The following is a 144,179-nucleotide window of genomic DNA, read 5'->3' as shown; positions in this document are numbered from 1 at the left end:
TTCCAGAAGAGCTCCACCTCTTTGTCTAGCAGGAAGTTTTTCTTCTTTTATTACTCACTAGTATCAATCCCTTGGGGAAACCCTAACCACAATGATCATGTTCATCTTTGCTGTTGATGCATGACCTTAGTAACAAAATAAACATTGGTGAACTGGTGAGATCCCACATCTATCAGATAAAAGATATTTAAATAGGTGTTCTATAGCAGCTGATGGAGGTCAGGTCTGGAAGTTCAGGGGAAACTTTTAGGGCTGGGAGAGCTGCTGAAATGTTCACGGGGACTGCATGAGCTTCTTGGGTGCACAGAAGGACCAAGGTGTCTTGGGATAGGTGGAGGTGATATTAAGGGTACATAGCAGGGGGCTGTGGGAGACTTGTGAAGATGCACTGTGTGTGGGTGACTTGAGAACCACATAGGGGCGATAGGATGCTTTTGGGATGCATTTTATCTTACTCCATTTCAGACCCAATCAACCCTGCTGGTCTCTGGTCACTTCTTGGAAGATACCATGGAAGCGGCTGTGGGGAAGACAACGGTGACAGGAGCAGCCAAAATAGGGAGTCAAGAGGTGAGGGGCCTCAATGGGGGATGCCAAAATACAGTAGGTGCCACAATGGGGATGCTTGGTTACTACTGTGGGGGGGGGGGCATCATTTCTGGTGTGTTGTATAACGAATTTATGGTGGCACAGCGTGTGATATAGGTTTCTTGGGGGGCTGTGGCTTATGCTATAAGTGTGGCAACTGAGCGCAGACCTTAGAGGGGGAAGCAGCAGGGAGACAAGATGGTAATCACAGTTGCTCTGCTGCTCTTCTTGGAAGGTAAAATGTGGCAGTTCTTATTGCTTTCTGCCCGCAGGGTCGGGCAGGATAAAATGGTGATACCCCATTGGGGCGCTACCCGTGGATTCAGGTAGGGAAACATATTCTTTGTTGTGATGCCACTCTCTTCATACATTGCGGGCACCAGCTTTTTTTTTTTACAGCTGATACCTGGCGACAACAGCTCTGATCAGCCGCGCAGCATAATTCTGACAGCGGCATTTAAGTCCCATACTGCCCCCCATGATGAGATTTCAGGGAGCCGTGCGAGTGGCAAAGCAGCTGGGGACCTTCTGAAAGGCCCCAGGGCTATCTTGGCAGAATGCCTATTAAGCCATCCCCATGGGGTGGCTTGATAGACTGCCTGCCCGATCGCAGTATGATGTAATTCTGTAGCATTACATCATACTGCAGGAGCGATGAAAGCATCGCAAGTTGTTGTCCCCTCTGTGGACTAAACAAAAAAGTTAAAATAAGATCAATAAAGTTTTACTAATTATTAAAAAATATATATTTTTAAAGTAAAAAAAAAAGAACCCTTCTGCCATATTTATAATAAAAAAATCTAAATATTAAAACCTACCCTATGATGACCAAATAATATTTCTCTAGGGGGCCTCAATACAGTACTGCCAATGCTGCCTGTAACATAGTATGTAAGGCTGAAAAATACAGAAGTCCATTGATTTAAGCTTAATATCCTGTAATGTCGATCCAGATGGAGGCAAAAAAAATGATTTAAGCTAATTTTCCTCATATTAGGGTAAAATGTCCTTTCTGGCTCCAAATCTAGCATTTAGAATACCTCCCTGGATCAATGACTGATTTCCAGTAATCAGTGACTACATTATGCAATATTATTACACTTCAGGAAGACGTCTAGACCCCTTTTGTACTCTTTTAGTGAGTTCGCCATCACCACGTCCTCAGGCAGAGTGTTCCACAGTCTCCCTGCTCTTATAGTAAAGAACCCCCTTCTATGTTGTAGAATCCTTCTTTCCCCTCGAGCAGTAGTGCACGACCTTTTCTGGTTCGAGGGCCACATTGTCATATTGAACAACTCCCAATGGCGGAAAAAAAACGGCAAAGAGATATTATCATCTGAAAGTTTGTAAGATGGAAGCATTGGTAATGATAGTCTATGGGGGAATGTTCCTTTTAAGCATTGTTTATTATGAAGGGGCAGTGGGTGAGCGTGCCAGAGCCAGGACAGGAAATGGCCCAGCACCATTTTCTTTGGTACAGTTGTAGCTGAGTTTGGGTCATGTTCCGAAAAGGTATTCTGTGCAATACAACTAAAGGAGGAACAACCTGTCTAAGAAAAGGGAAACCTGAAAGAGAGAACTGAACTTGAAAGGGGGCTGGTCCTGAATTATCATTCGAGACTCAACTGTTGGGTAAAGCCGATACCTCACAGACTAACAAACCTTTTCTCACCACTGGTAACAGACTAACTGTTGTTCTGTTGTTGTTGTATGTTGTGTTGTAGAAAGTCTTAGCTGGTGCCTCGAACAGCTTAGTATCATCCCCGCACTAGAGAGTTCTTCTATAGCTATGCCGTACAAGGACATAGAGTGGTCCAGAAGCTCTGGAACTCAACTGCAGCATCAAGGAAGGCAGAGACTGTGCTAGAGCTGGAGAAGCTAGGAGATGACCTAGCTGTCCAGCTTATGCCGGGAAGCCTGAAGACTGCACAACCCGATCAGATGACAAGCAGAAGTGTATTTTCTCCTTCTGAGCAGAGTTGCTGCGGCTCTGCTTCACAGTTATGACATTTTTGAAAAGTACGGTATGTGCCATAAATGTCTGAGAGGTGCAGATTCGAGAACAGCCACGTATTGGGAGAATGGAGGTTCTCTTCTTGACCAATCACCACTCCAGAGAAGTGGGGGCTCAGTTCGTTCCATTGTAATTTATGGGTGTTGTGTAAACTTTGGTAAACAGCAATGGAGATGACTGCATGCTTCCAGCCACCTCTCTAACTCATATACTACCGGGTCATAGGACCCCATTCTCTTGATATATGGAGGGGGGGGGGGGGACTCTGAGCTGATTTTTCACAGATTCAGCTACCAAGTTTGGAATCAATGGTGCAACGTATGGCTGCCGGGTCTTCAGTCAGAGGTACTCTTTCACTAGTAACACGCGATGTGCCAGGCTGCACATGACTAAGGCCTGTGCACATATTTTTGGTGTGCAAAATAAGCAATATTTTGAGATTGCAAATAGAAGACTATTGGACCAGCAGCCGCAGGGTTGCGATGTGTAATGCTGCTCGTCTAGTTATTTGTCTATGTGTGACAGTGTGAGCTGGAAATTCCCTGACAGGCTTCCTCTATAACCCTAAACTTCCTGATGCTGATTATAGATGAGGTGATGGGCAGGACTTGATGCACCGAGAGTTTTGCAAGATCAGATCAACCGTAGGTGGCGAGAATATACATCAGAGCTTTATATGGGCGATCAAACAGACAACCTGTTGGATCAGGTACATCAACTAGACCAATACCAGGCATTCTGGAGGAAGAAGTCACATGAGCCCTGAAAAAAACTACCAAACAGGAAAGCCCTGGGTGTTGATCACATAACAGCCGAACTGCTCAAACCAACATCAGTCAAGATCCTAACTGACCTCTGTCAACAGATCTGGAGCTCCAAATCATGGCCCAAAGACTGGACAAGATCTGCCTTCGTCACATTTCTAAAAAAAAGCAGATGCTGAAGTATGTTCCAATTACCGCATGCAAGCAAAATTCTTCTGAAGATCAAACAAAAAAACATATCGTGAAAATTGTTGAACAGGGGGGGCATGGCCTAGACATGGAGGAGTAGAGACGCACAGTCTGGAGCTCCGCAACTGCTACCCATCAGAGAGCCTCTACCCCAGAAAATCTCCACAGTAGCTGGCATGAGGAGGGGGGAAGAATAAAGGCAGACCAACCGCCCGCCAGTGGCACCCCATTGAGCCCTTACCTGACAGGACCGAGCGCCGCAGGTACCGCACACGGCCATGCCCTTACGGCGCCTGAACACCTCACGGAGCAGGCACTGTCCTTCACAGAAGACCCGGTGCCCTGCCACAGCAGCCAGACGGACGCATGACCAACAAGAGGGATCCAAGGCATACAGTGGAGAGGCCAAAGAGCATGTACTCCGGGGAGCCAAAGGCCGCCAACATCCTGCGCGGCACTTCCAACATGGCGCCGGACCTCCACGTGGGCCTCCCGGCAGCAGAAACCCAGGCGCCATGCCTCAATACCAAGAGGGATATACAGTGTGCGAGGGAGACTCACAGCAGGCTGGTGGCTCACCGAAGAACGGGCCCCCAGGCGACAGGGGAATAACGGACACCCCGCACTTCACCCCCTCTATGGCGCCGGAATGCAGCGGAGTACAGACACCTTCCTGCATGAGATACATAGGAACCCTGCTCCAGCCCAGAGGAGACCAGCTGCAAATGAACGTCAGTGAGGGGGACAATGACACACAACAAGGGGCAATCAAGAACCTCCAAGACCCAGCAATGACCCCCCCAGAGGGGCTATGCGGTCCTAATGCTACCCTGGGACCGACCCGGTACCACGGTCAGAAACAATAGCAGTAGCCAAGAAATGTCTCAGTTCCCACTGCAGGGTGGTATGCCGAATCCGGACGGGCAGGAAAATGGAGGAGATATCATTTTTACCCTCTCTACCACAACACCCCTGAGTGGGATTCCCAATACAAGGCTACCTGCATTAAGTACCCACATCACAACAATACCAACTCTGGGTGTTTTTCCAGACTCTCCGGTCCCACCAATGGATGACTCTCAGACACTGCAGGCTCTCTGGTTCATGATCCGCGCCCTACCCACCAAGGTGGACCTTGAACAACAACTTATGCGCATTGAAGAAAAACACACAACAGCAATCAATGCAGTCACTCAATTGGTTCAAGATCTAACGGAACGGGTTATCGCTCTAGAGTAGAGCATGGTGGCGCCGGATATGGACTTTCAACAAATGGCGGTCACGATCGAAAAGCAACAAAAACAAATTAGAGCCCTGACTTTCCACTTAGAGGATATCGAAAATAGAGGTCGTCGTAACAACCTTAAACTGAGGAGCCTTTCTGAAGATATCCCACCAGAAGACCTTTATTACCACGTGACCACCATCTTCAACAGGCTGCTACAATGCCCCGACAACAGGGCAATTGAGCTAGACAGAGTCCATCGTTTGCAGGGCGGAAGAGCCCGGAACCCGAACCTCCCGAGGGACGTGATATGTCGTGTGCATTTTTATAGACAGAAAGAAGAAATACAACGTATGGCTTGGGAACAAGGTTCGACCAGATACAACGGTGCGGAGATCACTATTCTACCTGACGTGTCCAGACTGACCCTCAATAGTCGGAGACTGATTCGTCCTCTGTTAGACGCAGCACGTAAGGCGGACGCAACCTATAGATGGGGACATCCCTTCCATCTGATCTTCCGAAAACGCAGCCGCCTGTTCACGGTTCGATCCCCAGTGGCCCTAGACGGCGCATTCAATTTCTTGGGGGTACCATCGACACCGGTCCCGAATTGGACACTGCCTCCAGAGACAACCTCATCTAATGTATGATGCCCTATCCCCTCACGACCTAGTGGACTTAATCACATCTACAGTTTGCCCCTGAGTTTCTGGGACATTCACATGATGATGTCCCGTTCTCCTACAGGCCTCTGATCTACAGTGTGTTACCCCGCGGCAGGTGCTCAACGCTTTGTCCGATGGTTCCAGAACATCCGCCTGGCTCCCCAAGGCCTCCAAAACACAATCACTCTTTTGCCCTCCTGGTTCCCCTACCACCCCTCAATTTAATTTATTTTTTTATTTATTTTTTTACTCCTTTCATTCCCTCTCCTGCTCCGCCTTCCCCCCTCCCCCTCTTGCCACTCCAGACTGTACTCTCCGGCTCCCGACATTCAAGGAGCTGCGAGACGGGCCGACAACGCTACATAGATTAGATTTAACAGTCATCGGACACTCCTGCTTCCACAGGGAGTCTTGTATGCTGATCTGACTCCCGGGACCTGTGGTAGATCGCTTTTCCGTGCTTTTCCACGTTTTCCCCCTGTAGGGCATCGGAGGCTCTGGTCCCTCCCTTTTCTTTTCATGGGAGAGCAGACCCTCTGATTAATTTCGAGGTAGTATAAAGAGAGTTGTGTTTTTTGTCTAACCCCCCACCGTGTGTACATTCCTCGTGTTTCCTAGCTTCCCCATCGGACTCACTTCTGCCCTAACAACTCCTGAGCTCGACTCTAACAGAATACTGAGAATGCTGTCAGTCTCCTCAAATCTCTCTGTTGTCTCCCTTAACGCACAGGGCCTGAACGTCCCCGAGAAAAGGTCCTCCATCCTCCATCTCCTCTGGAAGAAGAGGGCTTAAAGGAGATGTCCCGAGGCAGCAAGTGGGTCTATACACTTCTGTATGGCCATAATAATGCACTTTGTAATGTACATTGTGCATTAATTATGAGCCATACAGAAGTTATAAAAAGTTTTATACTTACCTGCTCCGTTGCTGGCGTCCTCGTCTCCATGGTGCCGACTAATTTTCGCCCTCCGATGGCCAAATTAGCCGCGCTTGCGCAGTCCGGGTCTTCTCCTCTTCTCTATGGGGCTCCGTGTAGCTCCGTGTAGCTCCGCCCCGTCACGTGCCGATTCCAGCCAATCAGGAGGCTGGAATCGGCAATGGACCGCACAGAAGCCCTGCGGTCCATGAAGACAGAGGATCCCGGCGGCCATCTTCAGCAGGTGAGTATGAAGACGCCGGACCGCCGGGATTCAGGTAAGCGCTGTGCTGTTTGTTTTTTTAACCCCTGCATCGGGGTTGTCTCGCGCCGAACGGGGGGGGGGGGTTTAAAAAAAAAAAAACCCGTTTCGGCGCGGGACATCTCCTTTAAGTGGCCTTTATACAAGGGACCCACTTCTGTACAAGAGCAGTCCCTAGATTCTTGGACGCCAGGTTCCCTAATGCATACCACGGTGCGAACCCGGAGGCCAAGTCCAAAGGGGTATCAATCCTGATTACCAGCTCAATTTCCTGGGAGCACTTGGAAATGAGAAGCGGCTAAGAGGGAAGATGCCTCTTCGTCAAAGGTAAGCTCGCCAGCACACCAGTCACACTTGCCACTATGTGCCTCCCCAACTCCAACCAGATGACCTTTCTTGAGAGGACCCTGGAGGACTTGGAGGAATTCAAGGAGGGTACCCTGATACTAGGAGGAGATTTTAACATACCACTTGACCCACACACAGACACATCCAGAGGAAGCAGTTGCCTTACACTAGTTGCACATCATAGAATCAGGAAAACGCTTCATAAGCACCAGCTGAGAGACATCTGGAGGATCTTACACCCTGACATAAGAGACTGCACACACTTCTCCGCTCCCCATAACTCATACTATAGGATAGACTATTTTCTTCTACACCACTCGAATCTCCCTTTGGTGAAATCAGCAGAAATAGACAATATCACGTTATCTGACCACGCCCTTATCACCTTATCCTTATCGCTTCCTACAAGTCATGAAAATTGTTGAACAGGAACTACTGGACGTTCAGCTGGCTTCTGCAAAGGATATGGCACCAAATTGTGAATCTGCAATGGATCATGGAGAAGATACCCGGGAGTATCAAAAGGACGTGTACATGTGTTTCATCGACTACAGCAAAGCATTCAAATGTGTAGAACATGACAAGCTTTGGAAGTGTCTGAAGCAAATGGGCGTCCCAGAACATATTGAACAGCTTATAAGGTCGCTTTATAACAACCAAGAAGCAACAGTCAGGACCACTTCTGGAAACATGGATTGGTTCGGAATCGAGAAAGGCATATGGCAAGGCTGCATTCTATCAGTAGTCCTTTTCAATCTGTATGCAGAAACAATCACAAGGCGATGCAAGTTCGACAAATTAGAAATCAGAGTCGAAATTGGTGGCAGAAACATCAACAACCTTCGATACGCAGATAACACCACCCTGCTTGCAGAAAGTGAGAGGAACCTGGAATACCTTATCCAACGAGTGCAAAAGGAAAGCAAACGCATGGGACTGTACCTCAACAGCAAGAAAACGAAAGTCATGACCGCGGTAAGCAACGGTACAGGGAACATAAACATTAACAACAAAGAAGTCGAGATGGTCCAAGATTTCATCTTCCTTGGATCCAAAATCACAAGGATCACACAAGATCAAGAAATAGATTACACTTGGTAGGACTGCAATGTAAGGAATGGAAAAGATCTGAAAAAGCAAGGATATTAGCATTGCCACAAACACCAGACTGGTCAGTGCAATCATCTTTCCCATAACGACATAATGGTGGAGAAAGTTGGACGCTCAGGGAGACAGACAGAAGGAAAATTGATACATTCGAACTCTGGTGCTGGAGGAGAATGCTACGGATACCTTGGACTGCCATGACAACGAACAAGGTCGTGTTAGATCGCATCAAACCGAAAATATCACTAGAGGGCAAAATCATCAAATAGCAGCTCTCTTTTTTTGGCCACGTGATGCGCGCCAACTCACTGGAAACAGTACTGATACTTGGCAAAGTCAATGGAAAGAGAAGATGAGGGCGACAAAGAACAAGATGGCTACTGTGTTTGCCCCAAAATAAGACACTGTCTTATATTGTATTTTGTCCCAAAAAGGGAACAGTGTCTTATTTTCAGGGTGGGGGGTATACTTACCTGCTCCGTGGCGTCTGGATGGTCTCCGGCGGCGCTGCGGCAAGTGTCCTCCCCATCTCCAATGACAAGAATAATAGCGCATTGTATGCAGAACATTTGGCAGCAGATCTCCAGCAAAAACTCTATGAAGTTCACACTAAAATCTGCACATATTTGCAGCAGGTTCTCATCCACACTGCGTCTACTGTAAACCGCTATGGATATTTCCTAGGCACTTCAGCTGCGGAAAATCCATAGTGTTCGGGCTTTCTACATGTGGATTCTGCTGCAGGTAATGCACAGCAAAATCCCAACAATCTGAATTTGATGCATATTTTTTCGTCCCTCTTCCGTAAGGCTCCTTCACACAGGCGTATTCGCGCACGCAACATGCAAAGAATGGAACCCATTGATTTCAATAGGTTCATTCACATTTTCATTGAAATAGGACCTGCTTAAAGGGGTTGTCCCGCGAAAGCAAGTGGGGTTCAGCACTTCTGTATGGCCATATTAATGCACTTTGTAATGTACATTGTGCATTAATTATGAGCCATACAGAAGTTATTCACTTACCTGTTCCGTTGCTAGCGTCCTCGTCTCCATGGTGCCATCTAATTTTCAGCGTCTAATCGCCCGATTAGACGCGCTTGCGCAGTCCGGTCTTCTCCCTTCTGAATGGGGCCGCTCGTGCCGGAGAGCTGGTCCTCGTAGCTCCGCCCCGTCACGTGTGCCGATTCCAGCCAATCAGGAGGCTGGAATCGGCAATGGACCGCACAGAGCCCACGGTGCACCATGGGAGAAGACCCGCGGTGCATCGTGGGTGAAGATCCCGGCGGCCATCTTGCTAAGGTAAGGAAGAAGTCGCCGCAGCGCGGGGATTCGGGTAAGTACTAAACGTTTTTTTTTTTAACACATGCATTGGGTTTGTCTCGCGCCGAACGGGGGGCCTATTGAAAAAAAAAAAAAAACGTTTCGGCGCGGGACAACCCCTTTAATTTTTTTGCACACCAAAGGTCCCCACAGAAGTCTATGGGAGGTGCGCAAATGTGTTTGTAATGCTCGCACAGATGCGCAATACACTGCGCAAATCCATGAACAGAAGAGCACATCTAGAACTCATCGTAGCCAATTAAATCGTGGCGTCTACTGTCTGATTCACAAACGGGCTATAGTTGGACAGAATACGGCTCCGTATTAAGCAATGTGGCAAGACGCACTTCAGTTTGTTTACATTTTATAAATGGATCGCGAGAAAAAATTAATGGCATGCACGAGACTCGCCCACTCAATACAATTATTAGGCTGGGTTCACACAGGGCAGATTTGCCGCGGTTTTTCCGCTGCGGTTTTGCCGCAGAAGAACTGCTTCTGCGGCAAAATCGCTTTAAAGGTTAATTTGGGCTTGCGGATTTTGCTGCGGAGCGTTTTTTTCCTGCAGCGCTTTTTTACTTTTACTCGCGTATTTGGTGCGGTTTTGGCTGCGTCCATAGAGGTCTATGGACAAAAAAGCGCTGCGGAAAAGACTGTAGAATGAACATGCTGCATCTTTTAAAACCGCGACGCAGTTGCATTTCTGCACTGCGGCTGAGTGGAAAAAATTCGTCCTGTGAGAACAGCTTTTTGGCAAATCTCATTTGTGCTGCATTGCACTGCAAAAGCAGCGGTTTTACTGCAGTGCAGATATGCAACGGCAATCTGCCCTGTGTGAACCCAGCCTAAGGGTACAAGAAAAACGGATGGCACTCAGATGCCATTTGTGTGCAGTTTGTGTGCCTTCCATGTGCTGTCTTTTATACTTAAAGGGGTTGTCCCGCGGCAGCAAGTGGGTCTATACACTTCTGTATGGCCATAATAATGCACTTTGTAATGTACATTGTGCATTAATTATGAGCCATACAGAAGTTATAAAAAGTTTTATACTTACCTGCTCCGTTGCTGGCGTCCTCGTCTCCATGGTGCCGACTAATTTTCGCCCTCCGATGGCCAAATTAGCCGCGCTTGCGCAGTCCGGGTCTTCTGCAGTCTTCTATGGGGCCGCTCGTGTAGAATGCCGGCTCTGTGTAGCTCCGCCCCGTCACGTGCCGAATCCAGCCAATCAGGAGGCTGGAATCGGCAATGGACCGCACAGAAGCCCTGCGGTCCACGGAGACAGAGGATCCCGGCGGCCATCTTCAGCAGGTAAGTATGAAGACGCCGGACCGCCGGGATTCAGGTAAGCGCTGTGCGGGTTGTTTTTTTAACCCCTGCATCGGGGTTGTCTCGCGCCGAACGGGGGGGGGGGGGGTTAAAAAAAAAACGTTTCGGCGCGGGACAACCCCTTTAAGGCTAACCTCACACTGCTGAGCGTGGTATGGGGCTGTGAATCATGGCCCCATATTGCGCTCCCCTCCATGTGAATTCCCCAGCGACGCGAGGCGTTTTCATGTCAAAACAACCGTGCATCACTTCAGGGAAGAAGGGATCCTCCACCGCGGCAGACGGTTTCTCCCATTACTGTTCAAGCTGTGATGAATGTACAATCTGTGATGCAGATATTGAATTTGATCTGCATTTTTTTTCCTATGCCTTAGTATATGCCAGTATCAGTCTTCACTGCAGCTGTGGCATTCTATTCATGAACTCAGAAGTTCAGGATAAGCAGTGCTAAATAGTGTGATGAGCAGTGATAATGCCTGCCCAGTAAAAACCTTTTCCACTTGCCTGCCCAGGCTTTGATAGAAAAAAGAAAAACAGCAAAAAAAATTAAATTTTTTTTTTCCACACCTTGTAAATTGTTTTCTAGTTTTTTTTTTCTCCCCTCCCCCCTAGAGTACCGGACTACGGACATACTGCGCTGTCCTCATTCCGGCTCAAGCTGGTTGGCAATGCCCCTTGGCATATTACTCGGCATGCCTTCACCCTGTTGCTTGTGTTGCGCCCTCTTGTGTTAGAAACACTAGCTGCAGCTGGACAAACGTTCTGAGAAAGGTTTTAATTTTCCTATGACAGTATTTGGCCCCATGATGTCTCAGTCACCACTGTCATAGGTTTCGCTCAGACTTTGGTCCACAGAGCGTCACTTTTACCTACAGTGCGCCCTGCTTAGGCCTCATGTCCACGGGCAAAATAGGATTTAGAATCCGCAGCGGTTCACCCACATGCGAATCCGCATCCCATAGGGATGCATTGACCACCCGCGGGTAGATAAATACCCGCGGATGGTCAATAAAAGTGATTTAAAAAAAAAATGGAGCATGAAAAAATCCGGACCATGCTCCATTTTAGTGCGGGTCTCCCGGCGGGGACTTCTATTGAAGCCTATGGAAGCCGTCCGGATCCGAATATATCCAAAATCTTCCCTTCTTCGCGGCTTCATCTTCTCTCTGTCGCGGCCGGATCTTTTTTCTTCGGGCCTGGCGCATGCGCGGGGCACGCAACCGACGTGCCCTGCGCATCCGCCGGGCTGAAGAAAGAAGATCCGGCCACGACAGAGAGAAGATGAAGCCGCGACGAAGGGAAGATCCGGAGCGGGCGAGAGGTGAGTTAATTCTTATTTTCAGCGCTCATGTCCGCAGGGCAGGAGGGACCCGCTACAGATTCTCCATGGAGAATCCGTAGCGGGCCTGATTTTCCCCGTGGACATGAGGCCTTATGCCACTCAAGGTGTCAGCATTGCTACACCCTCAATTCCGCTACCTTGCCACATCTGGAAAAGGAGGGAAGTGGTTGTAATCACCTGATAGTTTTTTCCTTTCAGCTTGATACACATGACTATGCACAAGCTAATGGCCCAGGAGACAAGGGATTCAGTCATGTTGATCAGTCATTAGACGACCCTGATTTTGCACTCTTTGTGGATGGATCGAGGTATGGTCAAGAAGGCAGGTTCTATACAGGTTATATAGTGAAAAAAAGAAAAAGTACTGCTCACTACCACGCTCCCCATGACATTCCATTTAAAGGGGTTGTTCCGCGAAAGCAAGTGGGGTTCAGCACTTCTGTATGGCCATATTAATGCACTTTGTAATGTACATTGTGCATTAATTATGAGCCATACAGAAGTTATTCACTTACCTGTTCCGTTGCTGGCGTCCTCTTCTCCATGGTGCCGTCTAATTTCAGCGTCTAATCGCCCGATTAGACGCGCTTGCGCAGTCCGGTCTTCTCCCTTCTGAATGGGGCCGCTCGTGCCGGAGAGCTGCTCCTCGTAGCTCCGCCCCGTCACGTGTGCCGATTCCAGCCAATCAGGAGGCTGGAATCGGCAATGGAACGCACAGAGCCCACGGTGCACCATGGGAGAAGACCTGCGGTCCACCGTGGGTGAAGATCCCGGCGGCCATCTTCGCAAGGTAAGTAAGAAGTCACCGGAGCGCGGGGATTCGGGTAAGTACTATCCGTTTTTTTTTTTTTTTAAACCCCTGCATTGGGTTTGTCTTGCGCCAAACGGGGGGGCTATTGAAAAAAAACAAAAAACGTTTCGGCGCGGGACAACCCCTTTAACAGATGGCAAGACTTCTTCACGTGTGCAGCTCCACCGCCCAGTCCTCAGTGGTCATTCATGAGTGAAATAAGCTGATTGGGAAGAAGATTCTTTAGCCTTTATTCAGCTAGTGCCATACATATCAGAACAAACTTCGGACGCCTGTCAGTCCAACCAGGACCGTGGTCACCTTACTCTGAGATTGTAATCACTTCCTTATATCAATGTTACAATCACACATATAAAGTTTAATTCGATTCCCACAACTCCTTCTAGGTGGCTGACTTTTTGACAAGGCGTGTTCTTCACCACATCACATACCGGATTAGTCACTTGTCTTCTCTACATCCTTGTTTTCTGCTGGAAGTTATATAGTGTTGCAATGCGGTCTGCTCCACCATTAGCTAAGACCTGGTGCAATGTTTCACAATAGAGCAAGATGTTCTCGTCCATATTTTCCCACAATCTGAAAAGATAAATCAGTACTTGTGTACATAATATTTTTTGGAGTATTCTATGTAGTAATTCGATTATATTTACCCTACATCAAATGCCTCCATAGGCCTCCTTTTTAACCCAACAGAGCCCAAACGACTGTCCTTCCAGCATCTGCTGGGCTGGTATATGTTGGTATACCTTTTTTTTTTTTTTAGTCCTCACAAAAAAACATACAATGCACTACACATTTTTTAACACGGGAAACTATCATATAGGTGACATAATATATTGCCACCATATTCCTTAAAGGGGTTGTCCCGCGAAAGCAAGTGGGGTTATACACTTCTGTATGGCCATATTAATGCACTTTGTAATATACATTGTGCATTAATTATGAGCCATACAGAAGTTATTCACTTACCTGTTCCGTTGCTGGCGTCCTCGTCTCCATGGTGCCGTCTAATTTCAGTGTCTAATCGCCCGATTAGATGCGCTTGCGCAGTCCGGTCTTCTCCCTGGTGAATGGGGCCGCTCGTGCCGGAGAGCTGGTCCTCGTAGCTCCGCCCCATCACGTGTGCCGATTCCAGCCAATCAGGAGGCTGGAATCGGCAATGGACCGCACAGAGCCCACGGTGCACCATGGGAGAAGACCCGCGGTGCATCGTGGGTGAAGATCCCGGTGGCCATCTTGCTAAGGTAAGGAAGAAGTCGCCGCAGCGCGGAGATTCGGGTAAGAACTAAACGTTTTTTTTTTTTAACACATGCATTGGGTTTGTCTCGCGCCGAACGGGGGGCCTATTGAAAAAAAAAAAACCCGTTTCGGCGCGGGACAACCCCTTTAATTTAAAGGTACAGCATATGCTGGTAAATCTTCCTGAGATATACTTCTAGTGGAAGGTTGACATGTGATGTACTCGCGGCCTTAGTCTATTAGTGAACACCAATATGCCTTTTTCAGCGGTCTTTAGCGGCCTTCAAGCTTGTTCATATGCCTTTTTACAGATGGGCAGGTTAAGCCCGACAGAGGAGTCCCGTGCCAAGGAGAGCAGGAGCTCTGCTGACTGCCAGGCTTTTGCTTTAATGGCCAGGATTGGAGAAACCCACAACCCCTTAGGTTCTGTGTTCAGTGCTAAACAGTTTAACCCCTTCCCACTTCAGGACGTACATTTACGTCCTGGAGCATTGGGGTATGTATGCAGAGAGGTCGATTGCGGCTATTAACCCTTTAAATGCCATGAAAGATGTTCAGGGGTCCCTACTACCCTCCGCGGGGAGATTGGGGGAGCCGTGCAGGTGTCATGGCTGCCGGGGGGCGTTCTGAAAGGCCCCAGGGCTGCCTTAGGAGGCTGCTTATAAAGTCATCCCCATTGGGTGGCTTGAAAGGCTGCCTGTCAGAATGCAGTATAGCTTCACGTCATACTGCAGGAGCGATCAAAGAATCGCATATTGTAGTCACCCAGGAGGACTTAAAAGTAAAGTTTAAAAAAAAAAAAATCAATAAACTTTTTTTAATTGTTTAAAAAAAAAAAGTAATAAAAGTTTAAATCACCCCCCTTTTGCCATACCTGTAATTAAAAAATCTAAATAATAAAATAAAAATACGTATTTGGTATCGCCGTGTTAATAAAAGTCCGATCTATCAAAGTAGCGCATTATTTACCCCGCACGGTGAACGTTGTCCGAAAAAAAAAATGAAGAACTCCAGAAATGCACTTTTTGAGTCACCCTGTCTCCCAGAAAAAACGCAATAAAAAGCGATTAAAATGTTGTATGTATTCCAAATTAGTACTAACGGAAAATACAGGACATTCTGCAAAAAATGAGCCATCGCTGAACTACGTTGACGGAAAAATAATAAAGCGCGCACAAGATGATGGCAGAAATTAATTGAAAAAAATTAAATGTCTGAAAAAAAAAGAGTAGTATAGTTAAAAAAAAACTATACAAGTTTGGTATTGTTGTAATTGTACCAACCCATAGAATAAAGTTATCATGTCGTTTTTGTTGCCATTTGTGTGCCGTAGAAACAAGACGCACCGAAACATGGTGGAATGTCATTTATTTTTTTCATTTTACTCCACGTAGAATTTTTTTTTAATTTTTCAGTACATTATATGGTACTTTAAATAGCACCATTAAAAACTACAACTCCTACAAAAAACAAGCCCTCATACAGCAACGTCGATGGATAAATAAAGGAGTTATGATTTTTTTAAAGGGGGGAGGAAAAAACGAAAATGGGGGGAAAAAAAGGTCCATGTCATTAAGGGGTTAAAGAGAGAGGGAGTTTCTATTGCCACTCATCCCTGCCCCCTGTGATGCCATGCTGTTGTGATGGGTTGCCTTAAAAATGCTTGAGAGTCTGTCTTGTTAAAGGGATTGTCCAAGTTGGAAGTTTTCACTAAAACCCCTTCCCCATTCAGTTAAAAACCAAACCAGCATATTCTCACCTCTCCCCACGGCCCTAGTGTCCTCCAGCGCTGCTCCGTTCTCCACTGCTTTGTTTATTTACAGTCATGCCTAGTTTACAGGATGTCACAGGCACTGCAGCCGATAACAGAGGCGATCAAGCACTGAGCTCTGTCATTGGCTGCAGCAGCTGTGACATCCCGTAAACAGGCTGGGGCAGCATTAAAAAAACATGGTATCAGAGGGATGACCCGAAGCGGCAGCGCAGAACACAGTGGGAGCAGAGTATATGCTCATTTGGTATTTTACTGGAGAATGGGGTTTTAGTGAAAACCTGCAACTTGGACAACCCCTTTAGCTAGTCTATTAGACCCTGTAAGCGATCAAATGATTGGATGTACAAGTGCAATTGTGGAAAAAAAAAAATTGTGTTAAAAAAAAAGTTCAATAAAGTTAAAGTAAAAAAAAAATATGAACTTAAAGAATTTTTACAAAATACTTTTAAATCGAAATATATAAAAAAAAAAAGGAATGATGTGCCAAATGAGTAAAACACACAAACTATGTAAATTTGGTATCATCATAATTGTGCTGATGCAAGGAATAACGTTAGCATCTAATTTAAAGCGCACAGTGAACGCTGTAAAAAACAAAAAGCGAAGAACAACGGCAGAATTTCTGGGGTTTTTAACCCTCTCCCAAAACAAATAATTAATGAAAGGCAAAAAAAAAATTAAGTTAAGGGCTTATTTAGACGACCGTATATCGGCTCAGTTTTCACGCAGAGCCGATATACGGTGTCCTTGTCTGCAGGGGGAGGAGGATTGAAGAGCCAGGAGCAGGAACTGAGCTCCAGCTCTATTTGCAATAGGAGGGGTGGGATGGGGGCGGAGCTAAGCGCCTATACTTAGCTCCACCCCCATCTCACCCCCTCCTATTGCAAATAGTGGAGAGGGGTGGAGAGGGGGCGGGAGCTTAGTTCCTGCTCCTGGCTCTTCCATCCTCCTCCCCCTGCAGACAAGGACACCGTATATCGGCTTGGTGTGAAAACCCAGGCGATATACGGTCATCTGAATTAGCCCTAAACAACACATTATATTTACCCCAAAGTGGTGCAAATAAAAGATATAACTAATCTCACGAAAAACAAGCCCTCAGATGGCTATGTCAACAAAAAAGTAATGGAAGTATAGATCTTCAAATGTAACGTGGGAAAAACAAAAAACAATTCGTTACTAAGGCGCAAAATAGGCTTGCCACTTAGAAGTTAGTAACAATTTAACCCCTTCCCACCCAAGCCAGTTTTGACCTTCCTGACAGTCCAATTTTTCTAATCTGACGAGTCACTTTACGTGGCAATAACTTTGTAGCACTTTTACTTACCCAAGCAATTCGAAGATTTGTTCTATTTTTTGGTGCAAAAGTTGCAAAAAAAAGTATATCATTTTAGTATCATTATAATAGTACAGACCCACAGAAAAAAGGAATATCATTTATACTTCATGATCAACATCATAAAAAGAAACATTTTCACAGTGTGCCCAAAAAGTTATTAAAAGTTATACAATGTATTATCTGTATCCCAGGATGGTACCAATGAAAACTACAACTCGCCGTACCAAAAAACAAGGACTTATAGCCATGTTGATGGAAAAATACCAAAGTTACTGCAACTGGAGATCAAAATAACAAAATAACCTGGTCCTCATATCTAAAATAGCTTGTGTCATTAAAGGGTTAAGGCCTCATGTCCATGGGGAAAATCCGGCCCACCGCGGATTCTTCATGGAGAATCCGTAGCGGGTCCCTCCTGCCCCGCGGCCTAAAAATCAGAATAAACTCACCTGCTCCGGACGCTGCGGCTCTTCCCTTCTTCATGGCTGGATCTTCTTTCTTCGGCCCGGCGGATGTGCTCGGCACGCTGGCAGCATCCGCCGGGCCGAAGAAAGAAGATCCGGCCGCGACGGAAGAGAGACCTGCAGCGTCCAGGACAGGTGAGTTTAATTATGGTACGGGCGTTCCGCGGATCCGGACGGCTTCCATAGGCTTCAATAGAAGCCTGCGGGAGCCGTCCCCGCGGGAGACCCGCACGAAAATGGAGCATGTCCATTTTTTTTCCCGCCTGACCGGAAAAATGACATCCGCAGGTATTTAACTACCTGCAGGTTTCCAATGCATCCCTATGGGGCGCGGATCGCGTGCGGGGAAAAACGCTGCGGATTTTAACCCCGTGGACATGGGGCCTTAGGCTAGGACTGCACAGCAGCATTTCTGACACCTGCAAGTTTAGCTCACAGACTGCAACGTTTCGACATGTCAGATTTCCAAAATTTGGCCCTGTCATTAAAGCGCAAACAGGCCTGGTCACTACGGGGTTAAAAACATGAAAACCATTCTAAAGAGCTGAGAAACACATTTCAGTGCCTCTAAATTTGACAGGAGAAATCCTACAGAATTTTGGTGACCCCTCGTAGGAACTCTATCTGCCAAATACAGGTTGTTGTAAAGTATGCCTTGCGGGGAAGCCGCAGCGAATATGTGTGAGGCGGATTATTGGGATGATTCACATTTGGGTCAGAGCATTAGTGATTGCTAATTAGGAAATGCAAACAATATTAACCCTTTCTATGGGCAGCATTAAACACCTTACAAAACTAGGAAACTCCGTTTCAAGCAGGTTGAGCACGGATTTCCCCATTACCTTAGGGCAAATAGCACAACTAGACAAAGCAGCCATCAGAGAGGACAAAGCATCTCCCCACGCAGCGAGGCATTCACTTCAGCTTGTCTAGCGTAATATTTGTTATGCGAATATATTCTATGGCAGCGGTCACCAGCGTTTTCTTGGGTGAAAGCTGCTGTTAGATATGATAACAGTTTTAGGTCACACTGAACAGAAAAATCCTGTTTTTATTATATATATATATGGTTAAAGCCCTCACTCACTGACTGACTTACCCACTGATTCACTCACTGACTGATTCACTGACTCACTCACTGACTTAATCACTGACTCACCGACGGACTCACTGACCGACTTACTCACTGACTCACTGACTGACTTACTCACTGACTCACTAACTACTCACTAACGTGGCGTCTGACTCACTGACTGACTTACTCACTGATTTACTCAGACTGACTGATTCACTCACTGACTTACACACTGACTGACTGACTGATTCACTCACTGACTCACTGTACTAACTTACACACTGACTGATTCACTGACTAACTGACTTACTGACTGACTCACTCACTCACTGACTAACTGATTTATTCACTCACTGACTGACTAACTAATTCACTCACTCACTCACTCACTGACTGATACACTGACTGAACGACTGACTGACTTACTGATTTACTCACTGACTGACTGACTGACTGATTGACTTACACACTGACTGACTGACTGACTGACTAATTCACTCACTGACTGGCTGATTCACTCACTGACTGACTCACTGACTTACTCATTCACTCACTGACTGACTTAAACACCGACAGACTGACTGATTCACTCACTCACTCACTCACTCACTTACTCACTCACTGACTGACTGACTCATTCACTCACTGACTGACTGACTCATTCACTCACTGACTGACTCATTCACTCACTCACTGACTGACTCATTCACTGACTGACTGACTGACTGACTGACTCAATGACTGACTGACTCACTCACTCACTGACTAACTGATTCACTCACTCACTGACTGACTTACTGACTGACTGATTCACTCACTCACTCACTGACTTACTACACACTCACTAACTCACTGACTGACTGACAGGCTCGCTACTAATACTCTAACTTCCTGGTGTCATACAAACATGAAATTTGGCACAAGCATTCTTTAGGTCCTAAATAAAAAAAGTAAAGGGGTCACAACTCGATTATTCAATGCTAAGTAGTGACCCCCTCTGTAATGTAACTAATAATACACATCTGCAAATAAGGATGTTGGAAAATACTGCAGCAGCACCACCTATTGGATGGCAGCATTCCTTCAAATCAATGTGACTTTTTAACAAGTCTTAACAATGATTGGGAATAGGAAACCAAGTCGGAAAACCATACACAGACAGCTGTTTGGGGGTGTTTGCCCCTCAGCATTGCGTAGTAGTTTACACATCTGTACCGCACAAATGTGAAATGTGGTATGACTATTGTTCAAGTTCTAAATTGGAAAAATAATGGGGTCAGAACTTGATTATTCAATGCTAAGTGCAAAAGTAAGTGACCCCTTATGTTACGTAACTTACCGGGGTGTCGTACAAACTTGAATTTTCGCACAAGCATTCTTTAGGTCCTACATAGGAAAAGTAAAGGGGTCAGAACTCAATTATTCAATTCTAAGTGCAAAAGTAAGTGACCCCCCTATGTAATGTACCTAATCTAATTCTCTAACTTCTCGATGTCGCACAATCATGAAATTTGGGACAACCATTCTTTAGGTCCTGAATAGGAAAAGTAAAAGGGTCTGAATTTGATTATTCAATTCTAAATCCAAAAGTAAGTGATCCCCCGTGTAATGTAACAAATAATACATCTGTTCTGCACAAACATTTGCCACGACCATTCTTTATATTCTAAATAGGAAAGGTGAAGGGGTCGCAACTTGATAATTTAATTCTAAGTGTGAAAGTAAGTGACCCTCTATGTAATGTATCTAATCTAATTCTCTAACTTCCCGGTGTTGTACAACCTGGAACTTTAGCACGGCCATTCCTTAGGTCCTAAATAAGAAAAGTAAAGAGGTCAAACTTCAACATTCAATTCTAAGTGTCTTACAACAATCCTTCATAGTCCTCCACAGTCTTCCAAACAATCCCTCATAGTCCTCCACAGTGTTCCAAACAATCCCCCATCATCCTCCACAGTTTTCCAAACAATCCCTCATAGTCCTCCACAGTGTTTCAAACAACCCCCCATCATCCTCCACAGTCTTCCAAAAAATCCGCCATCGTTGTTCCCAGTCCTCCAAACAATGACCCATATTCCTCCACAGTCCTCCAAAAAAAACTCTATTATCCTCCACTGTAACCCTAAGCAACCTCCATCATCATAAAAATAACCCCTGCTACTAAGCCATATGAACTCCACACTGGAGTCAGTGTCTACTTCTGAATGCAAGCCTGGACATAGAAACCTGTCCTGGCTCACATACAGTTTGTAGCCATGGACTGATTCTTGGGACCAGGGAAGGGACATATAGCTTTGGCTGGCCCAGATGAAACTACCGTTCAAGAGCAGTCAAGATTTGGGAGGACAGGCGGGAGAATCACTGCTGGACACGGAGTGACTGGATCAGACAGTCACAGAGTTGCAAATGCCACCCACTGCCCCGTCATATGTATGAGCCTGTCTGTGCGTGGAAGCTCACCAGGTACTGCCTGAATCCTAGCCTCCCCCAGATCCAACCTTCAGTGGCCCTCCTTCCCTTTGTGTTGGGCTGCATTTATAGCCATTCTGGGCTGCATGTAGCCCACGGGCAGCGGGTTGGACATCCTTACTTGAGACTGTTCGATTCTACCTCTTGGGCTGGATGGGCACACAGTCTCGCTAGAGTCTATCTGTGGAAGAGAAGTGCGGCTTCCAAGATCAGTGTGCAAAGTCCTTTGTATATGAGTCATCCTTATGCTAGGTCATGCTTGGAACCAGGTGCCCACTTGGTAGGTATCAGACATGCTTGTTCATAGAGCTCATTGAACTGCTTGGCTCATGATAATTTGCTGTTACACACTTCAGCAACTTAGCACACAACCGCACATGTGCACTACATTCTGCATTGTGTCCCTGAAAAGATACTGCCCTCCTTACAGAGTTCTCCACTCACTTCTTCAGCTGAACCGTTATAACGTAAAGGAACAGTAGCAACAAATATAAAACATTATCATTAACCACTTCACGACCATTTTCCTGTCCATGAAAAGGCTTCATAGGCAACATTAAAATCACTATACACTGCAATACTGAAGTATTGCAGTATATAGAACAAGCGATCAAATTATTTCAAGTTCAAGCTCTCCATGGGGACTAAATAAAAGAGGGGAAAAAATTTAATAAAGTAGTTTTTTTTAACAGTTAAATATTAAACGTTTAATAAAAAAAAAACTTTCCAGTTCTCTCTATTAAGAAAATCTAAAACAATTACAAAACCCCACATGTTTGTTATCACCCCGGCCGAGCACCCTGCTTACCCATCCAGGTCTTCTTTTTTCTCTGCTGCGGAAGTTTGCAGAACCTCTACCGCATATGAACAGCAAAGGTTTGTTTTTTTTAAAGCTCCTGCTTTCCCATGAAATCTGAAGCCCATCCGCAATTGAATTGTGGACGGGCCGCAGATCAGATGGCTTCCATTTACTTAAACGGAAGCTGTCTGTGTGGAATCCACACTTTAAGGCTGGATTCAGACGACCGTATATCGGCTCGGTTTCCATGCCACGGTGTCCTCATCTGCGGGGGGGTGGGGGGGGGTGGGGGATGAAAGAGCCAGGAGCAGGAACTGAGCTTCCGCCCCCTCTCTGCCTCCTCTCCACCCCCTCTCCGCCCCTCTGCACTAATTGCAATGAAAGGAGGCGGGACGGAGCGGGGCTAATTCGTGTAATCCACCTCTCCTCATTGCAAATGGTGCAGAGGGGCGGAGAGGAGGCAGAGAGGGGGCGGGAGCTCAGAGCACTGCTCCTGGATCTTCCATCCCCCCCCTGCAGAGATAGACGACGTATGTCGGCTGGGCGTGAAAACCGAGCCGATATACGTTTGGGTGAATCCAGCTTAATAGAGCATGCTGCAGTTTTCTTTCCGGCCCAAAATCCGCAAATTAAACCCGCATGCTTTATTTCATTTGTGGACGCCCACGTATCCCTCTGGGCGGCTTGATTTGCAAATCTTCCCGCAAATCAAACCTACCCGTAGACATTGGGCCTTAAAAGTGATCAAAAATGATACCCAAAATGGTACTAATAAAAACTACTGCTCACGCAGCCAAAAAAATTTAAAAATTTAACGAAAAAGTAAAAACGTTATGGGTCTAAGAATACGGTGACAGAAAGCAATTTTTGAATAAGAATTTTTTGTTTTACTTTCTTTAAATATAGAAAAGCATGTTAAAAAAAAAAACTATGTAAATTTGGTATCATTATAATCCCATTGGCCCATTGAAAAAAAGGTCATTTTTTTCTGCACTGTAAACACTGTAAAAACTAAACTTCCAAGAAATGGTGAAATCGCATGTTTTTTAAATTTCTCCCCACTTAAAAGTTTTTTTTTCTGTACATTATACAGCACATTAGATGGTGCCATTAAAAATACAACTGATCTAGAAAAAAAAACAAGCTCTCATACAACTATATCAATGTAAAACGATATAGCTCTTGGAAGACGGGAATGAAAAAGCTAAAATTAAAAAAAATTAAAAATCTCTGGCCCTGAAGAGGTTAAACATATTATTTATGTGGAGTTCACTACACAAGAGAAAGATCAACCATAGGGTGGATTCAGACGAACGTATATCGGCTCGGTTTTCACGCCCAGCCGATATACGTCGTCCTCATCTGCAGGGGGGGGGGGAGAGGATGGAAGAGCCAGGAGCAGGAACTGAGCTCCCGCCCCCTCTCTGCCTCCTCTCCGCCCCTTTGCACTATTTGCAATGAGGAGAGGCGGGATGTGGTGGGGCTAATTTGTTTTGGGAACGTAGCCCCGCCCCCGTCCCACCTCCTGTCATTGCAAATAGTGCAGAGGGGCAGAGAGGGGGCAGACAGGGGGCGGCAGCTCAGTTCCTGCTCCTGGCTCTTCCATCCCCCCCCTGCAGATTAGTACACCGTATATCGGCTTGGCGTGAAAACCGAGCCGATATGCGGTCGTCTGAATCCACCCATGGTCAGATATATGCAGAGTTCGACTCACAGAGACAAGCGATCAGCAGTGGTCAGAGGTATGCAAAGCATGTGACATGACCAAGGTCTAAAGAGCCATTTACACGGGACGATTATCGTGCAAAATCTGTTCAAATGAATGAAAATGTGCGATAATCTTTACGGCTAAATGCAAAAAAAAAATGTTTACTTTTTCTTATCACTCAGTTTCAACCAGCATAAAAATCATTGCTGGAATAGCTGACTTTTCGCTGCATGTAAATGCTCCCCGCTCAGTGCTTCACATAGAAGTCAGCAATTGTCAGTGATGACCTGCTGCCTGTCTAACTGCTCTGCACGAGCGCTAACAACTAGCAGTGACGTCACCGCTCATGCAGTCATTCAGACAGTCAGATTGTCCCGTCTAAATGAAGCATTAAGGCCCATTTACACGCAACGGTTATCACTCAAAATTCGTTCCAACAGGTGAAAGTGAGCAATAATCGTTATGTATAAATGTGCGGCCGTCATGTACTATCCGTTCACTCGTCGTCTATAGTTTTGTTTCAGCCTGCATATAAAATAGTCATTAGGTAGTTCGTTTTTCGCTCCATGTAAATGGCAATTGTTAAGCCGCTTGAAAGATTTGAGAGGAGGGGTGATTGTTTGCACAATGAATACTTGTCTACTCATGCCAGCAGAAGACAAAGATTTTTCTTCACACTAATTAAAAATCTGCCAGCCAGAGTTTGCCTCGCATAAACATATGCCCACCTGAACAAACAGCATATGCAGTGTTTATATTTGCTAATGACAGAAATGGAGAGGATTTCAGATGATAGTCTGTACCTTTAAATCTTCAGCATTTTAAGCAAAAAAGACATTAATTTGTTCAGTCTTTCGGTCGTTCAAACGCTAGTCGTTGCGTGTAAAAGGGCCTTTTGTTTATGATTTGCCTGCAGCACCATCACAGGGATAGTTCATTATTACTCATTGTTCTTTCAAATGAATGGATTGTCTGTGTAGCCCAGAACAGGACAGGTCCTCCAAATCTCTTCTATTCCTCTGAATGGGGTTGTTGTGGTGGTAAGCATCCTGGGTATATGCAGGTGCCATTCAGGTAAATAGAACAGGCACAGACATTTCTGCAAGAAATGGCCCCATGCACATGGCCAGGTCGGAATACGTAGAGTTGGATTTTCGCAGCGGCATGCGACCCGTGCCCCTGCAGTGACCTCTTGCTTACCTGTTTGGCGTCTTCTCTCTCTGCTCTGCGATGTGCCAGCTGGCGCACAGCCGCATATGTGCAGAGCAGAGCCAGTACGTCAGCGGTGACGTTTCTGTGCGAGACACTGTGAGGCTTGCACAAAAATAGGACATGCCACAATTTTGTTACCGCGCGGATTTTCCATGATCAAAACCGCAGCTGTCTGCATAGATTTGCATGTAATCCTATGGCAGCGTGCAACGGTGGAAATTCCACGTAGAATCTCACTGCGGATTGTGTGTGCAAAGGAGTAAAGGCCCTTTTACACGCAATGATTATCACTCAAAATTCATTCAGATGGACGAAAATGAGCGATAATTGCTACATGTAAATGCAGGCAGTCATGCACTATTCGTTCAGTACGTTAGCCAAAGTTTTTAGGCTGGCATAAACGCCATTGTTTGATTGCTGGAAATTCTTTCTGTTTAAATGCAGTTTGTTCGTTGTTTCCAGCAGCCAGTGATGGCTTTGTTTTGCTTCGCATATTCAATGAGTGCAGTGCTTACTGAGCCGCGAAGAACCCTGAGGAGAACAATGAAAGGTGTCCAAGGTGTCCGCAAGATGTTTGCCCAGCTGGGCGAAGTGTTTATTCACTAACTATCGCCTAAACACACACCCAGCTGAGCAAACAACTCATGGAGTAAAACACAGATGATTACAGCAATTAATTTGTTATAAAAAAATGTTGGCAGCTCGCTGGAATTTTATTCAATCTTTTGGCAGTTTGAGTGATTATCTTTGCACGTAAAAGGGCCTTAACCTGTAGCTGCTGGACCCCAATGCAAAATGTGAAACAAAGCCCCCTTCTATAATGCTTTATTTATAGTATTCCTATATGGAAAAGAAAGACCTTATAAGTAGAGATGAGCGAGCACGCTCGGTAAAGGCAGTTACCCGAGCGAGCATCGCTCTTCTTGAGTAACTGCATACTCGTCCGAGCAAATGCGGAGGGCGGTGGGGGGGGGGGGGAGAGATCTCTCACTCTCCGCCGGCTCCCCTCTGCTCCACCCTGCCCCCCGCCGCATTTGCTCGGACGAGTATGCAGTGACTTGAGAAAAGCGATGCTCGCTCGGGTAACTGCCTTTACCGAGCGTGCTCGCTTATCTCTACTTATAAGTCTGTTAAGGAACCTTTCAGAATTATCCACACGACACAGCGCAGATGCGGATTTTATTGCATTTTTAGCTGTGGAATGTGTTCTGCGGAACTTGTTGCATTTTTTCTGCGGTCGTTAATTGCAGAATTACATCTCCTGCATGTTAGAAATCTGTAATAGTAATTCTGCAGTAGAAAGCTTTTTTGCTGTGGAATCTAATCTTGTGGGTTTAAAGTTTGATACATAGTTTTTAACAGATGTGGAATTCAAGCCCAATAGGGATAACATTGTGACGTAGAAATGTCCGCACAGGCTAATTTTGGCCCATATGAAAAGTCCATAGAGCTCCAGGGCCCGGGTGCAACAGCGCCCCCTGCACCTCTGGCCTGTGAATTTACCTGGATAGAACTACAGCCATTTATTATCTTATAAGTGAGAAATGTTTCAGGAAAAAAACAAAATTGTCTGCTTTGTTTTCCAGATAGGGGCACCTTGTCAGATCTTGTAAGACTGGTTATCTTACAAAACTCCTGGGTGAGTTCAGTGCAGTGAAGTTACTTTTCTTTTTATAATGCTGAAAACTACAAGCAAGTGTGCCATAGCTGAAGAGAAGTGCGGTGGAGCGGACAGCGCCTTTAAGGTATTGTATTTTGGTTTTTTGTAATGCAGCCAGGGCTTATTTTCTTGGTAGGGCTTATATTTCAAGCCACCTCCCCCAAAAATCCCGACAAAAGAGCGCTACAAACTCAAAACGCAGCGATGTCGCACACAACACAGGTGTGATACTGCTGTGATTCTCTCGCGACGATATCGCTGTCACCCGTGTGAAAGAGGCCTAAAAGCTAAAATTCTTGGCATGTAGGTAGCCCTAATAAAGCTGGAGCTACAGCTGTTTGAAGTGGGGTCGGGAAAAATGAAATTTCAACTGTCACTTTTCAGTCAGTGTATGCAGAGGAGAAAAGGAGGGGGAACAGCACGCAGAGAGATCATTGATGTTTCTTGTCTCTCTCCCTGTCCCAGAGGAGGGGTTACATGAAGTTAAACTATCACCCCCAATTAATCAGGGAAAATACTTGCTCTTTCATCCAATCACTGCTCTACACCGTTTAACCCACAGATGACCGTGCCATGCAAAGGTTTTTACAGAAAAACTATTTTTAGTGTTCAATATTTTTTTATTGATTACAAACAAAATTTTTTGTTAAACCCTACATTTCAGTACGAGGCTCAGAAAACACACTTTCTCAGAACATCCAATCTATCTAGTGTTCCAGCGTACAGAAAAAAATGAAGTATATTTAACTTACATCGAAAACATTTGAGAGTAATTTATATGGTTAGGAGGGTGGGGGGATTAAATGGGGCAAGGGTGGAGGAGGGGTGGGGGGAGGGGAACCTTTATCAGTAAGAGCCATAGTATCCCAATATACTACTATATATATTCTTTAAATTCTCCAATCGGAGTTCTTTGATAGAAGTTTAAGACTAAACAATATGTTTGTATGGTTTGAAATCATCCAATTGGAAGTGATCCAGCCAGGGTTCCCATATTTCCAGAAAATTCTTGACTGCGTCATTCCTGTAGGCATGTATTTTTTCGTAACTGAAATGGTCAGTTATAGAGATGAGCGAGCATACTCGCTAAGGGCAATTGCTCGAGCTAGCATTGTCCTTAGCGAGTACCTGCCCGCTCGAGTTAAAAGGTTCGGCTGCCGCCGCGGGTGACAGGTGAGTTGCGGCAGTGAGCAGGAGGGGAGAGATCTCCCCTCCGTTCCTCCATGCTCTCCCCTGCAGCTCCCTGCCCGCCGCCGGCAGCCGAACCTCTTCGCTCGAGCGGGCAGGTACTTGCTAAGGGCAATGCTCGCTCCTCACTAGTCAGTTATCAACTGGGTAATTTCAGTGATTGGGGGAGTATGTCTCATTTTCCAGTTTCTTGCCAGGAGTAACTTGATTGAGAGAAGATTATGTGCCACTAGCTTTCTAAATGTAATTGGGATATTTTCAGTCCCAAGCAGCAGGATTGCCATCTCCGGTGTCGGAGAAATTCTAACCTTAGTAACTTTACTAATGAGGGAGAAAAAAGCCTGCCAGGTTGGTTGAATACCTCTGCCCACAATCTCTCCAGCATCTATCTGAGGTGTCAGGAAAGAAGTCAGCTAAGCTTACCGGGGACATTTACCATCTAGTCACCAATTTGCAATGGACTTCTATTAAACTCGCACAAAAAAAAGCTGTCACTTCCGTGCGGCGCAGGTACCCCACGCTCAGCACAGGCGCAGGGTCACGTTCACACTAAATGCAAGTATAACACAGCATGCAGTGCAGGACAGTGAGCACCCCTCTAGATAGATAGAAATAACCTGTTCCTACCAAACAGGGAGGTGAGAAGCTCTTGCCTGTAAGCAGAGTAATTGTCCTGATAAGGACAGCCCCGCTATCTTCTTCTGGGCCCCAACTCTTCCTACAGGAACCCCTGGAGAGATGGATTGCCACAGCAACGCAAGCAATAAAGGTAACCAAAAACAATAGAAAGGATAAAGCAGCACATATCTGAAATGGGAGCTTATCACCCAGGCTAGAGGATCTCACCAACCTCTCCTCTAGTGAACTGAATAACCAGCAAGGAGGAAAGGTAGGAGTATGAATATAAAGCTCTCCACATCTGCTGATAGGAAGAACAACTAGAGAACCCCCCCCCCAACCCTCTCCCAGGAATGACTAATAGCATGCAATAATGCAGCACGCAGAGAGAGGCAAAGCAATCTCTACACAACAAGCATTAACCCTTGTCCTGCATAGCATCAGGGTGACAGGTCTGGCCCTGCATCATGGCCACCATGCCACAACGTTGTTGCGACCGTCGAGCCGCGACAGAAAATTTATGGGCCTATATGTGAGCTTTGTTCCATTCCAAGGGGGATAGGATCACCTCAAATCCCTCTCCCAATTCAGTATGTGGGCCAGAAAAACAATTTTTAAACTTTTTCCGCTTACACAAGACATTAAATATTGAAAAAAAAATACTCGGTAAATCCCCCACAGCGGAGACGATGGGGATTTTACCGGGGAGCCCCTCCATCTCTCTCCTCAGCAGCATATCTTTTCAGTCAGTACCGGCCATGTGAACGGCCACAACACTCATAACAGGCCTGCAAATAATTGTCTGTTCAGATTATTTTCTCTCGTGTTAGCTGAGATTTTTTCATGCAGCTAACTCCTGCGTGTTTTTGATGCCCGTGTGAAAAAGCCCTTGGGGTGTAACAATGTGGTGGCATGGGCAGAGAATTTGAGGGACTAGCTTATGAAAAATTTGCCAGTTAACTTCCCCACTTGCACAGGAGGAAGAGCTCTACACAGCAGATGTGACCTGTGGCTGAATCATGAACACACCTCATAGGAGTGCCACGAGGGCCCGCAGAATTCACATGATGCATTCATCAAGAAATAGCAGGGATTTACACACATTGCTATGATATTTTATAAATGTATCTATTATGTTCGCGTAGGGTGCAACTACAATGCCCTGCACGAACGTCACCAACACATCAACCATGATGCTATAACGTCCATAATGCACCAACATAGACAACATCAGCAAAACAAGGGCACACCAAAATACAGGAATGGGAATGCAATCCTTAACCAACATTGGCTTGGAGGACCCTGACTAAAAGCAGCGTGATCGTCCCAATAGGGACGGCCCCACATCTCATACCTAGGGAACCTAGCCTGTACCTAGATGGAGGATAAGGCAGGATATAAAGCAGATAGAAATGCTAACAGAGCTACGAAAAGGCACATAGTAGACAAGAGTCCTCAGCCACACCAGACACGACACACAGGGCTTGGTTCAGACGCCTACACACCAATGGCCCAAGGAGACTCAGACGTCCGCACAGCAATGAACCGAATAGGGTCAGGTGTCCGCACATCAATGGCCCAATGAGGCTCAGGTGTCCACACAACAATGGTCGATGGGACTCAGGCATTCGAAGAAAGAACATCCTTCATCTTTATGCTTATTTGAACACCAATGTCCCCATAGAAGTCAATGGAAGGTGCACAAATGCCAGATGTGTAAAACGCTGCGTAATTCCGCTGGAAAAAGAACACATCTTGAACTAATTAGCCATTTCAATCGGTGCGTTTGTTTGCTGTGTGCAAATAAACATGCCCTGCTGGCGCAAAAAGTGCAGTAAAATATGCCAATATGCATGCAGAAATACCTCATTCATAGCGCGAATACCTTGTGCTGAGTCGCACGCAATTGCACATACGCCCATTTTTCCCATAGACTGGAAAAATGAAAAAAAGTTTTAAAAAAAACAAAAAAAACCCAAAGACACCACCTAAAAAATGCTTGAGAAACCTAGTGAACTAAAAACAACAAAAACATTTTCTGACTTGTCATCAGTTATTTTGCTCATTTTTTGTTCATCGCATGTATTACAGCTTACACCACAAGAATGGTACTTGGCGACATGCCTAGAATGCTAATTTATTATTGGCGTGTGGTCATTTTTTCTCGCAAAACACTGATTTAAAATATTCTACCCAAAGGCTGGTGAGAAGAAAAAGTCTAATAGGGGCCAAATCTATCCAACTGGGTCCACCTCTGTATTTGGCGCATTGTCCGCCTAGGTCCTCCTCCAGCTCTCGGCTTGCTTTGGCTGTCTTAAAGATAGCCTTTCACCTACAGGGCTGTAAGCTAAGTGATGGAGCTGTTAGGCAGGCCGACAGGGACCCGGGTGAGGGATCTTTTATACTAGCCCAATTCTGCGATCCAATGCTGTCACCCGCTGAAGATCACGCGCCACATGTGAATCTGACTCTATTCAGATTGTCGTGCAGACGCTCTCCCATAAAAGCCTTAGAAAAAATGGCAGTTAATTATGCACAAAGACAGAGGATTTTCCCCCAAAACAGTGCAGTGTATGCGTGAAACCACCATTAGGGCGTATTCAGACAACCGTATATATGCCATGTATTCACGCCGGCCGATATACGGCATCTCTCTCTGCAGGGGGAGGAGGCTGGAAGAGCCCGGAGCAGTGCTCTGCGCTCCCGCCCCCCCCCCCCCTTTGCACTATTTTCAATGAAGAGAGGCGGGATGGGGGCGGAGTTAATTCCTGTAACTTAGCCCCGCCCCCATCCCGCTTCCTCTCATTGCAAATAGTGCAGAGGGGCGGAGAGGGGGCAGGAGCTCAGAGCATTGCTCCCGGCTCTTCCAGCCTCCTCCCCCTGCAGAGAGAGACTCTGTATATCGGCTGGGCGTAAATCCCCCTGCTGATATACGGTGGTCTGAATGCGCCCTAACACTGTGAAAATCGGCACCAAAATCTGCAGGTCTAAATGCGGATTTTGATGTGGAATTGCAAGCAGAATTTTGCCATTTTCAATTCTGCATCATGTTGTGCACGTTACACATGCAGGTGGGCTGTCCAGTTGTCATGGCAGCCGGGGGTCTTCTGTTCTGGGGAACGACCATTAAACATGGAATCCGCAGATCTCGAACCATCCATTGCAGAAATAGTCAGACTAACCAAACCCCCCGGTGAACCACAGTGCACTAAGACGCCCTCCTTGCGTGAACGACCCCGGCCCCCTAGTGGCCCACAAGTCACTGCAAAGCCCTTTTTTACGTTCAAGTTTACACAACAGTTTTTAATAGCACGTCGGGCGGACTGCCCCGGCCCCCCGGCCCCCACAGGGCGCCACAAGCCCTTTTTATGTTCAAATTTACACCCCAACAATTGAATAAATGACATTCTGTAATCCTGCCGGTCGGGCTGCTACTCCTCCCGCTGCGCTTTGTGGCCAGGCTCGGGCTGAGCCGCGCCAGTGGGTTCCTCCGTCGCTGGGGACTTTCCCTTGTTGTGCCCGCCTCTGACCAGACTGTCCGGAGGTGTTGGGGCCAGTAGATGTGTGAGGGCACACAAGGTTGCGCTGGCCCCTTGTCCACGAGCGGAGAATCACTGCGATTCTCCGCTCGCGGCCCGCAGTTGGCAGCATGCTGCGAACTGCCCCGATTCTCCGCTGTCAGTCTATTTATCAGATTAGGCTGACCGCCGGAGATTCGTCTGCAGCTCCTTCTCCCGGGCGACGGCTCCGCAACGCCCGTGGACAGGGGGCCTAAGAGTGGTACAAGGGGCAATCACAGCTCATCCAGATGTGTTCCTCTCATGGCGGCTTCCAAGAGGCATTTCCCAGCAGGATAATGCATGACTGCCCACCACCAAGGTGCCACAGGAGCCTCCAACATTACCACACTGTCATGGCTGCTGGTCACCAATAACAACTTCAACAGCCTACGAGGTTGGACAATGTAGAGGCTCAGTTACAGCAGATGTGGACTGATATGGCACAGGATGCCATCCTGTTTACCTCCATGCCCCCCGTATGACATCTTGTATCCAAGCTAGAGGTGGTACAGCAGGGTACTAGAGCTTCCATGCCCGCCTGTATCACATCTTGTATCCAAGCTAGAGGCGGTACAACAGGTACTAGAGCCTCCATGCCTGCCTGTATCACATCTTGTATCTAAGCTGGAGGCGGTACAACAGGGTACTAGAGCCTCCATGCCCCCTGTATCACATCTTGTATCTAAGCTGGAGGGGATGCGGTTGCACCCGGGCCCAGGAGCCTTAGGCCTCCTTCCCACGAACGGATTTACGCCGCGTAAATTCGCGGCAAAAATCCACCGCGTTGCCCGCAGCTATTAGGTTCTATTGAACCTAATAGCACAATGCTCACGATGCGGAATTCCACCGCGGAATTCCGCACCGTGAAATCTCCCGTCCTTACCCGCGGCATGCTCTATTTGCTGCGGGTGTACGCGCTGACGGCTTCCATTGCAGTGAATGGAAGCCGTCCGTTCACGCTATCTCCCGCTGTAACACAGCAGAAGATAGCGTGAAACCGCTTCCCCGCCTACCGCGGCCGCGTCATATGACGCGGCCGGCGCGTCACGTGACACGGCCGGCTGCGTCATGTGACGCGGTGGGCGTGTCACATGACGCGACGGCGGTGGGCGGGGAAGCGTCTTCACGCTATCTTCCGCTGGTAAGTATGGGGTCTCTGGGGGGCGCCGTGACGGGCTTCACTGCGGAATATTCCGCAGCGGAGCCCGTCACGCTCGTGTGAAGCCGACCTTAGGGGGCCCATAAGGCCTCTCTTCTCCATATAGGGAGCCCAGTACTATGAATAAAGCATTATAGTGGGGGGGCCTGTTACAGGTTTTACATTGGGGTCCAGGAGCTTCAAGTTATGTCTCTGTGTTAAGGAGTTAAGAGAAATTGGGGGGCCCCAAGATAAACTTTTGCACCCGGGCCTGTGAGACTTTAGATATGCCCCTGCTTGTATCCAAGCTAGAGGCGGTACAACAGGGTACTAGAGCCTCCATTTCCCCCGTATCACATCCTGTATCCAAGCTAGAGGTGGCCCAAGAGTGTACTAGAGCCTCCATGCCTGCCCGTATCACATCTTGTATCCAAGCTAGAGGTGGTACAACAGGGTACTAGAGCCTCCATGCCTGCCCGTACCACATCTTGTATCCAAGCTTGAGGCGATACAGCAGGGTACTAGAGCCTCCATGCCTGCCCGTACCACATCTTGTATCCAAGCTTGAGGCGATACAGCAGGGTACTAGAGCCTCCATACCAGCCTGTATCACATTTTGTATCCAAGCTAGAGGCGGTACAACAGCGTACTAGAACCTCCATGCCCCCCGTATCACATCTTGTATCCAAGCTAGAGGCGGTACAACAGGGTAGTAGAGCCTCCATGCCCGGCTGTATCACATCTTGTATCCAAGCTGGAGGCGGTACAACAAGGTACTAGATCCTTCACAAAGAAATGTTTCCCCTTGAATGAGAAAATTTAGCCTCCACCTCGTTGGGTTGGTTTTTTTTTTAAGTAAAGAGGAAAGCTGACAATGAAAATAAAGGTCACATCACTAAGGGGTTAAACATCTTAATTACACCTTTTTATTGAGTGTGAGGGGGGGGCGAAAAGGAGGAAAACTAAAGCCTCTGTGAAGGGTAAAATGGGCTTTGATTCCGGTTTCACTTCGCAGACAGCAGAGTATTCGGCTTCCGTTATCACCTCTACCATTATGTGTACAGCTCTCTAGAATCCCGGTGCCTCGGCGGGGAGCGGAGGGCGTGTCCTGGGAGTGATGGACACCTCCTACGGGGCGTGTCCTGGGAGTGAAGGACACCTCTGGTTGAGGAGGGGCGTGTCCTGGGAGTGATGGACACCTCGGGGAGCGGAGGGCGTGTCCTGGGAGTGATGGACACCTCGGGTAGCGGAGGGGCGTGTCCTGGATGTGATGGACACCTCCTACAGGGCGTGTCCTGCGAGTGATGCACACTTCGGCCTAGGAGGGGCGTATCCTGAGAGTGATGCACACCTCCGGCTACTGATTGGCTGGGCACGCCCGGGGATTTCCAGCTCTTGCTGTAGGAAGTGGTGTCTGCTGCGGGTCTTATTGTCGCTGGTCCTGGACGGGGGAGGCTGGCGAGCTCCGGGTGAGCCACGGCTGCGGCACCAGGTCTGTACTATGATACGTTAGCTCTGCTTGGGAGATACAATCAGTGCTGCTCCAGCCGCATAGGGATCTGTTATTCTGCTGCCGGCCTCGTTGTCGGCGATAGATGAGATGTTACTATCGTGATATTAGAATGTATGTGCTGAGAAATCTAGAGTTTGTCCGTAGAATATGGCGAACAGAACTTGGCGGATCGCTGATGCAGCGAATGGCTCAAAGTGCGACCTGCAGAACGGATTCACTCGCCGCACCGCCGTCGCACTCTGCGCTTTTCTTGCATTTTGAAATACGTAAAACGTGTAAAATGTACGCGGTGTGTTGTGGGTTTTTTTTTATGCTCACGTGTTTTTTGCAATTTTTTTGGTCAGCGGTAATGTCCGCCGTCCCATCGCTGTAACTTACCTTTACGGAGGCGCGATACGCATTCGCCCAGTATGAGCGCGGTCCTTGTAGACGTCGTTCCGTTGTGTCTTGGTTAGGCTTTATTCACATCTGCTTCCGAAGATAACGTCGCAGATCTGATATGAAGCCCCTTTTGTAACATGATTGGCGAACGGACCGCGTTATAGCCGATGGCGTCCATTCAGCGCCGTTCGGTTCCGTCACAAACCGGGTCCGTTCAGCAGGGGATACCCCTTTAATGGAGCAGAAAAACGGAATCGCCAAATGCAGATGTGAACGTCGCCTTACGCCATAGTTACATCGCACAGAAGGCGGACATGGCGTCCGTGTGCCGCGCACGACACCGCACGTTTGCCTGTACTGTTCTTGTGCGACCGCAATGCGTTTTGCTCCCATAGGGAGTAGTGGGTGACTTTCACGCTCGTGACGAGCGCAGTGATGCGAGTGTGATGGCCTCAAAATGCATCACACTCCTAAAAATCGCGGGTTTGGAAGCGCAATACAGGTTCAAGTTCTTCAGACCGAGATTGCCCTTGTAGGATTTGTAGTCCTTTACTGGGACTCCGCTAACCACCTGTGAGCGTAGTGCGCCCAGCGCTCTGCACCCTACAGCCGTTTAGATTCGTCAGTGCCGGGCGCGGAGTGCTGCTCTGGAGGGATGAAGCAGCTTGTCTAGTACTGCAGTGTCCTAGATGTGGGGCCCTACCACATCCCTCCGTTGGCTGTAACTCGTACTATGATGGCAGCCTCCTCGCACACGCCGCCACAAGATCTCCATTCTGTCAGAATTACACAAAATCCCGTCGTGCTGGATCCGCGCTGTGTGCCGGCCGACAGGCCCATGACTGATGGCTGGCTGTGTCATGGTGTCCAGAAGAGAGCCCTGCGTGCCGCACTGTTCTTTCGGTAAGTCTGACAGACATCGGCCCCACTGACTAGAATGGGGTCCGTCATGCCCGCCGGCATTTAGTCTGGCTAAATAGGGCAGAATTTTGGGACCTTTTTGGGTCGGAGACGCTGAACGGTACCGCGTCCGCAGAGCTGAGCGCCTTAGGAGGAGAGGTGCATCCCTGTCATCGCCATCGCAAATACTGCTGCCTGATGGCGTTAGACGTACGGCTGCGTGCAAATGACGCAATGCGCATTGGATTTACCTGCCTCAAAATCCATGGCACGAATCCGCACTTGCGTTTACCACAGATCCGCACGCAGATTTAACGGTTTTCAATGGACAAATCTCGGCATGGACCTCCTGAAGCGGAGACGTCTTCGAGAAGGAACGGGTCACTTTTTTTTTTTTTCTCACATGTAGATTTCAAACTTGCACACGGAAATATCCGTGACGTATAGATCGGGGCGTGGATTCGTTTACACGTGGGTGTTGTGGGTCTGATGGGGAATATGTGCGGATTCTGGGTCAAATCAGCAGGAGAGATCCACCGTGTGAACATGTCAGCCGCGATTGTGGGAGGGAGGAGCAATTAACACTCGGAGGAATCAGTAGGGCTGCAACTGGAACAGCCCCTCGCACACGCGTGTAGCGTTAGGGTTGCCACCTTTGTCACGGTAAAATACCGGCCTTGGTAAAAAGGGTATGTGGCTTATTATGGCATATTATTTGAGCCCCCCCGCCATTAGCTGACTGCGGCGTCTGTTCGTCTTGTGCGGTACGGCCGGCCATACGCCTTGTGCGGTACGGCCGGCCATACGCCTTGTGCGGTACGGCCGGCCATACGCCTTGTGCGGTACGGCCGGCCATACGCCTTGTGCGGTACGGCCGGCCATACGCCTTGTGCGGTACGGCCGGCCATACGCCTTGTGCGGTACGGCCGGCCATACGCCTTGTGCGGTACGGCCGGCCATACGCCTTGTGCGGTACGGCCGGCCATACGCCTTGTGCGGTACGGCCGGCCATACGCCTTGTGCGGTACGGCCGGCCATACGCCTTGTGCGGTACGGGCCGGCCATACGCCTTGTGCGGTACGGCCGGCCATACGCCTTGTGCGGTACGGCCGGCCATACGCCTTGTGCGGTACGGCCGGCCATACGCCTTGTGCGGTACGGCCGGCCATACGCCTTGTGCGGTACGGCCGGCCATACGCCTTGTGCGGTACGGCCGGCCATACGCCTTGTGCGGTACGGCCGGCCATACGCCTTGTGCGGTACGGCCGGCCATACGCCTTGTGCGGTACGGCCGGCCATACGCCTTGTGCGGTACGGGCCGGCCATAACGCCTTGTGCGGTACGGCCGGCCATACGCCTTGTGCGGTACGGCCGGCCATACGCCTTGTGCGGTGCGGTACGGCCGGCCATACGCCTTGTGCGGTGCGGTACGGCCGGCCAAACGCCTTGTGCGGTGCGGTACGCCAAACGCCTTGTGCGGTGCGGTACGCGCAAACGCCTTGTGCGGTACGGCCGGCCAAACGCCTTGTGCGGTACGGCCGGCCCAAACGCCTTGTGCGGTACGGCCGGCCAAACGCCTTGTGCGGTACGGCCGGCCAAACGCCTTGTGCGGTACGGCCGGCCAAACGCCTTGTGCGGTACGGCCGGCCAAAACGCCTTGTGCGGTACGGCCGGCCAAACGCCTTGTGCGGTACGGCGGCCAAACGCCTTGTGCGGTACGGCCGGCCAAACGCCTTGTGCGGTACGGCCGGCCAAACGCCTTGTGCGGTACGGCCGGCCAAACGCCTTGTGCGGTACGGCCGGCCAAACGCCTTGTGCGGTACGGCCGGCCAAACGCCTTGTGCGGTACGGCCGGCCAAACGCCTTGTGCGGTACGGCCGGCAAACGCCTTGTGCGGTACGGCCGGCCAAACGCCTTGTGCGGTACGGCCGGCCAAACGCCTTGTGCGGTACGGGCCGGGGCAAACGCCTTGTGCGGTAACGGCCGGCCAAACGCCTTGTGCGGTACGGCCGGCCATACGCCTTGTGCGGTACGGCCGGCCATACGCCTTGTGCGGTACGGCCGGCCATACGCCTTGTGCGGTACGGCCGGCCATACGCCTTGTGCGGTACGGCCGGCCATACGCCTTGTGCGGTACGGCCGGCCATACGCCTTGTGCGGTACGGCCGGCCATACGCCTTGTGCGGTACGGCCGGCCATACGCCTTGTGCGGTACGGCCGGCCATACGCCTTGTGCGGTACGGCCGGCCATACGCCTTGTGCGGTACGGCCGGCCATACGCCTTGTGCGGTACGGCCGGCCATACGCCTTGTGCGGTACGGCCGGCCATACGCCTTGTGCGGTACGGCCGGCCATACGCCTTGTGCGGTACGGGCCGGCCATACGCCTTGTGCGGTACGGCCGGGCCATACGCCTTGTGCGGTACGGCCGGCCATACGCCTTGTGCGGTACGGCCGGCCATACGCCTTGTGCGGTACGGCCGGCCATACGCCTTGTGCGGTACGGCCGGCCATACGCCTTGTGCGGTACGGCCGGCCATACGCCTTGTGCGGTACGGCCGGCCATACGCCTTGTGCGGTACGGGCCGGCCATACGCCTTGTGCGGTACGGCCGGCCATACGCCTTGTGCGGTACGGCCGGCCATACGCCTTGTGCGGTACGGCCGGCCATACGCCTTGTGCGGGTACGGCCGGCCATACGCCTTGTGCGGTACGGCCGGCCATACGCCTTGTGCGGTACGGCCCGGCCATACGCCTTGTGCGTACGGCCGGCCATACGCCTTGTGCGTACGGCCGGCATTACGCCTTGTGCGGTACGGGCCGGCCATACGCCTTGTGCGGTACGGCCGGCCATACGCCTTGTGCGGTACGGCCGGCCATACGCCTTGTGCGGTACGGCCGGCCATACGCCTTGTGCGGTACGGCCGGCCATACGCCTTGTGCGGTACGGCCGGCCATACGCCTTGTGCGGTACGGCCGGCCATACGCCTTGTGCGGTACGGGCCGGCCATACGCCTTGTGCGGTACGGCCGGCCATACGCCTTGTGCGGTACGGCCGGCCATACGCCTTGTGCGGTACGGCCGGCCATACGCCTTGTGCGGTACGGCCGGCCATACGCCTTGTGCGGTACGGCCGGCCATACGCCTTGTGCGGTACGGCCGGCCATTACGCCTTGTGCGGTACGGCCGGCCATACGCCTTGTGCGGTACGGCCGGCCATACGCCTTTCGTGCGGTACGGCCGGCCATACGCCTTGTGCGGTACGGCCGGCCAAACGCCTTGTGCGGTACGGCCGGCCAAACGCCTTGTGCGGTACGGCCGGCCATACGCCTTGTGCGGTACGGCCGGCCATACGCCTTGTGCGGTACGGCCGGCCATAACGCCTTGTGCGGTACGGCCGGCCATACGCCTTGTGCGGTACGGCCGGCCATACGCCTTGTGCGGTTACGGCCGCCATACGCCTTGTGCGGTACGGCCGGCCATACGCCTTGTGCGGTACGGCCGGCCATACGCCTTGTGCGGTACGGCCGGCCATACGCCTTGTGCGGTACGGCCCGGCCATACGCCTTTGCGTGCGGTACGGCCGCCATACGCCTTGTGCGGTACGGCCGGCCAACGCCTTGTGCGGTACGGCCGGCCATACGCCTTGTGCGGTACGGCCGGCCATACGCCTTGTGCGTACGGCCGGCCATACGCCTTGTGCGGTACGGCCGGCCATACGCCTTGTGCGGTACGGCCGGCCATACGCCTTGTGCGGTACGGCCGGCCATACGCCTTGTGCGGTACGGCCGGCCTTACGCCTTGTGCGGTACGGCCGGCCATACGCCTTGTGCGGTACGGCCGGCCAATAACGCCTTGTGCGGTACGGCCGGCCATACGCCTTGTGCGGTACGCCGGCCATACGCCTTGTGCGGTACGGCCGGCCATACGCCTTGTGCGGTACGGCCGGCCATACGCCTTGTGCGGTGCGTACGGCCGGCCAAACGCCTTGTGCGGTACGGCCGGCCAAACGCCTTGTGCGGTACGGCCGGCCAAACGCCTTGGTGCGGTACGGCCGGCCAAACGCCTTGTGCGGTACGGCCGGCCAAACGCCTTGTGCGGTACGGCCGGCCAAACGCCTTGTGCGGTACGGCCGGCCAAACGCCTTGTGCGGTACGGCCGCCAAACGCCTTGTGCGGTACGGCCGGCCAAACGCCTTGTGCGGTACGGCCGGCCATACGCCTTGTGCGGTACGGCGGCCATACGCCTTGTGCGGTACGGCCGGCCATACGCCTTGTGCGGTACGGCCGGCCATACGCCTTGTGCGGTACGGCCGGCCATACGCCTTGTGCGGTACGGCCGGCCATACGAAACCATTGGTAAAAAAAAACAAAAAAAAAACGGAACCTAACATCGTTTTTTTTTGTGGGACACAGTAGCATAAACTACATTTCAGCCGACTGCGAAAGACGGGTTAAGAAGCCAGCTCTGTCCCTGCTGCACGCGGCCTCCATCAGCTCCTGCCCGTTCGGTGGCTTGATGGCTAGACGCAGGATCTTTTCCCCTGCCGTGCGGTGGCGTGCTGCGCACAGCTGAGGTTTTGGTCTTGCCGGTCTGTTTTTGTTCTACCTGTAGATTGTTTTGCTGTGTGGTTTGAAGCAAGAACACTGATAGCGATCTCCTCACTGCATGTGGTGGGTACAGACGTCACACCGCGCCACGGGCTCCGGGCCGCTGTCATACCGTGACACCTGTACGGCACCGCCTCGTGATGTCTGACGTAAAATAATATTGTTATTAAGTGAAAAAAAACATAAAAGGGGGGTTTCCATGACTTCAACGAGACAACAAAACAAACTAATTTACCTCATGAGTTCTGCGGAGTCTTTCCTTTGCTTCTGGTCCTTTCCGTCAAGCCTTGTGATCATGGCAGCCGCTTACAGCAGCGGCGGTGGCGCACCTCGGCGGCACATGGGGAGTTATTCATTATGGACGCTCAACGACTAACCGATCATTCGAGTGTTTTCAGAGATCTTTTAGTGTCCTGCTGGATTATCAGCCATCGCGGCATTTCTGCGCTCGTAATATGCGTTCGTGCCGCAGCCTGGATGGGGGTCTGCTGACCCGGACTATTTTGGTCCCATTTTATTGGATGAGAATAGTCCTTCTACTCAACAGATCCGTGAAATTCAAGCAGCACTGATGACCTCCATAGACTGGGTCTGCTGCCTGGGACCTCTGCTGTTTAGCTGTTTGCCGGTCTCTTGTGTACTTGGCTGATTTTTGCAGGAAGCAGACAGCTCCATTCCTACTGTTGTGGCCAGTCTTGGTGTTGCAGGCTAAGTTCCTACTGAAGTGAATAAAAACTTGACCTGTAATGCCAAGCCTGGCCACTGCAGTGAGATCGGAGCTGTCTGCTTCTTTCAGAAATCAGCTCCGTGCATGTATGTACCACCTGACAAACAGCTGATCAGCAAGGTTCCCAGGTGGCAAACCCCTGGTGATCTACTATTGATAGCCCGTTCTTGGCATAGGCTATCATTAGTTTACAACTGGACAACCCCTCTGAAGGGGATGTCCGAGTGCCAGACAACGTTTTAAAAATTGATCCTAGCTGATTAAAACAGTTAAAGCTGTGTTACTTACCCGTCCTCTGCCCGGGCGATGCGGCGCTGCTTTCATCTTGGTCTGTGTTTTGGAATGACTACCGCCTGACCACTGCAGCCAATCGGAGACCAAACTGGCAAGACCGGAGGACCGAAGGGCTGCAGCGCTGTATTACCAGATCAGAGGATGGGTAAGTACCCCTACTTTTGCAGTTTTAACAGGCCTGGATTCTTTAAAAGTTGCCTGGTGCCCAGACAACCCGTATCTATGAATGCCTGATGGGTAAGGGTGTGAGCCCTTAATTCCTGTTCATCTGGAAGTGGATCCACTGACCCTGCCCTCGGACCAATCGCACTTACTGGGAATTTAATCCTTTGGTCGTCTATCTTAAACCAAACACAGCGGTGGATCATTTGGTCGGGTTGTCGAAAAATGTCCCTGTAGCGTAATCCTATAGTAAAGGAAGGCTGGGAGCCGATCAGCTGCAGTGTCGATGGCGGTGTTCCCGGTCCAAGGAAAGCAGAGTCATCTAAAAACCGAATGCACACGGCAGATCTGGATTCCGGCTGCAGAATCCCGCATGGAAACCAGCCCCGACCACGGCAGGTGACCCTGCATACTTGTCATCTTCTTCAGCGGTGTCTGCATGGACCTATCGCCTTCTGGCTTCTCTGTACTGCGGATGGTCCGCACGGCTCGCTGTCGGACATGCGCAGTACAGATATATATATTTTTGGAACTTCTGCTTTTCCTGCGTAATCCGCACCCCGTCCGCAATGTCAACCTCCTGTAACCAGGCCAGAAGACCCAGTAACCTCACCTATCAGATGCCGTGGGGATGAAATGATACTCCAGTGCCACGGGTAGTATATTAAAGCATAGTGTGAGGCAGGGGGGCACAAAACTATAATAGGAAAACAACTCGGACAACCCCTTAAATGAAGCGCCACTGCTCATGCTTGTGTAGTGCTCCATTCGGGGATCCCGTTCTTTGGATTGCTGGGGTCCCAGCGGTCCGTCCTCCACAGGTCATCTAGTTTAAGGAAAAGGGATAACTTGTTTTTGTAGGACACCTTTTTAAAGAGGTATTCCTATCTCCAGAGCTTCCTGGCTGAGATGAAAAACCCGCTGTTGATTTCTCGGATCACCTCGCCGGGTATTACGTTAAACAGCCAAGCGCAGCAGCGTCACACTGTTTCCGTCACGCCATTCAAAGTGAATGGGAGTTAGAGAAATGGCGTAAAGCTTCTGCACTCGGCTGTTTCTGTGAACCCCCAACTAGGTGGTCTGGAAATCAGCCACAGGTTTTGCATATCAGCCAAGATGGGATGAGAAGAACCCCTTGAGATGGGAGAACCCCTTTTAAGGTTGTTCAATTACTTCTTCCGTTTTTAGGAAAGTAAGATGACAACCAATATAGCTGCCATAGGAGTTCCCAAAGGGAATGTCTTCCAATTTCCCAAAATTCGCACTGGCAGTTCAAATTTGACTGCAAACCTCTGCTTGGTTGGGAAGGGTTTCTCCTTGTGGAGACTACCAAGTGTGTGTGAGGAAACTTATAGGCCATGCAGTGTTCTTCTGGTATGCCCCTGGAGTACAACCTATTGGAAACCTTGGCATTCATAGAGAGTTGATTGATTGGAGGACTCTTTCCCCGACAGATTTTTGGTTAGGGCAACAAATATGTAAACTACGAAGAGAGAGAATTAGTATTGGTGTATTTCAGAGTGCGCTTATGGTGGAGTATGCGGGCAAATGACTGCCAGGAATGGTTTATATCTATATAATGGACTCCGAGCCCCGTTTGGGTCCATATAATGCCACTGCTGGCAGTTACACTGTAACTTTATTCTGTTGGGTGCTCACCGATTTGCTAGATTAGAAGTTCTGAATGTTCCTCACTGTATAACTGCAATGAAGAGAATATTGAATGGTGTGACAACAAGCCAGCAATGTGCTTCTCTTTTCAGTCTACGGGTCTGACAGAGGTAGCAGAGTACAGCAATCAGGGGTACATATTTTAACTTAATGATTACATTTTATTATTATGGGGGGAAACTGGGGAAAAAGTACAGCAAATCTGTTGAGGTTTTTTTAAATGCCTTGCCCCGTGCTGTATTGTGTCCCCATACTAACGTCCTCTACGAATGTGAACGGCAGTAAAGAGCTGATCGACCTGTTGTCTGTTGATTGGTGCTCATAATGGGTCAGTTCTTGGCCCATGTAAATGGGCTGCTTACATAATCCCCATTCACTACTTTGGACATTGTTTCCATGAAAGCCAACCACCTGTTGGAGCCAAGGTGAAGTAGCTAGCAATAAGGTGAGGTGTGGTTGAATGGGATCAGGGGTCAAGATAGGAATACTGTTTTAATAAACATTCATGTATGGAAAAACTAGGAGCTTTGGTTGGATCTTCGACTCTCATGGCGACCCATCGCTACTCTGTGGTTCTCATATTGGCGCCAATGGCCTGACAGAAGGACAACACTAATTCTATCAAGCTCCTTATGGTCTGTGGTCGATGTTGAAAGGGTTTGTCTAGGACTTTATTGATAACCTATCCTGAAGATGGATTATCAATAGTTAATCGGAGGATTTATACCCCTGGAGATCCCCACCGAACAGCTGTTCACCCGGCCTGCTTTCCTTGTTTACAGAATCGGAAGCAGGTAGCTCTGTCCATAGTGCCGCGACCAGGGTTGGCATTGCAGGTATTCAGTGAGCGCCGTGCCTGTTACCGAAGTGGGCCGCTGCACTACGGACAGGATTGTCTGTCTGCTTTCGGCTGTGTCCGCCATAACAGCCGGCCTGGCATATGGGAGCTGCACCTGCAATACTAACCTTGGCCACGGCAATCACAGCTGGCCCATTATCAGCTGATCAACAGAGATCAGAGTGGTAGACTACCACCGATCAACTATTGGTGACCTATCCTATGGATAGGTCATCTATACTAAAGCTCCGGAAATCCCCTTTGGGGCTGAACACGTTTGTACGAACACTCCTTGCCGATCATTGCCCTGTGTAAATATGCTTACGATCAGCCAACAAATGACCAAATGCTCATTTTCGGGATGAGAATATGGTGACCGGTTGTACATATACAGTACAGTATGTAAGTTATACCACTTATAGGGCACACCACTATCTCATCAGTTGGTGACTAGAGCTTCTATAGCTGTAATATGTTCTCCAAGAATGTCGAAGAATTGCTGTTCGTTGGTCAAGAGTTCTCAGGAGAGCCTAATGACTTGGCATCAATGGGACATATGGATGTCTACGGCTGTCCTAATCGCTTGATGTATCCTTAAAAAAAAAAAGTGCCTTATTAGTGGTGGTATGTCGTAAGAAGGCTTAGGAAACGAAAATCATTTCTGAGAGGATGGAGCTGTGAAATCCCCAGCATTTTTGGAATACTATATCTGACGGCTTCTCGTGTTCACAGAAAAACGTGGGAAAGGGAACATGTTTGGCATCATTATGACACATGAAAGTCCCAGTGTCAGATGCTGGGATTCACATAATTACACCGATTAAATGAAAATGCGGTATGCTATAGGGTGGTGGGGTTCGTTAGGCCATTCTTCTAAGGCCAGGCTTAGAACTTCCTCTTCTGTCAAGAAAAATTTCCAAGATTGGAGAGTAATCGCAGTTCTGAGAAAGGGTCTGCACTACCGAATTTCTAAATACCCTCTTAGGACATTCTGAGTTAATAGAAGCTAGTCCTTCATGTCCCTCGTTCATTAGCTGGTGCATCAAAGAGGTACCAAGATAGGTGTGATAAGTCTGACCGATGATACTCCCATCGATCCCCAGAAAAGCCCTTGACCCCCTATTCTCCTTCAATGTGGTGGGTGCAGGAAGCCCACAGTGAGGAGGAGGGGGCATTAGACTCCCATTCTTGGGATTGGTTGGGGTCTCAGCGGTAAGACTCCACCAGACTTCTGTCACTTAGACTTATCACCAAAGGATATTTTGATACAACTCTTTTACTCTTGGAGAATGGAGCAGAAAGGTTATGTGACTGATCGGTGGGACATCACGGGCCAAGGAAGAGGCTGCAGCAATGGCCTGAGCACCATGGCCCTTTTGAAACAGCAGATCAATAAGGGGAATCAGGAATCGAACTCCCACCGATCTGATAGGTCATCAATATTTAAAGGGATTTCCGGGGAGGCTAGATACTTGCATGAATCAGCACTGCACCTCTCTCTGGGCTCTTCATGTCATCATGGGGGCTAGCTGTTCGGCTTATCTTAATAACTAAGCCAGCCCACTTCTCTGTTGCAGTCGAGACAGAAGTCGCTTTGCTTAGTCATTGAGTTGAACAGGCAGACCCCCTTGATGACATGACTAGAACAGAGATGGTGACCCAGGGTCAGAACTGGGCTGGAAGTGGAAGTGCTGCTGTGAGTCCATATAAGTACCCTCCTTGGGCAACCCCTTTAGGCCTAAATTGTTTAAAACTTGTTACTTGGCTACACGGCGGCTTTGATGGTCATGAACCATACAACTGGACTTCAGCTTGACACTTATAACATTGCCGTCTGCTTTGTCTATGACTTAAAACTTTCATCAGTCTTAACCTGTGCCCTCATTCTATCTTCATTAAAGGGGTTGGTCACTTTAGACAATGCCTTTATGATTCAAGGACCCCATACTTTAAAGCTGCTGGAACCTCACCGATTAGCTGCAGCAGGTGTTCAATCTCTCCACAGTGCCTCCACAGGTGGAATAAGGCATTACACAGTTCACATTGACATCAATGGGTTAGGCATTGAGCAGGGGGTTGGACCCGATGATACTGGAGGTCCCTTCCAACTCGACCATTCTATGTAATGCCTGGAAATGGGTCCTCAAGAGCAAGAGTGACCAGTTTTCACTCTGGCTAATAGAAAAAGGTCCCAAAGAGTATTTGTTACTACATGCAAGCCTATAAAATGTAGACACTACAGGCATAGCACAGGGTTTGTGATTGATCACCATTGAGCATAGATGGAAATCCCCTCTAATTGAGATGGCCTCCATGGTTTCCTAAGGATACTTTGTGCATTCTCAGTCATTAGATTGACATCCTATTGAAGCCGCCCTCCTTGTAATTCTGCCTCTTTGTCATCTCTAATGGTTTATATGTCAGCCCTTTTAAAAATAGATAATGTAGCAAAATTGGGAATTCCCAGCTTCCTCTTGCCTCAGCGCCTGTTCTGTTATCTGTGATCCGTGACAGCCTACCACTAATTAGTCTTGTGCGTACTGGTGGCAGGAGACAGACATTAATAATCAGTCATATGATTTACTGTCTTATTACCTTTTTACGCTTTTTCTACTTAGTTTTTTAGCAGTCTGTCGGCTTATATGATCACAGGGGACAATCCCACCTAAAAAAAAAAAAGACCTGTGTAGAAGTGAAACTTTTCTCAGTGTCGTCTTACGACATGCTGATTCTCTTACCTAACTCTAGAACTGGGGAATCTACCATGATAAAACAAACGCGCCTTAAAGGAAAACTAAAAAGAGCATTCAAAGTTTCTCTATGAGAAGCGTCAGGTAAGCGTCATAAATGGGGGTAGGAACCTTTGTGGGAATTTTCCTATAAGTCCGAGGGGAGTAATGTTTCTGCTTATGGAGAGCACCATAAGGATTCATTGGCCATGCAATGCTCCCTGGGAAAAAAACTATGCAAATCAGCAATGGAATAATTCCTTCACTGTCTCACGTATTGGATACGCCACATAACTAGGGGTGTGAGCCCAACCAGATTACTCATACACCTGTTTGGGAATCTTACCCCTTATCAGTGTACAGTAGAGTTCTGGTTGGCCAGGTGAGAGGGTAATGTGAGCCCAGGGGGTAATGTTTCTCCTTGTCCACAAGGGTATAGGGAGTCTTGTTTACGCTATGGAGACTTTCACGTATTCGAGAAACTACTGTATTTGAGTAGTAGCAGGGGAATTAATGCAAATGTGTCAACTGGCCAGACACCCCTACAACTCAGCACATAACAAGTACCATTAGGGGTGCACACTACCCTATCTTTAATGACCTCTTAAAGGGGTTGTGCAGTTGTAAATTGATGGCTTATCCTCAGGCTAGGTAATCAATAGTAGATCGGCGAGGGTCTCTTACAGGGAACCCTGACAATCAGCTGATACATTAAGCTGAGTTTTGCAAGGAGGAGACAGCTATGTTACCGCTGCAGTGGCCAGGCTTGGTACTGCAGGCCAAGTCGCCATTGAAGGGAAAAGGAACTTTGCTTGTAATATCAAGCCTGGCCACTGCAGTGGGAATGTAGCTGTCTGCTTCCTGCAAAAATTGGCTCATTGCATGTGTGCATTGGCCCAGGAAATAGGTGATCAGCAGGGATGCCAGGCAACAAAACTCTATCAAGCTATTATTGATGAGCTATCCTACCCTAGGCCATCAATAATTAATAAAATTATCAAGAAAATGTAAGACATTTTATCAATAAAATTATAATTTGCAACTGGACAGCCACTTGAAAATATGCAACTAACGCCCCTTAAAGTAACCCTCTGGTTTCAGGACAACATTTTGGCGGGGACCAGAGGGAGCAGTTATTAGCTGCTGTTGGTTTTCTTTGCTCATGGTCCTCTCATCCGTCAGTTCTAGGTCCTGTTGTCAACTTTCCATGATGAACTTTCAAAGTTCATAGATGGCAGGTTCCTTTAAGGCCCGGTCCCCATATATACTGTGGTCTGCTTGTGAGTTGCAAGACGCACTAATACGAACCTCATTCTTGTGAATGGAGTGATATACACCAGCGATGGTGCATGTTTTATTTCGGCCCGATATCACAGCGCCCATTGTTGTCAGTGGGACTGGTGGCAGCATCACACTAGATGCTAGGTGCAAGCAATGCGATATGAGGTCCGCCATTGAAAACAATAGGAGAACTCCGCGATGCTCTGCCGTGGCTGACAGCTGCACCGGAGGATCCCTTCTTCCCCTGAGGCACGGGGAATTTACATGGTGGGGAGCACGATATGGGGACGGGATTTGCGGTCCCATATCGCCAGTGTGAATTTTGCCTTAGGCTCCTGTTACTCGGCCCAATGTATAAGTCGGGAGTTGCTAGTGTAATGTACAGATGCTTCTAGATGTTTCTTAATGATCTATGTATGTCTCCTGTCTATGTGTTTCCAGTGTCTCCTATGTGAATTAATTTGATGTGTATTGCATAGCTGCAGCACTGAATGGGTTACTGTCTGGGTTATGGCTGGAAAATGTATCTTGTTGTGTCATGTGACCTTGTTTTATATATGTGTTTGCAAGGTGCACTAGAGAGGTCTATTTATCTGTATGCTTCTTGGAGTGATCAAGAGACGAGCCTGTCTGCACACAGACACCTTCGGTGTGTGTGTAGGAAAGATAGAAGAGGGAGAGAATGCCACGTGTGTGTCCTGGGCCCAATCTACCCATGCTTCTGTGCTAAAGGCTAGCAGAAACCGCAAGTCTGTGAGAGCCCACCGTGCAGCGCTGAGTGCCTATCCTAGAGCGTGAGTGTGTACCGGTAGAGAGTTAGAAAGAGAGAGAGAAGAGTGTCTGGGAACCGAACCCCGCAGATAACGTGGCCCGTGGATTCATCTGTCATCCCGTGATTCCTCCCTGTCACGCCACGAATCCTCCTGCACCAGTGTCCTGACGGTGGATGTAGTTGTTGTTGGACTGTTTTCAAGTTGTACAAGTTTCTTCTTTACGTAAATGGGCTTTACCGACCGTTCCCGGTTCAGCCTTTAAAAGTCAACTCTGCGTGTGTGGACTCTGTTTTACATCTTCTGAAATTCGCCGCATAGAACGGAACGCTGGCGTCACGCGTGACAAGGACTTAAGGTGAACCACTGTTTAGGTTACCCGTTTAATAGCTTGCCCTCAGTTCCTTGGATGGATCCCCTTGCTACCCTCCGAGTGGGAGACGGTAGGGTCCCGTTACAAGGCCCAAACTCTACCCCGTTGTCTCCTAAGGCTGAGGGCCCGCTCCTCGGAGGCTGTACTACTATGAGGACAATGGTCATTCTGATCGTTCCTCCCCGTGGAGCGCTGTACCTCTCCCTATTCACATGGTTACAGCCAACCAGCAAGCATCGCTGTGCTCCCCAAAAAGCTGCGATAATCTGACCGATGACCGTTCTCTTGAGCATCAGCGGATCGTTGTCCTCTGCAGGGTATGTTCATACGTAGCAGAAATGCTGCAGCATTTCCGAATCAGAAATGTAGTCCTAATCCGCAGCATCGCTGCACATTGACTCTCCATCAGCTGCGGATCTGCAGCAGATTTCAGCTCGTGCAACGCTCCACTTGCCTCCCATATACTGGTGGTACTTGGAGCGCAGCACACCCCAGGAACTGCTACTGAGCACTCATGTGATGCATCACACGACCACAGAGGGCACCGTTCAGTAGCAGTTCCTGGTGCCCGCCGCTCTTTGGGTCTGGGCGGTATTTGGGAAATGAGAAGTGCATGTTGTAGCGGTAATACACACCTACAGTATATGTGGCACGGTATGTGCGGTACTGCCTCTACCAGGGGTGGCACTATGAATCTGCCCATTTACACAGAGGAATGAGTGCCGATCAACATGCTCATTGTCTGTCAGTGGTTCTTAGCATGGGCAGAGCAAGGAGCTTGCGTCCTTTTGCCGTGGTCAAATAGTATTTTTTTACGAAAATTTTTGTAAAATTACACAATTTTGTTCAAATTGTAGCAAAACTCATTTTTACCACAAATAGACTCCCCATTGCAACCATAAAGGGGTATTTCCATCTGGGCGCATGACACCATCTCATCTCACTTCTTTGTTGGCTACCGCATCCATTCTCTGGGCGGGTGCCAGGTTTTAAGGAAACTGTGTGTAGCATGGCAAACTATACTAATTCAGTGATTTCTGAGATTTGGAAACAGTGTAGCTTGCTGTGCTGTTATTGTACATCCCATTCACTTCTATGGAGGTTACGGTAACTATGGCCTCTTAGATGTGGATGACGTGAGGCTGGATGGGGTTGGGAGGCTTTAGATATCCACAGAGCCTACCTCTGGGACTCAAACATATCCAAGAATACCCCTTTAACGCATATCTCTGCAGTGAGAAGGATATTGGGAAAACGGTTGACAGCAGTTGAGAAAACTGACAAGGACTGGATGAGAAGCCTTATATACCAACATGGTCTTTCACCAGTACACCAAGTTATTGGCCGCATGAAAGAGAATATGGCTGAATGGAGATGGGTCACTTTTTTTCCTGCTGAAGACAGTCTGCTCGTTCACGATTAGTAATTATTAGGAAATTGTATAGTAGCAGTGTTTTGGTGGTGCACGTCACACACAGCTCTGCTACATGCACATCATGCACGTCACACACAGCTCTGCTACATGCATTCTTCATACAACAGAGATGAAAAGCAGCACAGCAGAGTCCTGCACACACTAATCACCCCCTGGTCATGTGACCCCGGACTGTTCTCACACAGGTGACTGAACACATGACGGTGACATCATCAGAGGTCCTGTAAGCACACGGTTGCTGTAGGTGTTTGTTAGTATTCCATTCCCTACAAACCCCTGTGGCCTCAGTTGCTATGGAATACTAACTAACACCTAGCCGGACAGCAGCCGTGTGCGTACAGGACCTGTGATGACATCACTGTCGTGATCAGGGGCGGAGCATGTAACCTACTCAAGCACAGACGGACAGGTGGTTGTTAGTAGTTTGATAACGCAGATGCATTGCAGTCAAAAAATGTTAACTCTACATCTATAGCTATCATTTGCAACTTGGCTTTATATTTATGGTTTGGCAGGGTGGTTCATAAGAGAGACCTAGTGACCCATAACTGCACTCTGAATAATACTGACTCAGTCATGAGCTCGCTCTTCCATTTATGTGTCATCTGTTCTATTTTGGATGAGATCATCAAACTTAGACCGGGACTTGCCAAGTTCAGCAGTCATCTCCTTGATTCTTGACAGATTTCTTCTAGACTACTCACTGACCCTCCCTTGAAGTCTCTGAAGGGGATTTACATTTTGACTGGTCCCCGAGCTTCAGAGTAGTGCAGTTGTCCACTGCTATCATTAGAATTCAACGTGCACATCCGGATCTTGCGAAAATACGATAGCTTGAAGTTACTAACCTAGAGCCTGATGCTACACTGCTGCGAGGTCGGATGGAGATAAGGATCAAAGAAAAGTATAACTGAGAATACCCAGAAACCCCATGTAAAAGAGGTGGTTCAAGGAGAGAGAAACTTATCTGTCTTGGTTCCCTCAGTATTAGCAATCTACTTCTGACCGAACTCCAGTACCAGGTAACGGGGTATTTAGGTCTCATGTCCACGGGCAAAATAAGAATTAAAATCCGCAGCGGATTTTAACTCTTCTCCTGCCCGCGGATCCGCACCCCATAGGGATGCATTGACCACCCGCGGGGTAGATAAATACCCGCGGATCGTCAATAAAAGGGATTTAAAAAAAAATGGAGCATGAAAAAATCTGGACCATGCTCCATTTTCATGCGGGTCTCCCGCGGGCTTCTATTGAAGCCTATGGAAGCCGTCCGGATCCGCGGGAGACAAAAATCGGGATTTACTCACACGCTCCGTTTCTTCTCTTCGCCGCGGCGCCATCTTCTCTCCGTCGCGGCCGGATCTTTTTTCTTCGGGACGGCGCATGCGCGGGGCACGTCACCGACGTCATCATGCGCATCCGCCGAGCCGAAGAAAGAAGATCCGGCCGCGACGCACAGAAGATGACGCCGCAGCGAAGAGAAGAAACGGAGCGGATGGGAGGTGAGTTTATTCTCATTTATTCTTATTTTCAGCCCTCTTGTCCGCGGGGCAGGAGGGACCCGCTGCAGATTCTCCATGGAGAATCCGGAGCGGGCCTGATTTTCCCCGTGGACATGAGGCCTTAGTCTTCCTCTTCCCTTCTTGATGTTACCAAAACAAGGGGCTGGCTGGCTGGCTCATTCCAATGACCGATCCAGACTCCTTCTCTTTCACATACAGACAAGGGGGCTGGCCTAGTTATTGAAATTAGACAGTCAGCCAGCCCCCTGTTAGGACATCACCAACAACGAGTGAGGAGGAAGAATACGTCCAAGAAATAAGCGGCTGTCAAGTTTCTGGCAGCTGCTAGCTTCCCTCTGACCTATCGAATATATGTGGCCTCTCGGATGAAACCAGCATACATGCTTATCTGGAGATCAGGATGCTGAAAGATCGGCGATCAGTTATCAGGGATTCACAGCGGGATACAGCTGATACGTTTGTTTCAGCTGCATCCCACTCCCTGATGACAGGCGGGGTATGAAGAACAGAGCTATCCAGCTGTGTTCTCTATACCCCGCTCAGAGCGCTCGGCTGTATAACAGCTGGTCGCTCCGAGCAGAGAACAGCCAGATGCAGAAGACAAGCTGGGCCACCCCGCCTGTCTTCTGCATCCCCCACTCGGAGCACAAAGTGATCGCTCAACATTTCAGCGATCACCTTGTACTGTGAAGAACACAACCATTATTGCTCAAAGATTTTTTTTTGAGCGATAATCGTTGTCTAAACCAGGCTTTAGGGTGGAGAGTGAGTACAAGATCAATGACTAAATCGGACAGTCCTTTAATTTCAATTGCTACTGTGCATTTTTGTATTTCACCTGTGGGGGCACTGCAGAATAACGGAAGAGGCCGGCAGGGCCTGACACAGTGGAGAGGAGGCATCCATAACAGAGTTAGTAGAGAGGAGAGAGAAATTGGAGAGGGTGAGCAGCTGAGATGTGGAGGGGGAAGGAAAATTGGGCGGGCGTAGGGGCTTGGTGCCAGATCAATTCAGTTGTATGTTCACTCACCTTGTGGACAGCACAGCATAGACTTCCCGGCCCGCCGGATTCCAACTTCATAGTTGCTCTCACCTGTGCCACTTGTCTCGCTGAGCTTTCTTTTTTTTGAGTGGGGTAGTTGGAAGTTCATGGGATACCTTTGGTACAGTTTTCGAGGGTCTTGTCCTTGTCATGACAGCTGTGGGGCGAATCCTTGGAGTGGGGGGGGGGGGGGGGTCGTCCCAGCAATGATCGTTCATGTGCTTTTATACAGGAACGAACATTGCTTAGCTTCTCACTGAATTGTGGGCATCGGATGGATATCTGCCCATAAAGTCACTGCCACCTTACCACCCAGATCAAAGATAATCACTGGGAGTCCCAACAGAGAGAGCGTTTTATTCTGATAGCATATTGTCCAAAGGGGGTAACTGCTTTAAGAACTGATCTGATTCTGATCAGCTATTTCTAGAAAAACCTAAACTCCCCGATCAGCTGCCAACGATCCCCCTCCCCCCCTCCCGATCAGCTGCCAACGATCCCCCTCCCCCCCTCCCGATCAGCTGCCAACGATCCCCTGCCCCCCCCCCCGACTCCACCATACGCTTGCCTATTGTGTCCCCCAGGATATCCTTGTCACTTCTATGACTACGAGCAGTAGGTCTCTATTATATGTCTACCTGTAATTCTGCACTCTATGCTACCTTTGAAGAGCTGGTGGCGTTATCTACAGTACGGACATTGTGTATGTCATGGTGAGAATGATTCGGGGAAGTTTCCGACATAACGTGTGCCATCAGATAAAGGAACGGTTTGTCTTTTAACTTCTGCATTCACTTTAAAGGCTGGTTTAGACGGGACGAGTGTCAGGCAAACGATGCCCGACGCTCGTCCTGGCGCATGCTAGCTCCCGGTGCCTGACGCTCGTCCCGGCGCACGCTAGCTCCCGCTGCCCGACGCTCGTCCCGGCGCACATGCTAGCTCCCGCTGCCCGACGCTCGTCCCGGCGCACATGCTAGCTCCCGCTGCCCGACGCTCGTCCCGGCGCACATGCTAGCGCCCGCTGCCCGACGCTCGTCCCGGCGACATGCTAGCGCCCGCTGCCCGACGCTCGTCCCGGCGACATGCTAGCGCCCGCTGCCCGACGCTCGTCCCGGCGACATGCTAGCGCCCGCTGCCCGACGCTCGTCCCGGCGACATGCTAGCGCCCGCTGCCCGACGCTCGTCCCGGCGACATGCTAGCGCCCGCTGCCCGACGCTCGTCCCGGCGACATGCTAGCGCCCGCTGCCCGACGCTCGTCCCGGCGACATGCTAGCGCCCGCTGCCCGACGCTCGTCCCGGCGACATGCTAGCTCCTGTGCTCCTGCATTGAGACAACACAACTGCATAAACAATGGTCGATCAGCTGATCGCTCCTCATTCAGTGTAACTAGCGGCCGGCCGTTCAGTCATGCTGGGTGGGACATCACTTCTGTGACTAAGGGCTATGGGACCCAAAAGTGCTGGAGGTCCCAGTGATGGAGCTGGAGACAGCAGGAGAAGTGGAGGATGAAACGTATATCCTATGCTGGTATTTCAGTACACTTAATAAAAGAAGTAGTATAGTCCATCTTACCGTCCCGCCATCCGGGCTGGAGAGTGCCGCCTATCTGCCAGTCTCTTCTTTCTGTAGCTCTTCACACATTTGGTGGTTCTCCTGGTTGGCAGCACATGTTCATTCATTCTTCACAGCCCTTCCTGATGCATATTTGGTCTGTAGTAGAGATGAGCGAACGTACTCGGATAAGCACTACTCGTCCGAGTAATGTGCTTTATCCGAGTACCTCCCCGCTCGTCTTGAAAGATTCGGGGCGCTCCGCTGCTGACAGGTGAGTCGCAGCGGGGAGCGGGGCAGAGCGGGCGGGAGAGAAGGAGAGAAAGATCTCCCCTCCGTTCCTCCCCGCTCTCCCCTGCAGCTCCCCGCTCCGTGCCGGCACCCGAATCTTTCAGGACGAGCACAGCGATACTCGGATAAAGCACATTACTCGGACGAGTAGTGCCTATCCGAGTACGTTTGCTCATCTCTAGTCTGTAGACCTTCATCTGACACCAAAGCCTCCGATACTATCGGGTTTCCTCCACCCCTCCGCTTATCTACTCCGGAACTGGGGTGACTGTGCTGGACACATTTAACGGGTGCAAACTGCTAATTTTATTGCTTTTTTTTAAATTAAATAAAGTTGTTATTTTGTTTTGTTGTATTATTAATTTCCTATATTTTTGTTTGCAGCACAGTTAGCTGCAGATGTTACACTTCAGATGTTTTATGCCTAAGGCCACTCTCGCACACATGTGCTCGGCCAAACGGCGCGATTTTAATAGCAGCATTGTGCCGTCATTTTACTTTCGTTTTCGGTGATGAGATGCGCTAAACGTGGCAAAATAGAGCAGAAGGTGCCCCAAAAAGTCGAAGGCATGTCTGCGGGGCTCCATTGAAATCAATGGTAGCGTTATACCGCGATTACTGTAGCAGTAATTGCGGTAAAAAGCGCGTGTGTGAGAGCAGCCCTTGTTGGCGTTGTGATAAATCCTGTATAATTCTCTTCTAGATATGTAAGATCACCATCTGTCGGTTGTGCAGCTGATTAATGGAAGGCAGAAGTCCCTACAGAATATATGATCCTGGCGGCAGCACCCCCAAATTCATTGATGAGCAGCTGGACCGGATGGCTGGAATCCCAAGTCTTGGTAAATTACATTTACAAACAGTATATAACATTTACTTTCATGCCTAATGGTCACCATTACAGGGGTTTTCATCCTGCTTTCCCTGAGCCCTGATTTGCAAATCTGTCTAGTTAGGCCGCCTGTCCAGGGGCATTACGGGAGCCGCCGCCGGGAGCCGGAGCCTGCAGATGAATCTCCGCAGTCAGCTTATCTGACAGGCTGACCGCAGAGAATCGCTGCAATTCGCAGCATGCTGCGATTTGCCTCCCGTGAGCAGAGAATCGCTAAAACACCCATGGACAGGCAGCCTTAAAGGGGTTGTCCCGCGCCGAAACGGGTTTTTTTTTTTTTTTTTTTTTTTAACCCCCCCCCCCCCCCCCCCGTTCGGCGCGAGACAACCCCGATGCAGGGGTTAAAAAAACAAACCGGAGAGTGCTTACCTGAATCCCGGCGGTCCGGCGTCTTCATACTCACCTGCTGAAGATGGCCGCCGGGGTCTGCTCCCTCCGTGGACCGCAGCTCTTCTGTGCGGTCCATTGCCGATTCCAGCCTCCTGATTGGCTGGAATCGGCACGTGACGGGGCGGAGCTACACGGAGCCGGCATTCTGCACGAGTGGCCCCATTGAAGACAGCAGAAGACCCGGACTGCGCAAGCGCGGCTAATTTGGCCATCGGAGGCCGAAAATTAGTCGGCACCATGGAGACGAGGACGCTAGCAACGGAGCAGGTAAGTATAAAACTTTTGATAACTTGAGGGGGGCGTGGCCAGCGGCCAAGATGGACGGTCGCACGTGAGTGTAGCTCCCCAGGGGATCCTAATATCCTGAGATTATCCTGGCCGCACACCCTTAACTGACCCACCGAACAAGTCCTATTTGTCACCCTGAACCTGCTGAGGTGGCCGGCTCGGGCTGAGGAGCCCAACTTTCTCCTGAGCCCCCCCCTGCGCCGGACCAGCGCTGAGCTGGAACGACCTGTGCACCAACAACCCCCCACTGCCGCCATTGCTCAGAAACCTGTGGCTGGCACCCTAAGAGAGCCTGCATCTCCCTGTCGCCGCTGACGACCGGAGGACGCCCCGCTCCCCGGTTGAAGAGTGTGCCGAGGAGCCGCTGAGAGGGTGCACGCTCCAACACCCCTTCACCGCCGACCCCGGACATACCCGACGCGGCACGTTGCCTCCCGCTCCCGCCGACACGGGGTGAGTGTTCCACCTTCCACCCGAACTCCGGAGCGTCTGACAGAGGACGTGGGAGCGCCGGGACGGCCCCGCACCGGAGCCCCCTACGCCGTCGCTACTGCCTGCGGTCGGCGCCGGACGAGTCCCGCCAGACCTCAACCACCTACCTCTCGCTGCCGGTGACCGGGGGACACTCCTGTCGCCCGCTTGAGGGCCTGCACCTGGGGGGGCTGCTCGGAAGCCTGTAGTTGGCACCCGAGGGGAGCCTGCTTCTCCCTGTCGCCGCCGGCAACCAGAAGACGCCCCGCTCCCCGGTTGAGGAGTCGTGCCGAGGAGCCGCTGAGAGGATCCACGCTCCAACACCCCTTCACCGCCGGCTCCGGACATACCCGACGCGGCGCGCTGCCTCCCGCTCCCACCCGGACTCCGGAGCGTTTTGCGGAGATCGTGGGAGCGCCGGAGCGGCCCCGCACCGGCACCCCCTGCGCTGCCGCTGCTGCCTGCGGCCGGAGCCGGACGAGCACCGCCAGACCTCCACCTCCTATCTCTCGTTGCCGGTGACCGGGGGACACTCTTGCCGCCTGCTTGAAGACCTGCGCCTGGGGCACACCCGGCGCAGGGAGTTGATTCTACCTCCAGCCGGGGCTGGCCTGTGACCGGTACCTGACAGGTCCCGTAGGACTTTCAATACTTACCCCTCCCTACAGCCAACCGGAGGACACCCCGCTCCCTGCGATAAGACCCGCGCCGCTGAGGAGGACCGAACCGTACGCCACCACCCCTTCGCTAACGGCCCCAGCTACACCATACGAGGAGCGCCGCTCCCAGCCTCTGCTTGTGTTGGGGCAACGCGCCACTTTCCACCTGAACGCCGGCCCGACAGGCCGGATCAGCCAGAAAGCGACATAGAATATCCGGTCGGTTGGACTCTCAAGTAACGAGACCCGTGGCCCTGCAACCCAGTCGGAGCACCTCCTGGGAACCCCCCCCCCCCCCCCCCCCCCCCCCCCGCGGAACGAGGAGGGTCAGGACGGATCCCTAGCTCCAGGAGGAGCCGCCAAAAGTAAGCAGACAACGGGGGGAAGAGGGGACAGCTTGGGAGGCCTTGCCAGACCACTTGTAGTCACCGGGGTGGAACCCCCCCCCCCCCCTATTGATACTGACAGCCATTTTGTGAACACGACTGAAGGTGCAGGGGTCCAATACAGGCTCGCCAATAGATGACAACACAACTTGAGACATCTCAAATAACTGTTAAACACAACCAGAGTAACCTCCCGGCCTTGACCAACCGGACTGGGACCGGGGACTAGCGACACTGGCTTCATAAATAATCTGCATTTAAAGCTGCATATACAGCGCAACATTGCTGTACCTCTTACTTATCAGATATACTACGGCTAAATAAGCCCAACGCCACTGATTCTAAACGATTACCTGGGACTTTACTCTACACTGCAGAATAACCCCCAAGACCCATAAGGGAGAAAACACGACCAATCCTATTTAATTAAACAAGACAACACCGTGGTGCTGGCGAGTGTCTCACTGACTGCACAGATTACATAACTATTCACCATGAGTACCTGCGCCAAAGGTGGCAACGCCGCAGAGAGACTTAAAGAATTCTCTCGCACTGAGGGAACTGAACACACACCACGTTCGTCCCGGACCACACAGGCCAGAGATAGTGAAACCGACTCAGAACAAAACTCAGAACCTACATTGCGTCAGCTACTAGAAGCCATAAATATGTGTAAATCCTCCCTCACTGGGAAAATAGATGAAGTTAAATCAGACGTCACCTTATTACGACAAGATTTACAAAACATACGGGGCAGGATGCATGAAATGGAAGATCGAATCTCTAAGGTAGAAGACACCCTACACCCGCTCCCAAAAGCAATCCAAAAAGTCGCGAGACAGGCAGAATTTTGTCAATCAAAAACAGACGATCTTGAGAACCGGCTACGGCGTAACAATGTACGCATAATAGGTCTCCCAGAGAGAGTCGAGGGCTCTCAACCAGAATCCTTTGCAGAGAACTGGCTTAAAACCACGTTGGGCGAGGATGCTTTCTCGGTCTCTTTTACGGTAGAAAGAGCCCATCGAGTCCCGACTAAACCACCAGCTCCGGGCGCCCCGCCGCGTCCATTTCTGGCAAGAATCCTGAACTGTAGGGACCGGGACGCAATACTGCGCCAGGCCAGGATGAAAGGCCCCCTCAAATATAACAACTCGGCGATCTCTATTTTCCCTGATTTCTCAGCGGACTTGCAGAAACAGAGAGCCTCTTTTATGGATATCAAGAAGAAGCTCAGAGATCGAGGCATTCCATATTCCATGGCATACCCAGCCCGCCTACGGATTGTGGCAAACGATAAAGCGATCTTTCTGCAGTCCCCAGCAGAGGCCATGGAGTGGCTCCAGATGCATCCCGTGTCTTCCGAGGCTGAGTAACACCCATGCAATAACTAAGGATAATGTAAATTCTATTTCTAAAGTGCTCTCAGACCCATGATCCACTGGCTTATGGGCGATACCACAAAAGAACAAACCGAGGAGCCACGTTTCTCCTCTAGTTTCAGGCTGTCTCCGAGGCACGGGCCGGCGACCTGGCAACCGCCATAGCGGCAATAGCCAATGACTTGAAGTTCGGAATTAATCCTCTATAGGCCAGTGGAATATCCCCCACTCACAACCACAGCTACTCTCTACTAGATTGTAGCTTACCTTCTTATTTTTCCTAGCCATCCGCGAAATATTTGGGTTAAGGGGAATGGCAATTGTTAACTGTTTAAATTGTTATCAAAGTATATTAGTTGTGTTACAAGTAAACCTGCGCTGGTATAATTTTCTTTCCCCAATACAAAAAACATGCTCATATTATTTGAAACACCCGGTCAAGTCACATGTCATGATATTTTCTAATGTCTTTGTCCTGCCTTAGCTGGAACGTGAGAGGCCTGGGCACCGCTAACAAACGCAAAGCAGTCTTTTCCTATATTAAGCGATACAACCCTCACATCGTAGGCCTGCAGGAGACTCACCTCACCATAGATAGAGCTGACTCTCTATTAAAAAACCATGGGTGCAATGGGCATGCCACTCTTTTCACACCTCTCTCTCCAGAGGGGTCTCTCTCCTTATACACAGATCACTAAGATGGAACCCCATAAACACCAAAAGAGACCCTGACGGTAGATTTATATTCGTATACGCCGAGATTGATTCCAGACCCTACGTCATCATATGCATTTACAACCCACCTCATAACAACCTCCACCTCATACAGGCAGCGATAGCATTCGCTCACCAGTTCCCCTCGGCATACGTCATTTGCATGGGCGACTTTAACAGGGTAATGAACCCAAATAAAGATAGGTTTCACCTGCCCTCTGGACCCCACACCACAGTTGACTCCCCAATGCAACAGCTCTTTGAAAGCGTGGGATGGGTAGACCTTTGGCGCTCAAAACACCCTGACACTCTTGAATACACATGCCACTCTACAGGCCATAACACGCTGTCAAGAATAGATTATATACTTTCCTCCTCGACATTGGCACTCCACATAATGGATATAACACACTGCCCGCGAGGTATATCCGACCACAGCCCAATATTATTAACACTTAAATTTCCTAGTCTTAAAATTACCCCCACTTGGAAAATTCATCCATTTTGGCTCAAACTCCTAAAAAATAACGATCTAACCCCAATACACATATCAATGTTTATGGAAGCCCACGAGAACAACACTCATTACGCCCTGAAATGGGACACCTTTAAGGCGTACCTTAGAGGATGCCTTAAATCAGCCATCTCCTACATCAAAAAAACAACATCCCAAATCGATCAAGAACTCGAGATTCAAACATCAGAAGCTGAAAAAATCTACATATCCAACCCTACTGACTCCAATAGAGTAAACTGGCTTGGCCTAGCCCGTCTCTATAAACTCCAAATATACGAAAAAACCAAACGCAAATTATTCTTTACGAAACAGCACTTTTTTGAATTAGGTAACCAATCAAGCCATCTATTAGCGAACCTAATTAGACGGGAAAACCAAGCCAACACGATCCTGAAAATCAAAAATACACAGGGCACAGAACTCACAGATGCACAATCTATAACAGCTTGTTTCAAAGATTATTATGCAGACCTCTATAGATCATCCTCGGACAAATCCCTCCCTGACATCCTTAACTATTTACAGGATCTAACATTCCCAACACTATCTGATGAACAAATAGAACAGCTAGAAGCCCCAATAACAGCTGAAGAAATTCAATTGACTATTAAAGACATGGCATCCAATAAGTCCCCCGGACCTGATGGCCTCCCAATAGAAATTTACCGGAAATATAGCGACCAACTAATTCCACTCCTACACGAGACTCTACACCAAGCCCAATTGGAAAAATCCCTCCCTCCTTCCTTATATGAAGCGTCTATCATAGTCCTTCTAAAACCTGACAAAGACCCGACGGACTGTAACTCCTACCGCCCCATCTCACTAGTAAATGTGGACTATAAAATCCTAACCAAAATTCTGGCCACTAGGTTGAACCAAGTAATTCTATCAATCATACACCCTGATCAAACAGGTTTCATGCCAGGCAAATCCACTACGATTAATATCCGCAAAGTACAAACGGCCATCCAGCTAGGCAGACAATACAACATGCCCTGGGCCCTTGTGTCATTGGACATGAAAAAAGCATTTGATTCTCTGGAGTGGAATTTCCTAGAAGCCTGCCTAACCCGTTTCGGGTTCGGCCCCAAATTTAGACAATGGATTAACATTATATATAAATCCCCGAAGGCTAACGTGATAGTGAATGGCATTCCCTCGGCAGAATTCTCGCTTACAAAAGGCACCCGCCAAGGATGTCCCTTATCCCCAGCTCTATTTGCCATAGCCATAGAAGCCTTGGCAATCCGCCTACGATCTTCTACCAACGTAACGGGCATTAAATGGGGGGGAATAGAGAGTAAAGTGAGCCTCTACGCGGATGACACCATCCTCTTCCTATCAAACCCTGACGCCGCCTTCTCTCACGCCATGACCCACATTGATAAATTCTCCCAATTCTCCGGACTTTATATAAATTGGACCAAATCCACAATTATGTACACGAACATTAACCCTAAAATCGACCCCCACGTTACCAGATATGACCTGGCAATAGTCTCTAGGTTTAAATACCTGGGGATAATTATGTCACGCGACTATCACAACGCCATAGATGACAACATAATCCCCCTACAAGAAACTCTAAGACATAAATTTAAGAAATGGGCTAAATTGCCGCTATCAGTAGCGGGCCGTATAAACCTGGTCAAAATGGCCATCCAGCCTAAATGTCTTTACATTTTACAACATATGCCAATACAGGTCCCCAAACGGTTCTTTCAATCATTTAACTCTCTAATCACATCATTTGTATGGAACTCCACTCGATCTAAACTGAGTCTTACAACACTGCAAAGGCCGAAGGATCGTGCTGGGATGGCCCTCCCAGACCTCCGATTATATTACCTGGCAGGACAGCTGCGGAACATCCAACCATGGTTCCGACCCCAAGAAATGCCCACTGCAGATCGCTATATGGCGAAACAAGTAAAGGGCAACAATTTACTAATCTATTTAGAATTTCCAGAATGTACAAATGCAGCTGAAATCCTACCATTACACAAGCTGGCGCTCAGCGTCTGGAGAGAAGCCAAAATGCTCCAAAGGTTCCAAGATGTGGTGTCAGACCTCCCCCTCTGGGACAACCCCGGCCCATCAGCCCTACTCACCATTCCAGACACTCACTACTGGACCAACCTTGGAATCACCACGCTAGGAGACATATATAAAGATGGAATATTTCCTACTCTCACCCAGCTATGTGAGCAGCTCCAAACTCCGCACCTGCAACTATTCAGGTACTTTCAGCTAAGGCATGCATTGAGCACCCAATTCTCTCCGACCTCCACCCAAATTTCAAAGTTCCCTACGATAGGTATATTAAAATCGCAAGGCCCTAAAGGTCTGATCTCATCCCTTTATACACATTTACTATCAGCGAAACTAAACTCCAACCCACTCCCCGTCTTCGACAAATGGAAAAAGTACATTCCATCCTTAACACCCGAAGAATGGGAAGAAATAGAAGAATCCCATTTATCAGTATCTCCGGCCATAAATAACAAATTAATCCAACTATATATTATTCATCAATCTTACCTAACTCCTAGCCGCCTATTTAAAATAGGGAACACCCATTCAAACACCTGCCACAGGTGTAACCAACCGAATGCGGACTTCTGGCACCTAATCTGGAACTGCCCACTTGTCAAGACCTATTGGTCCAACGTAATAACCCTTATAAACCAACTATTAGAATCCCCCTACAATATAAATTTAGACCCCAAAATAACCCTATTTGGAATTCTGGAGGAGGAGCAGTGGCCAATATACACCTGTATATTTCTTAAAGAAGTACTCTTCCTAGCACGTAAAGAGATAGCCATGCATTGGATGGCCTCAGACCCACCCTCGATTGCACAATGGATTCAGCTCGTAAACTCGATAATACCTTATGAGAAAGTCATATATAAAAACAGAGGTTGCCCAAACAAGCACCATAAGATCTGGGACTCTTGGCTGGAGGCCTACTCTACGTTACCCACAGAATAAACAAAGTTTCACTGGAAATAACACGACCAGCGCAGGTTGCTTCGGTTCAATAGGTTTATGTTTATTGTTTAATTCAACACTGGATACAAATAATACAGTGAATTTACTTAGTTATAAAAAATAATAAATATGTTATTAAAACCAGCAGATACAGTTCAAGGTAATAAACTCCAGTCTACAATATTAAGCAGTATTTTAAAGTATGTATATTCACATGTCTTGGAATGTAAATGCAGAATAAGTGTATACATGCTACATGACTGAATGCTAATACCATACACCTTTCTTTTCTGTATCGTATATTTCATGTGATAAATAAAGCAAAGTTAAAAAAAAAACAAAACTTTTGATAACTTCTGTATGGCTCATATTTAATGCACGATGTACATTACAAAGTGCATTAATATGGCCATACAGAAGTGTATAGACCCACTTGCTGCCGCGGGACAACCCCTTTAACCCTTTGCAATCCAATTTTGGATTCAGGCTTTCCTACAGGGCTTTCTCTTTCTGCCATTATACAATGGTGCCATCTGCTGGCTAGAGCCGGTACTGCGGTATGGGACATGCTGGAGAGCCCCCAGCAACAGAGCGGCCAGTAATCTACAGTAAGAATACCCTGTCCGACGTCTTCCGACGTTGGAGCCGTACAGCCTTCAATCAGAATGTCTTCAGACGTCAGACAGTGGATTGGAAAGGGTTAAGCAAACAAAATATTCATGCCAGTTTTGTACCATAAAAGTCAGAAATCGCAGTGCACGCCATATTTGCTAATTTTCTTGTCAATTGAGAAGAGTGGGCGGGCTCTTTGGGGAGTGGGCGGGCTCTTTGGGGAGTGGGCGGGCTCTCCAAGCTTTAGGCTAATTTCATTAACATTTAAATTAAGGAAATGACTGCAGATTTCATTACTAAATGCACCAAATTTATTAAGTGGCATATCTATTCATTTGTACAAATTCCTCCTATTATCCTTTGTTCTAAGACTGGCATAAAAAACGCCAGTCTTGGCATATGTGGGCATCGGTTTCCCATATTTTCCTACCATCGCTCTTGTTACCCAGCTTTCCCGAAGCGGATCACCTGGTGATTAAAGGGGTTTTCTTTGGAGTTTTACTATTGAACGACTGGGCTCGGCCACCCTGGATCCCTGCTGGTCAACTGATTCTCGGCAACATTGGACAATGCCGGGAGCAGATGGCACAGTCAGCATTGCAGCGGCCCGGTTTGGTACCACAGACACGCCTCCTGATGAATTCAATGGCCGCTCCGCCTGCAGAACCAAACTATCTGCTTCCGGCACTGTCTGTACTGATAGCGGTGCTGGGGGGCCTGAGTGGTGGACCCCCAATGCTCAACCATGGGTGACCCATACTGAGGATAGATCGTCCATTGGAAAAGTCCCAGAAAAGACCTTTTAAAAAGCAGCTGAATGTAATTCCTATCTTTACACCTACAGTATATATGTACGGTTATTTTACCAGGTTCAAAGAGTCAACTTCACTAAACCTTGGGGGAAAATTTATGAGATCGGCTGCAATGATTGCCCATAGCAACCAATCACAGAGCAGATTTCATTTTACCACCGCACTACGAGGAATGAAAACTGAGCTGTGATTGGTTGCTACGGGCAACCGAGACAGTCCTCAGTGTAGACGCTGGCGAAGGGACATTTTGGAATACGTACAAAGAAGGAAGTGACTAACGAAATCCTCTATGTACAAATTGGTGAAGAATCCGTTAACGGAGGACATATTAACCCTTTCCAATCCAATTTGTATCCTGGTTTTCCTAGGGGGCTTACTCTTTTTCTGCCATTTATACAACAGCGCTATCTGCTGGCCAAAGCCAGTACTGCATGAGGTGACACGTTGGATAGACTCCGACAGTAGAGAGGCTGGTAATATACAGTAAGAGAACCCTGACTGGCATCTTTCAACATCGGAGCTGTACAGCCTTAAATCATAATGTCTTCAGACATCAGATAGTGGATTGGAAAGAGTTAATGGGAGGTTACATTCAACAAGATAGGGATATCATGGTTGGGGATCCCCATCTATAACCCAAGGTGCTAACACATTTGTAGAGGTGGCCGTACACCGTAGACGAGCGTTGGCCGGCCATCTAACTTGTATGCACTTTCCCTGATGTCGGGGTCTGCCGGTGGTTTATTCCCTCCTCCCCATTGAGAGCTGAGGGAGTCGGGAGGAGATAAGGAGTGTTTGACCGCCGGCTCGCCTCTCAGGTCTATGGGCATTCTTTGCCTCTGCACGCTGGTTTCCTTTCTCCCCTCTCCCCTAGTTTCTCTTTCCTTTCTCCTCCGTGACTGCTTATAACCCTTCTCTGTCAGCGCTCTCCCTCATTCTGATGTCCTCTGCTCTCAGGTGAACTGCTGGAAGAGTCGCAGAACGTCGCCCACAATCTACGCCAGAAAGCAGAAGCCCTGATAAAAGACACCCGGGACTTACAGTCTTCAGCACATCCTCACACCCCATTCACTGGGAAGATGAACGCAGGTGAGTGCCCCCTCGTTTACCTGCTCTTACAGGTGTATATTCAGGTATAGCCGACCGTGCAAGTACTGCAGCGACATGCCTTTAATGCAGGCCTTGTGATAATCTGGCATGTACCTTGCCTTGCCCAGGGTACAGACACGGGTGGGTGATATGCCCAAGTGTCGCCTATAGAATTCTAGGATGCAGCCGATGGGATTCTTCACTTGTACTAGTAATGCGGAAGATACAGAACACTCTTTATAAGATAGTACTGTGATTTATCTAGATTTTCTTTCGACTTTTTGTGTTTGTGTATTCATGGGGTTAATTACTTTTTTATTAAGAACCGACAACAAAGCATAACATGCAAATGTAACATTTTTGATTTGCACTAGGAAGCACCCTGATACAAGTCATAAAGGATACATTGTAAGATCGGGCCCTTCAACCATGGAAAAGTGGGCAACACATTTACTATGATAGGACAGCGGGAGAGGGGAAAACTAGGGGGGGTGGAGAGAGGGGGGAGGGATTGGATGGGAGGGAAGGAAGGTGGTAGCAAAACTGCACCTTAACGTGAACCCCAGACTATATAGCCAGTGCAAGCTCCGGGGTATCCGGACACGTTATCTAAAGGCATCAGAGCTGTAGAAAATTGTCCCAGCAGTTTTGATTTTGGGCTACAAGCTCTTCTGATCCATGAATCTCAGGAAATGTGGTCTGACACTCCTGTAGACTACAAACTAGGAGGATTTACAATGACTTGGGATGACCAGGCGAGTCGCTTGAAGAAACGTAAAAGAGCCGTCGTCCAGAGTTCAAAGGGACCCGGGAATTGTAGAAACTAAAGCCGTCTCTGTTGAAGATCATTGCAGCAAACCCTACTATAGAGAGCATTAACCCTTTCCAATCCAATGTCGGGCCTGCCCCGACATCATCATTTCCCTCCACAGCTCCGATGTTGGGACAGGCCTGACACTGCAGTGCAGGAGTGCATCTGCACCCGATCGGCAGACACATCGGGTGCAGATGCACTCCTGCACTGATCTTCATCCAGCACCCCCGAGGAGAAGGCAGAAAGGGTTTTTAACGCTTTCTGCCTTCTTTACTCTTTACATAGCGCTCAATTAGCGCTATGTAATGCAGAGAGATTCCGGCCGCTGATCATGGAGAATGGATGAGAAAAAATACATTTTCCCTGCACCCTCCTGAATTGACAGAGTTCAGGAGTGTGCAGGTGCTCACTGCACCGTGGGAGGACCTTCTTACCTGTCCGGCGTCTTCAGCACTCTCCCTTCTGCCTCCCAGCCCGGCGATCATGTGATCGCTGCGTGCCACCTGACCCCAGCGGTCACAGGATCGCCGAGGCAGAAGGGAGAATGTGGAAGATGCTGGACAGGTAAGCAGGTCCCTCCACGGTGCAGTGAGCACCTGCACCCTCCTGAACTCTGTCAGTTCAGGAGGGTGCAGGGAAAATGTATTTTTTTTTTCTCATCCATTCTCCCCAGCTCCAATTTATTTGGAGCTGGGGAGAATGGATGAGAAAAAATAAATGGATTGGAAAGGGTTAATTGCGTGCCAGAAGGGAGCAATTTTTGCACATTTCCACCGGATGTGAGCATGTGTACCCCGGGATGTACCACAATGCTGTGTTTGTGTATTTACATAAGTATTTCCCTATCATTTCAGTGCAGGAAAAAGGAGAAGACTTTTTGCATGTTGAGCTGTCAGACGTGAAGGACGCGGGAGCTGATGTGATCTCCACTGTCGCACCCAAAAACCCAGCAAGTGTATGTAGATTGAACTACAGGCTACTTCTTGTAGCATCAGGCTTGATTTTCCTTAGAGAAGTCTTTCAACTTTCTCTCGAAATATGACTCGTATGTACATTAAGAGGGATCATGGGGACAATCAAAGGACATGGGCATTCCTCTATGTAATGATGGCCGCCTCGGCATCCCATTCGCCTTGGGCGGAAATTCTTACATGTAAATGAGATTGCTTACTAAGAATCGGCTAACCCAGTGTTCAGGCTTCCATCCCTGGCTTCTGTCACAGGTCCCGTCTGGATTGCCGAAAATAGCAATTTTGAAACTGTTTTTGAAACTGAGACCAATATTGTCTCCGTTCGATCAGGGTTCTGTTTGTTTTTGTCATTTATGCCAAAGGGAATAGTATAGTAGGTTGTAGACTACAGTATTCTATTTGGCGTAGCTGTATGATTTAACAGAACCCTGTTCAAATGGAGACCTCATTAGGCCCCATTTGAGAAATGGAAGCCTATGGTTGTATCTAGGTTTTCATCTGGATGCTGTTTTTGGCGATCGAGATTGGAACTTGTGACAGAACCTTGGGTCGGAGGCCTGAACATGGTGTGAACATGCCCTAAGGCCTCATGTCCACGGGGAAAATCAGATCCGCTGCAGATTCTACATGTAGAATCTGCAGCGGGTCCCTCCTGCCCCGCGGACATGAGCGCCGAAAATAAGAATTTAAAAGCATTTACCTATCCGGCGCGGGCGGAGAAGATCAGCTGTTCCTCACGGCCGGATCTTCATTTTCGGCCGGCGGATGAATTCCTGACGCCGGCGGCACGTCGCCGACGTGCCGCGCGCATGCGCCGGGCACATCCGCCGAGCCGAAGCAAGGAAGATGCGGCCATGAGGAACAGCTGACCTTCCCCGCCCGCGCCGGATGGTAAATACTTTAAATTCCTATTTTAGGTCTCCCGCGGATCCGGACGGCTTCCATAGGCTTCAATAGAAGCCCGCGGGAGCCGTCCCCGCGGGAGACCCGCACGAAAATGGAGCATGGTCCGGATTTTTCCATGCTCCATTTTTTTTAAAATCCCTTTTATTGACGATCCGCGGGTATTTATCTACCCGCGGGTGGTCAATGCATCCCTATGGGATGCGGATCCGCATGCGGGAGATCCGCTGCGGATCTTAAATCATATTTTGCCCGTGGACATGAGCCCTAAGGGGTATAGGAGCAATTCTACTACTATTACTACTGTACATGTGCCCATGTAGCCACACTTATCTATGTATTCATAGTCCTGTGTCCACTCTGTAAAACCATGTATAGAGACCTACTGTAGCTGCAGGAGTGATACTGTTTGTCTGTAGGATCATCCACCCACCTTATTCGTACATGTAGATTGAAGCTCTTTGCTTGATGATGACTGATATCGCAGAGAAATTAATATTCCATATAGCTGACCTTATTCACTTTATTAGATTGGTCACTTTCCAGGAAAGGGATACCCTCACCCTCTCAATAACTGAACCTGGGAAGTGGCCTTAATAAAGTTTTTTTTTTTGTTTTTTTTTAAGGGTTCTTCATCTGAATTTGACATCCTGGAGCACGCTGAGAAAAGAAAAACTCCTGAATCCAGGCAGTCGATGAGTATTACAGCAGTTAAGCCAGTGCGTTTGTGTTTGGTTACACTTTTCTTCTCGATGTCTGACACGCGTCAGGTTTAATCTATGTGCAGATTAGCTCCTCTATTGATTACATTGAACTCGTGTTCATTCAACAGGAAAAGGACACAACAGTTGTGGATGAGCAGAGCTTGTTCTACTTCAAACAGCTGTAGCTTTGGTTCTGTTGTGGCTGCAGATACGCTTTTGGTCTCATTTTATAACCATGATTCTTAAAGCATGTCTGTAGACTCAATAGAACCGAAGCTACAGTTATTTGAAATGGGGTCGGGAATACAGAATTTACAGCTGTCACTTCAATCTGTGTGCAGAGCAGAAAGGGGATCAGGGGACAAGCAGAACAATGTCGGCCTCCTGTTTATGCTCCTGTTTCAGGGAAGGGTGACATGGACATTTGCTCATGTTATCAGCCACCCTTATCAAAAAACATATTTGAGCTCTGATTGCCACTTCCATTCTTTTTTCCCCAAAAAAATCAGTGAGATGCGCACTTGCTCATCTAATGGCTGTTTAACCTGCAAATGCTGCAGTCTTTTCTGTCCACGGCATCCAAGTGGTCTTACAGAAAAAAGCGTCAAAACCGTTTATTGCCCCTTACACAATGCTTTAAGTATTACAAAAAAACCACTAAATTAGTACTGCCACATCTTTAGCAACCGATACTCTAAAATATTACATTATCCAAAACAGTATATTCAATTAGAAAAAAAATTATTAAAGAAAATGTCAAAATGGCAATTTTCTCTTCATCTTGCTTCCCCAAAGCAGGAATAAAAAGTACCGTATATACTCGAGTATAAGCCTAGTTTTTCAGCACACTTTTTGTGTTGAAAAAGCCCCCCTCAGCTGATACTCGAGTCAGGGAAGGCTTAAAAAAACCCTCCATACTCATCTCCCAGCCGGCGTCTGTGTCTCCGGGGGTGGTGTGGCAGGCTGCTTGAATTCTCTCCGCTGTCATCCCCCACCATCCTCTTTGCTCGGCTCGGTCATCCTCCGCTGTCAGCGCTGTGTAAGTAAGAGCTGTGATTGGATCGAGCGTCAGCCAATCACAGCCGGTGCTCCATCATTCACAGCCAATCAAGCTGCTTTAGAATTCTCCCCGCTGTCATCTCCCGGCTCGGCTTTCAAATCCCCCGCCGTCAGTGCCGTGTAAGTAAGCGCTGTGATTGGATCGAGCATCAGCTGTGATTGGCTGGCGCTCGATCCAATTACAGCGCTTACTTACACAGCATTAACAGAGCCGAGCAGAGAGGACGGCGGGGAGAATTCAAGCAGCTTGTCGCACAGACACAGACGCCGGCTGGGAGGTGAGTATGGAGGGTTTTTTATAGCTCAGCTTATACTCGAGTCAATAAGTTTTTCCCAGTTTTTTGTGGTGAAACTTATGGTCTCGGCTTATACTAGGGTCGGCTAATCGAGTATATACGGTAATCAAGAAGTGGTATATACCTCTAAATGTTACCAATAACAACTACCGTGTTTCCCAGAACTATTTAAATTGACTTTTTTAATTAACTGTTAGTGGGGCTTAATTTTGGAGTAGGGCTTATATTTCAAGCATCCTCAAAAAGCCTAAAAAATCATTTGCATCCTCAAAAATTCTGGAAAATCATGCTAGGTCTTATTTTCAGGGAAACTGGGTACAAGATGTCGTGTAAAAATAAGCCCTCACATGTCTGTCAACGGAGCAATTAAACCTCTCCGGTCTTGGAATGTGGTGACACAAAGAAAAAAGTGCAATGTGCAAAAATAGTAAAACCTAATAAAAGCTATAAATTTGGCGTTCTCTTAATTCTACGGGTCGTTACGACAACATGATATTTATCCCACATGCTGAACGCCGTAGAAATGAATTCCAAGTTGCTTTTTTTTCTAAAGCTCGCAGCTAAAACTGAAAGTTATTAAAAACCTTATATATAACTGAAATCCACTTCCTATAAAAACTAGAACTCATTCCGCAAAATGCAAAATATCCTGCAGCTACATCGACAAAAAGGAATGTAAAACGTTACGACCGCTGGGATACAAAGGGGAAACAGTTTACTGTTCTTAAGGCTAAAATTAGTCATGTCACTAGAGGGTTAAAAATAGATGTAAGGCAGCGGCGTTCTGCGCCAAATGTATTTACGTGATACAGATTCAAAATCTAGAATAAAAAAAGTTACATTTCCAGGAGGAGGGAAGGGGGGACGGGTTAATATAGGATTTTTAAAGAGCTCCCACAGCTTTTCATCACCTCCAGATGTTTCCAGCACCCGCCTGGCTGTACTATGAGCCCTATGAGCTTATGTGCTGAAAATAGGGTGACCCTCTAAGTCCGGGGATGTAAGTGTTTTACTTACCCCCCCCCCCCCCCCCCCCCCCGGTGTGAGCGCTGATGGCCGCCGCTGTGCGTTGAGCGGCGCTGCTAAGTAGTCGCCCATTATAAAATTAGAAGGGTGGGCTACTTGGCGCGCTCCTCAATGCATTGAGTGTCGGCTTCCAGTGGTGACGGTGACAGTATACGTCTTGCATCCCTAGACTCGGGGTCGCCTGCTTTCATCCAATAAGCTTGGCTTATAAGGCTAAAAGTAGGCGTTAGATTCCCTTTAACCCCTTCCCACCCCATGACATACTATTATGCCATGGGAAGCATGCGGTGCTCATGAATTTACACCATAGTACATCATGGTGATTGTGCGGGCGCAGCTTCTGTGCCCTAACGATCCGCACGGTGTACTGTGCCCGTATTATAATTTGCTTGCATGATCACCGAGGGCCACGGCTAGAAGTGACAGCCAGGGCTCTGCTGAAACCGCTACGGAATTTCAGTGGTTAACAGGTGGACTCCCTCTGTCACCGCATCGGTCTTCACAGTGTGATCATGGTTGCCAATAGCAACCAATCATCCCTCAGCTTTAATTTGTTTTGCTGAGGTAAAATAAAAGCTGCTCTGTGATTGGATTCTATGGGCAACAGTATGTAATCCTCTTAGTGCTGAGGTAAAATGAAGGCTGCTCTGTGATTGGTTACTATAAATTATACTGCTGAGGTAAAATGAAAGCTGCGCGGTCATTGGTTGCTATGGGCAACCGTATTTAATCCTCTTAGTGCTGAGGTAAAATGAAAGCTGCTCTGTGATTGGTTGCCGTGGGCACCAAGAACTGTTTTTCACTGTCTGTTGATTTCCTGTTACAGTTTTGATAAATGAGGCTCTGTGTTCATCAATTTGCTCCCTGTACTCCTGTCTGGGGACAGATCATTATCCACACGGACATCCAAGGTGGAATTAGGAAGGACAGAATGGGCCGATGATTGGCGGCTCCACCAGGGTTAGACGGGGACTAAACAGAAGTCCTGAAACACTAATGTTCAGCGCTCAGTCTGGGAATTACTTGTTGGAAATAACCAGGAATACTAAATCGAGTGCGTAGACTCCATTGGTGAAAGCAAATTTGGAAGCTGCTGCATTGACCCTTTCCAATCCACTGTCTGACGTCTGAAGACATTATGATTTAAGGCTGTACAGCTCCGATGTTGGAAGACGTCCATCGGGGTTCTCTTACTGTATATTGCCAGCCTCTCTGCTGTCAGTCTATCCAACGTGTCACCTCATGCAGTACTGGCTTTAGCCAGCAGATAGCGCTGTTGTATAACGGCATAAAAAGAGTAAGCCCCCTGGGAAAACCAGGATATAAATTGGATTGGAAAGGGTTAAAACTCAAGGAAAGGCAAGAAAAATGCAAATAAAGTTGCCGAGACAACAAATTTTTTTTTTTTTTTAACCTTCTCCGGGTGGAGATTATACTGTGTACGACCGATTGACATGACAGTTTGCCTAGTTTGTGCGTGATGCTCGATCAAACAGACATTGACACATATATAGAAGATATGTTTTTATGTCCGGCCAGGGGCTGTGCCCCCTCGAGGGGCACGGGTTGGTGTAGACTGAAAACCACCAAACTGTTGCTGAAGCAGCACTTTGATACATGTATGTCTGTATCTCTTATATCTCGCTCTCTCTCTCTCTATATATATATATATATCTTTTTTTTATTTTTTTTTATTTATTTTTTTTTTATTTAGATTTTATAATTTATAACATAACTTGAAATCCAAAGATGAAAGAACCCAAAAAGTTGACACTCGGTCGCATTCCTTAAAACTTAAACGCCATCTCTATCATCGCAGCCATTGTTTATGGGGTTTTTTCGTCATGTTCCAATGGCTATAAATCAAGACATGATGAAACTTTGTAAACAGTCCTAATTAGAGGCCTTATCTGCTCCCCATTCTGCGGCACGTGAACGTTCTGTTCCCAAGGTGGAAGGCATTTCCTCTTGAAGTTGTGTAAGTCGCTCACATAGGACACATTTCCTCGTTATGCAATCTTGTAGTTTTTTGGCCTTTTGTTGTGAAATGTGTCACTGACTCATGTAATAATGGGCTTACAGCTCAGGTTTGTGTAGGTATAGTGAGTCAGCCCGCCGTGGGGTTTTCAGTATTAGGTGGTGATCTGTGTATGGCAGGGCGGTGAGTGGCGTGGAGATCCTGATATAAGAATAGCTGGGTCATCGAGGAATAAGTCATGTGCGCAGGTACAGGCTGAGCCAAGATAAGATGTCTTGGCAGCGGTGGCTTACTGTTCTGTAGCTGCGCAGGGTCACGTTCTGTATGTGTGCTGGAATTATGGGGGATCCTTCATAGAAACAGGACCCTCTACAACAGTGATGACGAACCTTTTCGAGACTAAGTGCCCAAACTGCAAAACCCACTTTTTTACTGTAAAGTGCCAACACGTCAGGGGGCGGGGCTTATCACAATGTATGATTTTACCCCCGTCGTTCTAAAAAGGACCGGGCCGCTTCAAAATAGACAGGGTGCAGATTTTGACTGCTTTTTGGACGCGGAAATACTGCAGAATGTCCTCAGCGGAAAATACTGTGGAAAATTCTGCAGCATTTCTGCATCCAAAAAGCAGTCAAAATCTGCACCCTGTCTATTTTGAAACAGCCCTGCCCATTACATACCCCAGAAATAATAGTGACTGACCTCAAGCCCCCCCCCCCCCCCCTCCCCCAGCGGCCCCAGCAATAATAGTGACCCCCCCCTAGCGGCCCCAACAAAAATAGTGACATCCCACAGCGGCCCCCAGTATAATAGTGACCCCTCCCACAGCAGCCCCTATTATCAGTTACCCTCCCCACAGCTGCCCCCAGTATCACAGTGACACCCCCCCCTCCACCCACAGCGGCCCCCAGTATCACAGTGACACCCCCCACAGCAGCCCCCAGTTGTAATAGTGACACACCACACCGGCCCCCAGTAGTAATAGTGACACCCCACAGTGGCACCCAGTGTAATAGTGACATCCCACAGTGGCGCCCCCCCCCCCCCCTCCCAAGACCCATATACTTACCCCCTCCTCCTCATGGAAGTGCCCCTCCTCCTCTGCCCGGCGCGCCCTCCAGCAGCGCTGATCGCAGTTGCACACTGACGTCAGTGTGCTGCCGGACGCCTCCTCCCCTTGCTCTCATGGAATCAAGTAGGAGACGTCAGGGGAGGGGGGAAGGAGGATCCCGGCTGCACACTGACGTCAGTGTGGGTTGGGATTAGCGCTGATAGCAGCGCTGCTAAGTGAATGCCGGCAGGGAAGTCACAGCCCCTGTTGGTATTCACTATTGTGGTGAGCAGCTGATGGTGACGCAAGCCAGCAGGGAGGGCTCTGCGTGCCGTCTCTGGCATGCGTGCCATAGGTTCGCCACCACTGCTCTACAAGATGTCTCCACTGGTATCAGGGAAGCCAACCCAAGTAGGCGCCTGCGGCGCGGCTGCGCTATAGCTCAATGGGAAGCGATTGCCTTACAGTTTCCTGAACTTGAATCTGACCTCTGTATGGAGTTTGTATGTTTTCCACATGTGTGGAGCAGATTATGGCTGCAACATAGGACTACGCAGACTGGACTGTACTGGTAGGCAAATTAGTGGTAGTGGTTCACAGCCCTTTTATCATAATTAGAGATTGTATCAGAATTTCAAGTTATGCCCTATACACAGGGGGATCGGTGGTGGTCTCATTATGGAGACCCCTGCCAATCTCAAAAATGGGGGTCCCGTATGCCCCGTCATACTCGCTGTGGGGTCACTGCAACCCACCCACCCCGCAGTGGGGAGGAGACTAAATAAAGAGCTGATTGCACAAGCGCATCGGCACTCCATTCACTTTCAATGAGACTGCTGAGACACTCAGACCCCCATTGATCAGCAAGTTATTCCTTGTCTTGTGGATAGCGAAAAACTTGAAGTTCTGGTGCAGGCCCTTGAAGTTCTGGTGCAGGCCCTTGAAGTTCTGGCGCAGGCCCTTGAAGTTCTGGCGCAGGCCCTTGAAGTTCTGGCGCAGGCCCTTGAAGTTCTGGCGCAGGCCCTTGAAGTTCTGGCGCAGGCCCTTGAAGTTCTGGCGCAGGCCCTTGAAGTTCTGGCGCAGGCCCTTGAAGTTCTGGCGCAGGCCCTTGAAGTTCTGGCGCAGGCCCTTGAAGTTCTGGCGCAGGCCCTTGAAGTTCTGGCGCAGGCCCTTGAAGTTCTGGCGCAGGCCCTTGAAGTTCTGGCGCAGGCCCTTGAAGTTCTGGCGCAGGCCCTTGAAGTTCTGGCGCAGGCCCTTGACGTTCTGGCGCAGGCCCTTGACGTTCTGGCGCAGGCCCTTGACGTTCTGGCGCAGGCCCTTGACGTTCTGGCGCAGGCCCTTGACGTTCTGGCGCAGGCCCTTGACGTTCTGGCGCAGGCCCTTGACGTTCTGGCGCAGGCCCTTGACGTTCTGGCGCAGGCCCTTGACGTTCTGGCGCAGGCCCTTGACGTTCTGGCGCAGGCCCTTGACGTTCTGGCGCAGGCCCTTGGCGTTCTGGCGCAGGCCCTTGGCGTTCTGGCGCAGGCCCTTGGCGTTCTGGCGCAGGCCCTTGGCGTTCTGGCGCAGGCCCTTGGCGTTCTGGCGCAGGCCCTTGGCGTTCTGGCACAGGCCCTTTAATTTAGTAGTCCATATAATAACCTCTATATAATGCTAAGATATTTTGCAGCACTTCGCAAAATCTGACACCACATACAGTAATAGACTAATAAACAATAGGGGGGAGGATCCTGCTCATAAGAGCTTACAATCTATGAGGAAATGGGGTAGATACAAGAAGTACAAGTGCTTGCTGAGTGCAATGGTTTAGCCATCTTATACTGGGGGCGCCATGCACCACACTCTTAAGAAAGCTGTCTGAGACACAAAATCTGTCTTTGTTGACCATAATAACCAATCACAGCACAGCTTTTGTTTTTACTTCAGCGGTATAAGAAAAGAAAGCTGCATTGTGATTGGCTGCCGGGCTACTTTTCCGTGGCCCGCGCTGTATAAACCAGTTACCAGCTGGTTTATACAGCGTATAAGTATTGGGACCCTTGTGAGGAGCAGACTGGGGGAAAGCAGAGTAGGGGGCCGGAGGAGATTGGGACTAGAGATGAGCGAGCATACTGGCTAAGGGCAAATACTCGAGTGGGGGGGGGGGGGGGATCTTTTTGAAGTGATGTTTTTGAAGGCGGCAGGAAGTGGCGAGGGCAGGTACAGTTCGTCTGGAAGATCTGCAAACTTTTTCACTTTTTTACGTTTTGTTATGCTGTGGTCTAGTTTTCCCCATCGTTCTCTTCTCCGTGCCACAAAGTGACAACAGAATGTGAGAAATCTTTTGTAAATTAAGAATAAATTAAGTTAACCTTTTGCAGTGACCTAAGTATTCACGCCCCGTACTTAGTTGCAGCACCTTCAGCAGTGGTTCCAGCCTTCTTGGGTCTGATGCCACAAGGTTTGCACACCTGGATTTTGGATTTTCTTCCATTCTATGCAGATCCTCTCCAGCTCTGTCAGGTTGGATGGGGGCCATCTGTGGACGGCCATTTCCAGGTCTCTTCAGAGCCGTTCGTTTGGGTGCAAGTCAAGACTCTGTCCGGGCCACTCCAGGGCATTCACAGAGTTGTCCCAGAGCCCCTCCTGTGATGTCTTGGCTGTGTGCTTGGGGTCAGTGTCTTGTTCTGCCCAGTCTAAGGTCCCTTGGACTTTTGGATCATGTTTTTATAAAGATCATCTCTGCACTTTGCTCCATTCAGCTTTCCAACAACCCCGACTGGTTTCCCCTTCCCCAGCATGATGCTTCACTGTAGGGATGATATTGGGCAGCTGATAAGCAGCGCCTGGTTTCCTCCCAGCCTGACTGGTCTCCCATCCCCCAGCATGATGCTCCACCACCAGGCTTCACTGTAGGGATGGCATTGGGCAGGCAATGAGCATTGCCTGTTCTCCTCCTACCCTGACCGCTCTCCCATCCCCCAATATGATGCTTCACTGTAGGGATGGCATTGGGCAGATGATGACCGGCACCTGGTTTCCATCCACCCTGACCAGTCTCCCATCCCCCAGCATGATGCTTCACTGTCAGGCTGGTGTTGGACAGGTAATAAGCGGCACCTGGTTTCCATCCACCCTGACCGTCTCCCCTCCCTCAGCATGATGCCGCCACCACCAGTCTTCACTGTAGGAATGGTATTAGGCAGTTGATCAGCGATGCCTGGTTTCCACCCACCCTGACCGGTTTCCTATCCCCCAGCATGATCCTCCACCACCAGGCTTAACTGTAGGGCTGGTGTTGGGCAGGTGATAAGCGGCACCTGGTTTCCATCCACCCTGACCGTCTCCCCTCCCTCAGCATGATGCTCCACCACCAGTCTTCACTGTAGGAATGGTATTGGGCAGTTGATCAGCGATGCCTGGTTTCCACCCACCCTGACCAGTTTCCTATCCCCCAGCATGATGCTCCACCACCAGGCTTCACTGTATAGGTGGTATTGGGCAGGTGATGAGCGGCACCTGATTTCCTCCAGACATAAGCTTTAGAATTTAGGCCAACAGTCCAATCTTGGTCTCATCAGAGCAGAGAATCTCCTTTCGCACAGTCTGAGAGTCCTTTAGGTGCTTTTTAGCAAAATCCAGGCGGCTTTCACGTCATTTTTACAGAGGGGCTTCTTTCTGGTCGCTCTGCCATAAAGCCCAGATGGGTGGAGGCCGCAGTGATGGCAGAAGTCCTCCTGGACGTGTCTCCCATCTGCACACAGAATGACCGTTGGTTCTTGGTCATCTCTCACCCTTTTCCCCCTGATTACTTTTTTCAGTGGGTCGGCAGCTCTAAGAAGCGTCCTGGTTGTTCCTAACTTCTTCCGTGCGAAAGATATGGAGGCCGCTGCGCTCCTGGGAATTTTGGTTTTAAAAGACTTTTAAATGTTACACTCAGACATCAGACTTATGTCGGTAACGAGAGGGCATCCGCTACGTCTAGAAGAAAGCAGGTTTCATCACCAACACAGAAAGGGTTCTTTACTGTAAGAGCAGTGAGACTGTGGAACTCTCTGCCTGAGGAAGTGGTGATGGCAAAATCCATAGAGAAGTTTAAGAGGGACTAGATGTCTTTCTAGAGCGGAAGGATATTACAGGATATAGACATTAGGTGACCAGCGGGTTGTTTATCCGGGTGGGAACTATTAGGGGTTGATCCAGGGATTAGTCTGATTGCCATTAGGGAGTCGAGAAGCAATTTTTCCCCAGAAATGTCTAATTGGCTTCTGCCTCTTGGGGGTTTTGCCTTCCTCTGAATTAACAAGGAGGCTGAAACAGGCTGAACTGGATGGACATTGTCTTCATTCAGCCTAGCATACTATGTTACTGTGTTACGGGGTTTGCCTATATAGTAAATGGGCTGCAGTACCAGACACGCCATGGTCTTGGGGTGGGCGCCATGTTCTAATCCTGTAGAACCCACTTTGAGTTATTGCTACAGCTATTTTTTTTTTCTTTCAATTTCAGATTTTCGTCTGTCCACAAGGGGGCGCCACATGTTACATTTTGGACTTTCCTGTTTCCTTTTGCTATCTTGTTTTCCAGATGTCTTTTGTTGCTTCATTGTATACAAATGTTGTGTAATATGTTTCTAGGGGTTTTGTGTCTCTTTTCCATCTGCTCCTTGGCACAAGGTCCTTAGATCACATGACTGGCACAAGGTCCTTAGATCACATGACTGGCACAAGGTCCTTAGATCACATGACTGGCACAAGGTCCTTAGATCACATGACTGGCCCTAGCTGGAGAGCGAAGGCTTTTAGCAGTAAGAGTCACGCGTTTCGTCTTGGTTTACATTTGTTGTAGTAATCGAGGCAGATTAGTGAGAAACAAAACTGATTGACTGATGTATAAAACGAAGGGTCATCGGCGCAGGTAACTGTAGTGGTGCTAAGCGGGTAGCGATGGGTCACATGTTCACTCATGTGCTGTTCATTTAGACGTGGGGGGGGCTGCGAGAACTAATTGGCATATAGTGAAAATTCCATTTTGGACCCTAAGACAACACTTCTGGGCACTGAATAGATCTTAGAACATGTTACAGAGGATAACCTGCCAGCTCTCCTATTAAAGCGGTTGTGTCAAGATGCACAACCTCTTTGGGGATGCAGGGCTTGGGGGCGGATCAGCTGATTGCCTCAAATCCCACTCTCTCCACCCTGACAAACCGTTAATTTACCATTGAAAGTCATAACCAGTCTGATATTTCTGCTGCAGCACCCACTGCAGGAGAAATGAAGTATTACAGGACAAAAGAAGGTCCCCCAGGACGGGAGCCGCTCTTATCGAGGCGAAGGGGAGATGCCACACTATGACTTTCATAAGCCCTAGCATGCTCTTGCATTCCCTCATGGAATCGCATTTATTTTTTAAATGCATTGTTTTGTGTCTCTGTTATTCCTCCTGGAAATGTATAAACAGATTGTTCCCATTTCCCTTGTCAATAGTGGATGTCTCTAAGCAGTCTGACAGTGGACCGTATTTGACAATGCACGGTACCAGCAGTCTTAAGGGGAATGGTAACTCCCAGTTGTCAGTTAATTCCTACATTTCCAGGAGGAGCAATAGAGGAATGTCATCATATGGAATTTTAAGAAAATATGCTCTGAAATTGCTATTTCATAGGAAATGAGGCAGCCTCAGCCAGACACTCTTCATCCGGTTTAGTGTGACGGACCTCCTCTGTTGGGGGAACTGGGGTTTTCCATGATTTCACAAGTGAAAATATGCATGACTTTGTTTAAAAGCTGAAATATTGGTTCTGTTTTATATTTTCTGTTTTCTCATGGTTTATGCTTCAGTCCGGACCGACTCACCGCTAAACGTGTTACTACAAGTGACGGATTATAGTGCAGTGCTGTAAATGTGACATTTTGCCCATAAACATAAGTAAAGGTGTCGCCTGGGCTCTAGTAAAACTTGAGTTTGTATGAAATTAGAACATGGGTACTTGCTGCCATAAGTGGCGCCACCCCTGTCAGAGGCTGTTTCTGGTATTGCAGCTCTACGTAATTAACTTAAATTGTATATATGAAAGCTTCATTTGTTTTAAATAACTTTTATAATGGAAACAAGGAGCCTCTGTAACCCTTCCGCCAGCCACGAGGGGGGGGGGGGGTTCTCATGTAACTGTGGGGAGAATATACAGAGAATGGTGTGATTGAGGAAAACCTCCAGAGAAAGGGGATCCTGCGCATGTAAACATTTTGCTGTAAGGGGTCTGAGGAGGATGTTAAGAATCATTCTGATGACAGTCAAGTGGGCGGCGGCCAAATACAATGGTGGTGCCCCTATTAACATGGCTGAACACACAACTTGCCAGTCCTCCGCACGGATGGGCTATAACCGCAGACGACTAGTCCCAGCAGCATTGTGTCTGCGAGCAACAGAGAGACAAGAGATTCCAGCGGGCAAAAGAGCGCAAAATTGGGATGATTGAGCAGTGGAAAAACATCGCCTGGTCAGACAGATCCAGATTTCTGTTGCACTGTGCTGAGGTTGGAATTTGGCGTAAGCAGCATGAATCGCTGACCCCTTCCTGTCCGCTGATCAGAACACATCAGCACCGCCATCTATCTGCAGCAACTACAAGCAGCTTCCTGTCCGCAGGGGCCGATATTCCTGCTGGACCATTTTAATCTAGTATAGCTTGCGCCACGGAGAATTGCTTTGATTGTAAATTTCATATTCCGTGAGCTCCCTCTAGTGGTGGCTGTATATATGGTAAGGAGGGGATTCGGAGCACTGTTTGAGTAAAGACAAAAGATCAGACTGCTATGAAGAGGTATTGAGGAAGTAATCTGCACAAAAGCTTGAATTGATTTAAATAAATGGGTAATAAGAGATGAACCCTCGCTTAAAAGGGTTAATTGTATTAACCCTTTCCAATCCACTGTCACGTCTAAAGACATTCTGATTGAAGGCTGTACAGCTCCGATGTCTGAAGACGTCCGGCAGGGTGTTCTTACTATAGATTACTGGCCGCTCTGTCAGGAGGCCTCTCCAGCATGTCACATACTGCAGTACTGGCTCTAGCCAGCAGATGGTGCCATTGTATAATGGCAGAAAGAGAAAGCCCCTTAGGAAACCCTGAATCCAAAATTGGATTGCAAAGGGTTAAATGTTCGACCAAATTTAACCCATTTCTTTTTTATTTTCCTTGTAGACTCCTGGATGCAGCGCACAGAACGATGATGACAACCTGCACCACCACCTCCAGCGCATGGAGAACTCCCTAAGTATGTTTGCCGAGGAATCGGACCGAAACCGACTTCTCAACCACATGAGCCGCCTGGTCCTGGAGTTCAACCGGCTGGCAAATAAAGTACACAAGAACGAGCAGCGGACATCGGTGTTACAGGTACAGGAATGTGTGAGTTGGCAAGAGTTCTGTGTCTATTTCCATCTGCAGGGCTCAATGATGTGTTAACCCTTTTCAATCCACTGTCTGACGTCTAAAGACATTCTGATTGAAGGCTGTACAGCGCCGATGTCGGAAGACGTCCAGCAGGGTATTCTTACTGTAGATTACTGGCCGCTCTGTTGTCAGGGGCCTCTTCAGCATGTTCCATACCGCAGTACTGGCTCTAGCCAGCAGATGGCGCCATTGTATAATGGCAGAAAGAGAAAGCCCTCTAGGAAACCCTGAATCTAAAATTGGATTGCAAAGGGTTAATGTGAATGGGGGCTTTATGGCAGCAAATCGGCTTTTATCTTCTTTTCTAAAGAGCAGCGCAGGATAAATAGGCAGGAGCACTGCCCCATAGGCCATAACCAGCAAGGAAAAAGCTTAAAAGGGACGTCTGGTTTACAAGACTTACTTTCAGACACGCTAATGGGGAATTCTTAGTTAAAGGATGTCGCCCATTTAGGAGACCCATCTACTCACTAGAGACGAAAATGACTGCAAAGAGTGCCTCTCCCTCTGGAAGACCCATCACATCCATACATTGTAAAGTCAGCTCACTGACATGCCAAAAGCCGTGGGACAGAAATGAATATCTTGTAAGACGCCCTCTAGCCTGGAGAAGTTCAGCAACTCGATTCCACAACTGGACATCTGGAGGGATGTTGAGCCATGCCATCCTGAAGCCACCCACAGCTCAGTGGCATCTGTAGGTGCAGGATCTCTGGTGTGAATAGACCTCTCCACCACAGTTGCGGTCATGTTGGGCTAACGTACAGCCCACACCATTCGTAGAAACTCTCCAGAATGCTCCTCAAACCAATTCTGGACAACTTGGGCACAATATATTATCCTACTGGAATATCCAATCATTGTGGAGGTACATGAAGTCCATAAAGGGCTTCACATGGTCACCAAGCAGTGACACGTAGCGGGCGTTGGTCAATGACGTGTTTTGCTAGACCAGAGAGCCCAACCCATGCCATGAGAACCCCTTCCATACCAGTATGGAACCACCACCAACCTGCACTGTGCCTTGTTGACAACTAAGGTACATGGTAGGGTTCATGTGTGGTGCAGACACCATGATGCCATCAACTCATATCTATTGGTACTGTGGACCGTAGAGGACTGGCAACATGTGATGTGGGCCGAGGAGTCAATCGGCAACTTCCCAAGCCCAGGTGAGATGCTGTCTGGTGTCGTACTGATAATAGAGGCCCTCTGCTGGTCTTCTGCCCCCATATGGAAGCTGAAGAACACTGCGCTGACCTCAGGGATACGTGTGTGGGGCCTCCTGCATTCAATGTGATTTCTGCTTGAGTCCTCTGTCTCTTGGCACAAATAGTTCTTGCCAGATGCTACTGGTTGTCATCATTAAGCACCCATCGGCCCTGCGCTGTCCACTGTGGGTGGTAATGCCTTCTCTGATGTTTTCCCGGTACACACGTGACACTATTGTTTGAGGAGTGTTAAACACCCACACAACTTTGGAAACGGAATGTCCCATCCGTCTGGCATCCACTATCATACCTCGGTTGACCTCCAATAATTCACGTCGCCATCAGCAGACAGTGTTCAACCTCACTTATATTGGCATGGGCGTTCCCAAGCCATCGTCTGAGGTAACGCCACTTCATAATCCATATACTGCTATGCCAGGACGTTTGGCATGTTGTATAATGTGAACTGTGTAATACCCAATTTTCCCTGCAGGGGCACTGTAGGGAAATTCAACACTTTGCTGTGAGGTTTCTTCACATCTTACAGCTAGGGGTTCCAATAGCAAGGTACTCTGGGATCGTGTGTGTGTGTGTGTGTGTCCTTGCAGACAAAAATCGCATGAATGAAGAATAGCCGCAATCAAGTCTCGATCTAAATTGGCGTTTTCGTCTCCATTCACACAGGTGGATGCGGCTTATCAGCAAAACAATACGCTGCTGTGCAGAAATCCTTCAGCTGGCAGCAAAACTCGGAATGACTGCGAATGCTTAAATAAACCAGCTGTCGTCTTTATCAAGTGCTGAGCGCAGCTAAACTCCCTCCCCCTCTTTTTTTTTTTCCAGCTCCCATTGAAGCCTATGGGAGCCTATAGCGTATCTCGGCAAAAGATAGGGCAAACTTATCTTTTCACGCACAGTGTAAAATCGGTCGCCGATCTCCTATTTTTTTTTTTTTTGATCCTCTGAATGAATATATTGGAAACCAATACTTCAGATGGTCGCGATTTTTAAAAATTTTTTTTTTTTTTAAAGCAGCTGAATTAGCTGCGTATATACGGTCGTGTGAATAAGGCTTATACTGATAGATCATGAAGTATTGTTTTTCAATCAAGAAGGTGTGTGATCTTATTTATGTCCTCCTTTTGCGCAGACTTTGTGCGAGCAACTGAGGAAAGAGAATGAGGATCTTCGGGCTAAAATGGAGGATGCCTGGAATCAGAGAAACCAGACTGAAAAGGACCTGAGGTAGGAGAGCCCACATGTAGGGGAGATGTACCAAGACCTCTTAGTTTTCATGATGATAGGTTTTTTTTGTTTTTTTTCAGACAATTTGCAATATTTCGCCTTAACAGGAAGCGCTGGTATAAGCAGAACGTGACCCTGCTAAGGGGTTAATGTTACATTCTAGTTTGATAGTAACATAGTTTGTAAGGCTGAATGAAGACAATGTCCATCTAGTCCAGCCTGTCTATCCTCCTGTGTTGATCCAGAGGAAGGCAAAAAACCCCAAGAGCAGGAGCCAATTAGCTCTTTTGGGGAAAAAATTCCTTCCCGACTCCCTAATGGCAATCAGACTGTTCCCTGGATCAACCCCTAATAGTTCCTACCTGCCTGTATACCCGGATTAACAATTAACCTAAGATTTATATCCTGTAATATCCTTCCGCTCCAGAAAGACATCAAGTCCCCTTTTAAACTCCTCTATGGATTTTGCCATCACCACTTCCTCAGGCAGAGAGTTCCACAGTCTAACTGCTCTTACAGTAAAGAATCCCCTTCTATGTTGGTGATGAAACCTACTTTCCTCTAATCGTAGCGGATGCCCTCTTGTTATGTCCCCATTATAATTACTTCATTGCGGTTTGACACCTCTTCTATCTGCCTTAGTAGTAAGGTTTCAGTTTCTTCTGTTGCTTTTGGTGTTCTATAGAAGACCCCTATCAGGATTTTGTTATTTTTTCCTCCCTGTATTTCTACCCACAGAGATTCCACCTGTTCGTCTCCTACACCTATATCCTCCCGTAGCCTCGGCTTCAAGTTCGATTTGACGTACAGACATACCCCTCCCCCTTTCTGGTTCCTTCGGTCCCTTCTGAAGAGATTGTACTCCTGCAAATTCACCGCCCAATCGCACTTATCAAGCCATGTTTCAGTAATTCCGACTATATCACAGTTTTCATCAGTCATTCTCGCTTCAAGCTCACCCACTTTACCGATCAGACTTCTTACATTCGTGGTCATACAATTTATATCATTTTTTTTGTTTTTTAAATTTGTTTTGTTGCTATTCGTACTTATGACTAATCTATCAGTTCTAACTGTACTAACCCCACCCCCTGCTCGACCCCCATTCCCTTTGCTTGGACCCGGATCGCTAGTTACACTGGCTACCCCACTATTTCTCATTTACCCCCCCCCCCCCCCCCCCAGTCCCTAGTTTACCCTCTCTCCCCCCCCAGATATGATTAGCAAATTAACTAACATGTGAGGCAAATTGCTCCTTGGTGCAGCCAAGCATTCAGTACCGTAGGATGACCAGTAGAGGGAACCATGACATGGTCAAATGCTTCTGTGCCCTGTTCGCCGCGTTCACATGTAGTGGATTCGATGCCAATTTTGACGTGGATTTACAGAAGATTTAACAACATCTGTTGAAAGGATGAAGTCCGCTGCCGGATCTGCGCCACAATGTTGCAGGTTTCGGTGAGGCTATTCCCCGCGGCGAATAATCTGCACCAAATCTACAGCGAATTCCGCCTCTAAATCTGTGGCTTTCTGCTGCAGTTTGTGACACAGATCCACTTGTGGAATTCGCTCTATCAATGGACAAGATCCGCGTGCGGAGTGCCGACGCAGAAACCAGCGTTTCCATGTCAAGAAGCGATGTCACCTCTGGACGAGGAAACCTGATCTTCTGTGGCGGAATTCTGCCTACCTGTATATTTAGGCTGGGTTCACACGGGGCGGATTCCCGATGGAAATGTCGCGGTTTGGCCGCAGCAAAAAACGCGACATTTCCGCCGGGAGAACTGCGGCGGCTTTGAAGCAGCCCGGCCGATCGCTCTTCCGCTGCGGCTGGCGATCCCATAGAGGAGAGTGCCGCCGCAGCGGGGGGGAAAAACCCAGACCTGCTGCTTTTGGCAAATCCGCGCCGCAGCGGCGGTTTCTGCCGGCTTAGCCGAAGCGGATTTGCCATCCACATGGCTGCTTAATCCCGGGATTAGCGGCCGCGTGCGGATTTGCCGCGGCGAAATTCCGCACGGAATTTCCGCGGCAAATCCGCCCCGTGTGAACCCAGCCTTACACTGCAGATTTTTTCTCCACAGTCACTTGAAAAATAGGCATACTTGATAGAAGGTACCAGCTGCAACACACAGGTCAACACCACTCACAAGTACGTGTAGTGCACCATGCAGGTTTACAGCACTGTTAGTGCTAGGAGTCTCCGAACAACTAGCTACAGTAGCGGAGCTGACCACACGACTATGGCAGCAGTATCCATTTGGTATTACCCCCTGAGTCTCTGCGTCTGACATTTGCTACAATGTTATGATAAGCAGTCTCAGTCTTGTCACCGAACAATCATGGTCCACCGAATTACGCTCTTTGTATAGTGCCAACTTGAGCCGGCTACCTGAACCATGCAGGGATTGAACTCACAACCTTCAGGTTGTGAGTAAGAGCTTATGACTGCATTCTACTGCCTTAACACTGAGTAATGGTAGTACTGCGAGTGTCTAAACCGGAACGGCCGACATAGTTATGACAGCTCTGTCTGTTTGCTCCTCCCTTGGGGGAGTATCTGTAGTCCCGTGATTCTCCGGATTGGACATGATTACACAATTCCATTGTCCACCTCGTTACTCTCTCGCATGGTAGGAGTAGCTGAGTCTCTGTCTCGGACGTGACTGCGCAGTTGTGGCAAGTAATGTCCATTCTCATTACTCCCTTTACTGTAGGAGGAATGATTGTAGTACCGCGAGGCTGTACCCCTCTTGGCGGCGCCATTCTGTTAGGCTGTTTCCGCCCTTTTTACTTCCGTTCATAACAGAGGGATGGCATACAAATAAGACTCTGCTTCACTCCTGTCTATGCCAGTATAGCGGGCATCCTGCCTCCTCATTGACCAATCACACTGGAGGACTTGGGTCACGATGTCTTTATCAGACCGCCACATCATTGTCTCATACCGGACATCCGCCCTTACTATCCCTCCGGCAGAATGACCGAATCTATATCTCACACCGTTACATGTGAATGGGCGGCCTCATGGCGTCCTCTATAGGAGGAAGACTGGTACTGCTACTCAACCTGTTGGGTGCTAATTGTATGTTTAGACCTCCTCATGTCACACCTCCGTGGGTGGAACGATTGGACTGTGGCTCCCCCTGTAGGCAGTCATGGCAATCACAATCGGTCACATTAATTCGTCATACTTTTTGTACCGGACATGGCGCACAGCGCTCTCTGCCGTCATCGTCACTTTCAGGAGTATCTATACCCCTGTGACACACATCCACATGCGGTACACCCCTCCATATCACAGCTCTTTTCGGGCCCTTCTTCCAAACTACTATGGCGAGGTTCGCTCTCCAGTAGGGCTGTTGCCCCTCTAAGAGGATTCCGGTCATTGCCTTTTGTCGGGACTAATCCCACAGGACGTCTGCCACGGGATCATCGTCTACGTTCCTCTCTGTGCCGTTCTGTCCTTCATCCGGCATTGGCCGACCCAGCCAACCCTGCACACATTCAAACCACATCGTTGCGCCCATGTCATCGCCCTCCAGCGTACAAGTAAGCACCGTGTTTCTGCTCGCCTGCACTTCTACCCGGTTTCCCTAAAAATAAGACATACCCTGAAAATAAGACCTAGCATGATTTTCCAGAATTTTTGAGGATGCAAAATGATTTTTCAGGCTTTTTGAGGATGCTTGAAATATAAGCCCTACTCCAAAACTAACAGTTAATTTAAAAAAAGTCAATTTAAATAGTTTCCAGGCAGCCATACATGTAAAAAAGTTAAACCTTTTTGAACAAAAACGAATATAAGACACTGTCTTATTTTTGGGAAAACGCGTTATATCCAGCAGCAGAGAGTTGGCTTCACCAAAATGCTCTCACCTTCTACATGCAGTAGCAGGCAGCCCGAGGGCCGGCATTAACTGTCTAGTACAGGGCACTCTAGAGCGCGGGGTCCCCTCCGTCCTTCAAATGGGCGCGATGAGAAATTAATTTTAAAGTAAGGAACAAAAATCCTATCATGTGCCGCTTATGTCATGTGCCTTTATATATTGGAAGTGAATTATGGGTAAAAGTGTTCTAAGAGGTCGTCCAACTTTAAACTATTGATGGTCCATCCTCGGGATAGGCCATCAATAGTAAGTTGGCGGATTAGCTCCCTGAGACTCCTGCTATATAGCTGTTCACCAGACCGACAGCTTGTTCTCACTGCAGTGGCCAGTCTTGGTATTACTAGTTACCACTGGTGGCTGAGAAAGCAGCTGAACGACAGGGTCCCATTAGGTTAACCCCACCAAGCTCCTACCCTGTTTCCCTGAAAATAAGATATACTCTGAAAATAAGACCTAGCATGATTTTCCTGAATTTTTGAGGATGCAAAATAATTTTTCAGGCTTTTTGAGTATGCATGAAATATAAGCCCTACTCCAAAATTAAGCCCTGTCACAGTAAATTAAAAAAGTCAATTTAAACCTTTTTGAACAAAAATTAATATAAGACACTGTCTTATTTTTGGAAACACGGTATGGATGGCTTATCCTGAGGATAGGTCATCAATAGTTTAAAGTTGGGTAATTCAAACTTGCTTTCTTTCCCTTGTTTTTTGTCCAAAGGTCTGAAAATCTAGAGTTGAAGAAATTGCTCCTGGAGAGAGGGAAAGCGTCAGCAGTCACAAATGTCAGTAGTCCAGCAGGGGGCGACACCGCAGCCAATGTTGAGAATGTGACACATCAGCAGGTGAATAACCCCAACCACCCGATTGTCTGGTTGTAACACAGGACTTCAAGAGTTTTGCATCTGATCCGATTGCTCCTGCAGCTTATGTATGAGTTTCCAATAATCAACATATTTTAAGCAGGTTATTTACAGGGGGCATTACAGTGTCAGCAAACTACTGGTACTGTTACTGTTTCCGTTCCACTCGGTTTTCAAGATCTCTGTTTGCTGTCATTCACACCTTTTTAGATGAAAACCTGTCCTGGGCATGTGATGGGTACACAAGGGCACAGCTCTGTACAAGACTGAATGCACTTGTGTGCCCATCACATGACAGGACTGATTTTTAGGAGTCAGTACTGTTCCCATAACTCCCATAGAAGTCAGTGGGAGTTTCGCAAACAGCTCCCAAGTTACACAAACCGCATAGCCCATTGTGCTACACTATTTGCGTAACTCTTATTGACCTCTGTGCCATCTCTGGCCCCCCAGTCATTTTAACCGGGGTGCAGGGAGGTCCTTATCTCAAGATGGGTGCAGGTACCACCCATGATGGGTGCAGGGAGGTCCTTATCTCAAGATGGGTGCAGGTACCACCCATGATGGGTGCAGGGAGGTCCTTATCTCAAGATGGGTGCAGGTACCACCCATGATGGGTGCAGGGAGGTCCTTATCTCAAGATGGGTGCAGGTACCACCCATGATGGGTGCAGGGAGGTCCTTATCTCAAGATGGGTGCAGGTACCACCCATGATGGGTGCATGGGAGGTCCTTATCTCAAGATGGGTGCAGGTACCACCCATGATGGGTGCATGGGAGGTCCTTATCTCAAGATGGGTGCAGGTACCACCCATGATGGGTGTAGGGAGGTCCTTATCTCAAGATGGGTGCAGGTACCACCCATGATGGGTGCAGGGAGGTCCTTATCTCAAGATGGGTGCAGGTACCACCCATGATGGGTGCAGGGAGGTCCTTATCTCAAGATGGGTGCAGGTACCACCCATGATGGGTGCAGGGAGGTCCTTATCTCAAGATGGGTGCAGGTACCACCCATGATGGGTGCAGGGAGGTCCTTATCTCAAGATGGGTGCAGGTACCACCCATGATGGGTGCAGGGAGGTCCTTATCTCAAGATGGGTGCAGGTACCACCCATGATGGGTGCATGGAAGGTCCTTATCTCAAGATGGGTGCAGGTACCACCTCTTACAGACATTTATGGCATATAATGTGGATATGCCATAAGTCTGATGGGAATCCCTTTTTAAGCACTTCTGTATTACATCCTCTGATAAATCTGCTTGCAGTAACAATAGGCCTGGAGATTGTCCATCTATGGTCCAGGTAGAAGCAATCTTGTTTAAGCTCACTATCAGATTAGGAAACCCAAGATCAGATCATACAGATTTCTTAATAAACCTCACCTAAAACCTTAATTATCCGGATATACGGTATTATCACGGAGTGTCCGCGTCCGCCAGACCCGATCAACAAGTATTATCTGCATCCTCTGCGGTAATCCCGTCTCCACGGCTGCAGAGAAAACAGAGTTGTTATCTCAAGACGCTGAAGGGATTGTTCCGGGACTGGGAAGGGGGGGGGGGGGGGGAACCTAATGGGCAAGGAATGGTGTAAACTAGAAGAATAAGCCATGCTCTTCGCAATGTGAATACTTCAACAGAGGTCATTGTCCATGTGACCCCCTCAGCCAATCACAGGCTTCCACAGGGATACGGTCATGACTCGCACTGAAACCTGTGGTTGTCAGTGAATGGCACGTGCTGCACTTCCTCTGCTTGCATTGAGGCACGGGAGCTTCTGTGTTGAACTGGAGGGGAAATTTAAAGGGGAGCGGTCACATCCAATAAGCCTTATAAATGTGGCGTCCATGTAACTTCCCCTCGCTGTCACCCTTGGACCCGCTGTTCGGTCTATGAACGTAACCCTATCAGGTCCCACTCCTGGACCAATTGCCGACTTCCAGATGTAACAGGAAGCTGTGTTAGTATGCAAACGACACTTCAGGACTCGGCGGTCCCCGTCCTATAAGCCAATAACTATCTATGGCGTTCATGGAACGTGACGGGGTCCCTTTTTAGGAAGCAAGTAGGACTACATTTTTTTTTTTTTTTTGTTATTTCATAACATTTCCTGCCCATAATTTTTTTCTCATTCAGTCCTGAAAAAGCCACTTTTACTTATCCCATGGCAGCGGTTGGACCTCCACCAAGCCATATTCTCCATATGAATGGAGCGGCAGTCCAGTCAGTGTGCCGCCACTCTCCATTCATCTCTATGGAACTGCCAAGAAGAAGCCGGGTACATCCCTGTTATCCAGCATTCCCATAGAGATGAATGGAGCGGTAGTACCAGTGCTGGACCTATGCTACATTCATACGAGGGGCACAGGACCCCAGGTCTTGAGATTAGTGGTGGTCCCAGCCGTCGGACCACACCAGACACTTATTGCCTAACAAACAAGATAGGGAATATCTGTGATAACAGTATTGACAATATTGCACCATCCCTTTGAATTGGATATCAGACGACAGGCTGCAGTTTACAAAAGGGTTGCAGATTGCGGGCTGCCATAAAATAGAGGGAGGACAGGGAATTAAATAACCCTTGCGAATAATGGGAGTGATTGTTACTAGAAATCAATTCTCCAATACGGTTTTATTGAGTTCTCATCCCCTGCTGGAGTCATCTGCATGGAGTTTATACAGACTGCCCCATATAGTGTCTGCAGGGCAAGCTGCGGATTATAGTCCGCCATCTCAGGGAGTTTTGCAGGTAGTTCCCTCTGACCTGTAAAGTGGCGGCCATGTCCCAGATACATTGTCAGAATCTCCAAATACTTGATCCTTCCATTACTCACTATGGAGGAGCGATCGATCGATCACTGATGCTACAGAACGGATCATTCCCCGGACTCCTAAGTCTGTGCGGCTTCTGTCTGCTCCTGGTGCTGCTCTCTCGTTTCTGACCAGTTTGTCCATGCTGAATACTGAATGTTGTTCTGATTATGTAAAGGGAATCAGTCACCTACCTTTAGCCCTATGAGCTAAGCTGAAAGTAGGTGACCCGCAGAGCCCGGGATGTGTTCTACTTCCCTTCCCCAGTGTCCGTGCTAATCCTATGACTGGCGGACTACTTGGCAGCGCCACTTAATGCACTGCAGCGGAGGCTGACGGCGCTCACGCCGGGGGAATGATGGGGGAGGTAAGTATCACACCTCCCGGACTCGGCGGGTCACCTACTTCCAGCCCATAAGCTTAGCTAATAGGGCTAAAAGTAGCAGACTGAGCCTCATTAACACTTCTTTTTGATTTACTGATTCCAGGCAGGCAAATTGCTGGAGAAACCTTCCAATAAAGACCAAGTTGAGTCGCTGGTAAAGAAAGTGAAAATCCTGGATCATCAGAGGACCGAGGTGACAAATAAAAACATACTGCGTACAAATATCAAACCTGTGTGTTCCCTGGCTATCAATCCCTACTCGGTGGGAACATTTGTGATCTGTACACTATCTTAGGCCTTATTCATACCAGAGCGGACGATATTGGGTCAGTAAAAACTGACCAATTTTCACTGTGGATTTTGCATCATTTTTCGTTGTGTTTAACCCTTTCCAATCCACTTATTTTTTTCTCATCCATTCTCCCCAGCTCCAAATCAATTGGAGCTGGGGAGAATGGATGAGAAAAACTACATTTTCCCTTCACCCTCCTGAACGGACAGAGTTCATGAGGGTGCAGGTGCTCACTGCACCGTGGGGGGAATGCTTCCGCATTCTCCCTTCTGCCTCCCGGCTCGGCGATCATGTAACCGCTGGGGTCAGGTCGCACCCAGCGGTCACATGATCGCTGGGCCGGGAGGCAGAAAGGAGAATGCAGAAGTATTACTTCCGCATTCCCCCCACGGGGCAGGCTCCCGGCTCGGCGTTCATGTGACCGCTGGGGATCAGATTAACACCGGCGATCACATGATCGCCGGCCGGAATCTCTCTGCATTACATAGCGCTAATTGAGCGCTATGTAATGTGTAAAGGAGAAGAAAAAAAGGGTTAAAAATCCTTTCTTCCTTCTCCTCGGGGGTCCTCGATGAGGATCGGTGCAGGAGTGCATCTGCACTGATGTGTCTGATGATCGGGTGCAGATACACTCCTGCACTGCAGTGTCGGGCCTGTACCAACATCGGAACTGTGGAGGAAAATGATGATGTCGGGGCAGGCCTGACATTGGATTGGAAAGGGTTAACATACAGGTGTAATCCTTTTTTCACACATGTCAAAAAACCTAACAAAGTGGCCCAATTGATGATGATTGTCACAACCCATTGAAGTCAGTGGGCATGTGGGAAAAAAACGGAGTGCACACCTATGCCGAAGTAGAGCCTTCCTCTGTTTCACCGGCTGTTGAATTTAAAGGGCAGTTTTAGTGCTCGAAAATGCAAAAAAAATGGGATGTGTTGCATGTAGTTTACCATGGAGCACCCGTCCGTTCACTTTAATGGGTCCAAGTTCTGTCAGTTGCAAACCCTGACCGAGCTCAGATGTTAAACCCGCTCCTGTGAATAGGTCCGTATTCTACCTGTGGGGGGCGCTCACATGTAGCGTATTTTGTGCTGAAATTTGTGGTTCAGATTTTTACTCCTATTTGCAGCAGATTTTACCTCTTCAGTTGAAGTAGTGACGTCTTCTGCAGATCCGCAACTAAATTGTGACGTTTTTGGCACGGATTTCAACGTGGTTTTTGGTGCGGGTTTTCTGCTTTAAAAAAACGCTAAAAAGCGATCATTTGAGCGATCATCGTTGTGTCTAAATACACGGCCTTCGTGCACTGCTAGCTGATCGTTAAATTCAGGCCAACCTAAAAATCGTCATGTGGTCTTATCAGGAGTTCTCCGTGGGTAGTGCTGATAGCATTGTTTCCCGTCGGCGAACAAAGGAGCTGAATGCAGATAAGAGCCCTCGGGCTATTAACTGCTTTCAGCTAAGGCTTCATTTGCACACTAAATTGCTCTTAATTAGCTACTCAATAGTTTATGCAAAATGATCGCTCCAAGCTGTCACTCAAACTGTCGTTTGAGCGATCATCGCTCCATGTAAAAGGGCCTTAACGTGGATTCACACTAAAACCGATCCACGGAAAACTTGTCACATGATTTTATGCTGCACTCCAGGGTCACCGGGGGACTTTCCATACAGGGAGGAGCCAATCATGAAAGGGCCGTTGTCTCTAGTAAAGTGGCCACTCTATGTATAAGGAGATCACAGTGGTTGACCTGTAACTGGACATCCTCTATCTAGACATCCCAGAGGAGAGCTCCTCACTAGTTATCTCCTCTATGAAGCGGGTTGCATTGATTAGTCGGGGTATAGCCACTAAGAGCAGCTCCCGCTCTGCCATGTATTAGTCCTCGCCGTGACCGCTGAAGGTGAAGTAATGAGGGTTTCAACATCCAGACCTACTGTTCACCGAGGTGCCTTTATTTTGAGAATGGCTTCTCCAGTTGGGACAATCCCTTTAACTGAATAGTAAGTTCTGCTTAGTTGTGGCCCTCCAGTATGGCCTCCATTACAGCTGATATCAGTGATGTACTTTCTGCGTAAGTCTGAGTTTCCCGTGACTTTTCCTACAGCTGCTGGAGGTGAACAAGCAGTGGGATCAGCAGTTCCGCTCTATGAAGCATCAGTATGAAGAGAAGGTACGCTATTGTTATAAGTTGGCATCCTATGAACATCATAGAACGCTTCTCGGGACCCTCCTCCTTTTCACGCATTTTATGTCCCGGAGTTACTTCAGGATCTCCGAAATCGGGATTCAGGCGGACCAGTATGGTGTCCGTTTCATCAGGTTTCACCACTTTCTGGCACGCTGGAAAGAATGCATGGAAGGCCATATTGTTTTTGTTAGCTGTTTGCATGGGGTACCAAGAGCAGGACTCGGGGCGAGGAGCTGATTTCCCCCAAATCCCGCATACTTGTGGGTTGTGCATCTTGGCACAACCACTATAATATGGATAGATATCTGGGAATTGCTGCAAGTCCTTACCGGATATTTTTTAGGTTGGTGCTTTGCATGGATGAAGTCTCGTTCCAGTTGACAATCTAATATGTCTGATCCCTACAGATCACATCGCTACGTCAGAAGTTGTCACAAGCTGCAAAATCTGACAGCGAGCAAGAGACCGAAAGAGATCGGAAGCAGAGAGACTTCGACCGCAAACTTCTTCTGGCCAGAGACAAAATAGAGGAAAAAGAGGTAAAATGTTTAACTTTATAGAGTCTTGGCGCTCTAGTGCAACGGCAAAACCATTGGTGGTCCCAATTTACAGGAGAATTACTGTATTTCTGTAACTGAAGGGGATATCATCTCGGCGAGTTATTCCCTATCCAACAGGATGGGGGATAACTTGTTGATCGTTGGGCATCCGACCGCCGATCCAGAGAAGTCTACCCCAGGTTGGTCCCAAAACCGTGACTGCTGTGGCTGTGCATGTGCATCCCTGCACCTTTCACTTCGGTGGGACTACCTGGGAGAGTTTACATTAATGGGGTGATGACTGTGTCCCTTTAAACTGTTCTCCCTCCAGCACTTCCCCTTGCACTGAATGGTGCCGTTGTGTGCATGCGCACCAAGGGCAATTTATCTGGAGTGTCGGATCCCACTAATTGGCAAGTTAGCATCTATCCTGTGGATAGGGGATAATTCTTATCCTCCTATGGGGCTATGTTGATGGAAAAATGTAAAGTGGGGATGAAAATTCACAAAAAGTTCTTGCACCCTCGTGGCCAAAGTAGGCCGTGTCCTTGAAGGGGTTCTGTCAGTAGAAAAAAAAATGTGATACTTACCTATTCCTCCGCCGTCAGTCTTCTGGCTCTTCCAGAGGATTGCTATAAAATCACCGATGTGGCTGTGCTGTGATGGCCGTAATGGCCCTCTGTCTTCTAAAAGTAACCTATTCCTTTTTACTCCTTCGCAGTCCAACATACAGAAGTTGGAGTTTGACATAAGGGATCTGAAGCAAAAGAACAAGTTCCTTCATGAGCAGCTGAGCTCCAGCAGCCGACAGCGGGAATACCAGGAGCGAGAGATCAGCCGACTGAATAAAGTAATCCTTTGTATTGTACGACGACCACTTAATGTGCTGCCGGTCGGCACCGCTATGGTAGCGACTAATTACTAAATGCCTCGAAGTAAGAGATGATCATTTAGAGATGAGCGAGTATACTCGCTAAGGCACATTACTCAAGCGAGTAGTGCCTTAGCCGAGTATCTCCCCGCTCGTCTCTAAAGATTCAGGGACCGGCGGGGAGAGCGGGGAGGAACGGAGGGGAGATCTCTCTCCCCCCTGCTCACCGCCGCAACTCACCTGTCATCCGCGCCTGTCCCCGAATCTTTAGAGACGAGCCGGGAGATACTCGGCTAAGGCACTACTCGCTCGAGTAATGTGCCTTAGCTAGTATACTCGCTCATCTCTAATGATCATCCATAGAAGGTCTTCTCATGATGTCTTCAGTGGTGACCGCAAATATCCCATAGCCTTCTCACTGGATTGTTAGATTGATCCTCGTTGTCCTTACAGGCACTAGAAGAAGCTCTGAAGCTGCAGGGATCCGGTCCACGATCGCCATCCTTTACTGCCTCTACAGAGGACACTGGGCTCCATCAACGCCAGGAACTCATTACTGAGATTGAGCTGCTCAAACAACAGGTAAGCTCCAGTAATAATGCCAGATTGGTTTTATGTAGAGATGAGCGAGCATACTCGCTAAGGACAATTACTCGATCGAGCATTGCCCTTAGCGAGTACCTGCCCGCTCGGGAGAAAAGGTTCAGCTGCCGCCGCGGGTGAGAGGTGAGTTGCAGCAGTGAGCAGGGGGGAGCGGGGGGGAGAGAGGGCGAGAGAGATCTCCCCTCCATTCCTCCCCGCTCTCCCCCGCCTGCCGGCGGCAGCCTAAGCTTTTCTCCCGAGCGGGCAGGTACTCGCTAAGGACAATGCTCGATCGAGTAATTGCCCTTAGCGAGTATGCTCGCTCATCTCTAGTTTTATGCTTGGAGTTCATTTCTCTACCGCCTGATCTAATCGAAGAAGGCCAATGGGATGCCATGACCGGCGTCCGGACCTGCTGTTGGCTGTGAACGTTATTCATTGCAGTACAGAAGTACTGCGTGCATTATCACAGTGATCACTGCTTTTATGGTTCCGGTCCCCTCCAGGGACAAAAAAAATGTAAAAAAGAGAGAATCCAACACATTTGGTATAATCGCACAGCAAAGAACGTAAGCTAGAAGGAAAAAAAAGTATGCCTGAAATGCTTTTTTTTGTTCATTTTGCCTCCCAAAAAAAGCTGTGCCCTGCTCCCGGCCCGGCCCGCCCTTGCAGAGAGGGACACTGTATATCGGGCGGACGTGAAAACCCGGCCGATATACGGTCATCTGAAGCTGCACTAAGCTCATGTTTGCACTATCCTGCACACCCCTATCAGTAGAATTGATTGGGTTTTATTAGCATGTCGCATATCCTAATCCATGCTATATGAGATGCAGACTCTTGGAGTTGCCAGCCATAGTTTGTGAACTGCACCCTATTGGATCTATGGATTATGTCGCTGCACACAAGCGCAATGCATCGACTCATCTACAGTGGTGCATGGAGCGTCGTTACTGGATAGTTAAGCAATGGAGGAATGTTTTATGGAGTGACAAACGTCCTAGATGGGCAAACCTGGGTGTGGAGGATCCTGGGAAGTCTCCTGCCAGGTGTGTTGGGCCAATAGTTAACTACAGCGGAGGTTATGTTATGGTCTGGGGATGTCTTACATGCCATAATCTCGGTCTGTTGGCCGCAGTGACAAGGACCATGAACACGGAGGCGTACCCGGACATTCTAGACAATGTGCTGCCGACTATGTGGCAATACTCTGGGAACGGTCAGCAATACTTCCAACAAGACAACGCGATTTGTCACATATCCAGCGCTGCTTTACATTGGTGGGAGGATATGGATGTTCTTCGATAGCTCCGGCGTGTACAAACTCTGACCTGAACATCGTTGGGACGAACTGGATTGTTGGTCAGGAAATATGAAGCTTCCAGTTTCTTTGAGAGAACCCGACAGAAGTTTGCAGGATGAATTGTGGGAAATACCAGCTAAAGTGTATCAGACATTAGTAGAAAGTATCCCATACAGAGTATCCGATGTCAGTGGGGCCAAAGGAGCCCCACTAAGTATAGCATATAGACATGAAGACTACTTTTCGTTCTTGCTCGAGTGTCCAATGACACTTGGTAGGACGGTGCATTAACGTGTTGTCTCAGATGCAGAGGTGACGTCTTTAAGGCTTGCTTGCTCCGGAGCAGCATGTATTGCATCTTCAGGCGACGTCAGCAGATCCACAGATTCCAAGTTAGTTTTTTCCGCTTTAGTTGATGTTGGAGCAGGAGGCGGCTGAAAGCTTCTGTGATGCAGCTTGAATTATGGTGATGACTTTACTGGCCGGCACACAAGCCCATCTGTTCCAATGGCTATTAATACAGTTATCGCCCATCGGACCGAAGTGTTTCATCGTGTACATCCTGCCTAGTATTAATTGATTGGAGTGTTTTTGGACCCCACCCCCAGAGATTCGGAGCACATGCCATGGGCCTTTTATTGCTCTTGGAAACAAGGTTTGTCTTGATCTTTGTTTAGGGCAGGGGTGCCCAACCCACGGCCGCATGTAGCCAGAATGGCTATAAATACAGAGGCTCACTGCAGCCGGCCCTGTGTATAAGAACCGTAGCGACCCAACTAACCCGGAGTGTGACTGTGAAGTAACGGAGCACAGGGACACTGAACCCCGGGTGGGCCCTTAGTTCAGCTGTTACTGCTCCAAGTTGTAGGAAAGTCGCTGGGGAGAGGAGAGCCAGTAGGTGGCCATGCTGGCCAAGTCTAAGCCAACGCGCCTCCTTATTGGTCCACTGCTCAGTAGTCCTGCTTTCAGGCCGTGCTAATCACCTGACACACTGCCAGCCTGGAGGCGTTGGGAGGTACTCAGCGGAGCAGCAATGAGCCGCCCAGTGCCATTTTAGCTCCGCCTCTTCCTGTCCCTCTCTAATTATCTCTTGGGCTGTAACTAAGCCGGTGCCCAATGCCCCGCAGTAGTACTGTGAGTGAGTCCGTGTGGTAGGCCAATACTGAATACATGTATTTAAGTGGAAAACATACCCCCAAAGGTGCACACAGCCCTTAGAGGTTTCTGGGGACTGAAACATTTATGAACTACTCTTTGGGAGGATCTATCAGTGTGTGGCCCGACGACCGCCGCCGATCAGTGGAACAGGGTGATGCTGCAATACCATGAGCGGTCATGGACAAGAGGGGCGCTTTTTACAATCTGACAACCTCTTGTTAAACTTGTCCGGTTGTGATGAGGTCCTGTAGGGATTAGCAGGTCACCCTATAGATCTACTTTCTTATTACGCAAGTGACCCATGTTGTGAATCCCGGGCTTTGTGAGGTGTCCAAAATGTGCAATCCTTTTTATTAAGCACTTTCATAACTTTGTGTGTTTTCTTTGTGACTGTTTGTCAGTAATTCCCCTACTTAAAGGCTTTAGATATCACACAGACCTGTCGCTGATGAGCGTTGTGTCGCGCACAATACGTTATTCACCCCCTAGTTAGAAAGCAAACCTGTATAATCCGTTCCGTTGGACTACAGAGCTTTATCTTATCTTAATCCTGCGGAACTTGTTTAATGGGCAGAAATCCAACAAAATGGTCCTGTCCGAGCCTCCTGTGGAACGCCGTCCTGGGATGGGTTGAAGGCATCTCTAGGGCGAAGCCTAACACCACCGTTCATTCATTTCCGACGTCCAGTAGGGCCGGACGGCAGGGGGGGTTGGGCTCTAGTCCTGTCTTTTTGAGGACTTTCTGGATAAGCCCTCTAAGGCATTGTGTCTTTGCACATATAAATGGGTATGTTGGACCGGTCAGTGTGCAGCGATGGTCCACTCACTCTCCAGTAAAGCCTATGACACATGCAAGAATAACCTGCAGCTGCAAGAGAGGAAAGCCAGAATTCCCTTAGAGAGGGCTGAGACCGTTTACCATCCTCGCCCTCCTGGTCGCGGTCTACACTGCATTTAATGCGCATTAACCCCTGGTAGCTGTAGGAACCGCTGAGATCAGCTCTACTTCCCCTGGAACTGCGACTAGTAGGTCACTCCCAGCTACAGAGGACATCCGCTGAAGGATGTCACATTAAGGGTCCTCTCGCACACGGACGCTTCAAAGCGCTGTGATTTCAATTGCGGCGCTCTGCCGTGGTTTTACTTTCAGCCGACAGCGTATTTTAGCGCACCCTATTACTGTGATGGGTGATGAGCTGCGCTAAACGGCCAAAGATGGAGCAGACCTCGCTAGATAATCACAGCACTGGAAAGCGCCGTCCAGCGGGGTGACCGAACACGTCTGCGAGGCCTCATTGATTTAAATGGGAGCGATTTACTGCGGCATTCAAAACACCGCATTAATTGCGGTAAAAAGCGCCTGTATGAGAGGCCTAGGGGGGTTCACACATGGCGTTTTGCACCAAAACACTGCATTTTTGTGGTGGGGTCCTGGTATTTTTTTTTTTTCCTTTTTTTAAAAGTGTCATGGCCAGATGTTTACATTGTCAATGTGAAATATAAGGTGCACTATACTACTTTTTTTCCCCCCTTTTTCTAGCATTTTTCCTCCCTTTATCTTGTATATTTTGAATGCGTGGCATTTTTTTAAAAATGTGATATGAAAAGCAAAAAAAGCCACCTAAAAAGCTTGTGCTTTAAAAAAAAAAAAAAAAAAAAAAAAGGCATGGCGCTTTTTAAAAACTTCTTCAAAAAACAGTGTCCAAGGGAAAGCCTAAAATGTCACCCAAGTGCTGCTTCTGTGAGCTCTTGGGTGGGGGGGGGGGCACTGTGTGCGTAATATACAACAGTGAAAATAAAATGCACGGCACCACTAGCACAAACTACTGTTATAGCCCCACCCCCGAGGATCCAAGATTGAGCTAGATATATATTTATTCTATAGCTATCTCAATCTTGGATCCTCGGGGGTGGGGCTATAACTATAAAACTGAAAAGGGGGCACAACTTGGGCCAGTGTCACATCTGCATCAGAACCTCGTTCTTCCATCCAAAAGCCTGGCAGCTCTGGGCAAAGTGGATGGACCCAATTATAGTCATTTGGGCCCATCCGGCGCTGTTCAGTGGCTCAGTCTCTTGACGGAATTCAGCTGCAGAGATTTCGCCTTTCCCGCTTCTCGAACGAAGCAGAAAAGCAGAACCCCGAGCGCAGATGTGAAACCACCCACAAGATGGCAGTGTATTATCCATACAGGTGTGATCTGGGTAGTCTCATTGTAGAACTGTATGTTTACACGGACTCTTAAGCCGTTGATTCTGAGTTGTTACTTGTAGACCTCTATACCGCATCCCTTATAGATATTTAATCCTTCTTCATAATAGGTAGCCATCTTTGAAGAAGACTTTAAGAAGGAACGCAGCGATCGTGAACGTATGAATGAGGAGAAGGAGGACCTGAAACGAGAGGTGGAGCAGCTTCAAGCACAGCTGGCCCAGGCCAACACTAAGGTGTGGAAGGGTCTGCAGCTCATGGCTCTTTGGGACTACACTATAATTGGAGGTCTAACCCCACATTATTAGCATTGGTAGGAGGTATCCCAGTATGGGGCACAGAGGCTTCTATACATGACTGTAGTCTCATCGTCGTCACATTATCACTTTTTTTTGGCATTTACCATATCCATTTCCATTTTAGCTGCAGTCTTGTCAGGACACTTTACGAAGGGAGAAAGATAATGCCCGTGAGCTGCCCAGATCCCAGGTAATGTGTTACGCTTGTTGGGTTACATTAACCCTTTGCAATCCAATTTTGGATTCACAGTTTCCTAGGGGGCTTTCTCTTTCTGCCATGATACAATGATGCCATCTGCTGGCTGGAGCCAGTACTGCAGTATGGGAAATGCTGGTGAGGCCCCTGACAACAGAGCAGCCAGTAATCTACAGTAAGAATACCCTGCCGGACGTCTTCCGACATCAGAGCTGTACAACCTTCAATCAGAATGTCTTTAGAGGTCAGACAGTGGATTAGAAAGGGTTAAAGGGGTTGTCCAGTTGTAAACGATTAATGGCTTATACTTTAGATAGGCCATCAGTATGAGATAGGTGGAGTCTGACACCCTGGATCCCCACTGATCACCTACTTACCGATGCAGTGAGCTCCTACATTGAGGTGATTTATGCAGGAAGCGCTGTACTGGTGAGGCTTGGTATTACAAGAATTGCACTCACGTCAATGGGAACTTTGTTTACATTACCAAGCTGAGTACCCCTGCCGATCTATCATAAGGGTAGACAATCAATAGTATACAACTGGACAACCCCTTCAGAGGCTATGGAAACCTTTCTGCATGGAAATTCAATACACACATATCTTAATAAGTCCCTGCAGGAATAAAATGATGCACTTGTCTGTTTTGTATTATGTTTTCCTTCTCGTGCGATTAGAAAGCTTCATACTTGCTTTGCAGCCTCTCTTACATTCAAGTTTCTGGCTCGGCACAGATAGCTGGTCCTTCACATGAATATGCTCCACTCCGCATCTCAATACTACACAGATATTTCTCCATCCTCTCTCTGAGAAGCTGCTGGTCTGTTCCCGCTCAATGCTGAAAATTCAACACAGGAGGACAGTTGCTCTTTCAATGTATCTGCATACCAATGAAAACCCCATGAAAGGGTTTTTCCAAGCCATGTATAACGCTTTACTGTTGACCCGGCCCTGCATAATGAAGCCCGTTCCCTTTTATTACTTGTAGGTTGGCATCTTATCAGCCCGGTCACATGATCCCAGCAGCAATAACCATATTTCCTTCCGCTCACGGCATGTCTTCCTGTCCTGCCCATTGATGCTGCCTTTCATTGCGGGCATGTGCTGATCACCCTCCTGTAATTGTAGCCTTCCATGCCCAGACATACAGTATATTCCTCTATGCATGACCTTATTGCCTCCGCCAGCGATCCCGGCGTCATCCTATCGCTTTAATGAAATCAGACAGTGCTCCGCTGCAATTACTTTATATTATGACCGGACACTAATTGCTAATTAGTCTTCCTTAGGTAGTCGCTCTGCTGCCGAGTGCTGTAACTCCGACCGGAGTGCAGAGGAGCGACGGCGCTTTAACCCTGCCAATACGTTTAGCAGAGAATAAGTGTGCCATTATATCAGTCAGTCCGATTAATTACCGAAAGGACCCTTAAAAAAACGGATGTGGGATCTTATGCTCTAAACGCTTTAATAAATATAAATAACGACACGACACCTTAATTTGGATTAAGATGGCCGCGGCATTTATTTCTTTTAACTGTTTAAACCAAACTTCCAATAAATAATCAAATCTATACCAACTGCGCAGACTTTGCCCCAGAAGCTCCAGTCTACTAATAAAACATTCAAAAACTTAAGTCCGTGCCCACCCGCAGGAGGCAAGCGGCAACCCCATTTAACCCTTTCCAATCCACTGTCTGACGTCTGAAGACATGAGTGGACGAAACGTTGCTGTCTCTCTGTGATGGGAGAATTAAGGATTTATTTGGTATAACACCCCTGCAAGGTGCCAGAATCATCTTCTAGACTACGTGGACTTCTGTAGTAGTGTTGGTTCGGCTGGCAAGCACAGTTTGTTTGGTTTACAACAACCTGAGAGATTCTGCTTGGTTCTGCCTGAGCTCCCCAGCTGATCTCTTCTTTATTCTGTCCTGCCTGCTGCTCTTTGGCTTCCTGCCAGGAGTCCTCTAATGGTATTCCCCCCCCCGGCTGCTCCCCTCCTTCTCCTCCTCCTGTGCCACCGAGCGGTGAGTGTACACAGCAGAGGATGGTGCCGTAGTGCCATGGGCTCTCACCATTGTGGTTGCTGTGAAGTTAGGGGCCAGTAGCAGCAATGCAGATAAGGGCTAATGGTGGCGGGCGGCTCGTAAGCGCTGCCGGAGTGCCGCCACATGGTCCCGCTGTAATGACGGGAAGGGAGAATCTCCTTCAGCCGCTTACCCTCCTGTACTGCCGCGGGCTGTAGCAGAGGTCTCACTGGGGCAGTGCCAGCTCTCTCATCCACAGGTTGTCCAGGATTGCTGCGGGATTAGTTTTTCTCTGAGGGAGCCCTTCTCAGTAGCGTCCGTCCATCTTGGCTGCAAGCCACGCCCCCCATGTGTATTATGTATTCAATGTGTTTGTAATTGCTGCGATGTACCACGTATTATAGGCGCTTCAATTGCGCTGGTGTATAGGAGCCCTTATACATACTTTATTACAGCCCCCGGCCCTCTCACAATTGGCACTTCCCTGTGTGGAAAATAGATCAGTGACCCCGGAGCGCAGCGTAAAAAGTTTTCCGTGGATCAGTTTCAGTGTGAATCCACATTAGATGGGAAAATCCAGCGATCGGAGCGACTTCCAACGAGGTCCGGTCATCGGTGCTGGACTAGCCGGGTTCTCACCGCCAACCTTGTGAGGAGTTCTCCTACATCGGTGTGGAGAGTATAGCGAGGATGATGTGATCGAGGAAAACATCCAGAAAAAGGAAATCTTGTGGATGTAAGAGGAGGATGTCAAGAATCGCTCTGACGAACCTGCGCTACATCTTCAAGGAAAGTGCAGCCGGATACCGTGCCGGTTCTCCGACTAATGCATTTGATTGCACAACTCGTCGTTCCTTAGCACAATGCGTTCTAGCAGTAGACAGGGAGTTCCAGCGCCGTTGTGTCAAAGAGAAACATAAAAACTAGACCGCAGCGGCAAAAGAGTGCAGACGTTGGAACAGCGAAAAACATCTTCTGGTCAGATGGATCCAGATTTGTGTTGCACCGTGCTGATGGGAGGGCAGAATTTGGCGCAAACAGCATTAATCGACTTCTCCTTTCGATCAGCTGATCAGAACGTTTCAGCACCTCCATCTGCGGCAACTACAAGAAGCTTCCTGTCTGCGCGGGTCACTACCTGCTGCAGCTCTAAAGACCAAAAGAAGTCCAACGCGCTACTAGATGTGGGTGTTTAATGTATAATACATAGAGATGAGCGAGCATACTCGCTAAGGACAATTACTCAAGCGAGCATTGTCCTTAGTGAGTACCTGCCCGCTCGGAAGAAAAGGTTCCGCTGCCGGCTGGGAGCGGTGGGGGAGAGCGGGGAGGAACGGAGGGGAGATCTTTCTCTCCCCCCTGCTCACTCCCGCAACTCACCTCTCACCCGCGCCGGCACCCGAATCTTTTCTTCCGAGCGGGCAGGTGCTCGCTAAGGACAATACTCGCTCGAGTAATTGTCCTTAGCGAGTATGCTCGCTCATCTCTAATAATACACTGTTATAGCCGTCACCAGCTTACACGGAGCAGCTCTTCTGTGATGTGAATCGGTATTTAGCTTCAATAGACGCTGAAGATCCTCGTGTGACGCCTTTTGTATACGGTGATAATTTGCTTATTGGTTTATCTCCATGTTCTTCAGGCTGTAGGAGAGAGATACATCATAAACCATCACATCGGGCCGGCCTGTCCTCCATACCAGTATCCTTACAGCCCACCCGCCATGATGTACCCAGGATATGAGGACTGGCCAATCTGTTATCCACCCCCAGTTGTTGGTCCGGAGCACAGCCAAGTTCAGGATGTTGCAACTGCTTCACCGGTGGGTTCCCAACAGTCTACTTGTTTCCTCTCTCTACTTTTCTTCACTTTTGGTTTTGTTCTAATGATCTTTTATGTACAGCCGGCGTATCAGTGGAGAGCTGCTAATGCCCCTCCTAGACCCCACAATCCAAAAGGAGCGAAGATCCCTAAATCTAGAAAGGAGGAGGTTGGTAAGTAGTGAACATCAAGGAGTTTGGATTAAAGGAGTTTCAAAATCAGCAATGTATAAAGTCTGTTCCTTCTAATTGTAGACAGTCCAAAGAAAGGAGGCCAGAATTCCCAGAGGCAAACCTGAGGAGCTGCAGTAAAGACGCCACTCGTTCCTGATGTCCATCCTTCCACCATGCTAGGTGTGAGGTGGTTACACACAGATTCCTAATCCATATGAAAGAAGAGAAGGAGCCGGTCGGCAGGAGCAGACAGAGGACTGAATGCACTTGGATGGCTTAGATTGGTGTGATCTATGGAGTATACATACAGACCACTAACCTATCCTTCCATGTTGTGTAGGAGGAGAGGAACCCGCACGTGTTTATATGTTTAATTAATAATGTTATATTTTATGTAGCTATTAAAGTCTTTACCTCAATACAAGAGATCTTGTCAATGTAACAAGGATACTAAGATTCTTACTTTCTACTTTCCTTCCCCTTTTACATCCCCTTCAATCTTTTCCTGCCCAGATCTTACTCCCTTCTTCCCCGTTCATTCTAGCCTTCATTTTCTAATCTTCCTTCATTTTTCACACTGTATCCCTTTTCCTTCCTTTTCCCCTTTCTGTCTCCTTTCCTTTCTTTTCTTCGACCTACCTACCTTCCTTTTCTCATCTCACATTCTTCTTGTTCTCCTCTGCAACACTCTTCCTTCTTTTCTCCTCTTTCTTCCTTCCTTTTCCCTTTAACGCTCTGCCGCCTTTTTATTTTCTTTCTTACTCTTTCTTTTCCCCTTTTACATCTCATTTCCTTACTTTTTCTATACTTACCTTCCTTTCTTTTCTATTCTAACGCTTTTTCTGCATTTTCTCACTTTTTTCCCCCCTCTTTATTTCTTTACATTTCCTCCACGGTTTCCTTTCCTTAATCCTCTATCTTAGTTCTTTCTTTACCCCCTGTATCTTTCTCCTTTCCTATCCCCTCTGTCTTCCTTGCTTCTTCCCTCTAGCCTCCTTTTGCCCCCATGTCTTCCTCTATCTCCCTTGCATCCTTCCTCTTTTTCTCCTTTCCTTCCCCTCTCTATCTTGCCTCCTTCCCCTTTTCTTCCTTTCTCTCCATCTTACCTCCTCCTTCCCCTTTTCTTCCTTTCTCTCCATCTTACCTCCTTCTTCCCCTTTTCTTCCTTTCTCTCCATCTTACCTCCTCCTTCCCCTTTTCTTCCTTTCTCTCCATCTTACCTCCTCCTTCCCCTTTTCTTCCTTTCTCTTCCTTTCTTTCTCTCTACCCTCTTTACTCCACAAACCTATATTAATTAGAATTGGCCAATAATTAAGCCAAATATAGATATGTAGATATTTTAAATTAAGGAGATGGTGATGAGCCCCCAGTATATTTCTGCAGCTGCTACAGTAGTGGTGATATACAGTGAATGCACAGTGTAGCGTAATGTATTACATGTTCATCATATATCCCTTTCCCTGTATTTTACCTACATGAGTCAGAGACCTGATGGAGATTTGCTTTTAACTAACAGCTTCAGTAAGTGCCTCCTACCTTTTCTGCAGGTGGAACATAAAGAAATACAAAGCTTGCCCTATTTCGGCGGCTTGTGAGCCCTTTCTATGGACCTGCAGAGATGATTGTTGTGTAACACCTACATATTCATGCCGCTCTCGCTATGATGTACAGGCTGAATGCACTAATCCACTTGCCTTATTATTGGAGTTCTTAATGTTAAAACAGAACACAAGTATAAGGAAAAAGCGTAATTGTCTCACTGCGGTGGTGGTTGTGTGGGCTAAGCACGTCAAGACTGCGACCTGCAGGGTGGTGGCAGCCAAGGCATTTGACATAGATCAGAGCTACATTATAGGAGAATGCTGCTCATCTCATGAGATATACCTCGTTTCCCTGAAAATAAGACATACCCTGGAAATAAGACAGAGCATGATTTTCCAGAATTTTTGAGGATGCAAAATGATTTTTCAGGCTTTTTGAGGATGCTTGAAATATAAGCCCTACTCCAAAATAAGCCCTGCTAGCAGTTAATTAAAAAAGTCAATTTAAATAGTGTCCAGGCAGCTATACATGTAAAAAAGTTAAGCCTTTTTGAAGAAAAATTAATATAAGACACTGTCTTATTTTTGGGGAAACACTGTAGTTAAAATGACAAACTTAACACAACTCTGATTGTTGCGAACTAAGCCTAAACTTAGAGGATACATGTGTAATCTGTTAACCATTCTAATGGGATCCTACATTATTTTGCATGTAGCCTGTACACTGTGAGCAGATAGTTCGTAGACCAACAAGAATGAAAGTCCTTATGTTTTGTGAGAGGGGTATTGGAGGGGTTGCAGAGGACTTTTATGATCAGACTGTTGGAACGTGCATGTTCATTAGGAGAGACCAGTTTTCGTCTAGTTTAGTATAGTTTCATGTATATGGATCGGATGGTAGTCCACCAATGAAACTTTGATCCCAGGGTGGGTTACTTTATTGTTTAGTCTGGCTGTAGTCTAGATAGTGTCTATTCCCACCCACCAGTATTCTCTATGGGACTGTTCAGAAGTGTGGAGACCTGTAATGTGTTACATAGGAATAAGAAGTAGTTCGAGACTGTTTTGGAAAGTGAGAAACCAGGAATGATACAGTAAGTAGTGTAGAAGGTGTGGACTGGTAGATCATTGGGTTACCACTTATACTGGTCCTTATCGGTGGTTTGATTGGTCAGAAGATTCCTTATTTGGACCAATAAAGAAATATGGATGCCAACATAGCCCTTAAATGGTTGTACTGGAATTTCAAGTTATCCATTATCCATGAGCGTCTCAGCAGTGAGAACCCCACCGAACAGCAAGTTATCCCCTATTCTGTGGATAAGTGATAACTCGAAATTCTGGTACAACCCATTTAAAGGGGTTGTCCAGGGTTAGAGAAACATGGCTGCTTTCTTCCAAACATAATGCCACCCTTGTGCGTTGGTTGTGATTGGTATTACAGCTCACCTCCCTTTCACTTCAATGGGGCTGAGCTGCAATGCCACACTCAACCCTGGACAACCCCTTCAATTCTGACCACATCCAGTTTTTAATTCTGTGTAGAAGATCGAACAGAAATATCTCGCAATGTAAACAGAATTAAAGAGCAAGTTGTCAGCATATGTATCTCGTACTTGCTATATGGAGGGAAGTACGCAGATAGACCTACAGAGGTACTGGGAGTTTGAATCCTTAAAAGCTCAGATCAGGTTTTTTTAGAATTGTCCGTCTTAACATAGTTTGTAAGGCCGAATTAAGACCTAAATCTACCCATCCAGTTCTGCCCATCATCCTGCATTGTTGATCTTGGGTAGGGTCAAAAATCCCCATGAGGTAGATGCCAATTTTTCTCATTTTAGCTGTCTGCTATATCCACATACATGCAGTTGTATGAAGGGGGGTGGGGGGGGGAGTAATAATTATCCATCTTGCTTATTGTATCTGCTTAATTCAGTTGATTTGATTATTTGCAATTTGAGATGAGTGATTTGCTCCACCAATGTCACCGGCCCATAATTCACAATGAGAAAAATGATTTGGCCATCATCCTCTTCAGTCTATCAAAAGCATACCAAGTTGAAGATGAAGATCCCTCTTTTCCCCTCCATTTTCAACTTGTAGTCTGTGAAAACGGCAAAGCGTATTGTGGCTGGTCACCTGTTGTAGACAAAGTGGCGGAGGGCATCTGCTTCTTTCAGTTGCCTTACAGAATGCTGGAGATCTCTTCTGGCCGCCAGCCTGCATTCTGAGTAAACGGGCACTCGTTCATAGATGGACAACTAATTCCCGGCTTACATGGGCTGACAGTCATTCCGTGTTTAGGCAGGCTGAAAACTGAGCAGCTTCAACAATAAGTGATTTCCCAACACCCCCCCCCCCCCAAAAAAAAAATCGAAAAGTTTTTCATGACTCTTGCATTAGGCTTGTGCCAAATCATTAACTTTTATGCATTGGGCTTTAATTAGTGGTTGATCTACATTTTTAAATCTGTACTCTTAAGGTCTATAGTAGAGATGAGCGAGCGTACTCGGAAAAGCACTACTCGCTCGAGTAATTTGCTTTATCCGAGTATCGCTGTGCTCGTCCCTGAAGATTCGGGTGCCGCTGCGGCTGACAGGTGAGTCGCAGCGGGGAGCAGGGGAGAGCGGGTGGGAGAGAGGGAGAGAAAGATCTCCCCTCCGTTCCTCCCCGCTCTCCCCTGCAGCTCCCCGCTCCGTGCCGGCACCCGAATCTTCAGGGACGAGCACAGCGATACTCGGATAAAGCAAATTACTCGAGCGAGTAGTGCTTTTCCGAGTACGCTCGCTCATCCCTAGTCTATAGTTAAAGGGGCTGTCCAGGATGACTAATAAGGATGAACTTGATCTGTTATGGCAACTCATACCCAATGAACCGAATAAGATTGAACTGCAATATCAAATGTTTGTGAAAAGAATTCCGATCCCTTTTTCTGATCCCTTTAAATGATCTGTGAACGATGTAATCACATGTTATATGAATGACTGTACAGTACACTGTTCTTAAACTATACCATTGCATTTAATGGCCTGTTAAAACCTTATAGGCGTCTGTTATATAATGTTTTATAATCCGCTAAATTGTCACATTCCATATATATTAATAAAGTTGTTTTTTTTTCAATCGAATTTTTTTCACCTCTTGTGAGAAGTCCTGCTTACCTCCCCATTTTCCGCCAATAGATACAAAAACCTTGAGAAGTTGTATGCGAATAGACAATGTTTATTGGGTACTATCACAGATAAAGCTTCACCATTGAGCTCAAGCAACAAGCAGAAGACCTCTGGTTCAACCAGAGCACCCATCCCAGTTTGGTAGAGTTGCTGGAATGCACTGAACAGCAGTCTACCAAAATTCTGGTTTCTAGATAGATCCCACACACGTGTGCTTTCTGACCTATCTCTCATAAAGATGGCTGCTCCAGAATACCATTGGTCTCCTACCTACTGCTCAAAGACTCGGGACGAAAGAGCACAAAAATATAGATCTATATATATAAACAAGCTCCGGAACATTAAGCACAACTGGATTTACTGCCCCTCCCTTTCCATCATTAGAATCCTTTCCACTCCCGACTGCGACTTCCTTTCAACTCCCGCCTGTGACTTCATGTAGGCAATCACATCTTTCCGAATTTGAGAGACTTGTGTTCGGGGATGATATCTTGTCACAGCACGTCCATCGGGTCCAACAAGGAATTTTTCGAAGTTCCATTTGATATCGTTGACTTTGATATTGTCCCAGAAGAGACGATTTAATGGGTTGCCTAAAGTATCACCAATAGGGGGACAGGAGCTCTGAGAAGAGTGAAGAAGAGAACATGTTATCAGTGCTAACTTCCTAGGAATCCTGATAAGACTCAATTACACAAATGTACAGGACCGGTCAAAAGTTTGGACACCCGTTTTCATTCCATGGTTTGGGTTTTTTTTTCCTACTGTATGTTCCTATTGAATACATGAAGCAACACCTATGGAGTGAAGTAGTAAACCAAGTTGTCTCACGCCGAAACGGGTTTTTTTTTTTATTCAATAGGCCCCCCGTTTGGTGCGAGACAAACCCAAGGGATGGGTTAAAAAAAAAAAAAAAAGAGTTTATTACTTACCTGAATCCCCGCGCTGCGGCGACTTCTTTCTTCCTTTACCAAGATGGCCGCCGGGATCTTCACCCACGATGCACCGCGGGTCTTCTCCCATGGTGCACCGTGGGCTCTGTGCGGTCCATTGCCATTCCAGCCTCCTGATTGGCTGGAATCGGCACACGTGACAGGGCGGAGCTACGAGGACCAGCTCTCCGGCACGAGCGGCCCCATTCACCAGGGAGAAGACCGGACTGCGCAAGCGCGTCTAAAAACGCCAGAAGACAGCGAATTTAGACAGATCCATGGCGACGGGGACGCTAGCAACGGAGCAGGTAAGTGAATAACTTCTGTATGGCTCATATTTAATTCACGATGTACATTACAAAGTGCATTAATATGGCCATACAGAAGTGTATACCCCACTTGATTTCACAAGACAACCCCTTTAACCCCTTTAAACCAGGATGGTTTATGTATATTTTTTCAAAGTGGCACTTCTTTGCGTTGATGGCAGCTTTGCACACTCTTGGCAGTCTCTCAATCAGCTTAATGAGGCAGTCCCCTGGAATTGTTTTCAATATACAGCTATGCCTTGTCAAGAGCTAATTTGTGGAAATGTTGCCTTTAACTCTTTCCAATCCACTGTCTGACATCTAAAGACATTCTGATTTGAAGGCTCTACAGCTCCGATGCTCTGTTGTCGGGGCCTCTCCAGCATATCCCGTAACGCAGTACTGGCTCCAGCCAGCAGATGGTGCTATTGTATAATTTACAGAAAGCGAAAACACCCTAGGAAACCCTGAACCCAAAATTGGATTGCAAAGGGTTAATGTTTTAGAGACCATTAGTTGTGCTGTGCAGAGGTCAGGTTGGTACAGTCTCACACAGTGTTTAGCCCTATTCATCTACTGTTTTAATTCACATGTCAAGAACCACTCAACAAAATGAAGAGAAGCGACAGTTCATTATTTTAAAGGGGTTGTCCACGTTAAGGGAAACGCCCGTCACCGAGTACCCCATGGCATAAAATAACAGCAGTTACTTACCCCTTGGCCGTCAGCTCTGACATCCAATGACCTCACACAGCAATCATGACTGAGCGCTGTCATTGTCTGGTTAACGGGACATCACCGCTGCTTGTAAATGGTCAGTGTAGACTGGAACTAATGGCAGAGCAGGGAGAGGTGAGTAATTGCTCATTTGTTATTTCACACCATGGCGGAGGGGACCAGTGAGTAGGATTTCCTTAACTCGGACAACCCCTTTAGGACATGATGTTCAGTCCAGAAAGAAGATATCAAGTTCAGCCATGAAAACAATCTAACGCTCTGATGAAACTGGCTTTCATCATGACGACCACCCAAGTAAAGGAAGACCAAGAGTAATCTCTGCTGCAGTTCAGTAGACTTCTCGGGCTCAGAAAGGGCAAATAAACAGCACCTCAGATTAACGCCCACAGAGATCAAGTACCAGACACCTCTCAACATCAAACTGTGCAGAGCAGACTATGAGAATCAGACCTTTATGCTCAAATTGCCGTAAAGAAGGCACCACTGAGGAACATGAAAAAGTAGAGAATTGCTTGGGCCAAGAAGTAAGGACATTAGACCAGTAGAAATCTGTACTCGTGGTTTGAGTCAAAATGTAACATTTTTGATTCCAATTGCCATGCCTTTGTGAGATGCAGAAAAGGTGAGCAGATGGTCTTTACATGTATGGTTCACACTGTGAAGCACGGAGGAGGAGGCGTGATGGTGTGAGGGGGCTTTGCTGGGGACACTGTTGGGGAATTATTCAAAATTCAATATACCCTTAACTATCCTATCCTGAGGCGCCATGCCATCCCATCTACTTCGCGATCAGTGGGCCCATCATTTGTTTTTCAACAGGACAGTTACCCCAAACACCCCTCCAGGCTATTTGACCAAGAAGGAGAGTGATGTAGTGCTGCCAGATGACTTTTACAATCAACAGACCTAAAAATGGAGAAGAGTCAGACTGCAAAGTGAAGAAAAAGCAGCCAACTACTCAACACCTCTGGAAACCCCTGCAAGACTGTTGGAAAAGCATTCCAGGTGTAGTTTATTAAGCAAATGCCAAGAGTGTGCAAAGCTGTCATCAAAGCAAAAGGGGCCACTTTGAAGAATCTAAAATATAAAACATTCTGGCTTCATACTTTCTTGGTGTTTACAACTTAATTCCATACGTGTTTCTTCATAGTTTTCCTGTCTTCTATATGATTCTAGAATGTAAAAAAGAAAAAACCATGGACTGAAGAGGACTGAAACTTTTGGTTGGTACTTATGGGGCCCACACCTGGTTGGTCCCAGGGCTTTAGCTTTTATGTGATGAACTTGTGCAGGATCTCACTCTACAGAATAACTGCAGTGTTAAACAAGGAATAGGAAATTGGCCCAAGGGTTAAGAAGGAATTTTAGGGAAAAACAAACACCTGGCAGGGCTCTCCTGGGTGGCAAAACCCAACACCATAAGGTAGACCCCAACATTTGGAGGGCAATAGCCACTAGTTTTAATATACCCTACAAAAAGCGGGGAGTGGATCAAAGTAGGCATCAAGGCTTTCTGAAGTGGGAACACTTTATGCCATCTAATCACCCATACCTGGTAAGCTAAGCCAAATGTGCAGATTGGTTCAAGAGTACTACTAAAAGTGGCCATACTTGCTCACCCAATGGTTGTTCCTTCTGCCTCGGAACAGTATGTGTTTATTTTCAATGGGGATAGAGGGTAAAATGTTGCTAGATTTCCTACAGAAATCCGTAATGCCTGACCCTTTCCCTCAACACGTGTCATCAAGGGGAGAGTCCCATACACATTTAATAGTCGGCCGGTCCCACTAAACCACATCTAATGTTTGTAGGCACCTTAAGGTTGGCCATAGACATAAGTCATTTGGTTTACAACTATGATGCCCAGCTCGAAAAACTGTACATACAAGGAATCCAAGGATTTCATTAGGGCCAAGGAAAAGTTAGCTGCTAGACACCTTGACCTTGGTTACATGTATTTTAAAAAATTCTGGATACCTTCAAGAAGGTAAATACTTTCTGCTCTTTCTTCCCGTTGACATCTCCTTTTTCAAAGAGCTGGAAATTTGGAGTGAAGCCTTTACCAGGACGAATGTGTCTGTAGGAAACAAAGATGATCGGACATAAATTCTAGCATTCCAGAGTACTACCACTTGGACATCTTAAAAAAAGCTGTTTCCAATCAGTGGCTCTCCAGCTTTGCTAAACTACAACTTCCAACCATATGTCGATGGAGAACTACAAATTGTAGATCACCAGCTTGCATCACACACTTGCACCATTTTACAAATTTCTAAACCGGGTTCTATAACACAATCAGTAGTGATGAGTAAACTCTTGAAAAGTTCAGTTCAGCCACTTCGCTGAACTTTTGCAAAATGTTTGGTTCGGTTCGGTTCAAAGCTAAAGATTACCAAAACACCTAAAACTGGTGTATAACACTAAGAGCCATCAAAGCCCTCTATAGCACTCAGTGTTAGGCAACAGTGTCCAGGACTAGTGGCGAATAAACCGAACCAGTAGAATCCGGTTTCAGGTAGAACTTTGCTAAAAGTTCAGTGCAAATCCCAACTTTTAGCAAAGTTCAATCCGAAACCAGGTTCTACTTGTTCTGTTCGCTCAACACTAACCATCAGCGTAAGTTGGTACTTACTTCAGTCCTAGAGGAATTTCTTCATTTGATCCAGGTTCTTGTAGACCAAACTGGTTGCAGGGAAATCCCAAGATTACCAACCCATTGGATTTTAGTTCATCTTGTAGTGCATTCAGATCTGAAAATTACAACAAGTATAAAGGCATTATCTAATACTTAAAGGGGCAGTCCTTGTACCAACTAGAACTTCCAAGTCTCAACACAACTGTATAACTGAGTCCTTGAGTGTATATGGAGAGCAGAGGCCGATTCCTGCTGGTAAGAACATCCTAATGATTACACGTAGAGATGAGCGCGCATACTCACGAAGGACAATTACTCGATCAAGCATTGTCCTTAGCGAGTGTCTCCCCGCTCGGAAGAAAAAGGTTCGGCTGCCGGCGTGGGTGAGAGGTGAGTTGCGGCAGTGAGCGGGGGGGGGGGGGGTTGGGGGAGAGAGATCTCCCCTCTTTACCTCCCCGCCGCTTCCCGCCCGCCGCTGGCACCCGAATCTTTGCTCCCGAGCGGGCAGGTACTCGCTAAGGGCAATGCTCGATCGAGTAATTGTCCTTAGCAAGTATGCTCGCTCACCTCTTATTACACGGTATCCTCATGTTGGGAACACCAGTAATTGCCCATACACTCTAGAACAACCTACAGGTAACTTATTGGCAATAGGTAGCCCATGTAATGCATAATTGTGCCTGATCTTGCGGGGTGAGAGATGTTCTTTGTAGTTATTGTCACTGACTATTCGATGAGAATCCTGAACAGGTGAACCCCTCTATTACCAAAATTTCCAGATTAGGATATTTGAAAGTAGATTTTCTAAAGTAGGGCTGCACAATCTATGGCCCACAATGCCCTTTGGTGTGGCCCCCAAACATCTAGACACAAAAATGCGTATTTAGTGTCTGCTGTCGTGTACAGCTCAGGATCAGGGATCACATACTAATGGTGCAATGTGTAGCCATCTCTTCGTCTCCCATATCAGGGGCCCCTTGAGTATATGACCTGGCAGTTATCTACACATGCAGTTCTTTTCACTGTAGCTGATCATAGTGATCAGAGCTTTTTTCATAAAAAATGTAAAAGAAAAAGATAAACCCCTTTTTTGCACACTTTACCCTCTTTGTAAAAAAAAATCCCACAGATCTGGTATTATTGTATCTGTAATGGCCTGTATGATTTATCCTGCATGCAAAAAAAACATTAAAACAACTAAGAAACTGAAGCACGATGCTGATTTTGTTCATTTTGCCTTCCAAAAAAAAGCAAAAAAAAAATATTAAAAAGCAAAAGGATAACCATAAAAACTACAGCTTGTCATGCAAAAAAACAAGCCCTCGCAGAGCTCCATCCATGGAAAAGTAAGAAGTTATCGGACTTTGAATGCAACAATGTAAAAAAGACTTTGTAAAATTTGAAAAAGCTGAAAAAATAGTTTTAGTATTGTTGTAATTGTACCAACGCACAGAAAAAAATAATTATGTCATTTATGATTACGCTGTAAAATAAAAAAAATGGCAGAATTGATGTTTTTTACCCTGCCTAGCAAGAACAATATCTAAAAATTTTACATTATAGGTACTGAAAAATGGAAAATGGTACCAGTAAAAACGGCAGTTTGCCACGTAAAAAGCAAGCCCCCCTATGGCCATGTCGACAGAAAAATTAAAAAGTTATGGCTTTTGAGAAGTGGAGATGCAATCAATCATTGCATCCTTACGGCCAAAATAGACCGTGTCCTTAAGGGGCCAGAATGCTGAATGGGGAAAGATAAGCCCCCCATTCTTCCAGTAGGTGAGAGTTCTGGAAGTGGAACCTGCAGCTGTCAAACGTTTGACATATAGTTAATACACTTCAAGCGTTATTGTGGCCCTCGGATTGGGAGAGGTTCAATATGTCAATGTTAATTGATAGTTACTAGAGATGAGCGAGTATACTCGCTAAGGTACATTACTCGAGCGAGTAGTGCCTTAGCCGAGTATCTCCCCGCTCGTCTCTAAAGATTCGGGGGCCGGCGCGGGTGACAGGTGAGTTGCGGGGGGAGAGAGGGAGAGAGAGATCTCCCCTCCGTTCCTCCCCGCTCTCCCCCGCCGCTCCCCGCCCGCCCCCGAATCTTTAGAGACGAGCAGGGAGATACTCGGCTAAGGCACTACTCGCTCGAGTAATGTGCCTTAGCATGTATACTCGCCCATCTCTAATAGTTACTATTAGTTACTAAAAAAAAAAGAAAAAGGGCATTAATGTCTAGCAAATCTTCTACATAAAGAAGAACTCACATAGTGCTGACCTCACAAAATGGAGCATTGCCCCATAACAGCTGCCATGGCTATAGTTTTTGACAGTGTTGGGTACTACAGGAAGAAACACCTAATGATCACTGCAATAGGGACAGGTGCAGTGTGATATCTTGTGATCGGTACGGTACCAGATGATGGCTCCATCATGATCTGCTCTTAGATAAAGCGATTTGAATGACTGCGGGCAGATGGTTGGTGTCTGAATGGTATGGTCCAGTATTTCTGAAACAGTCGCACTTGTTGACTGTTCCCAAATCACAGTATCTAGACCAGTGTTCCCCAACTCCAGTCCTCAGGGACCACCAACAGGTCATGTTTTCTGGATTTCCTCAGTGTTACACAGGTGATGTAATTATTGTCGGTCCTCAGACATTGCCACAGGTGTTCTTACCATAGGATATCCTGAAAACATGACCTGTTGGGGGTCCCTGAGGATTGGAGTTGGGGAACACTGATCTAGAGTGTATCAAGATTGATGGAACCATGGACAGATATCTAACAAAAGATCACACAGCGCCGGCCAAGTGTGGTTGTTTCAAGAGACGAGCATCGGGTAGCATGTCTGGTATCTCAGCAATGTTGTTCCTCAGTGGATAAACTGACCCAGCAGTACAACAGTGGGGCAGTTAGACAAAAATCCACAATGACCATGCGATGTACATTGCGTCAACTTGGATGCAATAGCAGAAGGCCAACAAGGGTGTCCCTGATGATCCTGCGACATTGACTACAACACCTTGCATGGGCCCAAGAAAGACGTTAATGGACCTTAGACACATGGCAGAAGGTCGTCCGCAGTGACGAGTTCCATTCCTTGTTGAACCATTGGTCTGGTCCGCAATTGACATAAACAGCATGAAGCTTTATCCCATGGATGCACCATCAAGTGTTTTCCTGGTGTGGCCTAGGATCATTGGGTATTGTACCACTTTCCTTGAATAATGAATGCTATAGGGACCTGTCAGCTGACCATCTGTACCCACATCCTCCCTGACCACAGTGCCATCTTTCAACATGATAGCGCTCCTTGTCATCGAGCTTGGATCACTAAAGAGTGGTTGGAGGAACACAACAAAGAATTCTCCACACTGCCTTGGTCCTCAAACTCACCGGACTGTAAGCCCATTGAACATGTTTGGGATATGCAGGAGAGGACTGTCAGATCTGCTCCCACTTATCCACAACATTGCACCCCAAGGCTGTATTCACATGAGCGAGTGCGATTTTGGACTGTGAAAAACTGACAGTTTTGTGTGTGATTTTGCAGTGATTTTAATACATTTTTGCTATGCATATTCTGTGCTTTTCATTGGGATTTCCATCCATTTTACATCAGCTTTTGACTGATCGGCACCTCCTGGTGTTTTTTGTCATGTGGGCCCCAGGGTAACATTCATTAAAAATGGGTCGCACTTCCATGGCATGCAGGTGTGATCCGCTTTTTGAATCTTCCAATAGAAAATAATGGGTGATTCCTAACCCTTTGCAATCCAATTTTGGATTCAGGGTTTCCTAGGGGGCTTTCTCTTTCTGCCATTATACAATGGCGCCATCTGCTGGCTAGAGCCAGTACTGCGGTATGTGACATGCTGGAGAAGCCACCAACAATAGAGTGGCCAGTAATATACAGTAAGAATACCCTGCCGGACGTCTTCCGACATCAGAGCTGTCCAGCCTTCAACCAGAATGTCTTTAGATGTCAGACAGTGGATTGGAAAGGGTTAAATTGCACAAAAGTAGGACATGCAGCAATTTTCAAACTCTAATTATCGATCTGACTGAAAAATGTCCCCTTAGTGGTTTTTTGCAGCATCCATGTCACCGTTATCACAATTGTCCCTCGTGATCCGCTCTATGCGAGCCGCCATTTGCGAAACATACCTAGGTACTGCATGGTGAGCCCTCAGTACGTAGCCACATTCACAATCAGGAGTGTCTTCCCCTCGTACTGTTTGAAGGGGACCAGCTGACTCCCATCCAGAGTGAGGGCCCCGTAGTCGTAGATCGTATTGGTGACCGAATTGTAGCAGTCGACCTGTAATAAATAAAGACCATCAGCGTTAGATGGAGCCAGAACGATAGGAGGCGCTACAGGAATAAACACTGACTGATCGCCGCTGTGTGACATCTTGGGCTCAGGAACGTGGTGACTTAAAGGGGTTCTGTCACTAAAAAAGAAAAATAGTCTACTTATCTATTCCTCTCCCATCAGTCTACTTACCAGATCTTCACCCCCCCCCCTTTATCTTCTTCTGTCTCCTGCAGTCCAGAGGGTCACTTCACCTCCAGCTGCCTGATTCTTCTCCTTCCTGTGAGGTTACCTACATTAGGTTGGCAGTCTGCCAATGTACGTCACAGCTCACAGGCCAGCAGGAGGACTGCCTGTCTTCTTCAAAGATTGCTCTGTCTCTGAAATAGATTACAATTCCTTCCTAGGCAGTGAAGCTACAGCACAGGGATGTGACCTTCACTGACCCAGCCGGAAGGAATTTGTGATAAGCAGCCTTCATAACAAACTGGGCCCAGCCTGCAGTGAGCTGACCTGGGGCACTGGAGAAGCTCAACCAGGAGAAGATGTGATAAGGAGACAGACAGGGAAGGAATAGGTAAGGTTAGATTTTTTTTTAAATGACAAAACCCCTTTAATTACCCAATAATCATACATACTTTGTGCTTCAATCTGTCACCAAACTCAAGATCTCTGCTGGCTGTGGAGAAAATGAGACCAAATATTTAGAATAACTGTGTTCATGAATGTATGAGATTTTTGCTACAATGTATCAGTGTTGGTAAAAGTTGTTAGTTTGGTGGCCAGGTTGTTTAGCTGGCAGAGGATTAGCTAGCATGGATACAATTGTAGCCCCCTCACTGGTGTGAGGATGATGACATCTGTAGGGCCTTCTTCATAGGGCTTATGTTCAGGGCAGATTCCAACATGGATTCCGTGCTGAATCCTATGGGAAAAAATGTGGATTTTTCCGCATGATCTGTTTTGCAGCAAAAAGGAATTGACATGTGAATTCTTGATGCGCTTCCTGTGTCAAGCAGTTCCCCCATTGAGTGGGACTGAATCCACATGCAGGTCCGCATGTGGCTCAGCCTTGAATTTCTCCGAATTTCTGCCATGAATTAAGTGTCAAATCCTTGAAGGAAAAATCTGACGTGGATGTGATACTATAATAAGCCGTGTGAACGTGCTCTTAGAGGTTTCTGCTCCGGGATGTAAAAAATGTATGTTCTCATTCCCTGACAGCAAGCAGATGTCTTGAAATTGGTAAAGAAAAGAAACAGAAAGCAGATAAAGAAGTCTATCTACTTTCTATACACATGGAAACCATGCTGATGTATCCCATCGAATCGGGCTAAGTCTGCATGCAAATCCATGGCAGAATTTTGTGGCTCTGCTTTGGAATTCTGCCACAGATTAACCCCTTAAGGACACAGCCCTTTTTTGTTTTTAGAGTTTTGGTTTCTGCTCCCTACTTTCCAAAAATCATAACTCTTTTTTCTTTTTCCGTCAACGTCGCTGCACGAGGGCTTTTTTTTTTTTTTGCAGGACGAGTTGTAGTTTTCAATGGTGCTATTTAATGTACCATATAATGTACTGAAAAACTTTTTAAATTTCTAAGTGGCGTGAAATGCAAAAAAAACCTGCAATTCTGCCATTTACGGCGTACTTACTGTGGCAAAAATGAAATAACTTTATTTCGTAGTTCAGTAAGATTACGATGTTATCAAATTTATATAGTTTTTTTTGTATTTTGCTTTTAAAAAATAAAATACCTTTTGAAAAAAGTAGAATTATGTTCTAACAGTCACAACCATTTCATTTTTTCTGTTGACAGTTCTAGAAGGGCTCGGGTGTTTTGTGGGTCATCTTGTAGTTCCTATTGTCCTCAGCGTTATCACTGTGTTCTCTGTGCTGTTACATAGGATTGCAGGTGACATCTGCAGTACTGCAGTACATCATCTGTCCTCAGCGTTATCACTGTGTTCTCTATACTGTACTGTACTGTACTAGTGTATTACTCGTCGCCAATGATGGAAAACGGTGGGTTGCATTAGCAGCAGGAGGAGATGCTGAACAGGAGATCACATGGGGTCAGCAGCAAGGTCATGTGGGTTGGCAAACGCCGGTGTTGTTAGAGGCAACTAGAGGTTACTAGAGACAAACTTTTGGCTAAAAAAATGTCCTCACTTGAAATCGGCCTTAGTAGATGTCAATGCTAGTAGAGGTTTTACTGTATGTGTTTTGTTTTTTTGATTTATAACTATGGGAAAAGGGTTTTATTTTAAATTTTATTGTCTTTTTTTTAATAATTAATAAAACCTTTTAAAACTCATTTTTACATTTTTTTTTTAGTCCCCACAAGTGACTTGAACTTGTGATACCACGGTATTGCATTGTACTGCATTCTGACAGGCATAGCTTGATCAGCCATGGCACCCCCTTTCAGAATGTATCCGGTCTCCAGGGCTGCCATGGCAAGCTAACAGCACTCTGCTATCTCATCGCATGGGGTGGAGGGAGGGGGGGGGGCACGTTCAGGACCTCCAAACTCTGATTAGGGCATTTAAATGCTGCTGTCAGAATGGACAGAGGCATTTAAAGGGTTAAGAGCCCTGATCAGTGTTCACACTGATGGCAGTTGTTGCAAACGGACGTCAGCTATCTAAGACAGCCGGCACCCACATTGTATGGAGCGGCATCGGCTCCTGATACTTCTCCATAAGACTCTGCACGGCCAGGACATAAATGTACGTCCTGTGTTGTGAACGGGTTGTAAGGCCTCCGCCACACTAGCGTCTTTGGGGCTGCGTGTTGTCGGTGTTGATTCAAGGACAGAACGCGGCGCCATTATAGCCCATGAGGACATTTACATGGAGTTATGGTCGGAGATAATTATTCGTACATGTATATAGGTATATGTAACAGAATGTTAGGCTGAAAAAAGACCCATGACCATCCAGTTCAGCCTATTATCTCTCAATGTTGATCCAGAAGAAGGAAAATGTAAACAGCACTCGCCTGGTGCTGACAGCCCATCAAATGGACAGGCCGCCACACTGCTAGCCCTGGTTCGCCTCTATAATAATGTTGCAGTTGTCTACTGTAACGCCTCATCCCACAAGGCAAAGGAGGAGAGAGAACGTCAGGGAGCGCCCACGGCTCATCGGTACCTCCATCACAAGGACAAAAAACCATCACGTCATTAAATAACAAATTAGTCTTTGTCCTTCATGGGTTAATCCCAGGTAGCATGGTAAAAGTACAGCGTGTTACACATTGCAGCCTCCTGGATTTGGGATACGTTCCAGGAACATAATTGAGGTTGACTTTTTATTGAATTAATGTTCTTACTGCAAATAATAATAAGCGTTATTTATACAGAGCCTCCGCATGCTACATAGCTGCTAGGTGGAGTCCTGCTGCTGCTGTTTACTTTATACAGAGCCTCCGCATGCTACATAGCTGCTAGGTGGAGTCCTGCTGCTGCGCTTTACTTTATACAGAGCCTCCGCATGCTACATAGCTGCTAGGTGGAGTCCTGCTGCTGCGCGTTACTTTATACAGAGCCTCCGCATGCTACATAGCTGCTAGGTGGAGTCCTGCTGCTGCGCGTTACTTTATACAGAGCCTCCGCATGCTACAAAGCTGCTAGGTGGAGTCCTGCTGCTGCTCTCTACTTTATACAGAGCCTCCGCATGCTACATAGCTGCTAGGTGGAGTCCTGCTGCTGCTCTCTACTTTATACAGATCCTCCGCATGCTACATAGCTGCTAGGTGGAGTCCTGCTGCTGCTCTCTACTTTATACAGAGCCTCCGCATGCTACATAGCTGCTAGGTGGAGTCCTGCTGCTGCTCTCTACTTTATACAGATCCTCCGCATGCTACATAGCTGCTAGGTGGAGTCCTGCTGCTGCGCTCTACTTTATACAGATCCTCCGCATGCTACATAGCTGCTAGGTGGAGTCCTGCTGCTGCGCTCTACTTTATACAGAGCCTCCGCATGCTACATAGCTGCTAGGTGGAGTCCTGCTGCTGCTCTCTACTTTATACAGAGCCTCCGCATGCTACATAGCTGCTAGGTGGAGTCCTGCTGCTGCGCTCTACTTTATACAGAGCCTCCGCATGCTACATAGCTGCTGGTGGAGTCTTGCTGCTGCTCTCTACTTTATACAGAGCCTCCGCATGCTACATAGCTGCTAGGTGGAGTCCTGCTGCTGCGCTTTGCTTTATACAGAGCCTCCGCATGCTACATAGCTGCTAGGTAGAGTCCTGCTGCTCTCTACTTTATACAGAGCCTCCGCATGCTACATACGGTAGCTGCTAGGTGGAGTCCTGCTGCTGCTCTTTACTTTATACAGAGCCTCCACATGATACATAGCTGCTAGGTGGAGTCCTGCTGCTGCGCTTTACTTTATACAGAGCCTCTGCATGCTACAAAGCTGCTAGGTGGAGTCCTGCTGCTCTCTACTTTATACAGAGCCTCCGCATGCTACATAGCTGCTAGGTGGAGTCCTGCTGCTGCGCTTTACTTTATACAGAGCCTCCGCATGCTACAAAGCTGCTAGGTGGAGTCCTGCTGCTGCGCTTTACTTTATACAGAGCCTCCGCATGCTACATAGCTGCTAGGTGGAGTCCTGCTGCTGCGCTTTACTTTATACAGAGCCTCCGCATGCTACATAGCTGCTAGGTGGAGTCCTGCTGCTGCTCTTTACTTTATACAGAGCCTCCGCATGCTACATAGCTGCTGGTGGAGTCCTGCTGCTGCTCTCTACTTTATACAGAGCCTCAGCATGCTACATAGCTGCTAGGTGGAGTCCTGCTGCTCTCTACTTTATACAGAGCCTCCGCATGCTACATAGCTGCTAGGTGGAGTCCTGCTGCTGCGCTCTACTTTATACAGAGCCTCCACATGCTACGTAGCCGCTGGTGGAATCCTGCTGCTGCTCTCTACTTTATACAGATCCTCCGCATGCTACATAGCTGCCAGGTGGAGTCCTGCTGCTGCGCTTTATAGCTGGAGTCACACAGCCTCATGTAACAAACCTGTATAGGGGAATGTTTACACGTAGCGGAAATGCTGTTGATCTTCCGCAGCGGCAAATCTGTAGAAAAATCTCCATAATTTCTGCATAAAAAACTGTCAAAAATCGGACTTCACCCATTCAACAGAAGAGGGGAAGTGTGCTGCCGATCCACACCAAAATCCACCTGATTTAACCCTTTCCAATCCAATTTCTATCCTAGTTTTCCTAGCGGGCTTACTCTTTCTGCCATTATACAACGGCGCTATCTTCTGGCTAAAGCCAGTACTGTATGAGGTGACACGTTGGAAAAGCTCCGACACCAGAGAGGCTGGCAATATACAGTAAGAGAACCCCGATGGACGTCTTCCAACATCGGAACTATACAGCCTTAAATCATAATGTCTTCGGAGGTCAGACAGTGGATTGGAAAGGGTTAATGGTGCGGCTTTTGAGTCGCTTTTTGATGCAGAAATAATGCAGATTTTGACGTAGATTTTCCGTGATGTGTAAACATACCCCAAAAGAAAAGCTGTCTTTGTAGTCCATCGCAACCAATCACAGCGCAGCTGTAATTTCCTAAACAGTTGTTGAGAAATGAAAGTTGATCTCTGATTGGTTGCTATGGCCAACAAAGAGTTTCTCTATTAGGGTGCGTTCATATGTTGCAGAATATATGTTTGCAGAAAAACGGCATCAGAAATGTTTACTTTTTAGGTGAATTGGGTTAAACTACTGTAACTGTAACTTTAACCTGCGGTTTGCTGTATTCTGAAGCAGAATCGCAGCGTTTCCACTAGGTGTGCACGTACCCTTACACGGTTTTGATCAATCTGCCACTAAAGTCATTTTTACTAGAGGGGGATATTGTGGCTTGTTGCTCATTACGTGAGCTGTTATATAGTATCTAGGGAAAATCATATGTGGCTATATTAAAAGTTTATCTTAATATAGGGATTACGGATATGAAAAAGAGACAATTTGTGTCCAGGAGAAGATGTCATGTCGGTCTGGACTGGATGGAGAAGAAAACCACAATGCTAATTAGCGATGACCTGATATGTGAGTCAGTGTCATTGTTTATACTGTCACTCTCTGCCTCTAATCAGACATGTAGTCACTGTACGGTCTGTAGAGAGATGATGGGTAGTAGCATTCTTGTTTGTGATCTGACAACTCCCATCAAACTTTACCATTGTTCAGGTTGTATTAGGAAGTACAAACTAGCTGGCTTGACTTTACAGTTTAGGCTAAATTCACCTCTGGGCTAGGGATTGCTTTGTTATCAGTGAAGTAATTATTTTTTTCAGGGAAGTGGGGGGAGGGGGTTTGGGCCAATTTGCTAATCACCTAGCTGCAGCCAATCACTAGCTTCCGATGAATGGCATGTGGCAGCTGAAGCCAGTATTTGGCTACAGCATTCACGTGAACAGTGGACAGCATGTGACTGCTGGAGCAGCCTGTAGGACTGGAGCGGCGGTGACCGGTGTGGCTGCACTGGACCAAGAGCCCATTTAATGGGTGGCACCATTCCCTACCCGTAATTCTGAACCCTTTATTTAATGTTGGATTATGCAAAGGAGCTAAAGTTGGATGTGCATAGAGTTAGTATGCAACTACCGTGTTTCCCCAAAAATAAGACAGTGTCTTATATTAATTTGTGTTTAAAAAGGCTTAACTTGTTTACATGTATAGCTGCCTGGACACTATTTAAATTGACTTTTTTAATTAACTGTTAGCAGGGCTTAATTTTGGAGTAGGGCTTATATTTCAAGCATCCTCAAAAAGCCTGAGAAATTATTTTGCATCCTCAAAAATCATGCTATGTCTTATTTTCAGGGTATGTCTTATTTTCAGGGAAACAGGGTAGTTCTATGATATAGCTGACATCAGCCGGGATCGCAGAGAAGTCGAATTCCACCTGTTAACCATTTACATACCATGGTAACACTGAATGCAGCATGTAAATGGTTGGACAGAGGGATTCTGTCCCTCATTCGCCCCTTCTGCTATGGCAATAATGTGGGGTGCTGGTCTGTTGCCATGGCAACCTGGGACCTTCCAAAGGCTCCTCGGCCTACCATGGGATTCAGTTCTGCATCAGACAGAATCGAATATAATAAACATCTGATATTGCCATAATCATACCGACCCATAGAATAAAGAGGTTAATAAAGACGTTATGGCTCTTGGTCAAAAATGCCGAACCAAACAATCTCTGGTCCTGAAAGGGTTAAGTGGTGCAACTGTATGGCCTGTAATACTCTGCATGAGCTGTAATACTCTGCAGGATGCTGAACTTTTATTACCCAGCCCTGTACTGTATATTAATGGCTCCCGCATGAGTCTAATGACACGGACGCGGTACTTTTCCATTAGTCCCCGGCCGTCTAATCCCAGCACAATGATGTCCAATAATGGCGCTATAATGAGGTCATGCTTAAGGATTCCTAAGTCCGTGTTATCAGCGGCCCTCCGCCGGCCCTCAGCGCTGCTGTCATAGCCACATGTCTGCTGCCGAACAATGTCGCTGACAGCAGCTAACAGAACGGGGACACAGGTTGGGGGATGTGAAGAGTATAATGCCACCGCAGTGGCACATGGCATATAGAGGGTTAACTGCATGGCCACTTTATTAGAGACCCCCATCTAGTAGTGTCGGACTCCTTTGGCCTTCAGAACTGCAGCAGTTCATCCTGGCGTAAATTCCACTCGGTGATGAAATGGTTCGACGGGAATATCGGCCCCTGCGGACAGGAAGCTTCTTGTAGTTGCCGCAGGTTAGATGAAGGTGCTGAGATGTTCTGACCACCGGACAGGAAGGGGTCAGCGATTCATGCTGCTTGCACCAAATTCTGATCTCCCATCAGCACAACAGAAATCTGGACTTATCTGACCGGGTGATGTTTTTCCAACACTCAGTGATCCGGTTTTTTGCCTTTTTGCGCCCTGGAGTCTTGTATTTCTGTTTCTCTTAGATACAATGGCGCGGGAACTGGTCGCCCGCTGTTATAGCCATCCGTGCTGAGGAACAGCGAGTTGTGCATTTGGACACATTTGTTGAAGCAGCAGAGTTGTATTTCATAGCGATTTGTGTGACTGTTCAGCACCTGTTCGATGAAATGATTCTTGACATCCTCCTCTGACCCCTTTCGTTTATGAGTTGTTTCTGTCTCCTGCTTTTTCACAATCACGCCATTCTCAGCGTACTCCCCACACTGTACCTCCCAACTTTTGAACAAAAATGGGACAACTGTATTCACCTTGGCAAATTATTATTACAGGCCACACCCCTTTTACACAAAACCACTCCTTCTGTATCCCATAATAATAGTGCCCCCTTTAATAGCCCCAGTAGTAACAGTGCTCCCATTAGTGGACCTGGGAGTAAAATAGTGACCCCCATTAGTGGCCCTAGTAGTAACAGTGCCCCCTGTACCGGTCCCAGTAGTAATACTAACCTCCATAGTAGTCCCAGTAGTGAAAATGACCACTGCAATGGCCCTAGTAGTAATAGTGGCCCCAGTGGTACTAGTGTCCCCCACAGTGGCCCCAGTAGTAAAAGTGATCCCCCATAGTGTCTCCAGTTCTCAGGTGCCACTGTTACCCCTATGGTGCCCCCAATACACAATTACTTAGTTCTGCTACTGTGTTTAGGTTATGAGCTTGGTTCTAGGGTTGTATTTATGTTATGATTTTGGTGCATTTATGTACTGAGCTTGGTTCTTGTGCTGTATTTATACTATGAGCTTTGTTCTAATATTGTATCTAAGTACTGAACTTGGTTCTGGTGCTGTATTTATGAGTTTGGTGCTGGTTCTGTATTTGTGTTATGAGTTTGGTGCTGGTGCTGTATTTATGTACAGAGCTTGGTTCTTGTGCTGTATTTATAGTATGAACTTTGTTCTGATATTGTATCTAAGTACTGAGCTTGGTTCTGGTGCTATGTTTATGTACTGACCTTGGTGCTGGTGCTGTATTTATAGTATGAGCTTTGTTCTGATATTGTATCTAAGTACTGAGCTTGGTTCTGGTGCTGTATTTATGTACTGAGTTTGGTGCTGGTGCTGTATTTATGTACTGAGCTTGGTTCTGGTGCTGTATTTATGTACTGAGCTTGGTTCTGGTGCTGTATTTATGTACTGAGCTTGGTGCTATATTTATGTACTGAGCTTGGCTCTGGTGCTGTATTTACGTTATGAGTTTTGTGCTGGTGATGCATTTGTGTACTGAGCTTGGTTCTGGTGCTGTATTTATGTACTGAGCTTGGTGCTGTATTTATGTACTGAGCTTGGTTCTGGTGCTGTATTTATGTACTGAGCTTGGTGCTATATTTATGTACTGAGCTTGGTTCTGGTGCTGTATTTATGTTATGAGGTTTGTGCTGGTGATGCATTTGTGTACTGAGCTTGGCTCTTGTACTGTATTTACAGTATGAGCGTGATTCTGATATTGTATCTAAGTACTTAGCTTGGTTCTGGTGCTGTATTTATGTTATGAGTTTGGTGCTGGTGCTGTATTTATGTTATGAGTTTGGTGCTGGTGCGGTATTTATGTACTGAGCTTGGTTCTAGTGCTGTATTTATGTTATGAGTTTGGTGCTGGTGCTGTATTTATGTACTGAGCTTGCTTCTGGTGCTGTATTTATGTTATGAGTTTGGTGCTGGTGCTGTATTTATGTACTGAGCTTTGTTCTAGTGCTGTATTTATGTTATGAGTTTGGTGCTGGTTCTGTATTTATGTTATGAGTTTGGTGCTGGTTCTGTATTTATGTTATGAGTTTGGTGCTGGTGCTGTATTTATGTACTGAGCTTGCTTCTGGTGCTGTATTTATGTTATGAGTTTGGTGCTGGTGCTGTATTTATGTACTAAGCTTGGTTTTGGTGCTGTATTTATGTACATTGCTTGGTTCTGGTACAATATTTAGATGGTGAGCGAGGTTCTGGTATAGTATGAGCTATTCTGGTGTGATAATGCTTTAATCTTGCTGCACACTGTCTCTCACTGCAATATATATTGTTTTCACACAGGGTGCCATCTAACATCAGGCCAGCGCTGATCATACGTACCATCTCCTTGGAGTTTGGCTTTATAAGCCCAACCCTTTGAGGGTTCTCTCATCTCAGTTCCTCTCCTAATGTCTCTGGATGTATAGATGTTATTTAGTCCCGTTTGGACCCACCTCTACAAGTAAGAGCCGCTAACAAGCAGCTGCTCTTGCTCCGGTGGTCCTCGGCCATCCATATGCAGTATCACACGGATGTCATACACTTCAAGGTCTGCATGCAATCCTACTATATATTTACCCTCTAGATGCCATTGAAGGCGAAGCAACAGATGGAGAATGACTTGGGGGATGGCAGTGATCAGCGGTGGCACCCCTCATAGTAAAGGTGTCCCTGATGAAACAACCCCTTTAAATATCAGTTCATTAATAGTATTTGATACATAATAACGTAGAAATTGGGGCGCAATTAGTGTTAAAAGGCTGAACTGCTAAGATTTTGTATCACTGCTTTCACGCAGCGCGGTGCACACGTATACGGTAACAGGGATGAAGGTGCCGCTCACCTGTTTCTTCTGTGCATGCCATTAAGATGATGCATTGGGTTTATACGCAGTCCTAACCAAATGACAAACTCAGCTCCACTACATCAGTACATAAAAGAGTTGTTTAATCATATAAGAAGGATGGTATGAAATCCTTACCGACTTGTCTGTGTCCTTCTGTGCCTGGACTAGAGCAGCCAGGACACAAGGCAGAAGCCACGACAATCCAAATGTAGCCCCCATCTTGGGGGGAGCGGTCGTCCCCAGCAGCAGCGCTTGTGTCTGTGTGATGAGGGGCAGCAGAGCAGAGCTGGGTCTCCGTACTCGGGAATAATGACACATCCCTGGAATCACACAATATAATATACAAGGCAGAGCCAGCGGCGGCCAATAGGAGGACGGCAATATGAGAACCTGTTAACCCCATGAATGCTGCGTCGTCACAGGATGCATCCTGAAAGGATTACAGCATGTGACATATGTATGATGTGCACACACGTATGTTCTCGGTGTACACTTGTAACGTAGAGCTGTAGCAATCATTAACATGACTGGTGCATCGTAACAATGTGTAATACAGCACTGTAGTTAAAGGGGCGCAGGCAGGGGCGTAACTAAAGGCTCAGGGGCCCTGATGCAAAAGGTGAGCTGCCCCCCCCCATCTGTATCTGTACCCGTACCCATACCTAAACCATGCTGCACAGAGGCATAACTTGAAGCTTCTGGGCCCCAAGGCAAAATCTGTAACAGGTCCCCCAACTATAATGCTTTATTCATAGTACTGGGCTCCCTATATGGAGAAGAGAGGCCTTATGGGCCCCCTAAGGCTCCTGGGCCCGGGTGCAACCGCATCCCCTGCACCCTCTATAGTTACGCCCCTGGGCGCAGGCTAACATATTATAATCTAATGTCCATCATCATGAGAACTCATTCTGTAATAGGTTCCCTGTACCCGCTCTAGCTACTTTCATCATTTTTTATGTCACGTAACCCTCCACCTAAAAAATATCTCCACTTTGGCCCCCTGTCCACGGGCGTTGCAGGAGCCACTGCCCGGGAGCAGGAGCCGCCGCCGAATCTCCGCCGGTCAGCCCTATCTGATAGATAGGCTGACCGCGGAGAAGCGGGGCAATTCACAGCACGCTGCGGGCGGAGAATCGCAATGATTCTCCGCTCGTGGACAATGTGCCGGCGCTTTCCATAGCAGTGCTATGGAAAGCTTCAGAGGGCGTGAAGGGCCGGCGAAATCATGCCCGTGGACAGGCACCCTTTCTCTGACATCTTGTGGCATCAGAGGCACATCTTGTGGCATCACCCACATTGGCTACTTCTTCCTTGTAGCAATGCATGATGGGAGGGCAGGAGTGCCAGCACTCCACTGTATAGCTCATGTGCAATCCGGAGTGCCAGAAGGTCCTGTCTGTCTGCTTCAACAGCCTCCTGTGGCACTGAGAGGGAGTTGGTGCTGGTAAGTTGTAGGACCCGCAAGCTGTGGGTGGAGCTACAATCTCTATGCATGCTGGGAGTTGTCGATAACAGTCTGCTGCTGTATTACTACGGTAGTGATGCATTTAACAGCAGCTGCACAGAGGAAGAAGAGGGTCCAGATTGGCAGGTAAATGGTACAAGGTGCCGCTGCTAAGTTGTACCTCCTAGAATTCAGCATTTCCAGAATTTACAGGGGTGCCCGGAAAACCCCTCTAAGTTATCAGAACGTGTTAAATGTCATGTTAATGTTTGCTAAATCTGTAGGTACCACATGTGGTTTGATCTATATTCACCCCTGCTTTTCCCCTGATTTCCCCAGATAGGAAGCGCTCCGGTTTTGGTTGGAGATATACACGTGTCGCACATGTACAGGTCGATGCAGAGGTGCGAGAGCAGCCGTACGGTAAACAGTCACACACCTTCAAAGTCTGCAAGCATGAAAGAGGGGCAATATCCAGCATACGCGTAGTGCGCAGCCTGCCCAGTCCATTTTGTGCTTCCACATAGTAATAGTGCCCCTTTGTGCCCCACATACCCGTATAATGCCTTCTTTGTGTGTCACACGATAATAGTGCCACTCATAGTCTCCTCAATGCCACCTCACAGTAATGAAGCCCTTTTATTGTCCACCACACAATATAATGCCCACTTAGTTCCCCTACACAGCATGATGCTTCCTTACAGCCCCCACCACAGCATGATGCCCCCTTAGTGTTCCAAGTGATGCCTTCCACACAATACTCTCCCTGAATACTCACACACAGAAAAAATACCCCTAGTGATGCCCCCAACATAGTAAAGATGCCCCCTACACTGTGTGATGCCTCCTTAGTGTCTAAAGTAATGGTGCCCACATGCAGTAAATGCCCCCTTAGTGCCGCCAACATAGATGCCTCCTTATAAAGGTCTTGTCTAAGTTGTAGAATTTCTGTAAATCCCACTCCCCATGCTCTAACATAACAAGCAGTCATTTACTCGCCTCTCCCGACTCCCACTGTGTCCTCCATTGGTGTCCGGTCCTCTGTGCCTCTGTCGTTTTACAGGTTGCAGACCCGCGTGGTTTACGGGACATCATAGGCACTGCGGCCAATAAGAGGGCTCAGTGATCAATCTCTAAGCTATGTAATTGTCTGCAGCATCTGTGACGTCCCATAACCTGGCTGGGGCAGCCTGTAAATGTGACGTCAGAGGGGAGACCCGGAGCAGCGGGACACAGCGGGAGCGGGGAGAGGTGAATATATGCTTATGTGCTACGGTAGAGCATGGGAGAGCTGGATTTACAAGAATTTTAAAACTCAGACAATCTCATTGATGCCACCACCACAGTATTATGCCCTCTTAGTGCTTGCCACACAGTAGATACCACTTAGTGCCCCACCACATTATGATACCCCCTTAGTGCCCATATACAGTATGATGCCCTCTTAGTGCCCCCACACAGTAGATACCACTTAGTGCCTCACCTTAGTATGATGCCCCCCTTAGTGCCCATATACAGTATAATGCCCCCTTAGGCCTGCCAAACAGTAGATATCACTTAGTGCCCCACCACAGTATGATGCCCCCTTAGTGCCCATATACAGTATGATGCACCCTTAGTGCCCCACCACAGTATGATTCCCCCTTAGTGCTCATATACAGTATGATGCCCCCTTAGTGCCTGCCACACAGTAGATACTACTTAGTGCCCCACCACAGTATGATGCCCCCTTGGTGCCCATATACAGTATGATGCCCCCTTAGTGCTCCCACACAGTAGATACCACTTAGTGCCCCACCACAGTATGATGCCCCCTTGGTGCCCATATACAGTATGATGCCCCCTTAGTGCTCCCACACAGTAGATACCACTTAGTGCCCCACCACAGTATGATGCCCCCTTAATTCCGCCAGTGGTGCCTCATACACAGTAAAGTGCCCCCCACACTCTATGATACCTCATTTCTGTTATCTACCCCTGCTACCATGGATGAGATCTCCCTGAGGGTCTCCTCAAGGTCTGTCTGGGGACAGAAGGTGCGATGATGTCATTACACGGTGCCTGCCTGCTCCAAGCCACCACCGACCGTGCTGACAGAGTGAATGGTGGAGCATGGAGCTGACTGTCCCACTGGAATCGGGCCAGTTGGGAGGCATCAAGTTGTATACTAGGCCAGTATGGCAGACCATGTGGCAGTTGTGGAGCCCTTGGAAAGAGACGTCCAACCCTGTTCGGTCCCATCCATCCACTCTGCAACTGGGTGAGAGGACTTCTAAAGGAACCCATCTACTCATGAATAAACGAGAGGGTGAGATATAACTGAAGGGTCTCATGTGTCCTGGATGGTGAAGGTCAACTCCATAATGATGAGTCCAGTTGGATCTTTCCTTTGGAGTCCTGTCTCTTCTATATATGCCTGATCATACAAAGTAAAGAGTGGGAACCCTCAATGAACCCAATGAAGACTAAAGCAGGACGTTGCTAGTTAAGAGCTATGACTCTGTGACGAATCTCCCCTAAACAGTGCAGATCCCATTAACTGGAGTCCTATTTAAAAACATAACATTAATACTACATTGAGGTAACGACTTCCTAGCAACTATGCAAGAAAAAACGGCTCGATGGCCGTTATAGGTCTCTGGCCTTGTCATCGTTGTATTATCTGGGTACTATATGGGTCATCATAAGGGAAGACGTCCCCTCCGGCCGGGCCTCCATAAGACATTTATTCTCGGAAGGGAGAGAGTAGATCAGAACTCTGCAACAACCCTTCTCCTTAAAGGCCCTTTACATGAGTCTGATTGGGTGGTCAAGCATTTGATTGCCCAATTATCTGCCCGTCTGAATGTGCCAATGATCACCTGATGAACAAGAAAACATGAAGAATTCATGCGAACAATAAGGATACTCCATAGTGATTAACAATTATATGCACATAAGAGTCGAAATCGACATGTGTGAAGGCCAGGCAGACGAGGGCCAATCTAGTTGGTCTACATGCATCGGGGGCTGCATTCAGACGAACGTATATCGGCTCGGTTTTCACGCCGAGCCGATATACGTTGTCCTCATGTGCAGGGGGTGGGAGGATGGAAGAGCCAGGAGCAGGAACTGAGCCCCCCCCCTCTCTGCCTCCTCTCCGCCCCTCTGCACTATTTGCTATGGGGAGAGGCGGGTCAGGGGCGGGGCTAAGTGGGGAGAATTAGCCCCACCCCCGGCCCGCCTCTCCCCATTGCAAATAGTGCAAAGGGGCGGAGAGGAGGCAGAGAGGGGGCGGGAGCTCAGTTCCTGCTCCTGGCTCTTCCATCCTCCCCCCCCTGCACACGAGGACAACGTATATCGGCTCGGCGTGAAAACCGAGCCGATATACGTTCGTCTGAATGCAGCCTAATAGAGAAAATTACTCTGTGTAAAAGTTTTCGGGAGCTTTTTTAGTTTGAGAATGCTTGGGCGATGCCTGTATTTTTTACTAGTGTTTTTACTTTTTGTGGTGTGTTTCTATATACCTCCCAAGTTTTGAAGAATGAAAAGAGGGATAAGTTTTGTGGCAAATTTCTTTAACATTAGGCCACACACTAAGGCCTCATGTCCACGGGGAAAATCAGGCCCGCCGCGGATTCTTCATGCAGAATCCCGCAGCGGGTCCCTCCTGCCCCGCGGACATGAGGGCTAAAAATAAGCATTACTTACCTGTCCGGACGCTGCGGATCTTCCCTCCGTCACAGCTGGATCTTCTTTCTTCGGCCTGGCGAATGCGCTCGGCACGCCAGCAGCGTGCCGCGCGCATGCGGCGTGCACCTTTTTTTTTTTTACTTCTGCTCTCCCGCGCCGGAGAGTAGAAATTCAGCTGCGGGTGTGCCGGGGATCCGGACGGCTTCCAAAGGCTTCAATAGATACCTGCGGGAGTCGTCCCCGCGGGAGGCCCGAACTAAAATGGAGCATGCTGCGGGTATTTTCCCGAACACGCAATCCGTGCCTCAAGGGAAAATGACATCCGCAGGTATTTAATTACCTGTGGGTGTCCAATGCATCCCTATGGGGTGCGGATCACGCGTGCGGACGACCCGCTGCGGATCTGTCCCCGTGGACGAGGCCTAAGCCATGCCCTGTGTCTCCTCACAGTAATAATATTTGTCAGTGACCCCTTCATAGTAATAGTGTCCCTTAGTGACCCTCTTAATTATAGTGTCCCTCAATGACTCTGTCACAGTAACAGTGCCCCTTAGTGACTGTCACAGCAATTACTGCCCCTTAGTGCGCTCTCACAGTCACAGTACCCCTTAGTAACCCCATCATAGTAATAATGCTCCTCAGTGTTCCCATAATAGTAAAAGTGCCCTTTAATGTCCCTTTCACAGTAATAGTGCCCCTCAATGACCCCCTCACAACAATAGTGCCCCTCAGTGACCCCCACACAGTAATAGTGCCTCTCAGTTACCCCCACACAGTAATAGTGACCCCCACACAGTAATAGTGACCCCCACACAGTAATAGTGCCTCTCAGTGACCCCCACACAGTAATAGTGCCTCTCAGTGACCCCCACACAGTAATAGTGACCCCCACACCGTAATAGTGCTCCCACATCTCTCCTCAGTAATAATACCCACGTTCAATAATTCCCTCTTTTGGGAAATAAAATAAAAAACAACCTATATTCACCCCTTTCTTTTCCTTATCACCCCTCTGCGCCACTCCAGTCCCCTGCTCACTTCTGGGTATTGCAGTCCTGTGATCACTGTGGCCAATCCTCGGCCTCAGCAATGGTCACACTGGCCTTACCATCCTGGGGTACTAAGGGGTGGCGAATAATGTAATTTCTTACTAAAAGGTTTAGGGCTCACTCACATGGTCATATGTGAACCGCATGTTTATCACGCCTAGAAACTATGCAGAACACAGCAAATATACCTGTACATTATATTAAACCCCCACAGCCTATATTGGTTCGTAATACACATCAAGGTTGGACATGCTGCATTTGTTTTCAAGCAAGCAGGTGTAAGTGGCCCAACAGAAGCACCACGTATTACCTGCACAACACGCGGTATACATACACCCATGTGAGCGAGCCCTTAAGGCGATAACGAATAGCTGTACATATGGGGTGATATAAGCGCTGAGGGATGATGAGTTGTTTACTGAGTTTCATCAGTCCTGGAGAGCAAAGATCAAGTTCTCTGTTATTTTTGGACAGTTCTTCTGTTGGCATTTTGGTTGTGGATTGGCAAAGAATCATGAGCGCTGCGGACTCTCTAAACACCAGCCGGTCTATAAGCAATGTACACGGAGGAATAATATGATGATTCTGGGGCCCAATGACAGATCTGTTAAAGTGAAAATACTACCGATGACATATCCTCAGGATAGCTCATCAATAGTTAATCCCGGCCCATCAGCTGATCGGACAACAACAGTTAGCTCTGCCCCCTGTGCCGTGTCCGGTGCTGGTAATTGCAGGCGCAAGAAATACCACCTCTCATTAAAATCAGTGACAGCTGTGCCTGTAATTACAAGTGTTGGCCACTACACAAGGGTCAGAGCTAACTGAATTTGCTCTGCACCCGTGTGTTATGGCGCTAATAGTGGGCCTGATCAGCTGATCGGTCAGGGTCTCGAGTGGTTGACCTGAAACAATCAACTATTGATGAGCTATCCTGAGGCCTGGTCAGAATATGGTAATGCAGCTCTGTCTGTTTTATGGATCCAAGCTGCAATGTCAGACACAACCCATGCATTGATGTGATCAGGGGCGTAAGTAAAGGCAAAGGGGCCCTGATGCAAAAGGTGAGCTGCCCCCCCCCCATCTGTATCTGTACCCGTACCCATACCTAAACCATGCTGCACAGAGACATAACTTGAAGCTCCCGGGCCCTAATGCAAAACCTGTAACCGGGCCCCCAACTATAATGCTTTATTCATAGTACTGGGCTCCCTATATGGAGAAGAGAGGCCTTATCGGCCCCCTAAGGCTCCTGGGCCCGGGTGCAACCGCATCCCCTGCACCCTCTATAGTTACGCCCCTGGATGTGATCCAACCACTTTAGCTGAGGACTATTCCTCTCCACTCTCTCATACACTGCCTTAGCATGCATGTGATTTCACATGGAGAGGGGGAAGTAAGTCCCTCCTAGGCAGCCCTGCGGGGACAAAAGAACAGCCATGATGAAACCCAACACGCCTGATCCTTCTTACACATTTCAAAGTCAGTTCTGACTAAATAGGTTGGCATGGCCCACTTCCATGTAATGTGTTCGGGCGCCTGAACATCTGGTCTTATCACCATATTAGATGAATAATAAATGGTTTTCTCCCTCAAGGCAATTGGATAATGCCGTATAGCATTTTCCTGTCTTCTTCTGGTTAGCTAGTGATCCCTTTTTTGGCACACCAGCTTCCACTGGATAAACCTGATGGACACAATGAAACGAAAAGGTATAAATACAGAATTATAACAATGTATCAATACCAAGACACAGAATGTTACATGACAGTCTGGTCTAACACTCCATCACCCACCTGCCTTCATACTGTACCTGGATCAGTGTCATAAGGTGATAAACCCACAAATGGGGAGGTGTTTAGGACCGGAGGTAGAGAATCTTCTTACTCATATGGGTTAGTTTCCTGCATAGCCACCTGTGTAAGGGAAGATCTTCACCTTTCCTGATTTCATCAGGTTTTTTTCGTATCTGTGTTATGGGACCAGAAAAGGGAAATTCCATGGTTAAATGAATTTGTTCAGTTTCCATTCAGCCGTCTGGCACGTTACTGGATGTCAAAGTCCTTCATGCCGGATTTGTGATGGAACCACCGAGCGCAGTGGTGAACATAGCCTTTTTAACATTGCAGAAAATAGGCAGTGTTGCATCCAGAGCAAAACCCATGAAGCTCCGCTCCTTCTGCTAAGTTACACAACCTTTTGATTACACTGTTGGCTGTTGGCATCACGCCCAAAGTTCTGCCCCCTTTGTTATTTTGGACTAGTGTGATGCAGTTTTGGTAGTGAAGTGGCGGAGGCCGTTGTGAGCAGAAGTGTGGCATGGGCCACATGTGATGCAGCATCCCCTGCTGAGGGTGAGGATGGGGCTCCCTGCATCTGCAAAGCAAGGGGACCTAAGAACAGAACAAGGATCAGTACCTACAGACCACTACAACTGGCCTATTGAGTATGGGTCTTATGTGAAGGCCTGATATAGCTGGCTACAGCAAGTGAAGGGGCAGAGTGGGCCCAGTAAAGGCTGTCAGGGCCAAAACGGCTAAGTGAGAACAGTTGTGGTAACCAAGACCAATGATTGGTATGGCCAGGCCCAGCAAAAGCATCTGCACATGGGATGAGAGGGAGGCTCCCTCTGCCCATTGTCTGGGTGCAGGGATAATAACTGTGAGATGTGGTGGCTCGCCAGCAAAGCAGGTGATGCAGCAGATAAGCAGTAGACACGGCCTCAGTCTGAAAGGCATAGTGGTAAGGACCCCAAGAGAGGGTCAGTCCATCCCATGGTGTCCCAGTCCACAAGAGTGCAGTATCATCTTGCCTCTGTCTTCTTACTTCTGCCTCATATAACACCACCCCTGTATTACATAGAGGAGGGGTAAGCCTTCTGAAATCTATTGTACGGGCCAAGATTCGTTGGCTGATCTGCACGTACCTGTGACTAGAATATCATAAATGACATTACGTTTTAGGGGACCCTGCTACAGATTTTGCATTAGGTCCAGGAACTTCCAGTTCCACCACTGCACTGCCCAGTTATTTGGCATGCCGTTCTGACCCCAGGTGACATATGATAGTAGATAGTGAAGGGACAGAGGTTGTTTACTGCATGACACAGTATCCGGGTAGCAGAGGAATGAGCACAGCCTGAGAGATAAAGCAGTACGTAGGTGTGACTCCAATATGTCAGATCACCAGAGGTGAGAAGGTTATATAGAACAGTTGTAGTCACATTCTAGGTTCTACAGTCACCATTCAATGCAGTCGTTACTACGACACGGATGCTCTACTCTCATTTCCCTGCTGTATGGACTAATACTGTGTGTTATTTTATTTTTGGTTCAACATATTAAATATTTAAGGTCCATTAGTGTATATTGTAAGGCTCATTATTGCCTGTAGGTTGGCTGCCCCTTTAAGAGATAGCAAGCGGTTGACTGCCTAGGGCAGGTTTGTAGTCATGGGGTTGGTGCTTTGCCTTTCCAAGATAAAGACAGTGCTGCGGTGGAAAGGGATAGACCTTTATGGAACACCAGGGTTGCCTGGTTTGTAGGGGGCTGTGGGGACATGGTGGTTTGGCATAGATAGCTGGAAGGAGATAACCATGGGCTATGGCTGTCCAACAGAAGGCATCTTTTTGTCAGGGAATCAGGGGCCTCGGTTACTGTTGATGGTGGGAGAAGTGGGTATGCATGATTCTCATGGCACGGTTTATGACCCTTCTGGGTATAGCCCCCGGATGTAGCACCGCACAGAGGCGTAACTATAGAGGGTGCAGGGGATGCAGTTGCACCCAGGCCCAGGAGCCTTAGGGGACCCATAAGGCCTCTCTTCTCCATATAGGGAGCCCAGTACTATGAATAAAGCATTAGAGTTGGGGGCCCTGTTACAGGTTTTGCATTGGGGCCCAGAAGCTTCAAGTTATGTCTCTGTGCAGCATGGTTTAGGTATGGGTACGGGTACAGATACAGATAGAGGGGGGCCCAGCTCACATTTGCACCATGGCCCCAGAGCCTTTAGTTATGCCCCTGGCACCACATGTCTATCCACTTATCGTTATCAGGCATACAGTCTTTTCCCGCTTGAAAACATTTAGTGTATGGCATTAAAAATATGGCTGTGGTAGTTTTAAGGCGTCGTTCCTAAGATAACGATGGTGGCTCATTGTGTTTAATATCTAAAATCATTAATCTTTGCAAATACACCAACTTTTTGAAAATGCACCAGTCCCAACTTCTCACCTCTAAACACCCCATCCCACTCTCTGTTTACCTTTTGGTTTCTCCTCCAGTAGTTTTTCAATGTTGTCAAGCATGCTTAGCTCATCCTGCCTTCACTTCTATGTAGTTGTTCTACCCACTGGTGTACTGCCAGCCGTTGCAATTGCGACCCGGCCCACGGGCCCCCTGTAAGATACAGTCTCACCACCGCGGCACGCGGGCCGACACTCAAGGAGGGAAGGGCGGTTACCGGGGAAGCCGGCAGCCAATTACAGGCTGCCAACTCCCCGGGCACACGCTCCTTCCACTGAGAGACTGCAGTTGTGATTGGTCACAACTGCATGCTATCAGTGTACTGCCGACCGCATGATTGGTCCGGACAGCAGCTCACTGACAGTATCAGGGAGTGAAGGAGGAGTACATCCGGTGGTAAGTACTGTATATACTCAAATATGTATAGCTGGTATAAGTTATACCAGCTATACATATATCATTATATACAAGAGATCTCCAGGTTACACCAGCATGGTCCATATCACTGTATACAGTAGATATATATCCCCCTGCATCTCCTGTATATAGTGATGTGGAACATGCTGGTATAAGCTGGAGATCTCCTGTATGTTATTATATATGTAGAGCCTGTATATAGTGATATAGACCATGCTAGTATAGCCTGGCCCAGTTTATATCAGCATGGTTGATATCCCTATATACTGAATGTATAGCTGATATGTTTTTGTGTTAAAACCATCTCAATCGGGGAAGTAACGATGCTTTTAGCCACGGCGGAGAATAGCGGAGTGTGTCCCATTATTCTCAATGGGTAAACCTTGCATCGCATCACACTCGCCTGCACCTCGTACGCCGTGTGATTCTGTGCCGGCCCCATTGAAAACAATGGGTGATGCGCGACTCTCCGAGGGAACACCCAAAGATAGGACATGCCACGATATTTTCGATGCAGGCAAAAAAAATGGCCCATGTGTATGACCCCATATAAAAGAATGGGCTTCATATTCGTGAGAGATTTGTGCGTCTTACAGCACACAGACCTTGTGCAATTTTATCGGCCGTGTGAAAGCGGCCTAAGGGGCTACAAACAGATTTTTACGTAGTCCAGGAAATTAGTCATGTTTTGAAAGCTTACGCCAAGGCTGGATCGTGTATGTAAATTCGTTCTGCAGCTGTATGCAGCGTAGTTTAGGTACGGGTACAGGTACAGGTTGGGGGGGGGGGGGCAAGCTGAACTTTTGCACCCCGGCCCCTGAGCCTTTAGTTACACCTCTGGCTCTAGCCTTGTCTTTAGCACACAGGATGGGCATGTGCAGAGCAGACGGAGTGTATCTGCTCTCTATTCCCTGCAATCAGTAAGCTCAGTGCCCCCTAGTCTAGCAAAAGGTTAACCCTTTCATATGCATATGTACAGTTCAGTTGGTCTTATCATGGCTGTTAGAGATAATATTTGCGGAATTCTAGCCCTCCCCCTTGTCACTCTGTATAAGTAAAGCTCAGGAGGACAAAGGATTAATCTTCTTTAATTAACCCTTTAAGGTATTAGTAAATACATAGAGGTGGAAAGTGCCAGCAGCCAGGGGTGATGCAGGTGCTTACGGGAAATGTAGTTTACCAGTTAGAAGTGCCGGTCATTTGACTGAGCAGATGGACCTCTCTGTTTGCTCAGTGAAGAAACCTTCACCAACAGGAGTAACAAACTGCAAATACATAGAAGACAGGTACGTAATACGCCCGTTTGTTCTTGTGGTGTTCTATATAATGATTTTTAGAAAGGTAAAAAGTGTGTTCAGTGATTAAAGGGGTTGTCCCGCGAAAGCAAGCGGTGTTAAACACTTCTGTATGGCCATATTAATGCACTTTGTAATATACATCGTGCATTAAATATTGGCCATACAGAAGTTATATACTTACCCCCTCCGGTGTTGGCGTCCCCGTCTCCATGGCGCCGACCGAAGCCTTCTTCTCCCTCGATTAGACGCACTTGCGCAGTCTGCTCTTCTGTTCTGTTGAATGGGGCCGCTCCGGCGTGCTCGCGCCGCACAGGTCTTCTTGTATATTACTGGCCGCTCTGTTGTCGGGGGCCTCTCCAGCAAGTCCCATACCGCAGTACTGGCTCTAGCCAGCAGATGGCGCCATTGTATAATGGCAGAAGGAGAAAACCCCCTAGGAAACCCTGAATCCAAAATTGGATTGCAAAGAGTTAAAAACTTTTCTGATATTATACTGTTGCATGGAAAGATACTCAAAATGGCGTACGGAAGATATGCAGTTCTCAACATGGGGCTCAAGAGCGGCAAAAATATTCCCATGTCATCTTCTTAAGGCAAAAAAAAAAAACGTGAAAAAAATACTGTAATTAAAGTAGGGGGAAGATGAACCCCACCCCCACAGTGGAAGAGGGAAGAGACTTGTTATTCGTATAGCACCAATTTATTCCACAGCGCTTCCAGGTAGTTTGTTTATTACCCCCAGCAAGCTGGGTACTCATTTTACTGATGTCAGAAGGCTGGGTCAACCTTAAGTCAGCTACCTGAACCATGTGGGAATTGAACCTGCAACCTGTAGGTCATGAGTGAGAGCTTACACTCTGCACCACATAAGTGACTAACCTCCACCCTTGGGCGGGCCTGGCTGGATGAAGTCAGTCTGTTCCCAGTAGGAGTAGAGGACACATCACTGCATTTTCTTGGAGGAAGTTTGCTGTCTCATCACCCACAATGTCCTCAAAGTGGTGGCCTGCCGACTACCCTCCAAAGGAATCTGGCTGGACTTTTTGGAGACGAACTGGAGATTCTGGCTCTGATGCTGGATAGGCTAGAATCCGCTCTAGAACCCTGC

The 144,179-nt window shown here is 47.8% G+C and overlaps 2 protein-coding genes across 2 annotated transcripts; one reads left to right on the top strand and one right to left on the bottom strand.

The window, feature by feature from the left end:
* The first annotated feature begins 34,489 nt into the window (after positions 1-34,489).
* Positions 34,490-110,806, top strand: TNIP1 (TNFAIP3 interacting protein 1). Its single transcript, XM_066590411.1, has 18 exons — positions 34,490-34,618; positions 55,922-56,060; positions 66,296-66,427; positions 68,096-68,196; positions 69,742-69,834; positions 82,413-82,607; positions 85,026-85,120; positions 89,728-89,851; positions 93,171-93,260; positions 95,471-95,536; positions 95,962-96,093; positions 96,815-96,943; positions 97,418-97,546; positions 102,330-102,455; positions 102,643-102,708; positions 106,381-106,560; positions 106,642-106,732; positions 106,814-110,806. The coding sequence occupies exons 2-18, from the start codon at positions 55,961-55,963 to the stop codon at positions 106,855-106,857; spliced, it is 1,893 nt and encodes a 630-aa protein (XP_066446508.1). The 5' UTR covers positions 34,490-34,618; positions 55,922-55,960; the 3' UTR covers positions 106,858-110,806.
* A 668-nt stretch (positions 110,807-111,474) lies between these two features.
* On the bottom strand, positions 111,475-131,259 carry GPX3 (glutathione peroxidase 3). The gene is made up of 5 exons (XM_066590412.1): positions 131,083-131,259; positions 120,223-120,376; positions 116,057-116,174; positions 115,402-115,501; positions 111,475-112,070 (listed from the first exon to the last, which is right to left on the bottom strand). The coding sequence occupies exons 1-5, from the start codon at positions 131,164-131,166 to the stop codon at positions 111,804-111,806; spliced, it is 723 nt and encodes a 240-aa protein (XP_066446509.1). The 5' UTR covers positions 131,167-131,259; the 3' UTR covers positions 111,475-111,803.
* Between the last annotated feature and the right edge of the window lie 12,920 nt (positions 131,260-144,179).

This window comes from Eleutherodactylus coqui, chromosome 2 (genome assembly GCF_035609145.1).
Source record: "Eleutherodactylus coqui strain aEleCoq1 chromosome 2, aEleCoq1.hap1, whole genome shotgun sequence".
NCBI lineage: Eukaryota > Metazoa > Chordata > Amphibia > Anura > Eleutherodactylidae > Eleutherodactylus > Eleutherodactylus coqui.
This window is presented reverse-complemented; position numbering and strand designations above follow the sequence as displayed.

What these genes read in the sequence shown, in the direction of transcription:
- TNIP1 (XM_066590411.1), top strand. Translation starts at nt 55,961, where the DNA reads ATGGAAGGCAGAAGTCCCTACAGAATATATGATCCTGGCGGCAGCACC. An exon ending in CAGACTGAAAAGGACCTGAG is followed by an intron (nt 85,121 to 89,727) that starts GTAGGAGAGCCC and finishes TTTTGTCCAAAG; the next exon opens with GTCTGAAAATCTAGAGTTGA. An exon ending in AGATCAGCCGACTGAATAAA is followed by an intron (nt 96,944 to 97,417) that starts GTAATCCTTTGT and finishes TTGTCCTTACAG; the next exon opens with GCACTAGAAGAAGCTCTGAA.